This window comes from Callospermophilus lateralis, chromosome 6 (assembly GCF_048772815.1).
Source record: "Callospermophilus lateralis isolate mCalLat2 chromosome 6, mCalLat2.hap1, whole genome shotgun sequence".
In the NCBI taxonomy this organism is placed as follows: Eukaryota; Metazoa; Chordata; class Mammalia; order Rodentia; family Sciuridae; genus Callospermophilus; species Callospermophilus lateralis.
The window spans coordinates 32,584,005-32,728,183 of record NC_135310.1 but is presented as its reverse complement, the minus strand read 5'-3'; the positions used below and the strand labels follow the sequence as shown (position 1 = coordinate 32,728,183).

The following is a 144,179-nucleotide window of genomic DNA, read 5'->3' as shown; positions in this document are numbered from 1 at the left end:
CACTACCAGATTCAAAAAAGCAACATTCACACTTTCTCCCTCTGACTCCCCGCTTCTGCTGCCACACAAGGACTGGAGCCTAGAATTGGCCAAGGTCCCATTCCTTAGACCCACCCATTCAAGACCTAATGTATTGCTGCTTTTCATTGTTGTTACACATCTGTTCTTTTCCATTCCTCTATTTTAATTGTTATTGTGGTCCAGATTGCATCGTATTTGATTACTATGATAGTTTTCTCGTTATTGTCTTTGCTTAGATCTTAGGATCATGCTTCCATTTAATTTATGCTACATTAAAGGCAAATCTTATGAAATCATGATACTTCCCCGTATTTATCTGCCTCACATTCAAAGCCTTTCATGAGCTAACTTTACATTTTTTCCAGCCCTATTTCTATGTTTTCGTATCCAATGTATTTGTGTTTGGTTAGCTTTATCTCCATTATAACCAAACCACCAGAAAAAAAAAAAAAAAAAAACAACTTAGAGGAGCAAGAGTTTAATTTGGGGCTCCTGGGTTTCAGAGGTCCTAGTTCATAACTGATCCCATTGCTCTGGGCTCAAGGTAAGGCAGAACATCATGGGGGGAGGACACAGCAGAGGAAAGTTTCTGAGCTCATTGCAGGGTCAGGAAGCACACAGTGGAGAAGCCACCATGAAGATGACCCTTCTAGGCTATGCCCCCAGTGACCCATCTCCTGCAACCACATCCATCTACCTATAATTACTGCCGAGTCAGTCTATTCTAACTAGGATGGATTGATTAGGTTACAACTCTCAAAAATTGAATCATTTTACCTCTGAATATTCCTTTATTAGCAGGAGCTTTTGAGGGACACCTCACATCCAAGCTATAAGTTTATTCTAGATAAATGGGTATATTTCCTTCTGTCTTAAAGATTCCCATGATTGAAGTTATACTGCAGTTTTGTAAAATCCCTTCCTTCCTTCAAGGTTTAACTTAAATGGCACCTCCTCCAGGAAGCCTTTCCTAATCATTTCAGCCCGAAAATGTAAGCTGAAATGTGAAGAAGCGAGATTCTAGTGTTACAGAGCTGAGGTCTTCTGTGAAACTGAGGCAGCACAAAGATGTCCCTTCAAACCCCAGTTCTTGTGACCAAGTCAGGAAGATTTCAGGCATGCTGTTCAGAGTAACAGGAATAAGTTTATTGAAGGGATAGGAAAAAGAGGAAGGGGGTGAGGGATCCAAGATGGTGGGACAGAGAGAGGCAGCATTCTGTGTCACTCTGTGACCTGGGTCTTAACTAGTGGGAATACTGCTTCTCTGAAAGTGATAGAGGACATCTACACTGCTGCTCTTGTGAAGGAAATCACCAGTGCTGTTTCCACAGCAGGGCTCCGGGCCTCAGCATTAGAGTAGGACTCTCGGCTCCTGACACCCAACTTCTGAATACCAGCCCACACAGGCTTCAGGAGCCCCTTAGCAGGATCACCCATCCGCACATGCACAGAACTCCCAGACACCTTTCTACTCCCATGCAGGAGACACTCAGCTGCTACCCTCCCACAGAAACTCCAGCTGCCACTCTCCTGTGGAATTCCATCTACCAACCTGGGGCTCTCCAGGTCGCCTCCCTTTTGTGACTCTGTGGTAGTCTGCCTGCACCTAGGGACATCCTATAGGCTCTGAAGACAGCCAAAAGCTGCAACACTGCATGCCACAGAGCTCATCTCTGAAACCATTGCACAGCACCATCGCCCACTTCCCCGACATGGGACACCCCAATGCTTGAAACAGCCTGCCTCCATCTTGGGTCACCTTCCTTGCCATCTTTGGTGGGGGCAGCTCCCAGATTGGAACTCTAGCTGGCCAGGTACCTGGTTTCCAACTCCCCCTTATCCCCAGTGGCACAGTAACTGCCCAACACAAAACAAATCTCAGTGGGTTGGGTGTGCAGTGTGACCAGGGCACTGCCCACAGGAGCTCCAGTGAGGTCCTTCAAATGGGAACTATTAAAGGAGAGGGAGACGGTGCAATAGTTTAGAGACTAACAGAGAGACCAGCCTTCAAAAAAGGAGCCAACAATATGCTGCCTCCAGGAGACTCATCTGTTAGGAAAAGACATACACAGACTGAAGGTGAAAGGTTAGGAAAAATCATATCACTCACATGGACTATGGAAGCAAGCAAGGGCTTCTATTCTTATATCAAATAAAGTAGACTTCAAGATAAAGCTAATCAAAAGGGATAAAGAAGGACATTTCACATTACTCAAGGGAACCATATGCCAATAAGACATAACAATTATAAATATATATGCCCCAAACAATGGAGCATCTATGTTTATCAACCAAATTCTTCTCAAATTCAAGAGTCAAATTGACCACAGCACAATAATTTTGGGTGACGTTAACACACCTCTCTCACCACTGGAAAGATCTTCCAAACAAAAGCTAAGCGAAGAACTATAGAACTCAATAACACAATCAATAACTTAGACTTAATTGACATATATAAAAGAATTCATCCTTCAACAAGCAAATACACTTTCTTCTCAGCAGCACATGGATCCTTCTCTAAAACAGACTATAGAGTATGCCACAAAGCAACTCTTAGCAAATACAAAAAAAGTAGAGATACTACCCTGCATTTTATCACATCATAATGGAATGAAATTAGAAATCAATAAAAAATTTTAAAAAATTATACAAACACCTGGAGACTAAATAATATGCTGCTGAATGAACAATGGGTTGCAAAAGACATCAAGTAGGAGATTAAAAAATCTTAGAGGTAAATGAGAACACTGACACAACATATTGAAATTTCTGGGACACTATGAAGGCTAAGAGGAAAGTTCATTGCATGGAGTTCATTCCTTAAAAGAAGAAAAAGTCAACAAATAAATGACCTAACATTCCATCTGAAAACCCTAGAAAAAGAAGAACAAATCATCACCCAAAGCAGTAAAAGACAGGGAATAATTAAAATTAGATACGAAATCAAAACAAAAGAAGCAATTGAAAAAATTGACAAAACAAAAAGTTAGTTCTTTGAAAAAATAAATAAAATTGACAGACTCTTACTCTAATGAAGAGAAGGAGAGAAAAAACTCAAATTACTAATATATGTGAAAAAGATAATATCACAACAGACACTATAGAAATACAGAAGTTAATTAAAAATTATTTTGAAAACTTATACTCCAATAAAATAAAACTACCAAAGGCATTGAGAATTTTCTTAAGTCATATGATTTGCCCAAATTGAATCAGAATGACATACACAATTTAAACAGACCAATATCAAGCAATGAAATGGAAGACACCATTAGAAGCCTACCAACCAAGAAAAGCTCAGGACCAGAAAGATACACCTGACTTCTACCACACCTTTAAAAAAGAACTAATACCAATACTCTTCAATTTATTTCAGGAAATAGAAAAAGAGGCAGCACTTCCAAACTCATTCTATGAAGCCAGTATCACCCTGATTTCAAAACCAGGCAAAGACACACCAAAAAAAAAAAAAAAAAAAAAAAAAAAGAAAAAGAAAAGAAAAGAAAAAAAAAGAAAACTTCAGACCAATATCTCTAATGAACATAGATGCAAAAATTCTCAATAAAATTCTAGCAAATTGAATACAAAAACATGTCAAAAAGATAGTCCACCATGATCAAGTAGGATTCATCCCAGGGATGCAAAGTTGGTTCAACATACAGAAATCAATAAATGTAATTCATCACATCAATAGACTTAAAGATAAGAATCATATAATCATCTCTATAGATGCAGAAAAAGCATTTGACAAAATATATCACCCCTTCATGTTCAAAACACTAGAAAAATTAGGGATAACAGGAACATATCTCAACATCATAAAGGCTATCTATGGTAAGCCCCAGGCCAACGTCATTCTAAATGGAGAAAAATTGATGGTATTCCTCTAAGAACTAGAAAAAGATAGGAATGCCCTCTTTTACCACTTCTATTTAACATCGTTCTTGAAATGCTGGCTAGAGCAATTAGATAGATGTAAGAAATTAAAGGGCTACAAATAGGAAAAGAAGAACTCAAATTAGCACTGTTTGCCAACAATATGATCCTATACCTAGAAGATCCAAAAAGTTTCATAGAAAGCTGCTAGAATTAGTAAATAAATTTAGCAAAGTAGTAGAATATAAAATCAATACCCATAAATCAAAGGCATTTCTGTATATCAGTGACAAATCCTCTGAAAGGGAAATGACAAAACCTACTCCATTTACAATAACCTCAAAAAAAAATACTTAGGAATCAATTTAACGAAAAGGTGAAAGAGCTATACAATGAAAACTACAGAATGCAAAAGAAAGAAATCAAAGAAAACCTTAGAAGATGAAAAAAATCTACCTTGCTCTTGATAGGCAGAATTAATATTTTCAAAATGACCATACTACCAAAAGCACTATACAGATTTAATGCAATTCCAATCAAAATCCCAATGGCATTTCTTATAGAAATAAAAAAAGCACTCATGAAATTCATCTGGAAAAATAAGAGACCCAGAATAGCTAAAGCAATCCTTAGCAAGAAAAGTGAAGCAGGTAGCATCACTATACCAGAACTTAAACTATACTACAGAGCAATAGTAACAAAAATAGCATGGTATTGCCACCAAAATAGACTGGTAGACCAATGGTACAGAATAGAGTACAGAGAGACTAACCCATGTAATTAGTTATTTTATATTTGACAAAGGTGCCAAAGTACTAGGAGAAAAGATAGCCTCTTCAACAAATGTTGCTGGGAAGATTGGAAGTTCATATGCAACAAAATGAAATTAAACCCCTAACTCTCACCATGCACAAAACTCAACCCAACATGGATCAAGGACCTAGGAATTAAACCAGAAACCCTGCATCTAATAGAAGAAAAAGTAGGCCCTAAACTCCATCATGACGGATTAGGCCCCAATTTCCTTAATAGCCCAAGAATTAATATAAAGAATCAATAAATGGGATGGATGCAAACTAAAAAGTTTCTTCTCAGCAAAAAATAAAAATATAAAATAAAAAAAAAATCCGTGAGGTGAATAAAGAGCCTACAGAATGGGAGCAACATATCAGATAGAGCACTGATCTCTAGAATATATAAAGAACTCAAAAAGCTAAACACCAAAAAACAAATAACCCAATCCATAAATGAGTCAAGGACCTGAAAAGACACTTCTCAGAAGATGATATACTATCAATCAACAAATATATGAAAAAATGTTCATCATCTCTAGCAATTAGAGAAATGCAAATCAAAACTACTCTAAGATTTCATCTCACTCCAGTCAGAATGGCAGCTATTATGAATACGAACAACAATTCGTGTTGTCAAGATGTGGGGAAAAAGGTACCCTCATACATTGCTGGTGGAACTGCAAATTGGTGCAGCCAATCTGGAAAGCAGTATGGAGATGCCTTGGAAAACTTAGAATGGAACCACCATTTGACCCAGCTATCCCTCTCCTCAGTCTATACTCAAAGGACTTAAAAACAGTATACACAGCTACATCAATGTTTATAGCAGCACAATTCAAAATAGCTAAATTGTGGAAGCATCCTAGGTGTCCTTCAGTAGATGAATGGATCAAAAAAATTTGGTATATATACACAATGGAATAATACTCTGCAATAAAAGAGAATAAAATCATGGCATTTGCAGGTAAATGGATAGAGTTGGAGAAGATAATGCTAAGTGAAGTTAGCCAATTCCCCGCCCCCCCCCAAAAAAAATGGTGAATTTTTTCTCTGATATAAGGAGGCTGATTCATAATGGGATAGGGAGGGGGAGCATGGGAGGAACAGACAAACTCTAGATAGGGCAAAAGTGAAGGAGGGGAGGGGAAGGGAGGGGGCTTGGGGTTAGAAATGATGGTGGAATGAGATGGACATCATTACCCAAAGTACATGTATGAAGACACAAATGGTGTGAATATACTTTTATACAACCAGAGATATGAAAAATTGTGCTTTATATGTGTAATATACATTGTAGTGCTTTCTGCTATCATATATAACAAATTAGAATAAAAAGAGAAAGGGGACACTATCAAGGGAGAGAGTGGGTCCTCTCAGAGAGGAGAAAGACAATGTGCCTCTCCTGCACTCCAGTTTTGTTAGGGAGCCCAGAGAAGTTTCCAGAGAGTTCTTCCAAGTCTAACTCTTGACTTTTGACTGACAGCAAGATGACTTTAGACTTCCAAGTACCCACTGCCATGGCAACTCTAGGTCACCCTGGCCCACGCTGACTGGTTCTAAATGGATTCTGAACCATACTTTCTTACAGATTTTATGGTTAGGAGGAATTATCCTTATCTCCCAGAGTTTCAGGATCTGGTCACAAAAACTACCTCTTTAGGAGAACTTGGTTTCCTCTTATCAACATTATTTGGGGCCTGCATTTCTTCTGCATTTAACAGGCACTTTGCTGAGGAATGTGACATATCCTGTCCATTTAGGTCAGGCAAGATTGCAGGTAAATTGCTTATTGGAGAAGGAAGCATGTGGAGGTCAGCACAGTGGGCTCATTTATAAAACATTCCTCTTAACCTCGTGTTCCCACCATTCACATCTGTCTGTTCCCTAACACTAGAACCGCATGAATCAGCCAATTAATCAACTAGTGACTGGAAGAGACAACACTTGAAGGTTCCTATCAATATCAACTTTACTGTTCAGTGAAATTAACCCTTCCGAACCCAGGATGGGTTGATTCACAAACAAAGATGTGATTCACATAAAGAAACAAATTTTCTATTATATATTTAGAAATTCATAGGAATATGAGGGACAGAGGAAATATGGTCACAAGAAAAGCATTTAATAGTGAATAAAGTTCATTGGGTTTTCATGTGAGGACCTTTACATTCAACGTCAGAGGGCAGAAACCATGCAGTAATTTGAACAAGGACATTTTTCATTTAAAGATAAGCTACACCAGTGGATTAACTGTAAAAGGAGAATCTTAGGGCTGAAAGACTATATCTACCAAGGAAACAATTTGGAAGAGAGGTCCCCTTCCCAAGGCTGGGGTTCAGACCTCACTGGAGAATTTTCCTGGGTTGATTCCAGCCAGAGCTGGCCCACAGCAGGTCTCAGCAGTTACCAGTAAACTAGAAGCTTCAACTGGTCACAGCCAGCAGGAAACATCCCCCTGGGGTGCAGGCAGGCAGAAGCTGGCAAGCTGGGAAACATGGCTGCTGGGTATCACTGGGAATTTGCCCTCTGGTGTTCAAGGGAAAGCCATTCATAAGAAATGACTGCCACACTTGAGAAGTCCTTGTAAAGCCACTGGAGAAGATGCTTAGTGGAGATTCCAACGGGGAGGTGCTATGCTCTGGCCACCAGATGCAACCAGTTACCAAAGCTGTCATAGGAGCCTGGCTTGCAAAAGAAACTGGTTCACCAAAGGAACAGCTTAGAGAAACACTGTGGGTGAAATGGAAAGAGAAGCATCTTCCCTGCAGTGTCCCTCTAGCGCCCTCTACTGACAAAATTATAACGGAGCCCACTGCAGAGGAGAGATGCTTTTCAAGTGCAGTCCCAGGACAGTGGACTTGGAGTTGAGCAATGAGGGTGTTTTGGGAGTTGAGAAGTAACAAATTGATAACTGGAATACTACCAAACCATTTTATTCCTGAATTCTTATTTTTCTATTTATCAGACAAAAATGGATTTGTAAATCAATTTTCCAGGTTCCCTAATCCTAGGGTTTCTCTAGACACCACCACCGTGGTACCATCACTGTCATAATTAAAGAATTCTAAGGGAATGAAAATCATTTATTGAGATTTGTTCTAGGATTGGTTGTTTACATAGACTATCTTCCTGATGGAGGATAATATAATGAGTGCCATACTTTTTGTAAGCACTATATAAACTCTTGCTTTTCTTATGTCACAAATGAGTAAACTGAATTCAAGGATATATAAATAGTAAACGATGGATCTAAAAAAAAATTGAACCTGTGTCCAGGTGACTAGAAAACCAGTGCTCTATTCTCTAACTCAGGATGAATTTCTCAACAAGAAAGTAATTTTTGTGATCTGCAAAGAAAATCCAGTTTATAAATGAAGAGTATGGTGCTTCCACTAAGGTCCTGACTTTGAGAAATCCTGCTGGCAGTCAGCTCTTACTTTTCAGATGACAAACGTCTTCTGTAACTTTCTTAAAGTGCAATAGAGGTTAAATTTCTTTATGAAACTTGATAGCTTCATTTGAAGGTATCAAGTTAGTCTAGCTGTATACGTATTGTTACTGCTGGGTGGTTCTTGAGGTCTAGATTTATGGAACTCTGAGAGCTAGGCGTGTGCTAAGTTCCATATGTGCCTTTGATGCATAACCCTTGCCACAACCAGGTATTATTATCCCATTTTACAGTTCAGAAAACTGAAGACTGGAAAGGTTAAATAACTTGACCATAATTATCACCAAGTGGTGACACTGAGATTTGAGTTCTAATAGGTCTGACTTTTGGCTCGACTTCTTGGCCATGCCATGAGGCCAGGGTCCATGCGTAACCCAGTAACCCTTTGTTCTCCCTGCTCTATTGAAAGGTTTTCTTAGTTTGAAAGAATCTAGATGTTTATGCTTTAAAATCTTTTAAAAATACATAATGACATAATGTATTTTTCAGCTGCTTGCTTTTACTTTTTCTTTCTTTCTTTTTTTTCTTTTTTTTTTTTTTTTGTACTAGGAATTGAACCCAGGGACTCTTAACCACTAAGCCACATCTCCAACCATTTTATTTAGAGACAAGATCTCACTAAGTTGCTTAGAGCCTTGCTAAGCTGCTGAGGCTGACTTTGAACTCATAATCCTCTTGCCTCAGTTTCCTGAGCCACTGTGATTGCAGGCATGTGCCACCATGATCATGCCCAGCTAGCTGCTTTCAATTAATAAAGGAAATTGCCCCTTTGAGATGATTAGCATCCTTTAGGAATGTTGTGCTATCTTACAGAGAGCAGCCCATTTCTAACAGAGTAGGGCAGAGATTGCAATTGTCTAGAATGACTGATTTTTTTATTCCCTTGCTTCTTACCCTGGGTCTGCTTCGTAGAAATATCACATCCACAGGGCAGGTCTTTATGAACAGCTTTATAAAGCAATGAGTCCTATAGCACCTCCAGTTTATGTTTAGCAAAAAAATAGATTTCAGCACACATTTCTGGGATATTCAATCTAAAACAAAATTTAGCTATGGAAAACAAAAACTACTTGAACATATAATACTTAAATGTTTTTTTTTCACTTAGCATTTGTTAAATTCTATTTAACTCTTTGTGGAAAAAAGATATAAGCAAAAACATAGATTTTAAGAATTTAATATAATATTTCATATTAAATTAAATCTTAAATAAAATACATATTTTTAAATAAAAATATGTTTGGAAGGGCTTTACACAGATCTCTCAATCCATGGAAACCTTGACTATAAAATCTTCCTGGGGTTTAAGGTAGCTTCATACCCAGCTCTAATGGCTGTGCCAGGAGTTTCTGATGTAGTGTAAAAAGGATTTCATGTTCTCATAAATCTCAATAGGTCATGATAACAATTAAAGAAATAATTCTTGGAAATTACTGTTATAGTTTATGAAAATTCATTTTGCATTATTTCCCCACTTCTCAAATTTTTCTGTATAATCCTTCCTTTCTGTTCACGTATCAAACCACAAGAGGGCAGCCTTGTTTCTTGTTTCCTCTTCTGCTCTCTCCATCAGGGATCCTTATTGTTACAGAGTTTGGGGTTTGGGAAGGAAAAAAAGCAAAACCCTGAAAAAGTAATTGATCGACCAAATTATGATATGTGCATGCATAAATATATCACAACAAATTCCACATTTATGTATAATTATAATGTACCAATTTAAAAAAATAAATAGAAGGGAGACCAGTAGAGGTGATTGGGGGTGGGAGGGAAAGGGAAGTACTGGGAAATGAAATGGAGCAAAATTATGTTACATGTATAAGTGGTTATGTCACAATAAACTCCCACAATTATACATAATTACAATGCACTAATAAAAATATAATTTTAAAAACCCAACTGATGCAGAACCACATTCTAGAAGAAATTTATAGAAAAAAAAATAGTGGGAACCTGTGTTTCCTTGTTTATAAAAAATAAATTAGATGACCTTTAAAGTCCCTTCTAGCTCTAACTTATGATTCTAAACCTGACTCAATCCAAAACATGGATCTACTGAGCTTGGACTGAGAAGTGAGAAGAAGATAAAGGTAGGAAGATTTCCCCAGCAAGCTCTACAGGCGTTCTCCAGAGATAAGTCACATGGGAGGTAGGAGGGAGGCTGTTCCAGTATTTTCCAAATAGAAGGTAGGAAAACATTAAGCTCAACAAACCTCTTGAAAGTTCAAAGATCTCCAGGACAAAACGAAGTAAGAAAGACAGTGACAGAAGTTTAAAAATGAGTTGGAAAACAGGGCTGGGGTTATAGTTCAGTGGTAGAGTGCTTGCCTAGAATGAATGAGGCCCTGGGTTCAATCCTCAGCTTTACATACAAACAACAACAAACAAATAGACAAAATAAAAGTTAGAGTCTTTAAAGAAAATGTTGGAAAACACTAGTCAAAGGTTCTGTTACCATGCCCTATTAAATGTGCTAAAGTCAATATTTACTAAATAAAAATACCACCTTAGATGAAAGCTATAAAAAAAATCAACTCCTAATGGACTTATTTGTCTAACAGCTGCTTAGAAGAGAAATACAAAACCATTCCTACTCAATAAAAGCAAAGTTTCTGGGCGGAATACCAATACCCGATCAATAATACCTTAATTCCTTTGAAAAAAAATTAACAGAGAGGTAGCAATCTCCATGGTGTCAAAAAAGAAGAGACAGAGAAGAATTTCATTTGTCTTCTGTAGATTTGTTTAGCAGTTAAAGTCCTATTCACCTTACATATAAATTTGGTCTATTTTGAATAAGACAGATCCTATCCTAGGTCAATATTGTTTGACACCAAAAATAGCCAAGAGTTTTTTCTTTGAACAAATTTCCTGGTCACTGATTATTTTTGTGATAAAAATACCTTAGTGTCAATATTTACTGGAGGCAATATACCAAAGTGTTTCAGAGCCCAAGCTTTGGAATCAGACCAGTTAATTTTAAATCTCTCTCTAGCCACTTAAGTTATTCGACCTAAACCTTTTCCTCATATTTGTATAGATAATATAACACACTAGGCTATTTTTGAGGAGTAATTGAGACAATAAAAATAAGCATTGTGTAGAATTTTCAGGGGGGAGGAAGTACTCAACAAATAGCAGATATTGCCACCAAGAACTTCGTTGAAGTTTTATTAGTTTTCATGGAGATTTTTAAATTGATTATAATGGGTTTTCCAGACAATACCATTATGTGGAAATAAAAATAACTTTACTCTGCCTTTATTACCATTATTCCTTTTCTTATCTCACTGTATTGGCTATAATTTCTAAAAAAAAAAAAAAAAAAAAAAAAAGAATGATGACAAGCGGTACCCTGATCTTAGCTTTAATGAAGATACTGCTAATGCAGGCTTCACAAATAATACAAACATGGAAGACATCACAAATGATCAAGTCTGACTTCATACCTATCCCATTCCCTTGCACTGGCCAAAGGTAAACAGTGCAAGGGAATTTTCTGTTTATAATACCTTTCATTTTTCTTGCGGTTGAAGATGCTGTGGAGTTACCCTGGTCGTGTATTCACATATGAGCATAGGAAAGTTATGTCTGATTCATTCTATTGTCTTATCTATTCCCATCCCCACTTCCTTCTCTTCATTCCTCTTTGTCTAATCCAATGAACTTTTATTCTTCCCTTCCCCACCCTCCCTTATTGTGGGTTAACATCCATGTTTTAGAGAGATTCTAACATTCCATCTTTGGTTTTTCGGGATCGGCTTGGATTGTCTTATTTCACTTAGCATGATAGTCTCCAGTTTCATCCATTTACTGGCAAATGCCATAATTTCATTCTTCTTTCTGGATGAGTAACAATCCATTGTGTATATGTACCACATTTTCTTTATCCATTCATTTGTTGATGGGTACCTAGGTTGGTTCCATAGTTTGGCTATTCTAAATTGAGTTGCTGTAAACATTGATGTGAGTGCATCATTGTAGTATGTTGATTTTAAGTCCTTTGGGTATATACTGAGGAATGGAATAACTGGGTAAAATGGTGGTTTTTAGATAGTTCTGCCTATCTAAGAACAAGGAAGATTATTCATCTTTAAGATCTTCTTTAATTTCTTTCTTTTAGGTCTTTCACTTCTTTTGTTAGGTTGATTCCCAAGGGTTGTTTTTTGGGGGGCTTTTTGTTTTGTTTTGTTTTGTTTGTTTGTTTGTTTGTTTGTTTTTTGAGGCTACTGTAAATGGGGTAGTCTTCCTAATTCTCTTTCAGAGGATTTGTCACTGATGTACAGAAATTTATTTGATTTATGTGTGTTTATTTTATATCCTGCTACTTTGCTGAATTTATTTATTAGTTCTAGAAGTTTTCTGGTGGAATTTTTCGGATCCTCTAAGTATAGAATCATGGTGTCAGCAAATAATGATAGTTTGAGTTCTTCTTTTCCTATTTATATGCCTTTAATTTCTTTTGTCTAATTGCTCTGGCTAGAGTATCAAAGACTATGTTAAATAAAAGTGGTGAAAGAGGGCATTTCTGTCTTGTTCTAGTTTTTAGAGGGAATTCCTTCAATTTTTCTGCATTTAGAATGATGTTGGCCTTGGGCCTAGCATAAATAGCTTTTACAATGTTGAGATGGATTCCTATTATTCCTGGTTTTTCTAGTATTTTGAACATGAGGGGGTACTGAATTTTGTCAAATATATTTTATTCATCTATTGAGATGATCATATGATTCTTTAAGTCTAGAGATATGATGAATTACATTTATGTATTTCCGTATGTTGAACCAATCTTGCACCCGTAGGATAAAACCTACTTGATCGTTGTACACTATCTTTTCAATATGTTTTTGTATGGAATTTGCAAAAACTTTATTGAGAATTTTTGCATCTATGTTTCTCAAGAATATTGGTTTGAAGTTTTCTTTCCTTGATGTGTCTTTGTCCGGTTTTGATATCAGGGTGATACTGGCTTCATATAATCAATTTGGGAGGGCTTCCTCCTTTTCTATTTCATGGAATAATTTGAGGAGTATTGGTGTTAATTCTTCTTTGAAGGTCCTGTAGAACACAGCTGAGAATTTGTCTGGTCCTGGGCTTTTCTTTGTTGGTAGGCTTTTGATGGAATTTAAAAATTTGTTGATGTCTTTGAGTTTGTCTATTTTATTAGAATATAGGATAAATTTTCAAAATAGTTTCTAATTATCATCTGTATTCAGTAGTGTTCATTGTGATATTTCCTTTTTCATCACAGATTTTAATAATTTGAGTTTTTTCTCTCTTTCTCTTTGTTAGCATAGCTAAAGGTTTATCAATTTTATTTATTTTTTCAAAAAACCAACTTTTTGTTTTGTTTTGTTTCTTTTGTTTCAATTTCATTGATTTAAGCTCTGATTTTAATTATTTCCTGTCTTCTTCTGCTTTTGATGTTGATTTGTTCTTCTTTTTCTAGGGCTTTCAGATGCAATGTTAGATCATTTATTTATTCCTTTTGATCCTTTTAAGGAGTGAGTCCAATGCAATGAACTTACCTCTGAGCACTGACTTCATAGTGTCCCAGAGATTTTGATATGTTGTATCAGTGTTCTCCTTTACCTCTGAGTATTTTCCATTTCATCCCTGATTTCTTCTGCTATTCATTCATCATTCAATAGTGTGTTATTTAGTCTCCAGTTGCTGGAGTACCTTCTATTTTTTATTTTATCATTGATTTCTAATTTCATTCCATTATGATCTGATAGAATGTACTGTGTATCTCTATATTTTTGTATTTGCAAAGAGTTGCTTTGTGGAATAAGATATGATCTCTTTTAGAGAAGAACCCATGTGCTGCTGAGAAGAAAGTGTATTTGCTCATTGATGGATGAAATACTCTACATATGTCTGTTAAGTCTAAATTATTGATTGTATTATGTAGTTCTATAGCTTCTTTTTATTTTTATTTATTTATTTATTTTTAGTTTTTGGTGAACACGACATTTTTATTTTATTTTTATGTGGTGCTGAGGATCAAACCCAGCGCCCTATGCATGCCAGGCGAGCGTGCTACTGCTTAGGCCACATCCCCAGACCTCTATAGCTTCTTTATTTAGGTTGTTTTTTTTTTTTTTTTTTTTTTAAGAGCTATCCAGTGATGAGAGACACATGTTAAAGTCACCCAGTATTGTTGTGTTGTGGTCTATTTGATTTTCAAACTTGAGAAGGGTTTGTTTGATGTATATAGATGCTCCTGTTTGGGGAATAAATATTTATGATTGTTATGTCTTGTTGATGTATAATTCCTTTCAGCAGTATTAAAAGTCCTTCTTTGTTCCTTCTGACTAACTTTGGCTTAAATTCCACTTTATTTGATTTGAAAATGGAAACCCCTGCTTTTTTATGCAATCCGTGTGAGTGATATGTTATTTCCCATCCTTTCACCTTTGGTCTGTGGATGTCTTTGCCTATGAGGTGAATCATGATTCTCTTGGAGACAGCATATTGTTTGGTCTTGGTTTTTAACCTAATCTACTAATTTAGGTATTTTTCTTTGCAGGGGGGTTACTGGGAATTGAACTCAAGGACACTCAACCACTGAGCCATATCCTCAGCTGTACTTTGTATTTTATTTAGATACAGCATCTCACTGAGTTGCAGAGTGCCTCACTGTTGCTGAGGCTGCCTCTGGACTATCCTCCTGATTCAGCCTCCCAAGACACTGGAAGTACAGGTGTGCACCACCACTCCCAGTCAATCTATGTCTTTTGATTAATGAGTTTAGGCCATTAACATTCAGGGTTATTATTAAGATATGACTTGTATTTCCAGTCATTTGGTTTATTTCTGGTTTTTAATCTTAGTTTCTCCTTTGATTCACAATTCCTTTAGTGTAGTTCCTCCCTTTGCTGTTCACTCTTTTTCTTTTCCTCTTCATACTATTTTGCTGAGAATGTTTTATAGAGCAGACTTTCTAGTTTTGAATTCATTTATCTTTTTGTATAGTGTGGAAAGTTTTTATTTCATCTTTAAATCTAAAGATTACTTTGGCTGGATATAAAATTCTTGATTGGCATCCACTTTATTTCAGAGCTTGGTATATGTTGTTCCAGGACCTCCTAGGTTTGAGGGTCTGGATTGATAAATCAGCTGAGATCCAAACCGGTTTCCCCCTCTCTGTAATCTGACACTTTTCTCTTGCAAACTTTAAAATTCTATCCTTGTCCTGTATGCAAGGCATTTTCATTATGATGTGACTTGGTGTGATCTGTTGTAATTTTGTACATTTAGGGTCCTATAAGCCTCTTGTATTTGATTTTCCATTTTATTTTTTTAGGTTTGGGGGAATTTTTGATATTATTTCATTGAAAAGATTGTGCATTCCTTTGGTTTGTATCTCCACACCTTCCTCTATTCCAATAAATCCTAAATTGGTCTTCTTGTGTTATACCATAATTCTTGAAAGTTTTGTTCATGGTTTTTTACCACTTTCTCTGTGTGGTTAACTTTATTTTCAAGGTTATATATTTTGTCTTCATTGCCTGAGGTTTCACTAGTTTTTTAATAATGTTTTCCATTAAATTTTTAATTTGGTTTATTGATTCTATCATTTTGAAGATTGCTATTTGATTTCTTTTTATAATCTCTATTTCTTTTTTAAAGTGATCTGTCACCTCTCAAAATTTATCTCTGATCTCACTCTTTACATTATCCTTTATGTCACGGATCACTTTAACTATATACATTCTGAACTTCTTTTCTGACATTTCTTCTACTGTGTTGTCATGGATTCTATTTTGGAGTATCTTAGTTTGTTTGGGGTGCTTTGTTCCCTTATTTTTTCATTTTGTTTGTGTGTCTTCCTATCTAGCAGTATGAATCTGAGGTAGTGTAGTTTCTACCCTGTAGACTTATAGTGTCCCTGAAGGGGACACTAGTACCTCACATTTAAGGGGGAGATCAATATTAACCCCACCAAATGCAAACAATATACAGCCTTAAGCCAAATAGTTCCTATTAAGATGTCTACAGTTTTGTCATGATAAACAGAAATGATGTGTTCAATTATTATCTGCAATATAAACAGTAGGTTTGCAAAAGGGTTTATCATGTCTAATGATGGACAAAGAGAGAAGTGGTATAGGATGTGATATTTATGAGGGAGGAAGAAAGAAGTTAGAAGTAAAGGATTATAAGAAGAGTGAAAGAGGAATCAATAGAAGTTGACTGTTAGCAGGAGAAAAGAGAGAAAAAATTTAAAAAAAAGATAAGTGAATGGAAATATATATATGAAGTAAAAAATTAAAAATAAAAGAATGTGCAAAAAAACTATAATATGTTATTCAGACAGCCCAGTCCTCAATAAACTGATCCATAAATAATAATTGGTCTCAAAAATGGTGGGGATGTGAGAGAGGGAAAAGAAAAAAAAAATCTTGAAGAAAAATTGAACAGTTGTTTCCACTGGAGTTCAAAAGTTTCTCATCTTCCCTTTTTGGCCTATATGTGGGGTTGTCTGGAGTTTGCTGATAGCTCCACCCTCAGGATGATGAGGGTTGCTATAGTTGGAGAGTTAGTCCTGGAGGTAGAACTCCTGGAGGCAAGGTCCACATTGGAAGACTGCACCCTAGGAATCTCCTTTCAGTTCCACTCATAGGATGTAGAAGCCTGATCTTAGCCCATTATGCCACCTGTGGACCTCATAATTCCTGGTCTCTGATTTAGTCTCCAAACTTGGTGTCTCCAGCTCCCACACTTTCAAGGTCAGGCACTTCTCTCCAAAGCATTCCTGTGGGCTGAGAGCTGGGACCTGTGTTGTGTGCCTATTGTGGAGAGCTATTCTGTATCAAGCAGATCAGGACTAGGCAGTGAGAGCTGCAGGCCAGCCATGAAGCTGTGAGCACTGGGCTGGGTTGGTTGCTAGGACAGGATTGGGAGACTGGAAATTGGGGAGCCAGAGGGCCCTGTTGGGTGCCTAACTGATGCCAGACCTGGTGGGACCAGGGAGTGGGTGGATGCCAAACTGGGGAGGGAGTCAGGGACTGGGCTGTTACTGGGGCCCAGTGAGTGCCGAACCAAGTGGGCCCTGGGAACCCAGTGAGTGCCAGATGAGCTGAGAGCATGATGCTCTCACACCCTCTTCCAACCTACCAAATCACTGTAGCCAGCCCCATCAGTTGCCAAGTGCTTTAGGACTTATGGAGCTGAGGAATATCCTCTCTCTCCCACCTCTGCAGCAAGATGGTGGCTATTAGCACACCTAGTAGGAAGATCTCAGTTGTAACCAAACCTGCAGGCACCTTGATAATGGACTTCCAGACCCTGCCTTTTGTCCTAAAATGGAGGGTGCTGCATCTCGACATGGTGATGGTGGTGGCGGGTGTGTTGCCTCATTTATTGTTAATCCTTTTTTTAGAGGCAAAGTCTTTGGCATTTCAACATTTGATAGGTTATTATTATTGTAAAGACTCTTTATCAGTTTAAGAAAACTGGGTTTTATTCCTGACCCTGTAAGAGTTATGTTTTAAATCATGAGTGCATATTAAAGTTTGTCTAGTGCTTTTTGGCATCTACTAAAATAGTCATCTGATTTTCCTCTTTAACCTATTCATTTAATGCAAAAATTATTTTGTCATGTGAAAGCAACTTTACATTCTTGGGGTAATCACTCTTGGTCATGGTACATTACCTTTTTATATTGGCTAATATTTGAGAGTTTTATTGACATATTACTGACATATAATAGACCACACATATTTAAAATGTATAATTCAATAAATTTCAACATATGTATACACTCATAAAACCACCACCACAATCAAGATAATGAACATTTTCATCACTCCCAAAAGTTCCCATATGCCCTTTTAGAATCTCTTTTCTCTTCCTACTCCCTCCTTTCATCCTTGGGGAATCACTAATCTGCTGTCACTATGTATTAGTTTGAATTTCCTAGAATTTTATATAACTGGAATCATGCAGCATGTTCTTAGTTAGACCTGACTTTTTTCACTAGGCATAATTATAATTATTCTGAGATTCATAGGAGTTGCTCTTGCCTGTACCAATTGTTCAGTCCTCTTTATTTCTGAGTAGTACTCTACTTTGTGGAGATGCCACTGTTGGTTTACCCATTCATCTGCTTATGAATATCTGGATTGTTTCCCGCCTCTGTTACAAATGAAGCTGCCATGCAGTCTTGATATAAGCCTACATTTTCATTTCTAGGAGTGAAATGGTTGTATTAGATGAGAGGTACAGATTTAAATTTTTAATATACTGCCAAATGGTTTTCAAAAGTGGCATTACTATTTTACATTCTTCCAATAGTATATGAGATCTGGTTTTGCATCTCCTTTTCACCACTTGGTTCGATCTGTTTCCTAAAATTTCAGCTGTTCAGCAGCATCTCACTGTGGTTGCATTCACACTTCTTTGCTCACAAATTCTTTTGAGCATCTTTTTATATGCTTATTTGCCAGCTGTGTATCTTTAGTAAAATGTCTGTTAAAATCTTTTGCTTATTACTTTATTGAGTTGTTTGCTTATAATTGAGTTCTTAGAGCTATTTACAAAATATGTGATTTGCAATATTTTCTCCAAATTTGTGGTTTACCCTCTCATTCCCTTCACAATGTTTTTCAAAGAGCAGGAATTTTCATTTTTATAAAGTCCTGTGTATTAGTTTAGATTTAATGGGTATTCTTCTAATGTCATATATAAGAAATACTTACCCAATACAATATCAGAAAGGTTTTCCCTATGTTTTCTTCTAGAAGTTCCATAGTTTTAGGTCTAGGATCCATTTTGAATTAATTTTATGTATAGTACAAGGTATGGAGATATAGATTGGATTGAACTTCTTTTTTTTTTCTTTTGCATTTGGCTACCAAATTATTCTAGCACAGGTTATTGAAGAAATTATCACCTCTCCACTGTTTTGCTCAAGAATTTTACATATTACCACAGGCTGGTAATTTTCATATCTCACACTTCCTTTGTTATGCTTTGATACTAAGACATTTTAGTTTCATAAAAAGAATCTGGAAGTATTTCTTTTCTTTTCTTTTTTTAGTATTTCTTATTTTTCTATTCTTTGTGTCAGATTGAAATTATTTGGGGCTGGGTATGTGGCTCAATGGTAGAGGGCTTGCCTAGCATGTGTGAAGCACTGGGTTCAATTCTCAGTACCACATAAAAATAAATTTAAAAAAGATCACAATTATTTTTCTTCTTTGGTAAAGCCACCCACATAAGTCATATGAAACTGGAATTTCTTCATAAAATTTGTTTTTACCATTGATTTGAGATCTTAATTATGTAAAAAAAATGTTTGCTAGGAATTTTTTCTTATCTTCTATATCTTCAAATTCATTTGTATAAAGTTTAACATATACTCTTATTGTTTTCTAATAATTAGAGTATCTGTAATAATGTTTCCTTTTTTATTCCTCATAAATTATTTCTACCTTCTTTTTTCTCAATCTTAGTTAAGCAGATATTTATGATTTTAATAGTTATTTTAAAGAACCAACTTTTGGCCCTATTAATTTTCTGTTATGGTTACTTTCATTTTATTAATTTACTTTCTAATAGTTAATATTTTTTCTCTTTATGTTCTGTAAGTTTACTTTGCTTATTTTAATTTCTTATTGCTGATAAAATTCATTAATTTCAGGCTTTTTTATTTGCTGATATGTATGCATGAAAGATTTTAAACTCCCTTTTAAGTACTACTAGGTCAGCTAGATCGCAGAATTTACCAATAGCATATTTAATATTATTAAGTTTAAAATATTTTCTAATTCCTATTAAAATTTCTCATTGGTCCATGAATTATTTCAAATGGAATTTCTTAATCTTTAAATATATAAGAATTTCATGTTATATTAGTGTTATTGATTCTAATTTAAATATTGTGTTCAAGGAAACATGTTTGAATGTTGTCAATCCATTGACTTTTTCTTTAATTGCTGTATGATGCAATGTTTGGTCAATTTTTGTATATGTTCTATATGTGCTTAAAAATATTTGTTCCCAAATGGTGTGTGTGTGTGTGTGTGTGTGTGTGCGCGCGCGTATTTGGGTTAGCTCAGACATTTTCTTTATGTTATGTTAATCTTTTCTTCCTTCCTTCCTTCCTTCCTTCCTTCCTTCCTTCCTTCCTTCCTTCCTTTCTTTCTTTCTTTCTTTCTTCCTTTCTTTCTTTCTTTGTTCTAATCAGTTATACATGACAGCAGAATGCTCTTCAATTCATTGTACACAAATGGAGAACAAATGTTCACTTCTCTAGTTATACATAAAGTCAAGTCACACCATTCATGCAATCATATGTGTACTTAGGGTAATGATGTCTGTCTCATTCCACCATCTTTCCTATCCCCATGCTCACTCTCCTTTTCTCCCTTCCCTTTGGCCTACACTCATCCAATGCGCCCTCCCACCCCCATTATAGACTAGAATTCACTTATCAGAGAAAGCATTTGGCCTTTGGTTTCTAGGGATTGGTTTACTTAGCTTAGCATGATATTTTCTAACTCCATCCATTTATCTGCAAATGCCATAATTTTATTCCCTTTCAATGCTGAGTAATATTCTATTGTGTATATATACCACAGTTTCTTTATCCATTCATCTATTAAAGGGCTCTAGGTTGGTTCCACATTTGGCTATTGCAAAATGTGCTACTATAAACATTACTGTGGCTGCGTCACTGTAATATGCTGTTTTTAAGTTCTTTGGATATAGACCAAGGAATTAAATAGCTGGGTCAGATGGTGGTTCCATTCCAAGTGTTCTGAGGAATCTCCACACTGCTTTCCAGATTGACTCTTCCAATTTGCAGTCCCATCAGCAATGTATGAATGCACCTTTCCTCCCACATCCTCACTAACACTTATTGTTGCTTGTAATCTTGATAATTGCCATTCTGACTGGATTGAGATGGAATCTTAAAGTAGTTTTGATTTGCATTTCTCTAATTACTTGAAAAGTGGACATTTTTTTTCATATATTTGTTGATCTAATCTTCTATTTCTTGAATGCTTTGTTTTAAATACTGGTTTAATCAAGTTATAAGAAAGGTATAAGCATCTTCCAATAGTGTATGGATTTGTATTTTCCACTTTTTAATTCCCTAACTTTGCTTTATTTATTTTGAGGCTATATTAATAGGTACATACAAATTTAAAATTGTCAAATCTTCCTGGTGATCTGATATTTTATTTATTTATTGGTACCAGGATTTGAACCCAGGGGGCTTAACCACAGAGCCACATTCCCATTTCTTTTTATTTTGAATTTTGAGACAGGGTCTCAGTAAGTTGCTTAGGGCCTCTTTAAGTTACTGGGGCTGGCCTCAAACTTATGATCCTCTTGCCTCCACTACCACCCCCAACCCAGGAGTTAATAGGATTACAGGCTTTCACCACCATGCCCAGACTGATATTTATCATTACATAGTGATCTTTATTACTTCTGGTAATGCTTTTACTTTTAAAAACCATCTTGACTAGCTATATTAATTTTGTTTTGGTTAGGATTTGCAAGCTACATTGTTTCAGACTTTTTCATACTTTAGCTTTCAGTCTTTCTATAGCTTTATGTGTCTTATATCATATATATATATATATATATATATATATATATATATGGATTTTTAATTATTCTGCAATTTATTTATTATTCTTAGGGTCTAAGTTGCTTAGGTTATCACTAAATTGCTGAGGCTGGCCTTGAATTTGGGATTCTCCTGCCTTAGCCTCCCAAATTGCTGGGAATACAGATGTTTTTTCTTGGTTAAATTTCACTTTTAACCATATAGCATTTAGTCTATTTGGATTTAATGTAATTTTCCAAATATCTAGGTTTTAATTTACCGTGTGTGTGTGTGTGTGTGTGTGTGTGTGTGTGTATTTTGTTCTGCCTGTTCATCATACACTTCTCTTTCCTTTCTTGCTTCTTTTCAATGGACTGTTTCTTATCATTTAATTATTGCCCTTTACCAGTGGGAAGTCATAGTCTGTTTCTATTCTTTGAGAAGTTATCCTACTAAACATGCATACTTAACCTTTACCTTCCTTCCTAATAGCACAAGCAGCTTAGACTGTTTGGTTCCATTTATTCCTACTCATCATAAATGCTATTACACATTAGCTTTCTATTTTTTAGATGCCATGCTATTGTGTGTTCTTTTATACATTCAATTTCAGTGTGTGCTAGGTTTACTATTTTATTGCCCACTTTTCTTTGCTCTTTATTCATTTTATCTTACATGTTTAATCCGTTTAAGTTAGCTTTTCTTTTATTAAATAATTATAGTCATTTTATTGCTTGCTTTATAATCTGTTAGGTACAAATATCAAATCTCTGTGGTTCTGTTTCTGTTGTCTGTTGTTCCTGTTGGTTCTTGCTCATGTTACCTTCCAGTCTTCTGTGCCTGGTTAAACCTATGTATGTGCTGCTTTTAGTACTTGGAAAGGCACTTGTGGGAATAATTTGAAGCCTACCAGGAATCTGCCTCCCAGAGAGATCTGTTTCTGCTATGCATCTAGGAACGCTATCAGTCTGAGATCATCTTAACCTAAATTCAAAATTTGAAATCCCTTGGACCACCAAGGTAATGGAAACAACCACAGGAGGAGTTGTTGACTTCAAGTGAATTCTTACCCTCAGGATACAGCCCTTTTATGTCCATCCCACCGTAGGGTCAGGAGGGCCTCCCATTCAACTTTCCACTTTGTGTAATCTCTGGGCAATTAGATATCAAAAGGAAGGTTAAAAATCTTAGGATGTGCAAACATCCACAGGGTATAAGCACTTCCCAATGCCCATTTTCTTTTCTTCCTTTTTCTCTGTTCTCAATGTTGGTCTCATAGTTTCTTATTCTCTTTTTAGTATTTGCTTTTAAGAAAGTCTTCTAGATAATGCTAAGTGAAGTTAGCCAATCCCCCCAAAAAACAAATGGCGAATGTTTTCTCTGATAAAAGGTGACTGACTCATCGTCGGGTAGAGAGAGGGAGCATGGGAGGAAAAGATGAACTCTAGATAGGGCAGAGGGGTGGGAGGGAAAGGAAGGGGCAGAGGGTTAGCAATGATGGTGGAATACGATGGACATCATTATCCAAAGTACATATATAAAGACATGAATTGATGTGAACATACTTTATATACAGAGATATGAAAAATTGTGTTCTATATATGTAAGAGGAATTGTGATGCATTCCACTGTCATGTATTTAAAAAATAAAAGCAATTAAAAAAAAGAAAGTTATCTAGATATTCCACCTCCACCCTCAGCATTTTTCATAGTTTTCATCAGTAGGGTTGGGCAATTCCAAAATCCAGAGGTCCATTCCTTTCTTCCTGAGTCACTCTTGCTGTTATTTTTTGTTTGTTGAAGTAAAGTCTCACTATGTTGCCCAGGCTGGCCTTGAACTTGGTATCCTCCTACCTCAGCCTCCTGAGTATCTGGGGTTACAGGCGTCTGCCACTGAGGCCAGCTTACTCATACATAGGTTTGCAATCGATTTATTTAGATTTCCATATTTTTAATTGGTGTATTATAGTTGTTCATAATAGTAGAATTTGTTGTTACATATAGTGTGTACATACAAACAACATAACAGTATAATTTGGCCAATATAATTCCCCAGTATTTTCCTCTTTTTGGTCCTCTTGCCTCGCCCTGGTCCCTTGTCTCTGTTCTATTGCTCTCCCTTTTGATTTTCATGACCCCTGCCATGCACCTTTCTTTTCCTTTTTCCTCTCTAGCTCCCACATATTAAAGAAATCATACGAATTTTGACTTTGTGAGTTTGACTCATTTTGATTGATATAATGTTCTGAAGTTCTATTCATTTTCCTGCAAATGACAGGATTTCATTTTTCTTTATGACTGAATAAAACTCCATTGTGTATATATATCATATTTTCTTTATCTATTCAACTGTTAATGGACACATCAACATAGTTTGACTATAGTGAATTGTACTGCTATAAACATGAGTATGCAGGTATCACTAAGACAAGGTGACTTTAATTCTTTAGGATAAATACTGAAGAGTGGTATAGTCATATGGTGGTTCCATTTCTAGTCTTTCAAGGACCCTCATACTGATCCCCATAGTGGTTGTACTAATTGACAGTCCCATCAACAGTGTAAAAATGTTCGTTTTTCTCCACATCGTCTGCAGCACTTACTATTGTTTGTATTCTCGAAGGCTGCCAGTTTGATTGTAGTGAAAGAAAAACTCAGGGTACTTTTCATTTGCATTTCCCTAATTGCTAATGGTGTTGAACATTCTTTTGTATATTTGTAGGCCATTTGTATTTCTTCTTTTGAGTAGTGTCAGTTTAGTTCATTTGCCCATTTATTAATTCTGTTATTTGTGGGTATTGTGTGTGTGTGTGTGTTGTTGTTGTTGTTGTTGTTTGAGTTCTTTATATATTCTAGATATTAGTCCTCTGTCGCAAGATTAGCTAGCAAAGACTTTCTCCTATTCTGTAGGTTCTCTCTTCACCTTCTTAATTGTCCTTTGCTGTGCAGAAGCTTTTTAATTTGATGCCATCCCATTTATTAACTACTGACATTATTTTCTGAGTTTCAAGGTTCCTATTGAGAAAGTCATTGTCTGTGTCTATAAGCTGGAGTATCAACCCTGCATTTTCTTCAAGGAGTTGCACAATTTCTCGTCTAATTCCTAGGTCTTTGATTCATTTTTAGTTGATATTTGTGCAGGGTAACAGATAAACATCTAGTCTCAACCTAGTACATGTGGATAATCAGTTTTCCCACCATTTGTTTAAAAAGATGTTTTTTTCTTCAGTGTTTTTGACACCTTTGTCAAGGATCAGATGGTTGTAAATGAGTGGGTTTGTCTCTTTTTTTTTTCTTCTTTCTGTGTGATTGGTCTGCTGTATTTTTAAGCCAATGCTATGCAAATTTTGTTACTATAGCTCTGTAGTATAATTTGAAGTCAGGTATTGTGATATCTCCAAGAAAATTTTTTTTTTACTGAGAATTATTTTGACTATTCTAGGTCTTTTATTCTTTCAAATAAATTTTAGGACTGTTCTTTCTAGTTCTGTGAAGAAAGTTAATGGTGATTTGATGGGGATTGTGTTGAATCATATGTTACTTTTAGTAGTATTTTAACAATGACCATTTTAACAATATTTATTCTGGCTATGCATAAATGTGAGACATCTTTCCATCTTCTTGTATCTTCTTCAATTTCTTTCTTTAATTACTTATTTATTTTTTAACCCACCAGAACACAATCTCTGTCATTTCTTTCTTTCTTTTTTCTTTTTTTTTTTTTTTTTTTTGGTACTAGGAATTGAACTCAGGGGCACTCGAACACTGAGCCACATTCCTAACTCTACTTTGTACTTTATTTAGAGACAGGGTCTCACTGAGTTGCTTAGCACCTTGCTTTTGCTGAGGATGGCTTTGAACTTGAGATCCTCCTGCCTCAGCTTCCCAAGCCATTGGGATTATAGGCATGAGCCATTATGCCAGGAAATCCCTGTCATTTAACTGGTGAGCTCAATATATTTATACACATAATATAATTGATTTAATTCATTATTGCACTGTCTGACTTTTTGAGTCAATTGAATGCATTTACACATATTATAATTCCTAAAAATTTAAAACTTGTTCCCACTTTCTAGCTTTGTGTTTTCTACTTGTTCTACTTTTCTATGCTTTATTTTTTCCTCTCTACTTTGTATTTGTTTACTTGTTTTTTTTATTTCACTTTCTTTTGTCTGCTAGAAAGGAATTTGTACACTGTTTGATTCTCTTGTGATAATATTGTTTTAGTTCCCTTACCTAACAATAAGATCTAAAATTCATCATACCTTAACTTCTCTTTCAAACAGTACAAGTCTTAAGGACTCTTCTTGCTTCAACATGCAACTCTTTTCCCCAACTTGAATTGCTAAGTATGTGTGATACAATTTCCAGAATAGAAATATAGCAAGTAATATTTTCAACATTAAAGATTAAAATGAACATTGAAATAATTTTTAAAATGTTGTATATTTTTAAATAATGTTAATATTTATCTTAACTTTAGTTATGAATTGAATTGTTAAAATGCCTAACTGAGCTTTTGGCCTAACAACACACATTTACCTGTTTATATTTCTGAAATCCAATTAAATTAATAGAAGAAATAAAAAGAAAATTAATTTATAAAAGCACTAAATACAAGTCTGGGGGCCACCTGAAAACTAGAACAGTGGAGAATTTCTGGATATAAAGTAGATGTCATATAATGTATTAACTCTGAGGAGGAGAATGAGATGGCAGAGGGGATTCAAAGAGATTTCATTTTGTGTGTGTAAGTTCTGCATTTCTACAAAGAAAATGTGTTCATGTATTATTTGTGTAGAAAAAGAAGTTGCATAATCATTTATAAATAAATTATATGAATCAAGGATACAGATTTGACAATAAAACCTAACACAGATGAGGATCTTTGAAATTTATACATTTGAAAAATGTTATAAGAACTCCTTCAGTAGGAGCTATAATCAAAGATAGAGGGGATCTGAAGTCCATGTGGAATGTATTTTTGTTATAAAATAAGACCTTACTACATATGTATTTTATCTAATGGCTGGCCAATCAACTTAATACCATTTGTTAATAATGTATCCTTGCCGAACAGAATTAAAATGTCACCTTTATCATTTGCTAAATTTCTTTAAATAAATGGAACTTTTCCACTCACATTCTTCTCCATCTTTGTTCCATCACTAAACTGTATTAATTATTATTGCTTTTCAGTGTGTTTTTCTGTCTGGCAATATTGATGTTCTTCTTTTGCAAAATTTTATTATGCTTTTGCATTTTATTTTCCAGATTAAATTTAGAATCTGATTAATTTCATAATTAATTGTCATTGGCTATTAATTTGGATTATGTTTATAGCTGCATTTGAAGAGAACTGACATCTTTACACTATTGAGTCTTCCCATGTAAATAAGAAGTTTAACACTTGTTTCACTTTTCTTTAAATCTTTCATTCTACTTCTCCTTCTGTCTATGCCAGCTTTGTATCTGCTAATATCATCCTCATCTTCACAGAGGAGGAAATGTCAACTTGTTGCTTTGGATTCATACCCTCCCAGTTCCACTACAGAAAAGGAAATTGCTCTTTCGCCCAGCTGCACCTTAATAAATACAGCAGTAGGCTACCTGTGTTAGTCAGCTTTTAATTGCTGTGACCAAAATACCCGAGGAGAACAACTCAGAGGAGGAAAAGTTTATCTGGGCTCACAGTTTCAGAGGTTTCAGTCCATGGCTGGCTGATTCCATTCCTCTGGGTCTTAGGTGAGAACAACCTGGTGGTAGGGTATGGTGGAGGAATTCTGTTCACTCATGGCAGCAGGGAAGCAGAGAAAGAGAGTAGGAGGAAGAGGGCCTCGAAGAAGATAAACTTTTCCAGGCCATACCCCTGGTGAACTACTGTCATGGTTTAGATATGATGTCCCACAAAAGCTCACGTGTGAGACAGTGCAAGAAGGTTTGGAGGAGAAATGATTGGGTTGTGTGAGTCTTAATACAGTGTGTGAATTAATCCCCTGATAGAGATTAACCTGAGTTATAACTGAAGTGGTAGGGTGTGGCTGGAGGAGGTGGGAATTGAGTTGTGGATTTGGGGTATATATTTGAATCTGGAGTGGAGTTTTCTCTCCCTGTCTCTCTTTACTTCCTGATCATCATGTAAGCTGCTTCCCTCTGCCATACTCTTCTGCCATAATGTTCTGCCTCACTTTGAACCGCAAGGAATGGATCCAGCCTTTTATGGACTAATATCTCTGAAACCATGAGCCACTAAATAAATCTTTCCTCCTCTACAGTTGTTCTGGTTCTTTTAGTCACAGCAGTGAAAAAGTTGACTAAAACAACTTCTTTCTCCAACTAGGTTCTACCTCCCAGTAGTCCATCCAACTATCAATGAGTGAATTTATCATTAGAGTGAATTTATCCACTGATGAAGACAGAACCCTCAGAAGCCAATCATTGAGTGCATAAAATCCCTACCTCTGAATCTTTCTGCATCTGGAACCATGTTTTCAACACATGAGCTTCTGGGAAATATTCCAGATCCAAACTATAACATGTGTTGGCTTGATCACATACCTTCTTTCCATCCATTCATAGTAGTTCAGGCAGGCGGGGTATTGAATTCAATTGGGAAAGATAAATCATACAATAATTTTAAGCAGAATCAGTAATATAAAAAAAATCTCTAACAGGGTGTTGGAAATGTTAATGGGTTGGCTAGTAAGAAATAAAAAAAAACTCTAAGTAATATAAAAATAGCACAAAGAAGGAGCAAGCAAAACCCCTAGGGCTGAGATGGAGGACTCAAGACACAACCTCCCTCCATCTGCGTCACCTTAACCTGCACCATTGTGGCTGATCTTCAGGTCTTATTGTAGAGGACATGATCATGGCTCCCTGAATGACAGAATCTATAATGCTTCACAGACAGAATTCACTGGCAATTGACCTTCTGTGTGGTAGGAAAAGGAGATGACAGGAAGGTTTCTCTCTAGAGGCACTCTCCCTGGAAGGGTTGTGGTTGGGGGGCATTGCTACAGGAGTCAGATGTTGGAGAAGTTGCTCATAACATAGCAGCTACATACATTTCAGGCACCTGGCTGACTTCTCAGTTTCCACAAGCCCCTTTCTACACCAAAATGGTGCTATATTTTTTAGTGATAGATATAGCTATCTTTCTTGCAAGTGAAGTTGACCCTTTCCACAAAATGAGGAAACTTAGAATCCCAGGAGTTATTGTATCCATCACTGGATATATTAATTAATCCTCAAATTCACTCATAGTTCCTCCAAATAGTCTATTACCTGAAGACTAATAGTGAAGTTAGTTTCTGTATAGAGTCGCATTGTGACCTTGAAAAATATGTCTAAAAGTATAAGCTAGTGGCCAGAGTAAAAGGGGGAAAGGATAGTTGAAGACAGGGGGAAAAATGATGAATGGGCACGGAGATTCTCTTTTTGGATGATGAAGATGTTCCAAAATTGATTGTGGTGATGGTTTCATTACTTTGTGCACAAACTAAGAACCATTAGATTGCACACTTTAAGTGGATTCATTGTATGATATGTGAATTATATCTCAATAAATGAATAAACTTATTTTAAAAATGAAAAACCTAAGTGCTACCTTGCAGTGCCTGTGATTGGAACCCTATTTGGAAATAAGTCTTTGCAAAGGTAATTCAGTGTCAAAATGAAGTCCCCCTGCATTGAAGGGTGGGATCTAAAGTCAATGGCTGGTGTTTACAAGAAAAAGGGGGAGGTTGAGACAAAAATGATATGGAAATGGAGGGAGAGAATGGAGTGATATCATAACCCAAGGAATGCAAAGATTTCCAGGCAGCCACCAGAAACTAGGAGAAATGCACGGGACACATTTTCCTTTATTGCTTGTGAAAGGAACTAACCTATAAATATATGGATTCTGGACTACTCAGAGCTGTGAGAGAATACATTTATACTGTTTTAATCCACTGAATTTATGGTACTTTGTTATAGGAACTCTAGAAAATTAATATGCCTGCCAACAATTTGGATATAAATAAAAATGGCGAGGAGTGATGAGAAGAAAATGGTTAGTAAATACAAATTGATACCCAGAACAAGTCAATAGAAAATATCCAAAGATACTAGTCTTTGTTTCTACAGTCCTTGTCCCACAAGTCTAAAATTGATATTTATGGCTTCATTTTTTCCTACCCATTCTGTATTTCCCTTAACCTCCGTCAGAATGTGAGCTGCTTGGGCTTCTTTACCTGGTAAAGTGATCCAAAAAAAAAAAAAAAAATGGTCAGTTTTGAAGGGTCCAACTCCTCAAACACTCTACCTTTTATTTTTGGTCACTGTCATTTTTTCATTGATCTTAATATTGGGAAACACTATGAGGATTCCCTGGATTCCACACTGCTCTCCTTGCCTCCACTGTACAGAAGAAAGCCAATTTCTTTTTGGTAAGCAGGATCAATCACTCCATCAGACAGCTTACCTTTTGCCTTTTCCTTTGCTTTAGAAGTATAAAGAACCCAATGGTCAGGTGGTAGTCTGCCATTCAGTCTCATGAAATCATTGTTGCATCTCCTGACGGAAGCACTTTTCCCTTGGGGTCTAAGATCTCTAAACCAGCAGCTAATTTCCCAGGTAAGGAAGAAAAAATTCCAAGAGAAGGTTGTTAGATGATATCATGAGGTGAGTCATTCTCATTGCAGCATCTTGATTCAAATATATCTTAGCTATGGGACAGAGTGCCTCATGACTCAAAGCATGTCATGTAAGACAGAATCTTATTTTTCTAGGGCACTCTTTCCCAGCTGGGACCATAACTAAATTGTCCATAAGTCATCTCACTGTTTGGTGAAGCCAGCTGCTTCCCTATGATGGTGTATTTGGTCAGCCCAATTAATTCTGCAGGCATTTTTGATGTAAAATGAGTTCCCCAAGAAGAGGCAATATTGAGTAGAAATCACTGAGGGTAGATGAGGCATTTAGTGAGTTCCCAGAGAGTCACGCTGGCAGGAACATTATGAGCAGTAAAGGCAAAGCAATTTCCAGAATATGTGATTATTTCAGTAAGGACAAATCTTTGTTGGATGATGGAAGAAATCCAATGTAATCAACCTGCCACCAGATGGCTAGTTCATTGTCCCTGGGAATGGTGGCATATTAGGGACTCACAGTGGTTCTCTCCTCTTGAGGGATTAAGCATTTGGCAGTAGTTTTGGCAAGGTGAGCCTTAATAAGGAGACATCCAGGTTGTTGAACATGAGCATAACTTCCATTCCCACCACCATGACCACTTTGATCATTGCTGAGAGCCACAGCCGAGTAGCAGTGGTCCCTGGCATTTTGCCAATAGTATTCGTTGAGAGGCGAGCCATTAAGATGATGCTGAATTGATTCAATTATATATTAGACCTTCACTGTCCTCCTTACCCTGCTACTTTGGAGTTCTCGTGGGGATTCCTGGAGAGTTCGCATTGGTTGGCGAAGTGCCGGAGGAGGGATTTCCGGTTGGTGGTTCCTGGAGAGTTCCTGGGGAATGTGTGTGGAGTGTGCTGGTGGAGTTCAGAAATAAAGTTCGTTCCTGCTTCAGTGGCTCGTGATTTGTGCCCAGCCAGACTGCGGCAGATCATAGGTCTATTGATCAGGCAGTGGAGTGACTGAGTAAAGATGCTGACTGACATCTTCAGGGTGTGCCATTCTATCCACCTAGTTATTAACAGTCTCCTCCACAGCGTATACCTTTGGTGTGTCTTCAGTCAGGACATAAATATCTTAACAGTTTGCACCCATTTGAAGAAGTCTGCCTTTTCCCCAGACTTCCTTGCCACCTACTTTCCAATCCCATTCCTCCTAATACTTAACCTTATAAACAACTCATTAGCAACTGCCAATTCTGGATCTCTCACTCTTGATATGCTGGACAAACACTCTGAATTATACCAAATAGAAGTTTCCTTTACCACTATCCTTTAGACCCCTGAATAGGGCTGGGAAAACCACTTGTGCTGCAGAAGGTGGATTCTAGATAGGACTTCTTTATTGCAGGAGCCTGTCTGACGGACATGCTAGAACTTTCTTATTTCAATGTTTAGCCATCATTCTTTACTAAGAGAACTTAAGAGTCCAGATCCATCTTCACAGAACAATGAATTTGGAAGTGACAGGCAATAAATCAATTATAGCATGGATACTATATAGTTGGCCCAACTTAGATCAAAAACATACTTTTCTATAATCACCAAGGACACTGTAGTCAGTTTGGGCTAGGCAGAGAGAAGTAGCTCCTCAAAATCTGGGAGAAGAACATTCACTCTTCCCAAAAAGGAGATGAGTTCTAGGCTAATAAAGAAAAGTTTCCCCTACATTTCACTCTTTGGCTGCTCAAAGCATGTATGAACACACACACACACAAAAGGACACATATGTGCATGCACACACATACCTTTGCCTTATATCTCTAGTTCCTCTTAATATAAATCAACTATTCCATTTGCCATTGCAAATATATGCAACTGTCCTACTACAGTAGTAGTAGAAAACTCAGTCACATCCAGCTACTGAATTATGCCCCAAATGTGGGAGCTTCAAGTGCTGTAATTCTGATCAGATCCAGATCAGGCTAAATGATAATTAGTAAAATTATCACTAGTGCACAAATATATGAGAAGTCGGGGAAAACAGGACAAAAACTAATAAGAAAAGGGAAAAGGAAAAACAGCATGCAATGATGGTAAGGATATTCCATATCCTGCTAGGCAAGAACAGTAAAAGAAAAACTGCACTTCTCCAGCAGACAACTAAGATTTTTGGTTATTCCATCAAAATTCCAAGATTTCCCTTGTCTCAAAGACACTGCCTTAGATATGTAGTAAGAAGGATGGACATGGTAGATCTGAAGCCTGGGACATCGCCTTTGAGAAAGCTCAACAGTAAGTAACTTTTTCCAGGTTGAAGACTTTCTGTCATACCTTAAAAGTTCACTTGGCTGCCAGTCAGAGTCATTTGGGGAAATCCATTGGTTTCTTATCAAAAATCTCACTGAGAAATGAGCTTTGAATATGGACCTTGTCCTTCCTGTTTCTACCTCTTTGAAACTAGCCCAGCAACTTTTGATAATCTCTGAGAGATCTTAGTTCAGTGACTTTTGTCACAGATTCTCTGAGGGGAGGAGGAGAAAACATGTTTGGGTTATAAAGCCAGGTCATAGCACAGACTCCATCCCTAAGTTGTTCACCACTCAAGTGACAAAATGGGAGGAATTATCTTTATGGTGAAGGAACATAACAGAAAATATTTGGGGAGAATCTTGAGGAACAAGGCATCCCTGACTCTATACTCTCTATTCTCATACTTAATGTAATAACTTTATGTGAGGCAGAAAGTTTAGTTATTCCAACTGGCAGAACAGATATCCGATCCTTATCCATTGTTTTAGTTACCTTTTTTGCTTCTATGACTAAAGGACCTAACCAGCACAGTTACAGAGGAGAAAGAGTTTATTTGAGGACTCACAGAGATCTTAGTCATAGAAGGCCAGTTCCATTCGTTGGGGCTTGAGGTGAGGCTGAACATCATGGCAGAGTGTGTGGCAGAGGGAAGCAGCTCACATGAGATCAGGAAGCAGAGAGAGATCTCCACCTGCCAGTTACAAATATATATCCCAAAGCCATGTCCTAATTTGCACCTCTTCCAGCCACACTTTACCAGTTCAATTACCATTCAGTTAATACCTATCAGGGGATTAATTTACTGATTGGGTTGACTCTCACAACTCAATCATTTCTCCTCTGAATCTTCTTGCAACGTCTCACATGTGAGCTTTTGGGGGACACTTCACATCCAAACCATAATGTCAGGATGGGATAACTAAGCCACTGGCAGCAAGAACTCTTCGGAACAATGCAATATGATTTTTACCCACTATTGCCTGTCTCTTTTGGAAAAGCCATGCTGAATCACATGCCTCTTAGCACTAAGGGAGACAAGAAGCAGTCAACATTTCCCAACAACCTAATAGCCTGTTGTTTTTGTTGTTGTTTTGGTTTTTTTTTTTTTTTTTGTTATGTTTTCTAAAGCTAGATCTTTACTGAGTATAACAAAAGATGTACCAGTGTCTCAAACTGTCTATGGTAAAGGATTCATTTGTTGTTGTTTAGTTACCAACCCATCACCAATGCTTTCATAAATAGAAACTTGCTTGCTTGGATGCCACTGTAATGTCAAATTGTTAAAAGTTTTAGGAACCTTCTATATTCATAACATTGCTGCTTACTATGGCTTGCAGATTGGATTTGGTCTGTATATTACATTTTCAATAGCACTGAAATAACCAATAATATTTGCTATTTTTCTAGCCTGGATGGATGGTTCCTCACCATTACAAATGCACCTTGGTTAAGCCAATTCTACATGTTAGAACTGGACCTTCCATCTACCCATTTCCAGATGTCAACTTCTATATTAATCTAGAGCCTTAGAACATAGTGTATTCTACTTACAGTGCATTGTTTCTTACCTGGCATATAAATAATGGAGCACTTTAAAAAAGCAATGAGTCCCATGAACTTTTGTCTTACTTCTTTCATTTGAAGTGAATTTCTTGGTTAGAGAAATAGTGTTGGGATAATGTGATAGCATATAAGTATTCAAAAAGTCTGTTATTAATAGAAAATGGTGTTTGCAGTAAAACCATATTCAATTCCATAATGAGAAACTATGGTAGAGAAGAAAATGGTTGACTTATCCATGACAAAAGGGAATCCAAAGAAATTGGCATGCTTGGTTCTAGCCATCTTGTTGCTGGTCTCCTTAAAGGACAGTGCCTTGTAAGGGCTTTGGAATAGGTCACCATTATAAAATGGACTTTTCAGCAGTAGCAATAGTTACTGGAATAAAGCATTCCACTGCTCCTGCCTTTGCCTTGGTAAATAGGTCATATTTTTCTCTACCTTACAACCTTACTTTTTCTACCACTTGGAAGAAAACCCAAACTCTTCTTATGGCCTACAGGGTACTGCCCGGTTTCAAGGTCCTGATGTATCTTCAAATTCTGTTGTCACTCTTCTCTCTCCCACGTTCCAGATGCCTTAGCCATGCTAATTTCCCAGCACAGCAAGCTCTCACATATCCCGTTCACTCTGCCTGGAACATTATATGTGCTTCCCTCCAACTCCCATTCTTTTAGAAATAGGTTGAAAAGTACAATACAAACATGATTTTCTAACCCATTTTCTTATTTTCTTCATTCTATCTGAGACAAGATACAATTATTTAATATTCCTCAAAAATAAAATTAGATTTCGAAACAAATCCAATCTGTCTACAGAGCTTTAAAGTGCTTTTCACACTCAGTGGAAAGCAAAAGATCAAGAGGTATCCTTGGAGATCCGATAAATAATTAAATACCCCAGTAGCTGCAAACTCCCCTCAGAATTCTGCCTGTGTTTTCTTCAAATGTTCAGTGGCATTTCCATTTGCATTCTTGATTCACAACAATCGGAAGCCAGGCACCTATGAATCCATCTCACGCACGGTCTTTTAATAATTAAATCCGGGCTACCCATTGGCTCAGCCGGGATCAAAGGCTGCAAGCCAGCTGCCGGAGCAGAGACCCGCGCCCGCATGGGAGCCGGGTTCCACGCGGCGGCGCTCCCGGGGCCGTTATGAGTCTCGTTCCCGCGGGAAGCTCCTCTCCGCCACCCCCGAGGAGCCCCGAGATCGCACTCGGGTCCCGGTGCGACCGTTCAAACCGGCGAGTGTGCGCCCGGGACTCCCCGGGTCGCTGCAGGGCTACCTGGGCGCAGAACCGCAGGAGGGTCTCAGTCCCCAGGCGCCCCGCTTAAGTGGGAGCACCTTCCCAAAGTCCGGCCGGCCAGATCCGCGGCTTCCGCGCAGCGCTGGTCGCAGCCGGCAGTCGTGCTCTCCCTCCTCCCACTCCGGCATCCAGCTACCCGGCGCAAAAGCCTCCGAAGCGCCCCCGCCCGAGGGACAGCTCGGACCGTAAACCCAAGTTGAGTAAGGACTATCGAAGGAACAGGCGACAGAAGTGGCATAAGCTCCCTCGTTATCCGTCCATTTTTCTCTCTCCATCCTTCTATCATCCCCTGCCGCTCTCTTTTAGGACTAGGATTCGAATTTCTCAGTAAGAGCTTTATCGCGACGTCGTAAATTAACGCGTTTGACTAAAATAGTGACAGAATCGTTTAGTGGTTAAAGACTATTTTTATCGGGATACGAAAGACATTTTGTATAAATTGAACGGACAATTAAGTTCTGAGGTTTGACAAAAATTTAAAGTCCATTTATGTATAAAGTACCCAGAAATTACACGTTTAGAAATCAACTAAAAATATACGAGGGATGCGGATTATTTACAATCTTTCCAAGCGATTCTCAAAAAAAAAAAAAAAAAAAAAAAAGTCCGGCCAAAGACCACTCATCGCCTCATGTCACGCCAGCCTTGCTAAACCTGAGGTCAGGAGAGGCCGGACTCTGGTACCAGGAAGGAGGAAAAGGGAAAGGGGACAGGGGCGGGGAAAAGTGACGGGAGCAGCGAGAGCCGGAAATGAGTGGCTAGCGAGGAGCCCCAGAGCGCCCTGTCCGGTGGCGCTCTAGCTCCTGCGCGCCGTCTCTATGCTCCTCCGCGTCTGGTCTATTTATTGTCGCGGGGAAGCAGGGGCCGCCCTGTACCCGGAACAACAAAGCACGAAAGACGGAGCCCGAGCCTCGGGGGCTCCTAGCAACGGGCCGGGGCGGGAGTTCCATGGAGACTGGGGAGCGCGCCCGCCTCATCTTCATTCTTGTGCTCCAGCTTCTCCTTCGCATCCGACGCAACCGGCAGCAGCGCTGCCGCCGCGTCCTCTGCGGCCGCCCCGTCTTCCCACGGTAACCCCGTCGGCGATCCTGGGCGGGGGGAGGCGGGCCACTGGGCGGCCCCAGCGCCGGCCGCGGGGCGTCTGGTCGCCGGGCGGGCGTGTGCCGAGCCAGGGCCGCGTTGCGGGTGGAGTGTGCGGGGGCGGGGACTGGAGGAGAGGAGCGAGATGTGGGAAACTGGCCCGGTGGCCGAGGGAGGGACCAGTCTTAGGAGGACCGGGAATGATTTGGGGGCATCTCATTAGGGATAACGGGGTGGGGGTGGGGCGTCCCTGCCTAGGATCTTTATCGAGTCTGGTGTGGGGTAAGCCACCGCTGGGAAAGACCGGGAAGGGAGTTCCCCGTCTGTCTCTGTGGAACCCTCAACCTGGGAATAGAGGAACCCTGCAAAGATGCTTGGGGTCCGTTGCTTCCCAGAAAACTTCAAGTGGCCTCTGCAGCAGCGGGAAGGCTCCCAGTTAGCGGCTTCATGGGCGCCTGGTGCTGCCAGTGTTAACAGCCCCAGTTTATTATCATTGTTATTACTGAACCAAAATTAAGCTTGATGAATAAGGATCTGGGACCGAATTGTGGGTCGGATAGGGTAAGAATGAGAGTAGGGATAATAGCTTAGTAATAGCCAATAAGAGCCTTAAAAATAAATCGAATAGGGAATGACGGTTTTTTAAAAAGCTCTCCTGCGGAGATGTGCATTTGCAGGCTCTCTCAGTGTGCTTATTGCAATAAGACGCAAACTGCAGCCAGTCCACATCTGTGAACTCCGACTGCATCTGTCACCTGCAGATCCAAAGCGACACTGGCAGTAACTAGTGTGAGCTTCTGTGTTTAGGGTTAAGAACATTTTCTGTCTCTTTCAAAGTCTCAGAAAATGGCAGTTCATTCAAATTGAAAAGTGACTTTTAACACTATCTGGTTGAAAGAATTATTCAGAGTTTGAAATACCCAATTATTCATTAGTTTATGCTCTCTTTTTAGCTTTACAAACTACTTAACGGTTTTATACTTTCCTAAACCATTTTAGGTCAGTAAATGAGACTTTAATGTGGCACACTGGAAAGGTCGCATATACATACTGCAATAATAACATTTTTGTGGTCAGTGGGAACAAAGCTCTTTATGTAAAACTGAAGATTAACGATGAAAATGAAATTGTTACAGAAGCAATTATGTCCAACACAGCTTATGTTTTGTCCTCCATTTCTTTTGCTTAAGACTGACTTCTCTTAAGCAAAAAAGTGTCATCTTGACCCCCAGTCCCACTTCTTTTCATGCTATGTATTCACTTTTCATGTTATGTAATGTATTGTAATTGTAATGACCTGCTACTATGGACTCTCCTAAATGAGGGATAGCCAGAATAGGAGTTTTGAGTCCTGTATTTCATTTTAAGTATTTATATTTAATCTGGAATTGAGGTTCAGTGTCTCCAGTTGAAGTAATTTAATGTATGTGTGAAGAAGTGGGTGGTTTCCCTTAACAGGAATGGGAAATGTGAACATTGGGAAATGAATTGCATTTTAAGACTCTAAGAAGAAAAAGTCAATATTGTGATCTTTGGATTAATGAATCAAATGCTATTGTTTAATCTTTTAATATGGCTGTTCTATGAATGATATTCTGAGATGACCTCACTTGAGTTTGTGGATATTGACTCCCAAGATTTATTTCATAGTATATATGAGCCTTAATGAACTCCTTTGACCTCAGGGCTACCATCTGACTCACTTCCCCTGGACTTTGTTTGCTGAGTCTTCTGTCCATTTTGAGTGTGAGAGGGGATCAACACCTAGCTTCCACCTTTATTAATAATACAATTTCTGCTTTTTTTGCATTCTGCCCAAACATTCCTATCGTTTGGTATTGTCCTAGTTTTTCTTCTTACTTAATTGTGTTCCAAGCAAAAATGATTTTTTATACCATTTGTATTTTTTCCTGGTGTTTTTTTGTTTTGTTTTGATGGAATTTTCAGCATATGCCCTTAGACTGTATATACTTTCATTAATGCTACTTCATCTGTTGTATTTTCCCCTGAATTTTTCTCCTTTAGTGGAGAATTGGAGTGGTCATATCAGATGACCTGTGTTCATTTTTAATAACTATTGACTATAAATACAACAGGTAAGAAAATTATCCAAGAATCAAAAGATCATATTGAAATAAGACATGGGAAAATGTTTGAAGTTTTCAAAATAAAAGGCCTTTAGGAGTTATAGATATAATCACTCTTTTAAAAGTAAAAGGGTAATGTAGAATCTGCTATATATTTTAATTCTTATCCTAAAAAATTAATACAACTCTTTTTGATCATTTTGCATGTATTTGAATAAAGTTATATTTTGCCAAATTTGAGGGAACTGCTTAAGTGAATTTTGCACATTTTTCTTCACATGGGAAATTGTTATACCGAAATCTTTGAGAATGTATCTATGTATAGAATATGCAGAATTTGCTATAAAGTAAAATAAATAGCAAAACATAGCTGAATATTTTGGGAGCATGTCATTTCTTATCTTCGGTGTGAAATGTTATTTTAATCAGCAAATACTGTACAGTCTAGCTGAGTAGGTGAATTCTGTTTTTAAGTGAAGGAGGCCAGAATAACCTGGTGATTGATTTCCTTCTGTTGCATCATAGACCATGTGATGAAATTATTGCTATGAAAAATAAAGTTTAAATTGATTTTAGAAGAAATTTACAATAAAATGTTTTCATAGGGTCACTACCAAAACTTTGTAGTGTCTTGAATATTTAGCTGTACTGTGACATTTGGACTAATATAAAGATTTTCTGAAATTTATGCTCATTTTGTTGCACCTTTTATATGCTTGCTGCCTCTTCAGATGTGTAAAGCTGGATGAAAGATATGTTTCCCTTCAGGTACTTTTTGTGCACTTATCCCAGAGAAATGACAAAACATGGGTAACAAAACACTATAGACACAAATTTGAATTTTTTAATACTTTGTTACACACTGCCTAGTACTGTAATTACTAGTGTATGGATGTCATCTTGCCTGCTAAAACACAAGTTTCTTGAGGGTCAGGTCTATGAGTCACCATCACAGTGTATTGTTTGTATCCTTGTGTATTTTGATGATAAATATGTTTATTTTTATTTTGCTTCAGGCACTCATCCAGTGGATGAAGAGAACCTTTTTGGAATCTAGTTCTTGATGCCTAAAATTTCAATTTTTTCGTGGCTCTAGGGATGCAAGTTACAAGCAGCCAAAATTTCTAAAACATGACTAGGGCTTTGTTTTAACCAGTTGAAACAATAAAAACAATGGTTGGCTGCCATAACTTGAGCAGATACAGGATTTGCTGTCATCATATGACTACCACTTTGGGATATTTCAAAAGGGTGAAAGTCTATGTACATATCTAAGATCTTTTTGAGGCCAGACAGACAAGTTTGGTTTTTGTATTATGACACAGGCTTTTCTTTAGGAGAGAGATGGAGTTGTGGGTGTTTGTATAGTTGTGAAAAAACAAGATTCCAGTATTATGTTATTAGTGGAAAGGAATCAGGACACAACAAAAGTTTTGTTTATCTGGTCTTATTTGTTGTTACTAAAGGGCAATTTGGTTTACATGGCTGGTTTTATGTTAGATATTATGCTAGGGATCCTATTAAATGTTAAAAATCACTGAGGTGATTTCTGGCAGAGTTCAGATATACTTTCATGTGAGAGTCGATAACTAAACTTTAAAATTTCATCAAAAAAGGGAGCACAAAGTATGGTTTTAGGTTACTTTTACCATGAAGCATTATCCATTAAGAAAGAATACTAAAAATCAGATGAAGTTAAGGACAGAGTTTTCTCAGGATATATGTGGGTGATGTTAGTTTTGAATTATGACTAGCATAATAAGTATCTATCTGTAGATATTGGCCCTTGGTATGATATGGTGTAACTCCCTAGCTCTGGGTACTTAGAATATCTTAAAGTAAACCATTTGTTTCCATTACTTAAATAGTTCCAAAAAAATAGGGTGTTACTCTTTCTCCTGATAAATGGGATTAGAGTTGGTATAACTTTTGAGAGTATGGACTATGGCTACAAGTTGCCAGTGTTCTTCATCATGGCTTTTCAATAATGGTAAGGTCTTAGGGAGTGTTTTTCTTTTTTTTTTTTCTTTTTTTTGAGAGAGAGAGAGAGAGAGAGAGAAAGAGAATTTTTTAATATTTATTTTTTAGTTCTTGGCGGACACAACATCTTTGTTTGTATGTGGTGCTGAGGATCGAACCCGGGCCGCACGCATGCCAGGTGAGCATGCTACCGCTTGAGCCAAATCTCCAGCCCCCTTAGGGAGTGTTTTTCATTGTCCTGAGCCCCAGTTTCCTCATCTACACTGTGGAATTAATATTAATATTACCTCACTGGGTTGCTGTGAGAATTAAATGTGAAGCACTTAGAACTTCAGTTTGATTTGAAAAAAAAATATTAGCAGATACCATAGCAGGTGCTGTCAGCAGTGGTACTAGGTAGTGTGTTAAAGGTGAACCATTAGATCACTTGGAAGCTTTGTTTCTTTTGTTCATAGGCTTTTTATTGAAGCATTGAAGTTCTGTTCATTTTGATCTTGAACCATTGGACTCATCTCTACTGTTAGATTTTGGAAGGGGAGAGTACTTTTTAAAAATTTTGAATAGTCACACAGGCTTCGGGTTATCACTTGTGGCAGATGGGCTAAGTAAAGAGAGACATCTATGTTTCTTGGATAAGGAAGGCCAACAAAAGCCAGATGCACCAAGTTGCAGCTATTGAAATGCTATTTCCCTGTGGACTTGACTATCTAGCAGTATGGTACTTCTGAATAAAAGGAATAGACTCCACTGGTTTTATTTAACAGAATTAGTCTTTAGAAGACACTATTTTTTACTTATACAACCATAATTGATGGTAATCTTGAAGCTTGTTAGTGCCAGGCCATTTAACTTTGAGTTTTCTGTGTGACTGTAAATGTTCTAAATGGTAGCCTTCTTGTAATTTTAGAAGTTGCTGAAATTGCTGCTTTGCCCCAGTAGTTCAAGTGGTTAAGAATGACTTTGTAGGATTATAGATTTATTTATTTATGGTAAAGCTAAAACCAAATATTGAGGCTACCTAAGTAGGAAAATAATTTGATACTTCCAGCTTTGTTTAAGTTGCTATTGAGATAGTGAACTTTTAAAGTTAAGTCCAAATATTTTGGTTTAAATGTATGAACATTTGAAACTACTGACAAAAAATGTTTCTGCTTAAACAAAATGAATTTTAAACTCTTTCCTGTTTTGTCTAATCTCCAGGTCTTGTTTATTAGTTGAAATACATTTTTATACAATGTACATTATAAAGTGTATATGAAATATACTCTTAAATGTATTGCTCTTTAAATGTGAAGAAATAACGTTTTGTAATTTTTTTTCCATGTTGTGCTAGTTTTATACATTTTAGGTTTATTTATTTATTTTTATAAAATTCTACACACCAAGGAGATTAGCAAATTTGTTTTCTCTTCAGAGGTGTGGCTTTTGTTTTTCTGTTCAAAGAAAGTGAATTCTAATTGAGACCATTGATTTAGTTGAGCAACTAGATTGGCAAGAATTAGCTTAGTATTGATATAATATTGTTATCATTGTTTATTATAGATCTGAAAGATACTAAGAAAAGAGAAGAAATGATCACAACTACTTTGCCAAAAAAATTATAGATGTAGAGATAGAGCTTCTTTAATTTTAGATACCCTGAGGACTGTGTTGGGAAACTTTTAATACAGCAAGTCTCCAGGATGTCAATACTATTGTCTATAATAAAACTTCCCTGTTTTGAGCAAAGGTCTAACACATTGTTAATGTTTCCCTACTGTCCTTTCCACCACACTCTTTTTCAGGGACAGATGTTGCTTGCTGTCCTTCAAATATCAAGACAGTAAAGCCAATATGTAACCCCAAAGTGCAAATAAGATGAGTATTTGATTTATGGCAATAGTCAACATTTATAGAGCAAATTATTATTTGAACCTTAGCTGAGACTCCTAGTGAACCTGATGCTTTTATAGAACAAAAACGACTCCATCCTTTTTGTCAGATACTTATGTTTTGCCATGGAGCCCTTTTCTCTCACCTGCTTATGGCTCCAGTGCATTTCTTGGGCATCCCATTGCTTGTATGTCTGTACAGCCTACTGAAGTTATGCTGGGATCCCTTAACTGACCACAGTTGGGCACCTTTGGTGGTCACAGGAAGCACAACCATGTTAAAGGCAGTCACCAATTCATGAGACCTTCTTCAGATTTTGTGTGCTAATCTCAAAAGCAGTCTGTTCTGTATTCTTGGGAGATATAAAGTAAGGGATATGACATGGCTCAGTTGATTAAATATATTTATGAATAATTTATCATCTTCTCAGCAGCATATTGCTAACATAAATCTTTAGGTCAGTGTAGCAAAGAAAACCTATGGCTGATCAGTAATCTTGAAACTTTCACTTCAATATGCAGTGTAAAACTACTTGGATAATTATAGTTATGCTTAATGGCATTTTGGTCAATGAAGGGCTGCATGTATTACTCTTGTCTTTTGAGATTATAGTGGAATTGAAAAATTGATGTTACCATATTTTTACTGTATCCTTTCTATGTTTATATATGTTTAGATACACAAATATTTATCATTCATTGTGTTATTGTTACCTACAGTATTCAGACAGTAAAGTGCTATGTGGATTTTGTAGTCTGGGAGCAACGGACTATATATACAATATAGCCTGGGTGTGTAGCAGAAGCTATTTTATCTATGTTTGTGAAAGTATATTGTGATTGCACAGTGACAGAATCACCTAATGACACATTTCTCAGGATATATCCTATCTGACAAGTAATACATGAGTGCATTTAATCCGTGTGTGCATTAAGAATGTGTACCTCTTGATTTACCCTTTTTAGATTTTTGGTTTGGGCCTGTTAAACTTGGAAGTGTTTCAGATGTCTGAATCTATATCTTTGTCTTATGTTGTATCCTCACTCTTACTTTTAAATAGAAGAGTAATGACTTTATCATCAATACCTGTAACTAATATCCTGAAAGTGACTGACAGGACAGTCATTGTATGATGGCTTCAGCTTTCATGGAATAACTGTAAGATATGGATGAGTTAGACCCTGGGGGGTGAAATAGAGGAGAGGTTAACATTTAGGGGGAAGGAAATGGAATGTAAATAGTGCTGAAAGTCCATGTGTATATTTTAATTAAAATAATATTTTCTTGTATCATAAATGTATTTTTGTTTTTGCAAATATTCCTGAATACAGCTGCCCTTTAGAATTTGGAAGTCCTAACTCAAACAAGTAATAACTTGGCTTGGTCAGGTAGTGTTATTTCTAGTAAAGCTAAAACCAAATATTGAGGTAACCTAATCAGGGAAATAATTTGATAATTCCAGCTACATAAGACAAATTGAAAATTTGAGTGCTTTGGGGCGGCAAATTCCACTTTCATGTATAGTGTGAAACTACTTGGATAATCATTTAATTCATTTATATATTAATGATGCAAATGCATGCCTCTTGATTTATTCTTTTTTACAAGGTAAATCTTCCCAGTCCCCTGCAGTACTGAGGATTAAACTCAGGCCCTTGAGCATTCTACACAACTACTTTACCACTGAGCTGCATCCCCAGCCCTTTATGTTTTCAAGATTTGAGTTTCACTAAGTTGCTCAGTCTGACCTCAAACTTCAGATCCTCCTGTCTCCGCCTCTGGAGTAGCTGGGATTATAGGCAATGTGCCACTATATCAGGTATACAAGTATAAATCCTAATCTTTAAAATTCTTATTGTTGTCATGATAAATGTCTGCATTTTCTACTTATCCCTCAGCCCCACAATTCTTTCCTTAATTTGTCCTTAAAATATTTATTTAATTTAGCAATATTTTATTGCGTTTTGAACCAAGTGCTACTTACTGAGTCAAGATCTAGTTAAAGACACATATTTAAATTAAGCAGTTCTCAGATGGGGGTTGTGGCACAGATCTGTAATCAAGGTAACACAGGAGGCTGAGACAGGAGGATTGCAAGTTTAAGACCAGTCTGGGCAATTTAAATTTAGCAAGACCCTGTTTCAAAATAAAAGAAAGAAATAAAAAGGATGTAGCACAGTGTTAGAGTACCCTGGGCTCCATCCACAGTACCATAAATAAATAATAAATAAATAAACAAAGCAGTTCTCTTCAGGAAGCTGGGTCCCTGTGATCTAGTAGGCTGTTGTAATACAGATAGGACTTCTCATTTTTGAGTCCTCTTCAAGTGTTCATTGGCTCCCTCTTATCCCAAGATCTCATTTTAAAAATCATTTCTTATCTCTAAGATGTTTGAAATGCCTTCCCCAGATCATTCCTCCTAAAGTTTCTTTTATCATATTGTTTCCTCAATCATATTCTCTGATTAAAAAATTGCTGGCCTATTTATTGCTTGGTTTTTTTTCCACTGGAATATAACTGCTATGAGGGTTTCTTGCTTGATGATTTTGTTCTGAGCTGTATTCCCAGTGTATACCCACAGGCTGTGGCTCACATCAGTTACATACTAAGTGCAATTAAAAGTAAGAGTTTGTTATTTGAAGGAGTGGGGAAAGGGCATTCTAGGCAGGTATAAAATCTTGAAAGTCAGCCATTGTAAGCTGGAATAGTAAAAAGTTGAGAATGTTAAGGTATATTGGAAGTGAAAGATTAGATTATAAAAAGAAAATTGGAAATGGGATGCACACTGCATTTGAAGCCAAGCAGATTAGATTCTGTTATATTCTTCTAAGAGAGCCAAGAGATATTTCTTTAAGTAGGAGTATGGCACAAATAGGAAGATAATTCTGGTGGCTGTTTGGTAGATGAACTAGACTTTGGAGACTGTCTGCAGTGAAGAGTTCCATTATAGGGTTGTAGCCATAATGATATGTAAGAAAGCCTAAAATAAACCTTGATTTGAATGCAGAAAAGAAGCTAGAATCAAAGTGAACTGGGCATAAGGAAAAATGAAAGATGAAAGATTCTGAGTACCGGGTGGAGGATTCTGAAATTTCTGATTCAGGCGTGTGAATATTGGATAGTGGCTCCATTCACTAAAATTAAAGAGAGAACAAGTATTTTTAAGGAGATCAATGAGCTTTGTTTTGGATGTATTGTTTTAATTTAATAGATAGGCCTAATAAATATTTGGGAATGTGAAATCAAATCTCTGATAGATCAGGATTAACATAGGCAGCTGTAAGCTTATGGGTAGCAATTGAAGCCTGGAAAGCTTCAAGAGGACAGGGATGTAAGGCAGTGGTTTGTAACATGCAGGTATCTTAGACGTGTCTGATAATGTGGGGAAACAGTGGCCTCCACAGGCACACAAGCAGACTCATCTGTATACAATTTCAAAGGGGTTCCTCACCTCAGGAACTGTTGTTTCAAGCTTTTCAGGAACTGTCCTAGACTTCAATCAAGAAGTTCTGGTGTAAGGAGCTCACAGAAAAGTATTTGAGATGGGTAGAGAACCTAAGGGAGATGCCTCAGAAGCTAGGGATGGGGAGGGAGAGGGAGGGAGAATTTTGAGAATAAGAGGTTCCCGGTGCTTTAGCCTCTGGAGAGGTCTGGTAGGAGGGAGTTTCAGGTGTGCCATTGGATTCAGCAACAAGCCATTCATTTTTACATACTGTGTAGAGGCAGGAGGAGATTGTTAGTTTCCAGTATAAATCAGAGTTCAGGAAACAAGACCTAAAAGAGAGGGTGGAAATCTTGATGTTGTCTATGATATAATGTAAGAATATAGCCCCATTTTAAGGGACTTACTGAAAAGAAAATTCCATTATTTTGATTACCTTTTTTGAGAACCCAGTAGGTTCTCAACTAGCTCCCCTTTAGAAGCATCTTAAAATGGGTTTAAAAATTAGAGCCCTATCAAATTTAGTTAATATCTTGGAGGTAGGGGGAGGGGAGCTTCTTCATAGTCTTTGTTTGTTTCTTTTCTTCCCCCCGCCCACTTACCCAGTGTTCCTGTTATGGTTTGAATATGGTCCCCATTTTTCACTCAATCAAGAGTGTGATCCAAAAGTTTTATGTTAATGATGGTTTGAGGGTGGAAAATTTCTTTTCTCTCTGTGTTATTTAGGGTGTGATATCTTTGGAAAGTGATTAGGTTTAGATAAGGTAGGATGGAGTCCCCATGACTGAATCCTGGTGGTCTTATGAGAAACAGAACAGAGACCAGACACACATAAACAGGTGTGCCCCCTGTCTCATGATGTGATGATTCTCTGTTGCCTCCGCACTCTGCCAGTAAGTAAGTAAGCCATCACCAGAACTGATGTCAATACCATGCCATGCCCTTGAGCCTCTAAAAGTGTGAGCTAAGTAAACCTTTTCTGTATAAAGTTAGTCTGCCATGGGTAATTTGTTTACAGTAAGGGCAATTTAGTTAATATAGCTCACACTGAAAAACTTCCTTATCACTCTTGCAGTTATCTTCTGTGTAAGAACTCTTCCTTTTGCTTGAATATTATCACCAAATTTTTTACCTTACTGTTGTGCTACTTGAAGTTAATTTAAAGACTTTGTCCAGACTTTAAATTTTTTAAAAATTTACTTTCTTCTGATCTCTAGCCACATTCTTTGTATGTGTCTATTTTAAAGTAACTTTCAACTTTCAAACAAGAAATTCTTAATGGTGCTTACATGAGGAAAGAATATTCTGTAATCTGTTTGCTTTATGTATTTTTTTTTACTCTTTGCTCTTTTTAACAAGGAAAGTTTGATACTATAAAAGTTTTATACTATTTTTCCAATTAATTATTTTCATAATCCCTTTCTTAAATTAACATCCATGTATGAGACCCTGAAATGAGTTGTCTACACTAAAACAAATTTTTATATAAAAGGTAACCCTATAAAAGCAGTTGAAAGAAAACTGTTCAAATAGGATATTTCACTTGTGTTTTCATCTTGCTGTGCTTTCTCTTAAATTCTTTTTTTTTAAGAGAGAATGTGAGGAGAGAGAGAGAGAGAATTTTTTAAAAATATTTATTTTTTTTAGTTTTTGGCGGACACAACATCTTTGTTTGTATGTGGTGCTGAGGATCGAACCCCGGGCCGCACTCATGCCAGGCGAGCGCGCTACCGCTTGAGCCACATCTCCAGCCCCTCTCTTAAATTCTTGATGAGCTGTCAATAGCTCAAGTTTGAACCTGCATTCAAACCCTTAATAAAAATCAGAATAGAAGCTAGAAGAGTGTTTGTTCTGCTATTAGCTACCCAGTGAATTAACAATTATACTTGTAAATGAAAATAATTTTTAAAATTATATTAGTTTAATGACTAAATTAACCTCATAAATTGTAGTCTTCTATTATCAGTAGCTTAGGACAGATATCAAACTTCTCTGTAAAGAAAGAAAATTTCCCAGTTTTTAAGTGGCCATCTATAATAAGTAAAACTAGGGACATGTGTGGAACTTACTTAAAAACTGATGCCTTGCAATTTAATTGAGGTGAACATCTTAAAACCTAATTTTCAAATTTAATACCCACATCTATTGTATTCTAATTTTCCTGCTTATGCAGGTACCTAAGTAAAATTTAGCAAAATATTCATAATGTATAGTTGGTCAGTCTTTCTTTTTCTATTTCCATCACCATCTTCCTCGTACATTGCCTCCCCAAAGAAAAACCTCACAATCAACTACTATTTGTTTTGATTTGGAATGGTTTTGTTATTGAATATTTTTAAATTCATGGTTAAATTTAGGCATTTTTTCAATACTAATTTCACTTACCAGATTCATCAAAATTGTATTCTTTTATCTTATCCATTGATTTTAAATTTGAAGAAATGTGTTCCAAAACTTGAGAACTGCAATGAGAAACTAGAAATCCTTGCCATTTTTGAACATTTCTCTGTCCATGGAAAATGAAGAAAGGATAATAATAGTAACAGTGAGAATAGCTAAATTTAAATGCTTACCATGTGCAAATACTGTGCTGTGCACTTAATATGAAATTTTACTTAACTTTTTTTCTGTTTGCTGTTCTTAAATTTTTTAAATAATTTTTTATTTATATGAGACAGTAGAATGCATTACAATTCATATTACACATATAGAGCACAATTTTTCATATCTCTGGTTGTCTACAAAGTATATTCACACCAATTCGTGTCTTCATACATGTACTTTGGATAATGATGTCCATCACATTCCACCATCATTTCTAACCCCATGCCCCCTCCCTTTCCCTCCCACCCTCTGCCCTATCTAGAGTTTGTCTGTTCCTTCCATGTTCCCCCTCCCTACCCGACTATTAATCAGCCTCCTTATATCAGAGAAACCTTTCGGCATTTGATTTTGGGGGATTGGTTAGCTTCACTTAGCATTATCTTCTCTAACTCCAGAGATATTGTATATCTCTCCTTAGATGTCTCACTAGTTCCTTCAATTCAGAATACCCTCCTCCTTTCCCTGTCTTCCCTGCAGACATGCCCTCCTCTTAGTGTTTTCTGTCAATAAATAGTAGCTTAAACCATAAACCTGAAGTCATCCTCCCTCTCCCTAACTAACTCCATCCATTACCTGCAAATGCCATGATTTTATTCTCTTTTAATGCTGAATAATATTCCATTGTGTGGAATATTATGCCACATTTTTTTTATCCATGCATCTACTGAAGGGCATCTAAGTTGATTCCACAGTTTAATTTGTGCTGCTATAAATACTGATGTGGCTGTGTCCCTGTAGTATGCTGTTTTTAAGTCCTTTTGGTATAGACCAAGGAGAGGGATAGCTGGGGCAAATGGTGGTTTCATTGGTTCAGTCCTCAGCACCACATAAAAGTAAATAAATAAAATAAAGGTATTATGTCCAATTACATAACTTTCATAGCACTCTGGTAGGTTCTGTTATCTGCCTTATTTTACAGATGGGGATATTCAGCATGGTGTGGAAAACTGCTATGGTAGGGGTATGCATGGTGGCATGGTAGTGGGACTCAGGATAGTGACACTGGCTTAGTCTTGGGAATCAGATTTCTCAGTTCCTTTGATTTGTTAAGAAACATTTGCTTATGATAATTTTAATTATTTTCTATTCTAGGGTTTCCACATTTTCATTTCTAATCTCTAGACCTAGACCAGTCCCAAACAGTCCACTCTTCTCTGATTATTGTATATCTCTCCATAGATGTCTCACTAGTTCCTTCAATTCAGAATACCCTCCTCCTTTCCCTGTCTTCCCTGCAGACATGCCCTCCTTTTAGTGTTTTCTGTCAATAAATAGTAGCTTAAACCATAAACCTGAAGTCATCCTCCTTCTCCCTTTTCCTCATCCCCATATCAAATGCAAAGCCCTGTTTATTCAGTTTCCTGAAAATACCTGTCTTTTTCTGTGTGTTTCTTCCCATCTTCAACCAGTACCACCACTCTCATTCATGTTACTGCTGTCATTTCTCTTCTGTACTGCTACACTATATCCTGAGTGGGTTTTCTTATCTGTTCTTATCTTCCAGTGCTATTCCAAAAGGGGTATTGCTATATTTTTTAAATGTGAATGCATGTGTCTTTTTTTTTTTTTTTGCTGCTTTTAGCTTATCATTGCTCTTCAGATAAATGAAAATTCTTAACATAGCACAAAACCCACAGTTAGGCCCCTCCTTCATCTCCAGCCTAATTTTATAGCATTTTCCCCTTTAATTTTCCCTACACTGGCTATACTGCCCCCCACACACACACACACCAAGTACTGAACAGTTTATATTCTTAACTCCCCTCAGTGCTGAGAATACACGCTATTTCCTCAGGTCTTGTTCATTGCTGGATCCCTATATTGAAGCATGGGGCCTAATACTTTGATTTCTAGCCTATTGTTATAGAATTGATTCAATAAAGGTAATGCCTAACTATAGAACAAGTAGGAGTTAGCCACATGTGGAGGTATAGATAAATCATTTTTAACCAAAGGAAGAGATTATATTTTTTTACATATAAGTGCTTTTATAAATCAGAAATCTCAGAAGGAAAATGAACAGTGAATGTGACTACTTTGAAGTAGTTACCTTCAAAGAAATATAAGTGGTTGGTAATATTGGAGAAGTTCACCCTCATTAGTATCCAGGGAAAATCAGCTAATTCAGTGTTGCTTGTTTTCATACCTCAAGTTATCAGTGATTTTTGTAAAAATCCTTTGGTGGCTAGATAAGAGAGCATATACATATGGTCCTAGTTAATTTTTACAGATAAATACATTGATTTAATAATCTAATAACGTGTCTATATGATAATACTTAGCAGTAATTATCATTGTGGTATGATTCTGAGCAACTTTTTCTTATGTAATCAGAATGACATGCTGTCTTTTTGAAAGTCATACGTTAAGACAACTTATTTAGAAATATTAAGATATCTGTTCAAAATAAATGTTGCTTATACAACATAAGGAATCAGTATACCAACTTTTTCACCTTTGAGTTTGTATTCCCAGTTCAAAGTTGTATTCTATAAAATACAGAAGGTTCCTGGCTTATCGTGGTTCAACTTGCACAAATACAAAAGTCATATTAATTCAGCAGAAACTGTACTTCAAATTCTGATCTTTTATCTGGCAAGCAGTATGTAATAGGATACTCTCTTGATTCTGGGCAACTCCCAGTCAGCCTTCTATCTGATCAAGATGCTAAACCTCCAGTGTCTGCTGAGGACTGTGTTGCTAAGATGCTCAGTAGATTCAGTATAGTAAATGCATCTTCCATTTATGATATTTTCAATTAATGGTGGATTTTTTAGGGGTGAACTCCATGGTAAGTCGAGGAACATCATACACTGTCTCCCTCCCCCTGTGTTACCCATAGTATAACTAATGGTAGCATTGACTGATATGACATTATTTTAAATAGAGCATATTATAATTTGTGAGGTGCTCAGTAATTCCTCAGAACATCAGTAAATGATGTTTGCATTTTACAAGTGAGATTAGTAGCAGTTCAGAGCTAGTACATAGTTACATAGCTTCTATTAGGATCATGTCTGTTGTCTTTACATTCAGGTTTTCTATGTAGATAAGTTTGTTTCTGTGTTGAACACAGTTTTATTCTTAAGTAGGCTGCTGTTTAAACATTGTTAAGATAGGATTAGTATTAAATTATGAATTCTTATATTTCATAATATTTCAGTTTTTTTCAACAAAACTATTTCATGAGAACATAAGCCATTGACTGTATCTTTCCTTAATGACTGGTTCAGAAAATTAGCATTATTTAAATCTTCTCTCACCATCTTGTAGGCATCATTGCAATTTTTCATTGACTAAAACATAAAATATGCTCTTATTTAGTGTTTTGGTGTTTGGGTTTTGTTTGTTTTTTTTAATAGATAGTTTTTGTCAACCCTCAGAATTGTTGATTTCCATGAAAATAGCATCACGGCTCTCTAAATAGATTTTGAGAAATCATAACAATTATTGTGATGCCAGTTATTCACATAATGGTACCTGCTTACCAATCTATAGACTTAATATCTAAATCGTCATAAATAGTAGATGGAGACATGTAGTAAAGATTAATTTTCTTTTAAACTTAGTGTATTGAGGATTTTGTACATCAAATACTTTTGCTTTTACTTAAGCATTTATTAGATATTTTGTATAATATGGGTGGTACACTGTGTAATTCTTTCGCTTAGTTTAGATAAATCATCATCCCAAAGCTGAATTTCCTACTTTTTCTTCACCTTGCATTCAGGTTCAGAGGGATGATAGAGGGATAAAGTTAGATGGACTAAGGAGCAATCTCACAGCAAGATGAATAGAACTAAAAACCTTTAACTTTTCTTTTGTGTGTCCAGGCATACTGTTTTTTCATGTAACTAGACTACCAAAATGCTAACCCTGAGGTCTATCTTCTAAAGAATAAGCTCTTGGGCCCAGCATAGAAAAGTCCTCATAATATAATGTCACCCTGCCAGATTTCCCTCAGGTGTCTCTTATACTGGTTTATTCAATGACAGTCCATCAAGGGTCATGTTATGTGCACATTTTGTTCATTTAATAAAAAATGTGGACTTTACATTAATCAGTGCTAGATGTTATTTTTTGATAGTTCCTCATTGGGCTAGCTCAGTGACCAGCAAACTATTTCTTTTTTTTTTTCCATTTTTTATTGGTGCATTATTTTTTTTAAGTTGGTTTACATATTTATTCAATTTACTTCAACATGATTCACCATATCATTAAAAAAAACTGAGGTGTATATTCTGATATATGAACCACAAAGGCTCCCCAGCCTTGCTTTTCAGGAACAACAAGAACTAAATCTTAAAACAACAGTTGTGGTAGGCAGCCTCCAAGATGACCCCCAATGATCCTCACCTTTTGGTATTCATATCCTTATATAATTCCCTTTCTTTGAGTATAGACTGGATTAAGGTTGATCAAATATGGTGAAGCCCGGTGCTGTGGTGCACACCTGTAATCCCAGTGGCTCGGGAGTCTGAGACAGGAGGATGGTGAGTTCAAAGCTAGCCTCAACAGCAAGGTGGTAAGCAACTCAGTGAGACCCTGTCTCTAAATAAAAATACAAAATAGGGCAGGGGATGTGGCTCAGTGGTTGAGTGCCTCTGAGTTCAATCCCTGGTACCAAAAGAAAAAGAAAACAGTGGTTTGCTCAAGACTTAGGAAATGGTGCATTATACTTTTAAATAATGGTGGGATTCATTGTTACATATTTCAACTGCACACAGTTTAACAATATAATTTAGCCAATATTATTCCCCAATATTTTCCTTTTCTATCTCCTCCTTCCTTTTCCATGTTTCTTTCCTCTACTCTTTGATTTCCATGAGATTTCCCCTGCCTTTCTTTTTCTTTAGCTTTCACATATGAGAGAGAACACACAACCCTTGAATTTTTGAGTTTGGCTCATTTAGCTTAACATAATGTTCTCAGGTTCCATCCATTTCCTGCAAAATGACATAACTTCATTCTTTATGGCTGAATAAAACTCTACATTTTCTTTAGCCATTCATCCAATGACAGACACCTGAGCTGGTTCTATAGTTTAACTACTGAGAATTGTGCTGCTATAAACATGGGTGTGCATATATCACTATATTATGATGATTTTAATTCTATAGGATAAACACCAAGGAGTGGTATAATTAGGTCATATGGTGCTTTCATCCTGTCTTCGAGTTTCATACTGATTTCCATAGTGATTTACAGTCCAACCAACAGTGTAAATTGTTGTTCTCCCCATCTTCTTTAGCATTTATTATTGTTTGTAGTCTGGATGGTTGTCATTCTAACTGAAGTGAAATGAAATCTCAAGTGTAGTTTTGGGTTGCATTTCCCTAAAGATGTTGAACATTTTTTTTTTTTTTTTGTATACCTGTTTGTATTTCTTTTAAAAAGTGTCTATTTAGTTCAGTGTAATTTGAAATCGGGTATTGTGATGTCTCCAGCTTTGCTTTTTTTGACTTAGAATTGTTTTGACTATTTGGGTCTTTTATTCTTCCAAACAAATATCAGCACTGCTTTTTCTAGTACTGTGAAGAACGTCATTGGTATTTTGATGGGGATTGCATTAAATCTGGATATTGGTTTTGTTAATGTGGCTATTTTAACAATATTAATTCTGCCTATCCATGAACCTGGGAGGTCCTTCCATCTTCTTGTATCTTCTTCAGTTTCTTTCTTCACTGTTCTAAATTTTCATTGTAGAGGGCTTTTGCCTTGTTGGTTAGATTTATTTCTAGGGTTTGTTTTTGGTTTGGATTTGTTTTGAGACTATTTGAATAGAATTGTTTTCCTAATTTCTTTCTCAGCAGATTCATTATCGGTGTTTAGTAAAGCTATTGATTTTGTATGTTGGGTTTGTAACCTGCTTCTTTATAAACTCTGACAATCTTCTGGTGGAGTCTTTTGGGTCTTCTAGATACAGAATCAGATCATCAGCAACAGAAATAATTTAGCTTTTTCTTTTCCTTTTTGTATCACTTTAATTTTCTTCTCTTGCCTGATTGCTCTGGCTATGGTTTCAAGAACTAGAAGTGGTAAGAGTGGATATCCTAGTCTTGTTCCAGATTTTAAAAGAAATGCTTTCAGTTTTTCCCCATTTGCTATGATGTTGGCTCTGGGTTTTTCATGTAGAGGCTTTATGATGTTGAGTTCCTCCTATTCTAGTTTCTTCAGTGTTTTTATCATGAATGGGTGTTGGATTTTATCAAACATAAAATGCTTTCTCAGCATCTTTTGAAATAATTATGTGATTTTTATCCTGTTGATGTGGTGAATTTTATTTATTGATTTGCATATGTTAAACCTTCTTGGCAACTCTGGGATACAACCAAGTTAGTTATGATGTACAATCTTCTTAATATGTTGTTGAACATGATTTGCTAGTATTTTAGTAAGGATTTTTGCATCTACATTTATCAGGAATATTGGTCTGTAGCTTTCTTTCTTTTATGTGTCCTTATCTGGTTTTGGTGTGAGGGTGTTACTGGCTTCATATAATGAATTTGGAAGTGTTCCATCACTCTCTATTTCCTAGAACAATTTGAGGAGTGTTGGTATTAGTTGTTCTTTAAAGAGCTGGTAGAAGTCAGTTAAGAATCCTTCTGATGTAAGCTAGCAAACTGTCTTAAACAGCGACAGTAAATATGTTAGGCTTGTGGGTGATTTGATCTTTGTCCGAACCACTCAACTGTGCCACATAGTCTGTACAGAAACACATGAGCATGGCTGTATTCCAATAAACTTTTACAAAACAGAGACCAGCCCATTGGCTGTAGTGTGCTGAACCCTGCCAAACCTTTTGTGATCTAGTTTGTTACGTTTTGTTTCCCATCTGTTGCTCTGACAGTTCTCAAGTTTTTTTTTATTAATTCATTAAACTGTTTAGTTATAATACTCAACTATGGATCTACCAAGCAGTTAATAGCTACTGTTTAATACACACTTGGTGTTATGCTATGTACTTGACATGAATAACCACACTTAATTCATTAAAGCACCCTGGAGATGGAAATGATTGTATCATCAATTTACAGAAGAGGGAATGAAGACTTAGAAGTTAAGTAACTGATGATGTTATTGCACAGTTAAATGTTAACTCTAGGTAAGAGCCATCTTTTGTAGGGTTTATACTGTACAGTCAGGCAGATGTGAAAGAACACTCTTAGAATAGTGATCCTGTGTGTTCATGCTGTATTTGCCAATTGAGGTAGCCTTTGATGAAATTCATCTTAAGAGCCAGGAGATGGCAGTGTTTTCCAGGTGATAATTGGAGGTTGCATTTGTAGTAGTTGCTGGAGTAATGCTTTGTAATACCACTCAAAAGTCCTAAAATATAGGACCTAAAATACAGAAAATATATTGTTGTCCGTAACACCGTTGAGCAAGGAATAAGCTGTTGCAGTTTCTGTAGTGCATTTTCATAGAAATCTATTTCTATGAAATCTATTTCTATTTCCTATCTGGAGTTTTGAATTTGACTTTTTGTTAGGAGGTAACATTTAACAAATCCAACTCATACCAGGCATTTACTCAAGAAACTGGCAAAAACACTTGATCAAACCAAATTTTAGTATTAGATTATGGCTGTGAGCAAATTGTTGATGTTTATATATAATTGGAAGTAACTTTTATTTTTCTTTATAGTAAACGTAACATTTGCTGTTTTTTTTTAAATCAAACTCTATTAAACAAAGTAGAAGAAAAATAATAAAGATACTATTGTGACAATTCTGAGTAGAATAATTGTTAACATTTTGGCAGATATAAGTATAGAAATGCATACCTACATAGATAAAAAAAATGAACTATCATTAGACTTAGGTAATATTTTGTTACTCTAACAAGCATTATGGATCTGTCTGAGCCCTTGTAGTTTTATACTTTATAAAATACATTTATCAGTATATTATATGAGACTTGTACTTTATTTAAGCAGTTCCTTTTAGATGGACTTACAGATTGTCTATATTATTAGCAGAATTTCTGTGTATAGTCTTGTTTATAATTTGCTCAGTTCAGTTGTTTATCAAGATGCATTTTTATTACCAAGCTTGACTACAATTTCACATATGTATATTGACATTTTAAATTACTTGAATAATCATGAAGAATTTTTTTTTCCAAATTTAAGAGAATTTTTGGTTTACTCGCACCTTTGTCAGCACTACTTGGTGTTTACCAGTATGAATAAATGATATCTCATTCTTTTGTTAGCATTTTCTCAGTTGCTCATAAGTTTAATATGTGTGTGCGTGAGTATATACAGAGAACTTATAAATACTAACTTAATCTAAGAAAAATAATAATAAAATTTAAATATTACCAAAAGCAAGGGATCAATGAAAACATTGTATATCCAACTTTAGTAATACCTAAAACACTGGGTTGCAGTAGCCTTGAGTATTCATGCAAGAAAAGAGGAAAAAATAAAATTACATAGTAAGCATTCACCTTATTTTCCAATATAAGAAATTAGGCAGATAATTAAACAGAGAGGATCAAATGCTTATGGTTTTGTTCTTTGAAGAAAGTTGTAAAGCCTTTCAGCAAGATTGAAGGAAACAAAAAAGCACAAATAAGGGATACTAGAATTAAAAAGGATTTAACTGTACCAAAACAAATTTTTAAAGATATGGAAACCATGAAGAATTACATGCCAAATTAAGTTAAAATACTTAACAATAGAAATTTTCCTAGGAATATTTAGTTTAGCAAAACTGATTAAAGAATTAGGACATCATTTGTATTAAAACTCTTTAAAAACTGATTTAGTGTTCTAGAAATCTGTCCAGCAAACAAGCAAGAAACAGGTCCACATAATTTTAAAATAAGGTCTTCTGAACTGTCTTCCAGAGAATTTAATGAAAAGAAATTCCTGACTTGTCCAATGTGTCTAGCATAATCTCCAGACCCAAACCAGATAGGACAGTATAAGAAAAGACTAGTGTAGGCTAATTCTACTTCTGAATATAGGGTAGCAGTCCTAAATGAAGTATTAGCAAATCAGATACATCAGTATATTTTTCAAAAATTATGACTTAATTCCTTTTGGGACATAATATGTATACGTGTAAAAAAAATTTAAGAAAAATGTATGAGAATGATAAAAATTGAAGTTTACTGTGGAGGGGAGGAGGGATGAGAATGTGATAACAGGAGAAGTACCTTCAGGGAAACATAAATTGTGAGGTTTAATTTTGAAGGTGAATGGTGGGTACATAGATGTCCATTGTAATATTCTTTTTGCTCTTTCATATATATTAAATATTTCACGCAGTAATACTTCAATTAGCAGGCTTGACAACTTGTGAGTTACTTAAAATACCTGATGATCATTATTATCCAAAGTACATGTGTGAAGACATGAATTGGTGTGAATATACTATGTATACAACCAGAGATATGAAAAATTGTGCTCTATATGTGTAATAAGAATTGTAATGCATTCTGCTGTCATATAAATAAAAAAAACCTCATTTTTTGTAGAATGGCTTAAATATTCCTTTTGGAGCTATACAAACTAGTAAAAAAAATAAGTATAATAGCATACTTTTCATACACATTTTCATGAATATTGTGTTAAAGGGCTTGTTGGGAAGAAGAAGGTTCTTTCACATTCATATGAAAATAGGTGGCTTTGGTAATGTTTTCAGCCTTGCTAACAAGTTTTTTTTTTTTTTTTTTTTGTATTCCTAGAATAAAAAGAAATTGTTTAGATATAGATATGGGGTTGAAATGTTGGATTTTATACCATTCCTTTCCAAATAATAATTGAACATTTACTCTTTGCCAGGTGCAGTGTTGAGCTGTTGGCACTTACTGACACATACCATATGTAATACGTAATATCACATTTAAGATGTGGTATTTGACCTCAAGAAGCTTAAAATTTGTGGGAAATAGATGATCTAGGTGCCAAATTATAGATAATATAATAGGGGCAATTTGGAATATTTCTTCCCAAGTAGGAAGTAGTTTTTTCCAGGTTCTTATAACTATTTTGTTGTTTTAATTTAAGCAAAGTTATATGTGTATATTTTCAGGAGTAACGTAAGCATTTTGAACTACTAATATTCATGTAGACATTTTTAACCCCCTGATGTATTATTTATACTTAAAACTGGAAGAGATAAAATAGGCCCCTAGATGCTTTGTAGAAATTGAAATTTGTCTGTTTCACTGGACTGCCTTTCTAGTTACTCTTTTTTAAAAGGGTATATGTTTAAGAAGCCATAGTATTGTCTGAACCTGCATGCCGGTTTACTTGTCTAAAATATAACCACTTTATAATTTAAAATGAACTATTCCTATGACTTCATTTTTAGAATTTAAGTTGCTGGCATGTAAAAACCATTGTCAATCTTGGATTAATTTCAAGGCTTCTTTGCATTCATAAAGATTTATTTTACCTCGTATTTCCTATGTTTTTAATCCTACATATTGTCCTTGTATGATTCTCCTCAGGCAATTTAGTAGCTTTAAAACTTCAAGTAGTAAATCTGAGTCAGTTTGTTTTAACCTGTTTGAGATATATATATTTTAAAGTATGTCATGAAACAGTAAACTTTATTTATTCTTCATTTAAAGTTTCTCCTGAAGTATTTGGTTTTTGTAGCCTCAGAGCTGTGTAGCAGCTTATATTGGGCCACATATAACAAAAACTCAAAATGAGGGGAATTGATTTTCTCTCCTACACATGAGATCTAGAGTTAGGAAGTACAGAAATAATAAGAGCACAGCATCAGGACCAGGCTTCTTCTGTCTCATCTCATTGTTCCATGGTCCCAAATGGCTACTTCAGTTTTAGCACTCATAACCAAATTCCAGGCAGCAAGAATGAAGGACAGAAAGGCAAAGGAATCCTTGGTGGCTTAGCTTGTCATTCTAAGCAGACATCCCAGGAAACAGTAACCATTTTATTTGTATATCATGAACCAGAACATAGTCTTGTGGCCACTTGACTGTGTCAGTTGCCAAGGAGCCTGAATTCTCTAGTATTTTATTTCCATTACAGTGTACCCAGCTAGACATCTGGGTTCTGGTCATTATAAAGGAAGAGTAAAATTGATGTTAGAATAAGCACCCTAGGGCCTCTGCCTCACAGTTATTTCACAGTTTTTGTAGGAAAAAGCTTGGTGTAGTGATCAGATGGCTTGATAAATTGGCTATAGTATAATCATGGCAAGTGATATGAGGAAATCTCTGATCTGCCTATTGATTTGAACTTTCATCAACAGCCACTATCATTTACTGTGTTGTTATTTTCCAAATATATGTGTTTCCTACTTTTCATACATTATTATCGTTTTCAAAAATTTTTATTCTAATCTGGGTATTGAACCTAGGGCTTCATGGTTTTAGGCAGCACTCTACCACTGTGCGACACCCCTAGCCCTCTCATTCAGTTTTTGTGCAATATTCACACCACTCTGGTAGGCACTATTTCATGTTACAAATGACAGCACTAAGGCACAGCAGTTCACTGCCACCCTTGCCCCACCTCGTGTATGTAGAAATGACTTGGGGTAGCTCAGACATACACAAGAAACAAAAACAAAATTATATGCACAGTAAAGGGAATATGGGAATGTAAAAGCAAATCTAGTAAAGTGTGGGAACAATTGATAGAAAATTAAATGTGGTTTTATAGAGATGTAAGTAGACTTGCTCTGTCTTGTTTATCTGCTTTATTAGAAACTAAAAGGCAAAAAAAGAAGGAATTTTCTCTTTTATCTCTTGGCATGCTTATTGTTTTAGTCATATAATAATTCAGATCCTTGTATAGAATACTAGTTTTTCATATTTTGTCTTCATAGAATCATAAAAATAATCATAGTATATTATTATATTTGCTGATTTGTATGTATGGAAGGTGAGAGTTAGAAAAGGCAAATATCCATTGTTTATTTTTTAAAATGCTAAAACCCAAATAGCATTTTTTAGCTGGCTATAGATCATGTGCTTAGTAAAAAATAGGGCTTGCCTATTTATTTATATGAATGCTGTTATCATAGGAATCTTGTAAAATTAATACTGGTATTGCATAACTATTTATTAGAGCTTTGCTTATACACACAAGTATGTGAGCTCCTTGAGGACAACAGAGTTTGCCTTATTCATTTTTTTTCCTCTAGTGTCCTTGGCATAACAGGAAGTATCAGTGAGTAAAGAATTAATGAATGTCTAGTAAAGGAGTTTAATGACTTTTATTTTGTTTTATTTCTCAGGATGTGATCTTCGTGGCCAGAAGCTAAGTTTTAAACTACCCCAATGGATGCAGACAGTGATGTTGCATTGGACATTCTAATTACAAATGTAGTCTGTGTTTTTAGAACAAGATGCCATTTGAACTTAAGAAAGATTGCTTTGGAGGGAGCAAATGTAATTTATAAGCGTGATGTTGGGGTAAGTATTTGAATTTTGTATGTGTACTATCATAACCTAATTTTATACTTCCATGAATGATACTACAGATAGTTTATGAATACCTTACTATGTGCTAGTTGTACTCTATAGGTTGTTGAGTCCTGAAGACAATGGCCCCTCCTCTCATGGAGGTAGTAAATTTTGGAAATTACTTATCTTTGAGTCTTAGCAAAGAATTCATTGGTTAGACATGTTATTCTCTCAGTTTTTAAAAAATAATTAGATATGTGTTTATTAGACTTTTATCTGTCTCTGCTGACATACGTTTCACTCAGAAAGATAGCATTCTTTAAGAAAGCATCGTTAGAACTGCTAAAATTATCCTCAGAAATAATTCTAAAGATTGTTTACCAGTCACCCATCACTACTTTGATAATATTTCTGGTTTGTAATTTATCTGCAAAACATCTTTTACTTGTAAAATGAGAAATCACGATTCCTATATATACTTCTATCAGGATTTTTGGTAAATTTTTACATCTATACCTGTATAGATATATACATTTCTTTGTGTATTCATATAACTCTGTTGAATCTACAAAAAGACTGTGAATTTTAGGAAGATTTTACTGCTAAGGTGACAAATCATCACTGATTCTCTTGCAATTTCAACTCTAGAATCTAGGCTAGGGCTGGGGGAGTAGGCATGTGTGGATGGGAAGGGAGAAAAATGTGTTTCCTTAGTGTTCTTACAGCTTGTTCAACAGGCAGATCTCTCAATGTCTTTGAACTGAAGAAAGGGACCTTTATATTTCAAATGTACTTAAATTTAATTATATTTGAATAGTGCTCTAATATATACTTTTTGTAGTATGTTAGCTGTCATACTGTTCTTTAGTAGCCAAGATAGATAGATAATTTTCTTTCTTGACAAGTTGTTAAAAATAATATGGTCCAGAGCATTATAAATTTTAGTTTTTATTCAGCTTGTAACATTTAAAATAAAAGCCTTTAGTATTAATAAGTAGTAATAAAATTTAAGGGTTTTGAGATTAACAACATAAATAACAATGGATATTTATTTGGTTTATATAAACTGAAATTGATGAATAAATTAATCTTATACATCTATTATGAAAATTAAGAATGTATCTGAAGGCTTTCTTGAAGCTCTAAAAATTAAATGCCAGTGTAACTAAGTAAATTATCATTAGTTCTTAGTACTAGAAACAAAATTAGAATGAATTAAATTCAATTAAAATGTTCCATGAACCACAATTAAAGCCTTTCTAGTTCACCAGTGATATGATTTTCCCTTTAAATCAGGAATAAATTTGTCTTCTAAAAAGTTTAGAAAGGAAAATGTGAAACATTGCTCTAGTATTTTAGCATGATGACATGGAGAGCTTTTTTTTCTAGGAAGGTTGACTGAGAAGTTTTAGGTGATGGAGAAACTGGTGGTGAGAAACATTTAAATGCAATATAAACTCAGTCCAATGTTTCTCAGTCAGTCATGTATGAAATTTTATGAGGTATTTTATTCATTGTCATTTTTTGGCAGTTTTAAGTCTCTCCAAATTTAGTAATGTTCTAATTTGATAATATTGCCTATGACAAAAAAACTAAAAATGTAACTAGAGTTTTAAGGAGACATGCCTGATTTATTATGTTACTTTATCCCAGTAAGCCTTTATTTCTTTCTTATACATAATAATGGGCATGTAATAAGTATTTCCATAAATGAAAAGTTAAAATGAAAATTTAAATTTACATATTATCTTAGACCTATTATTATTAGACCTTGACCTATTAATTCAGACTGTGTAGATAATTTTGTTCTATCCCAGACCTTTAAATGCCTTTTATATATAAGGAATCTAAAATTAATTTCTCACTTTGACATTTCTCTTGCTCTGAAGATTTCAGTGAGGAGCTTGAGTATGTAACAGGCATCTCAACTCTAGGATGCAATATAATGTAGCGATGGGTCCATGAAGCAGAGTAAAGCAGGGCTACAAATTAGAGAACAGTGAAAGAATGGGTGTTGCCATAGATTGATCAGGGTCGGTACGGAGGTCATGTGTGGTGAGAGATCAGAATGAAGTGAAGATATTGAGGGAAGAATGTTCCAAATGTAAGACACAGCTTCTCCAAAGCTCCTGATATGCAAACAGATTTGGCATGTGTAAGGATCCATGAAAGTTCCATTGATGTGACTAGAGTAGAAAGAGTTCAACTGTTTATGTTTTTATAGTTTGTTGATACCAAGTATGTAGTGAGAGATTTATGTAGATCTTGTTTTTTAATTAATTAAATATTTAATGAGATTAATTGTGTTCTCTATTCAGTCTTGAACTAACTTCATTTTGGGTGATTTAGAGAGAAGTTAACTTTGAATAAGCTTGGAATAATACTTAGACATTGGCATGGCTACACAAAATAGAACCATACATGAAAATTAACATCATTAGGTAATCAAATTATTTTTTTTCCAGAAAGTATTAATGAAGCTTAGAAAACCTAGAATTACAGCTACAATTTGGTCCTCAGGAAAAATTATTTGCACTGGAGCAACAAGGTAAATGTTACTTGGGTTCTTAGTTTTTTATTTTTTACTTTCCCCCCATGGAAAAGGTACTTTTCGTAGACTTAAAAACAAAGTTCTATGTAAAGTTGGTTATGTTCCTCAGTGTGAAGTATTTTTTCCTGTGTAACTTGGTCTTTTTCTTTCCTTAAAACATAGCGAAGAAGAAGCTAAATTTGGTGCCAGACGTTTAGCCCGCAGTCTGCAGAAATTAGGTTTTCAGGTAACATTTTCAAAAATTACACAAAACTGCAAATATTCAAGGATTTATTTTTGTAAAATAGAATTCGTATGATTGACTTTTTCTGAGTTTTATATACTGCCCTTCAGCATGAAAATTTGGTAGCAAAACTTGGCTGTGTGGATATTTTAAAAAGATCCTGGCTTTTCCTAATCTCCTTTCCTTTAAAGAAACTTGTTTCCTTTCAAGTTAATTGTCAAAAATGCCAGGTCAAAATGATGAACTGAGACCTGCAAGGCCCTGGTGATGTGGACACACTGGTTAGCAGGCTTATTGCTGTTGGCCTTTTCAAATATTTGTACAGACAAAACTTTGAAATAAATTATTATTTATTATGAACCTGCTAGGTCACTTGCAAATGATGACTAAGTGGAAGAGAAGGGCGAAATAGTCCTTGAAGGTGTGGGCCAGGCTGTTTGGGATTTGGATGTTTATAGTGTTGGGAAGTTTAGTTTCTTTCTGATGACCTTAAGTCTTAGAAGGAGCTGAACTGCTGGTGGGGAGTGGGGCAGGGTCTGGGGGATGCTGGCACTTGAGGAGAGTGGCAGTAGAAGTCTAGAGGTGAAGCTATGTGATAGTGAGGCCACTTGACACTTTTCTGGCTTTCTACTGCTTTGTGTAAGTAATACTGACTTGGAGGATAGACAGTGCACCCAAAATTGTGGTTTTAGGAGGAATGTTAGAAAAGATAAGGAGATGAAACAATTCAAGATGTTGGTAGGAGTGGCTGAAGTTATTAATGTGAAGAGAACATTTTCAGCCTGGGAACTGCTTTTCTTAGAATAGCATTAGAAACATTGAGGGCAAACCCAGCTTTTTAAAACAGTGTATCATTCTAGCCCCCAAGGAAAATAAACCTCTACTTACATTCAAGGAAATGTCTTTTTACCTTAATGACTATTAGAAAGACATCTGACCTTTGGAATCCAATGTACAATCTCTCCATTTACTGACTTTTTAAAGTGACAGCTTTTCCATTTTGACTCCTTTAAAAAGGAAGAATTAGTTTAACTTTTTTCTTTACTATTTCTTGCTTTAATTTTTTTCCTTACTATTGTTTCTTTGATGGTTCAAACTGTCTCATTTAAATTAACAAATTATATACAAGATTTAAAAATCCTCAGATGTGCCATTTTAATCATGCAGATATCTCAGATTTTACTATTATTTTAAATGAAGTTTTTGAGCTTTTTTTCTTTCATTGAATTACAGCTTTTAATACTAACAACTTATAATACTAAATTCATGCTCAGGATGTTTGGTTCTCTGTATAAGAGTAGAAAGTTAATAAAGAGTGCCATGATGAGCAGATTCTTTTGTTGCAAAATAATTCACTGAGTTTCACTTCTCTCCCAAAGGTAATATTTACAGATTTTAAGGTTGTTAATGTTTTGGCAGTTTGCAACATGCCCTTTGAAATCCGTTTGCCAGAATTCACAAAGAACAATAGACCTCATGCCAGGTAGGTCTTTGAAGAATCAAGATAACTTAAAAATTTGAGATTACCCATCAGACTGTAAATATTCATATTAATTTTGGCATTTTTAAAATATAGTTATGAACCTGAACTTCATCCTGCTGTGTGCTATCGGATAAAGTCTCTAAGAGCTACATTACAGATTTTTTCAACAGGAAGTATCACAGTAACAGGTAATGTGTGATGTTGAAACCAAACTTGTCAATTACAGACCAAATAATATAAGAGATGTGTACACTAGGATAGAAGTAAAGTTTAATTTGTCCCATTTCAGTCACTACTTCTGCACTTCAAGGGCAGTAAGTCTTCTGACCTTTTTTTTTTTTTTTTTTTTTTTTTTTTAAAGAGAGAGAATTTTTTAATATTTATTTTTTAGTTTTTTCTTTGGACATAATATCTTTATTTTATTTTTATGTGGTGTTGAGGATCGAACCCAGCACCCCGCACATGCCAGGCGAGCGCGTTACTGCTTGAGCCACATCCCCAGCCCTAAGTCTTCTTTTTACCTTATAGATAAGTCTTCCCTCCTTTTGTACTATTTGTACATTTTATATCCTATTTTGTGTCTAATTTCATTCTCCATTATCTTAGTGAGATCATTCATTCTCATTGTTGTATAGAATCTAATGTCCGAATGTACTCCATAGGCGTTTAGTTTTCAGATTGGAGCTTTTAAGAACATTCTAATATGTATCTTCATAGTATTTTTTTAAATTTATGATATCTTATAAAATACCCAAGAGAAACCCAGTCTCTGAACTTCATAGAGATTTTTACATAATTAGAATATCCAAATATAGTTGGTACCTATTTGTTACATGTGTTTTGTTATATCTTTTGAAATTAAAACAAGTATTTGGGAAGGAGTAGTTTTGGGAGACTAGCAAACATGTCAAAGGGCAGCATTAGCATACAAGATGATTCTTAAAGGTGCTGTGATAGTGAATCATGCAGAGGCATTGCATGAGAGCCAGTAGGTGCATGTTAGGCAAAATTGAGTTGAGGAACAATTCTTTAGTCTTGGAAAATGGCTTTTTATTCCTTTAATTCTTAGAGGAGAAACATTAACAAGTAAGTTTTAATTTTGACCATCTTTGGGTTTTCACATCTTCCTTGGGGACTTTTAAAGCCAATTGCCAGGATCCTTCCTGAATCTTAAAAACAGGGTGGTGGAGAACAAGTCTGTTTGTTCCCTTTCAGCTATCTGTTTCTATACTTTGGAGCCTGAACTTCCAAGAATATCCACAATGTACTGTTAAGTCCTGCTAAGTATAGAATTAACAACTCATGTGTAAAAATCTGTTTATTGAGTTGATGGACAATTAGACAATATAACAACAAATTGAATACAGTTGACCTAGTTAATTATCATGCAATATACATGGACACCTGGAATATCCTGTGAAATGTTAACAATTCAGTGAACACCTTCTGAGTGGTTTCTGTGAGGAAAGTTCTATACTATGTGGAGGGGGTGAGGTGAGGTGAGTCAGAAAAGAGCAGACCAATACAAGACATGTTCAAAACCTTCAGAGTCTACAATGAGTGGATCTGTAAATATTCACAGTTTTTCAAAATGGGTAATTATACATTAGTGAAACCATTTTACTCAAAATTTTGTGAAAATATTTTTATACTTTTTTTTGGTTTGTTTTTAGCTACTTAAATAAATAAAAGATTATATTTTTAAAAGTTGTTCCAGAGCTGTACAGATTAATTTATATGTAGCATTACCTCACTGCCTTCCCCACTCATTGATTTGGATAAACTCTGAGGTTACAGGGACCAAATCAGTAATAAAAATGCATTCCAAGTAGTAGTAAATTTATGAGGAATTTTAGACTACATAGTATAAAAAAGCCAATATTTCAATAGCAGCTTTATTTTACTTTGCTATGTTCCTCCATATTCCTCTGAGTCTCAGTTGTAGTCTAACCAAAAGCCAGAAACCAGTACCCAAAAAAGATAGTGGGTGTCTAGTCCTGTGTGTTATTCTTCCCTGTGCATATTTTTGTGCTTTTTATTCTCCTCCACGATGGGGTAGTTTTGTTTGTTTATTTTTACTTCTTTTCATACTGGTACCCTAAAACAAAATGAATAACACATTTGGTGTTTCAGATTTATTTTAATTATGCACACACAAAAAATTGTGTTCTCTGATTCTTATTAAAATTTTTTTCTTGATTCTTTTTGTGGTTGTTTGTATGATGATGTATGTGAATTTGATATTCTAAAGTAGATGATATTTTTAACTGAAAAATCAGTATTTCCTAGCTTCTCAGCTCTTCTCAACCTTTTCAATTGTGTTCATTTCAGGGCCCAATGTAAAGGCTGTGGCTACTGCTGTGGAACAAATATACCCATTTGTGTTTGAAAGCAGGAAAGAAATTTTATAACTCATCACTTAATTGGTTAGAATCTCTAACTGAGCACCTTTTAAAACCTGCTGCACATTGGACTCAAAGCAAAAGGAAAACTGGACCAACAGTAATTGAGGAAATAGACTCTTTTATTCACTCACGGCTACAGTGTAAGCTCCAGTCCCTTTGGATTTTATTTCAAACTTTGCTGTAATATAAAAAGGAAGTTTACAAGACATGACATTGCTGCTTTTACAAAAGGACATTCTATTTATTTTCGCAGTAATTCTCATGTCCCCATAAGCAGAGCTGTCACAATGTGCACTACCTTAAATTGTTTTATTGTTGTCATTGTAATTTTTTTCCAGTTTGAGCTAATGTGTTTTATTTGTGAATAGTCTTTTACATTTTTGTATGCTGAATATGGGCACCAAAGAACCTGTAAAAGTTATCTTTTTCAATTGAATGTGCACAAATAAAAGTTTGGAAAAGATCTTTATTCATATCCATTCTGTAACTTTTATTCCCCATTTTATATTTTAACAAAAATTGTATTCATAATTCTTTTTTTTTTTTTTAAATCTATGCAAGTTTAGACTTTGGCTAAAGTGTGTTAGCTTATTTTTGAAGTGTATTTTGTATATATATATATATGTATATGCTGTGTGTGTAAAGTATCTTTTCATGCTCTGTTACCAAATAACAAATAGGAAATTTTTTTCTTGGGGATTAGAAGTAAACACTTGTACATACTCTAGGGAACTGGGTAGGACTTTATAAAGGATAATGTTTTATGTTGCTAATTTAATATGATAGAAAATGTTAAATAACTTTTAAAAGTTAAGAAATTGTAGTTTTTAAAAAAGAAGCCTCTTTCCCACTAGATGAATATGAGAAAGAAGCTGTGATGGGTGGTACCTCATCTGTTACCTTTGTTATTCTGGAGAGACTCTGTAGTTGTAGGGAAGTGATTAAGGTTCTTGGTGCTCAAGGCTATATTAAGAGTCCTGTCAGAAGTTGATAACATTGTGTAGTTTTAACAAGAAGTGCCCACAAGCTGCCTCTGTGCCACAGTATAATTATAATATAGTTGAACTTGAACTTGAAAGCCATTTTGCAAGTTATGTCTTTCCCTTTACTGTGTCTTATTTAATGGAGCTAAAGAGTGGCAATTCAGTGTATAGGATTGCAACGCTTAAAATTATTATAAATAAGTGTTTATGAAGCAGTGGCCTCTGGCTCACCCTGAGCCTTGGAATGGTAGCACAGGATCGATCAGTCTTCAGTTGCACTCTTCTTACATTTAGGAGTTTAGCATAATTAACAGTGGTTTTACCAAGAAATACAGCTGTGTAGAGTTGAATCAGCTTCTCTGTAGAAATTTAGTAAAATCAGTATTCCAACAGTGTCCCGAAAACCTGAATTACCAAAATGTCTTGAAACATTTGTAAAATCTTACAACATCTGAACCTTCATGTTCAGTACATTTTCCATACCATATTATAAAACCTTGAAAACCTAGCTTAAGCACTGCACTGAACAATATATTTTCTGTTTATTTTTATCTTCTTTCTCTCAAAGCCTTCCCCTACCCTGTCACTCCCTCAAATGTAGGAGGCAAAAGCTAACTTTTATACTTATTTCTTATGAAAGATTCAAGTGTGTGTTTTAGAATTTTATTCTTTTTTTTCCTACATTTGTGTTTATTTGCTTCATTTCAAGATCAGTAGGATAGCTAACCTCATAAATACAAAGAATGTTACTAGATGAAAGAATTATAGGTAGACTTTTTAAAATTTGAGATTTTCCACTTAGTTTTAATAAACAGTCATAAGTAAACTGTCCTGCAGTGTTCACAAAAAAGAGTGGGGTGGGGGGAAGAATTATACAACTAAGGTGCAGATCCAGGTAATTTAACATTTTCAGTATTCAGATGACTTGAGAACCTTGCAGATCAGTAGAAATGAAAATGCTTTATCTGATGGAGAGGAAAGCTAGCCTGAACAGGTCTGGATTTAGGTTGCTACATGTATGCTCACCACCTGGCATTGTTTGTGGGTGATCCACTAAGCATGACAAAGCTGGGAAGAAGCAAGTGTGTCTGATGTCTTCTGGCTTTCCACAAGTACTGTACATTTTTTATATAAATAAAAGCTGTGAATATATACATACAAATTATAAGTATTACCCCCTTTTTATTTTTGAAAACTAAAAGGCTTCATTTGGTGGGTGGAGGGGCAGGTATTGGGTAAAAATTAATCTGAAGACAAAATGTCTTCAGACTCAGGATGATAAAAGGAAAATATAAGAGAATGTTTAAGACACTGAAGTTGAAGTCACTAGTAGTAAACCATCTTGGTTTATTTTCTGCCCATTTGCAATGAATGGCCAAACCAAGAAATAGCTTAAGTATAAATGGTGTTTGAACTTGAAAGGAATTATGTTACAATTAAAAAAAAAAAAAAAAACTTAAACAATCTGTGATGCTTAGAAAAAAACAAACAAAACCAAGATAACATGAAAACCTGACTTGTATAACTCTTAAGTTAAACTGATCCTCTGCAGAACACATTTTGCCGCCTTGTTCCAAAACAAAACAAAAGCACACTCTAATTTGCATATGAGGGAATCAATATCTATTTTGCTCCTTCCTGCCAACTTTTAATTTAGATGGTACATCTCAGAACCAGACTTTTAGTCATTTTCCTGAGTCTTTGATATTAATGATTTACTATTTATATAGACTTATAGTCTTTTCCACTTTTTAAATAAGAGAATTTAGTAGATCATGTACCTTTTATCAAACTGGGGCAGTTTGTTAGCCAAATACTGGGGTTTTGATACGTAGGATTCTCTTATGATCAATCATTTTGAAAAATTATTTTTCAAGTTAGGTTGTTCATGCATTAAAAGTTTTTGTGTGTCTTCCATAGTTTCTATTAGTAATCTAATGGGTTTCTACTTAAGTGGTTCTAGATTCTTTATTATCGATTTTCTTTCATTCTGAATTCTCTTGATGAAATACCTTATCTAGTCTTAAATTCAACTGGAGAAATGCAGAATAGAGCAATTCATTACTATTGGGTAAAAAACCCACTGGATGTTTGCTGGTTTGGTTGGCCATCTCTTGTTTCATCACAGAGAAGAACATAGGGAATTGTCCTAATTTCTGAATGTCATTTATTATGTCTGTATTGTTCTGAACGTCAGCATCATTTATAGCCTCTCTGCCATAACCTGAGGTAGTGATATTCCCGAGACATGGGAAGAATTGCAGGAAACAATGGATTACTAAGAATTATGAGAGTCTTCCAAGGAGAAAATTTATAGGTTTGACCTAATAACATAAACCTAATTGCTTAGAGATTTAGATTTTCTGGTGTTTTACTAATAGTCACTTCTAAATAAATATGGTCCCAAGATTTTAAAATTGTTCTCTTTAATCATTTAAAAAAATGGAAAATGCTTATTTTTCTCAAGTATTACACAGAATTTTCTTTTAATATTTTATATTAACATGAAAGTCATAATAGTAGTATATTTTGCATTAAATTTTACTTCATAATTCATAAGATAAGCTCCCATAATCTTTATTCTTGTAGAACTGTAACTAGGAATTACCACAAAATCCTAGCCAGGAGCCTATCCTAATCTAGAACACGTGTGTAACTGATTTGTCTACATTGCGTGTCCTGGTTCTTTTTTACACGAGACCCAGTGCAAATAATATCTTAGTAGGCAAAATGTAAGCTTGGATCCAGAACACTTGTATTTCTGAATAATAAAGCTGCAACTGGCCTCCATGCATACATATCTTAAGGCAAAGGTTGTAGGATTTAGTCTTTAAAAGCCTGTGGTGTGAAGGAGAAAGTATTGAACCAGCCAGTATTTTCTTTAACCTGATATCTTGCTCCAAAAAAAAAAAAAATTGCTTAGGACCATGTATCTCATCTACCTTTTGAGATTCCTTTGGGGAAGAGGGAATTAAAAGAAGTCTATAATTTCAGGTGTCCCTTTAAAAATAGCTCAGGACACTGAATAAAAACCTGGGGGTGGGGAGAGGAGGGTAAATGTGCCACTAATAGTGCTTTCATCCTGTATCATCATTCCTAAGGCCTTGAGGCCATTAGGTCTCTGGAGAAAGCTGCTTTGGTTGTCCCCTTCCACACAGCTTTTTACACTCCAGGAGCTGCTCTTGGGGTTTTCTTTTTTGAAGCTGTGTTGGCATTAGTTCTTTTTGGTGATGACTCATAAAACAAATGTTGTTTTTCACATAGTTCCTGAAAGAGAAAGAAGCACTCATGAAAATGTCATTCTTAGTTTCCATACTTGAAAAAAATAGGCATGCTGTTATTTTTTAAATCACCCTGGAGTTTTAATGTTTTGGTTATGCAAAAATGTTTTATTGTGAAGCCTCTTATATCATGAAATATATAAACCCTAGAACCTGGGTCAATTTCATGCAAAAAGTAGGTGTAAGTTAGGGTATGTTTTCAGAACACAACCCCTATGACTGCAGGCCAGGCTTCCAAGGGTTAGAAAGAGAACCAGTGAGGACTGGGGATTTAGCTCATTTGGTAGAGCTCCTGCCTCACATGTATAAGGCCCTGGGTTCAATCCTTAATACTGCAAAAAATAGAACATAACTAGTGGAGATTTTATCCCAAGTCCTATCTCATTTTCTTCCATTTCTCAGATTCCACCACTACGCCTGTATTTACATCTATATATTTTGGCTTCTTTATTATCCACTCATTTTTGCATGAATAAGTTCTTTTCTACAAGATTATTCCCACCAGCATAAAATATGCTTTAGTATTTTTTCTTTATTTTACAAATATCTTTCAAAGATCTTTTTTCTATAATTTAACCGCTTAATCAAGTGGCTGTGCCCTGGTAGGTGGTAAGGATGGAGCTGCATAAAGACTCCTGCTTTCAAAGCTTAGGTTTTCCCAGGGGAGACAAGCATGTAAGCATATAATTTAAGTAAAAGTGCTGGTGGGAAAAGTAAGCAGTAAAAAGGGAAAAAAATGACTTTGGGGGAGAGATTGTATCATATAGTAACATGGGGCTGGGCACAGTGGCACACTCCTGCAATCCCAGTGGCTTAGGAGGTTGAGGCAGGAGAATCAGAAGTTCAAAGTTAGAGGCCCTAAGCAATTTAGCAAGACTCTGTCTCCAAATAAACATAAGAGGGATGGGGATGTGGCTCAGTGGTTAAGTGCCCCTGGGTTAAACCCGGGGTAGAGGAGGGGAGGATTAGGTCAGAAACTGGGATAAGAATTCCAGAGAACTGAAAGGTACAAGCAGGGATATTGGTTGGTGCTTGGGAATTTGAGTCTAGGGAGGTACTTTTTTTTTTTTTTTTTTTTTTTTTTTTTAGTGCAGAATAGTGCAGTTTTTTGTGTGAGAGAGAAAAAAATCCCTCAAAGAGGAGATGGATGGTAGTGGGTCAGTGCACAAATGAAAGCACGGGCCTTTGCATCACAGCAGAGTAGGCACAGATGTGGGTAGATTAGTAGACCTCATGGCAAGATGATGAGGTGGTCTTTTTTATTTCTGTTTTCTCAGTACACTATAAAGAGTCATCAACAGAAAGTGGGAGGCAGTTCTGGAGGCTTGATGAGAGAATGTAGCTGTGAGGTAATCACCTTGTAAAATAGGAAAGTCAGCACACCAGGGAGCCACAGTAGATTGCAGGGCATTCATAAAGACCTGCTTGAAAATTGTTCTTGTAAATTTAAAACAAGACTGGTCAGCATAATTGTATGTTTTCTACAGCCACATTTAGCTCCTCAGATAAAGGATAAAATTTGGTTTAATCAGAATTGAGGTTTGCCCAAATGATAGACAGGGGAGGGCAAGGGAAGGAAAAGAGACAGGAAAGGGAGTGACTCTGGTGGCCATCCATGGACCTGAGCAGCAGAAGAATGAAAGAAAGTGAGAACATGAACAGTGGCTGCCCAGTGGTTTCCAGTTCTGGGAGGTTGTCAAGATTTGTCCAAGTGCAGGTTTTTGAGAAAGTAAGCCAGAAAGGAAGGGTGCAAAAGTGAGTGGGGTGTTGGTGAATGGTAGGAGTGGTGGGTAAGGACAACGGAGGGTGTGACCACCCACTTGTCTGCTCCCCTTCAGAGTAGAACTTCAGGGAACAGATTCTAGCTGGTGTCTTCACTTCTTTCTCCATCCTCTTTGGTCACCTTCTGTTCTTATTCCACTGACATTTAGCCTCACAAGCCGGTGATCACTCCCGGTTTATACTTGGCCTCCCTGGTCTTGGGCCACTTACAACAAAAGTCTTTTGGCCTCAGTGACTTGTATTCTTAGCTTTCCTCCAGCCTCACTACTTTCCAGGCCTTTCTGATATTCCCTCTCCTCTGCTTGACCCCTGTGTGTTGACATAATCTAGGACTTGGTCTTGGGCCTCATCCCTTTCTCTTTGCTCTCCGACTGGATGATCTCTGGTTTTATAACTTCAATACCACCTGCAAACTGATGGCCACCCACATCTACTCTAAAGGGTCTCCAGAGTTTCAGATTTACACGTCCAACTGCTTACTGATCTGTATCTTTACTCAACGTCTAATGAACATCTCCAAATTAATATATCCAAAACAGACTGTCATCGCCTGCACCCTGAAGCCTAGGCCTCTTTCAGCTTCCTATCCCATCATCCGTGCAGTTTCTCAAACTAAAACTTGATGTGTCATGCCATGCTAATGTGTCATGCCAACTACTCCATTGCCTACGCCTGTGTCCAGTTCATTCATTCATCCAACAGAGAGCTTCAGTTGTATGCCAAGGAGCTGGGAAACAACAGTGAGCAAAATATACAAAATTATTTGCACTCAATAATTTAAATGTAATGAGATAAGCCAAGTCAATGAGTGTTTCACTGTGGGTTAAAACTTAAGTTGGAAAGTCTGGGACACAATAGTGATCTTGAATAGGGTGACAGAAAAAGTGGAAACTGGAACAGTAAGACAGGTGGATATCTAAGGGAAGGAAACTAGACAGAAGACAAATAAAAAGCCCCTGAGTCTTGAACATGCCTGGTGAGCTTAGGGTATAGCAAAAAGGTCAGAGTGGCTGTGAGAGTAAAGGGGGTGAGGGGAGCAGAGTAGGGCTTCGAGGCTGTGGTAATGCTTTTATGCTAGATGGAGGGTTAAGGGATCACGCTGGCTGCTATGTAAAGAACAGATGTAAGGGGGATGAGGAAGGGAAAGGATCAGGTAGGGTGGCTAGTGCAGTAATACAGAAAGGAGTTTATGATTACTCAGATCTGGGTAGTAGCAGAAGATACACTCTTTAAATAAGAGCCAAGACAGCATCCTGATAGACTGAACAGGGGGTGAAAGAGAGATTGATTCAGGGAGACCCCAAGGTTGTGGCAGAGCAAGGAGAAGTAAAAATTTGACAACTGAATAGAAGTAAGTTTGGCAAAACACAGGTTTAATTTAGGACATGCTAAGCCTATCAGACATTTGGAAAGTGATTGGAGTCCAAGACCAAAGGAGAAGCCTCAAATTCAGGAGTGAATCTGAGCTAGAGATAAACTTAGATAAACAGCTAGACTGTAAACTTACAGTCCCTGGCATATTGACAATACGGACCATCGAGCCAGTAAGTGTGATAGAGAAGTGGTCACAGGACTAAGCCCCAGGGTTCACCAACTCTGAGAGAGAGAAGATGGCCCTAGCTGAAGCTGAGTCAGGGACTGGTGTGGACCCAACCAAGAAGTGAGTCCTTGAAGGCAGTGAAGCTGATATTTTGGCAAGGAGGACGGACTTCCCTCAGTCCAACCATGGGATGGTCGTGAAGATGGTGTAAGAGGAGGAATAAGACTGAGAGGACTTTAGGGTGTTAAAAAGAACCATTTCAGGGTAGTGGAGGCCATAAAATCCTCATTGGAGTTGGCACACAAGAATGATGATAGAACTTTAGAAGGACTTTGCTATAAATACAAAAGCTGGAAAGAAAGGTGGAGTCAGAAGACCTTATAAAAAATATGATGACTCAGGGGTGGGCAGAGAGAATGGAAAGAACAGATTGGAGAATGTGCTAGAGAAGGTGAGAGGGAAGGGCATGATGGGGTTGGCCTCTCAGGAGTGATGGAGTTGATACTTAGAACCCGGAGGGGTGGGTACAAATACTGGTGCATGGGTTGACATGGAAGGTGGTGGAAGTTCCTTCCTGATTATGTCCTCTCTCTTGGCAACCTAAAAAGCAAGAGCATGGGTAGATACTGAGGTGGTCCAGAGGTTTCCAGAGAAAGGTGGTATTGAGCAGTTGTCCAGGGCAGAGGCAGACTGAATAACCAAGGGACATGTGTTGGCAGCACTGAGGGTCACTTGAGGTCAGTGGCCATGACCGAAAATAAGCCTAGCACTGTGCTTCTGTGCTTCCCCACTCAGCTAGGTGACTGCAGATGCTCATTTAGACGTACCTTAGCATGCCCACTGGGTCCTGTCACTGTCCCACTTAGAAGCCTTTAGTAGCTTCCCATTGCATTTAGAATGAAGCCCAAACTCCTCAGCCAGCCAAGCCCTACTCAACTGGTCTCCACCTGCATTCTAACTTAATTTAAAGACAACAGCCTCCAGGACTTCTTTCCATTCGTGGAACAGGCCAAGCATGTTTCTGAGTACCCTTTGCACTTACTGTTCTCTGCTTGAATTCTCTTTCCTCCTGTCTTTTATTATCACCCAGATTTTATCTTAAAAGTTACCTCTCAGGGTACCTTCTTGGATTATCATTCAAATGACCCCCTAACCACTTAGACTTACTCTATTTTCATTCTTGTGGCAGTTTTCTAACTGATAGTGTCTCAGTACCTGGCACATAACAGATGCTAAATCAATATTGAAAATAAATAGTCTCATGAATGAATGAAAGAATGGCCACATCACATTGACTGTTAGAAGTGAAATGTAATTTAAGCTTTCGAACTAAAATATAACACATTAACTTGTTTGGGTTTTTTCTATTTATTCCCATTGAAATCGGGGGCGGGGTGGGGAGCAGAATAAAATCACAGTTGAAAAAGCAAACATGGCAAATGTCCCATTCTGAGTTTGTAGCTGGCAGGGCAGATATTCAAAATAAAACCCTTTCAAATTATATTGTTGGGGAAATCTTTTCTGACCTCTCAGCTGAGTCACTGTTTATTTTATAAGAAACTTAACATCCTTGGAAGAATATTTGTTTTCTCAGCTTTTTAGAAATAGAAGTAAAAGAACCCAACTCCAAATGTGAGAGAGGAAAATATTAAGCAATGTGTAGTATCAAATTTGAAGTTCATCTAATATTATAAATAGTTTCCTTTCTTACTCCTTAGGACAACTTATCGCAGATTTCAAAAGTTGATTCACTGTTTTATTAACTTCTAAATTCCTAAAGACTCCCTTAGCTTAGGAGTGTGCTTCCTAAGTCTTCAAGTTCACTGCAGCTTCTCTGTACTAGCAAGGTCCGTGGGCTTTCCACCACCCCTCATTTCCTTAGCTGTTTGAAAACTTATCGATACCATGACTTTTGTGGTTATTTTATTTTATTTGCTTGGACATTTCTCTCCAGGGAAGCTTGTTTGAGATATGCTTCATACATACTTTGGTCAGTTTACATAATTCGGTCTGCTTTCATCTTTATTTTAAATTCTTTTGCTAACCTACTGCATCAAGCAAAGAAAAACCCTGGGCTTTCTTGTATTGCATAAATAGGCGTTAACAAAGATTTCTAGAAGTAAATTCTTTTCTGTTTGTGCCCTCAGTACTGGGCTTCCCTATGGTACACACCTAGTATTCTATTGTGGCTAGAACTGAAAGTGCAGAATTGTTTCTGTCTTATCTTTCATATTTCTCTGCACCAATGTCCTTATCTATTTTTGTCCTTCAGCCCAAACCTCAAAGTGTCATTTAGGTTCACCATACCTTCAGCTTTGGTACATTCTTAATTTATGATTTACAGCTTTCTTTGAGGGAGCCTGCATTTGAGGAATTGCACAACTCAAAAGTAACAGAAACATGATTCTTTCAGAAACATTTCACAAGTCATAAATGTCCTTCTTTAGACAGGTTCTTTCCCCACCCTAGATTCTGAATTCATAAGCTTGTTGAGTTTTAGACATACAAATCATATGTTCTTAAGAAGTGTCTCATTCTGGAAGCCCACTAGATGAAAAGATTGCATTTTCTTAAATTCTGTCTTCAAATTTTCATTTGGTTTGCAATATGATACATTTGACAACCCTATATGAAAGAGATCTGAAAGTCTCTTGATCTTCAGTTGTGTACAGCCCCCTGCTTTCAAATTTGACTATTTTGGGGGGGGGGGGGAAGGGGTGCCAGGGTTTTAACTCAGGGGCACTCAACCACTGAGCCACATCCCAGACCCATTTTGTACTTTATTTAGAGACAGGGTCTCACTGAGTTGCTTAGCACCTCACTTTTGCTGAGACTGGCTTTGAACTCCTGCCTCAACCTCCTGAGCTATTTGGATTAAAGGCATGCTCCACGACACCCAGCTCTAATTTGACTTTTTAAAGAGTAAAATAGGGAGTGATAGTAACAGACCCTTAGTTTCATTCAATTCATAGAATAAACATAATAATTCTTTCAAGTAGCAAGTTGATGCTGCTTTCTCCCTGCCTCAATTTTTTAGTTACTGCTGTTAATAAGATTTTTTTAAAAAATTTTTATGTGATGCTGAAGATCAAACCCAGTGCCTCATACATACTAGGCAAGTGCTCTGCCACTGAGCTACAGCCCCAGTCCTTAACAAGAATTTTAATGAACCTCTGTTTTTAAAGGAATTTTGCTTCTGAAGATAGTAAATGGGTAATTTGAGAGTGCATACACATCAAATGGACTGATGATGAGGCCCAGGCCTCTCTCTTCCTAGCCTTTTCCAAGACTCACACAGTCACTCCCAATTTTGCATTTCATAACTTGTAATAGTTTCTTAAATAGGACTCTCAAAAGCTTAGGCTCCACAAAATGTACCCTACTCTGCCCTTGCCTGCATACCTAATACCTACGCACCTATGTGTTGAACACCCATTTTCTATCCCCTATGTGGATACTTCCCCAAAACTCTGGTCCTGATGGGACTTACATTCTTTCCCTTCCATCTTCCTGTCCCATAGTCACCTCAAATCTAATATGTACAAACTGAGCTCAGCATTACCCTTAAACCCCCACCAGATTCCGACTCCCGAACCTGTTCTTTCTTCCCCTCTGTGTCTCGAATCAGGGACTGGCACTGTATATTAGTTTAGTCTTTGAATCTTGGGATTCAAAGTTCCTTCAATGTCCCAGTTCCTTCAATATAAGTGACTTATCTTTGTGCTAACCAACACAGTAGAGTGCAATGATCTGACTTCTTGTCTGCGTCCTGAAGTACGGAACTATGGATTGTCTCCTATATTTTCTGTTCTTTCTTAGTCCAATGCCTGCCCATAATAAATGATGAACAAAGAGTTGAATAAATAATAACTGAAGTAGTGGACAAAGGAGTGATGTGATATGGCCAGTATGCCTCACTTATCTTAACCCATAGCTCTTCCTTCTTCCACTGCAGAGACTGTATTAGACCACAGGCTAAATCTTATTCTGTGACACACAGATCAAAATTGGTTTGGTTTATGTTGCTGCCCATCATGTGGGATGGACACACATAATGAATAATTGAAATCAGCCTTGACTTTGTCTGCAAGTTTTCAAACAGCAAATATTTTTCAGTCATCTGCTAGGAATCAGTGTGACGCTAGATACTATCAAGGTTATGTAAGAAAGATAATGGATAAAGAGCATTCTTGGAAACCAAAACTTCATCAACCTAAAGAGGTTTAATTGTAGGAGTGCTAGCTAAGGCAAAATAGAAAATGTGACTAGGAAATATTGAAAGTCTGGGAAAAAGTAATTCTTCCCAGGTTTTGGGTTACTCAGGGTTTTAGGCTGAGGATTTGAATTGACTCTTAAAGCATAGGGATGTAGCTGTAAGTCTTGAGAGATAGTACTAACGTGGAAATAAAGAGAGAAATAAGGACATAAAAGACAGAGAGGTAGAAGGAGATTTAGGCAAGAAGATTGTTTCGTGGGAGCTAAAAGAGTTTTTAAAAAAGGAGGAGTAGACTTTGTGCGGTAGCCTATCCTGTGATCCCAGCTATTTGGGAAACTTAGTTTGATTGCAAGTATGAGGCAAGCTTGGGCAACTTAGTGAGACCTTGTCTCAAAAAAGTAATGAGGGCTGGGAGGGTAGCTTAGTGCTGGAGTGTTCTTGAGTTCAACCCACAGCACATATAAATAAATAAGGTAGGTGTGGTAGATTTGATGTGGTCAAAAATTCTTTGCCCTTCATTCCATCAAAAGATAAAGTCTGGGCCTGAGCATATGGCTCAGTAGTAAAGCATTTGCCTAGCAAATGCAAAGGCCCTGGATTCAGTCCCCAGTACTTAAAAAAAAAAAAAAAAAAAAAAAAGTAAGGTCTACTTTTATACCCGCCTACCCCCACAATCTGATCTGGCCATGGTACTTCTAATGGCAACAGAAAACAGATGAGATATATGAATTTCAGAATGTAAAAGGGCCTTGGAGTTTCAGCCTCCACCACCTTGCAGTGTTGCATAAGAGAAAGCCACATTCACTTCCTAGAAGATGGGAAGCCATGTGCAGGAGCACTGAAGCTCCCCACTGACCACCAGCACCTACCACCACCTACCTACTCAATGCAGCCAGATGTGATCATGGGCCTTGCAGTACAACTGACCATCTCACCCACATAGCCCATGAGTGAATCCAAGCGAAACAAGCAGCACCACCCAGCCATGCCAAAGAGTCATGGGAAACAGCAGCTGTTGTGTTAGGCAATATAGTGGGATGATTTGTTATGTAGCAATAGGTAACTGAAGTGAAACCAGAACAGGGAAGGAGGAAAAGCAAAGGCAGAGACCAATGGATATGCAAGTCGCTGGTGTCCTGATATCTCAGTACTGGAAATGGCCTGAATCTGTCAGGAAGGTTTCCAGTTCCAGGTGGAGGCATTGAGTTACTGAGGTCTGAGGCCAGTAATGATTCAAATCAAATATCTGTAATTAATCATCTTGTTCAGAGCCTATGCTAATTATTTGACTTCAACTTGCATAAAACCAAGCATTGTGCTGGTCAGGCTGAGGATGTATCAGCCTTTCTGTATTTTTCACTGTAAATAAATCATTTTTGTTTTTATTTTACTTTAAAAAAAAATAGCCTCATCTGTATCAAAACTTAGCCCTACCATTTGATAATTACCTTATGGCTTAAATTAAGAAAAGTTTTTCTGCTTACTAAAGTAAAATATTTTTAAAATCTCAACATATATACCCACCATCAATTCACCTATCAGGCTTATTCTTCCTTCAGATAAAAACGAGAGGATCAGTATGCCCACAGTTTCTGTAAGCATATTTCCCTCTAAGTGTATTAAACATTTTTAAATGAAAATCACAACTCATAAAAAAATCATAAATCAACGATGTGATTTTTCCCATTATATTAATACCCAATAATAAATATCCCTACATTTCTATGTGTAATGATTTGATCCTAAGGAAAGGAACAAGTTGGCCTTCATTCTTACTCCTATGTGTCACCTCTTCCCCCAGGCCATGCATTTTGGCAGTTAAGAGCTTTGAGTTGTGTTATTAAAAGAAAGTTTTCCATGGCCCACTACTGAATTAAATTATTTAAATTCATTTACCCAGTTTTTTAAATGTTTATTCATGTAAGAAACTCTCGTTCTGTCTCAAAATTTCCTAGAATATGCCATATTTTGAACAATTATGGATGTTTAGGCCCAAACATTACAGCCTTAATAAGTGCTTAGGGATCAAAGATCTGTTAAGTCTGATACAGATGAAGGGCTGAAGCCATGATCCTGGCCCAGGGTGGACATGTTATCCCAACATCTACCCCAGGTCTCAAAGAATGCCTTTTTTTTTTTGCCGGAAGCTAGAGAGATGGTTGAGGTTCTCTATTCCTTACTGAAGAGAGCTTTAAAAGCAAAGCCCCAAGCAACTTAGGAAGACACTGTCTCAAAATAAAAAATAAAAAAGACTGGGGATGTGGCTCAGTGGTTGAGCACCCCTGGATTCAATCCCTGGTTACCCTCCCCCCAAAAAAGAGCTTCTCTTGCTGGAAAGCAATGCTTTTTCCACTTCCTTGACTGAATCACCCACATTGATAACAGGGCAGGGAAACCAGATTATGCACTGAGACAGTCTTACACCAAAAGAATATCTGGAAAGAACTTCAGATATTACTATTTAGCTGTATATAAAACTTGTGGATTTGGGGTTTTGGGGATTTGTTGTTGTTGTTGTCTGTTTTGGTACTGGGGATTGAACCCAGGGTTGCTTTACCACTGAGTCACATCCCCAGTCCTTTTTATTTTTTATTTTGAGACAATGTCTCCCTAAGTTGCTTAGGGCCTCACTAAATTATTGTGGCTGGCCCCAAACTTACAATCCTCCTGTCTCAGCATCCCAAGTTGCCGGGATTATACAGGCATGAGCCACTATACCTGGCAAAAGCTGCATGTTTGACTAAAGGCTATTTATTTATTGTTCAAAGATCAATGCATACAAATACTTACGCTTTTGCTAGTTCCATTGATATTTGTTCCAAAGAGCATCCCTTTGTTTCAGGTATAAAAACAATAACAAAAACCAGAGATGCTAAACTCATGATTGTATATATAAAGCACACCCATGGCAGGCCAATAAGATCTATAAGGAACAAAAGAAATTGATTAGAAATGTGTTTTGTGTTGCTTGGATCCCATTTTATAAATGCTTTTTAAAGCATATATAAAGCCATATATATTTTCACAAATGCTAGTAGTATCCAGTGAAATAGGATTCATGAATTTAAAATGTAGTCAGCTCTGGAAACCTGTTCTTACTAATGACGTCAGCTTTCTCTGGTAAATAACAATCTTGTGACTAACCCAATTTAAATTCAATTGCCATCTTCTTGCTGGGCATGATCATAGTGAAAACAGAGCCTAAAGCCATACAGAAAAATATAATGCAGAAGATAAAATTTCTCTTCTCACCCTCCATAGTTTTCCCTCTTGGGAATTGACACTGTAGCAGTTTGGTTTTTATTTGGTGGACATTTGTAGTGACACATTTATACAGATGGACTTTTCTTAGATTGAGTGCATTCTATTTTACTGTGATATGAGTAACTTACTTCATGCAATATTTGATCACTTTTTAATAGTCAGTTGTGTACTTTGTAATACTTCTTTCTAGGTCCAGAGGAAAAAACATGTGATATCGGGTCCAAGAAAGACACCAATGAGCTAAGATGCATCAAGAAGCAAGATCCTCAAGATTTTGATGGGTTTCACTTTGCTAGTCTAGTTTTTCCCTTGACCACTTCTAGCCAGTGGTACAATCCCTTTGTAGTCACTGGCCAATATCAGAGAACATTAAGTGATGAGGTGTGCCACCCCTCCCCATCTGCACTGTGCTAGCCACTTGCATTGTGCTGGCTCCTGGCTCAGCAGCATGAAGTTCCATGTCACAAGGAGTAGTGAGAAAGTAGTTGGCTCTTTCTGCGCATACATAGCTCAGGCCAACTGTAGATAAGATTTGCAAATAGCTCTTAACAGCTGCAGCCACAAATCACAGTTGGTCAGGCAGGAAAATGAAGAGGTTGTATACTGAGGCTGTTTTGGTAAGTACAGTGTGGAAAGATCTAAGCATAGTAACCACATGTGAGTGAGTTTTGCTGAGGTGGGATGAGCAGGAAGAGCAGTCCCTTTGGCCATTGCTGGTACAGGGCTCGGCCTGACTTATTGCTTAATAAACTGCTTATAGAATTGGTCCTCCCTCTTTCTCTGAATTGTAAAACTTGAATATGGAATTGAAAACCCCAAAAGGCTGTCTCATTGAATTTGACCCCAGTTCTGTTAGAGCACTTTCAGTAACAAGGAGCTCACCTTTTCCCAAGCTTCACCCTGCACAGTGAGACAGCTTGCTCTGCTCAAAAGTTCTTTGTCACCTGAATCTACCCTTTAGTCATTCTGCTTTATAAGATAGAATGATTTGACCATTTTACATTAAAACCAAAATCATGCTTAATTGGTAAGACCCTCAAAAGTAAATTCCAAAGGTGATATACTAAATGTATATTCATGAATGTATATGTGTACATATATTTATGTATATATGTATATGTATGTGTTTGCACTTTGCATATGTATAAATATGTGTGCACAACCCAGTTTTAATGACAGCCATGCAAATATTTGAATGCACTCTGTCCCTTTCCTGAGACCATCTTGTCCAAGTTGAACATCCTGAACTCCCCTCCATTCTTCTCAGAGCATAGGTGACCTGCCCTGGTTATTCAGGTCACCCTCCTTGGATGGACACATTGCAATTTTTAAGTAACCTTTTCAGAATGCTTTACTCAGAGCTGAACACAATACTGCAGTTCGGTCATGCCCACTGTACAATATGTTTTCCTATCTGGAACAGTCTGCTTTTATTGATTCAGATGAAATTTCATCAAAATGGTATCTGAAGGCTTGTTGCCAGCTAGAGCCTCACATCTTTAAGGTCTTTCTAACCCATACTTGGAAAATTGACTTTCAAAAATAAGTAGAAATCTTCAAGCATCCCCATTAAATATCATCTAAAAGTTTTAGATCATTCCAGGCTTTTAAAAATTTGGATCATTTTTCCTAACATTTGTTCTAAAAAGCCCATTTGGAGAACTTCAAATCTTCATTAGCTCATCCAATATATTAGCTAGCCTTCCCAAGGGTTTGTGCCATTTTTTTATGCCTTGACATTCCAATTCTCTCTCTTTTTAAAAAAATATTTCTTTCTTTACACCAAACAGCAAATGAAGTGGGTGTGCACACGTGTGCATGTGTGTGTGTGAGTGAAGGTGAAGGGCACATATTTATGTGGGTTATCTGAGCAGGAGAGGTATGGCCAATGCTAATAACCATCAGTGTAGTTTCCTTCAATCTTAGGCTATTTCTAAAAATGTAGGACATAAGGATTGGACAGTTTTATATGAATACCAAAATCATGCTTACCTAGCAATTTCAAAAGCTAATTCCAAAAGTAATATACTAAATATATACACATATGTATATGTGTGTATGCATATATTTATGTATACATATGTTCATATATAAACATGTGCGTGCACTTTAAGTAAATATTCACTTTTGAAAATAAACTATACAAACATACACATAAATATGAATGCAGACTACACATACAAATTGAAGAAACTGGGTAATTTGTTTAATAAAATTTTCTAATTTGGATTTTTTTATTTATTGTAGCCAGAATGACCCCTAAATATATATGTGAAATAAGAAAAACCCGTTGATCCCTTTCTGCCCTAGTCCTGCCTGGACTTGTGGTTGGAGACCAGGGATGATAGCTGCCTCACGGGTCAATTTTAGAGGATGCTGCGGCACCACCTCATTATTTTGGGAACTAAAAATAAAGTTCCAAGCACTTATCTTGCCTGTCTTCTATGATCCACACTTCAGGTTAGCTAAATCACTAAGAAGAAATTTCTCTCTAGAGAAGTATTCCATATAAAAATTTAGAAGGAATGGTAAAATAAAGATAGTGGGTTTAGAAAATAGTGGCTCACAGCAGTTTAACATGGCAAAGTAGGAGACCATTCCTGACATTCCTTCTGAAGGTAGGACAAACCCTGTCACCTTCCAGGGAGTTTGCAAACAAACCAGAATACCTAGACCTCCTCAAGTCCCCATCTAGATCTAAATATTAATGTACAGGAAACACAATGAATAGAGGGACATGTAATATAGGAACAATCTACAAATTCCAGACTCTCTAAAATTCTATGAAACAAATGATCCAATTTCTTCATCAAAATATAAGGTGGGGTGAAAGGTGAGGGGAATGGAGATGAAACTGACAAAGTATGAAACACAACAACCAATTGTAGATTATATATTTGAATGTGATTCAGCCAAAGTATGAAAAGTAATTATAAGACAATTGCTAAAATGTGAACACAGACAGGATATTTGATACTTAAGGATGATTATTAAAAATTTTCCATTATACTGTGGTCCTATTTTTTTAAATATCTTTTTTTTTAGAGGTCCCTGCTGAAATTTTACAGGCAAAAATGACATTATGTGTGAGATACAACTAAATTTGGTAGGAGGAAGATCAGGCGGGGTCATAAATGAGTTAAAACTGAGAATAGCTTTAAGATAGGTAATAGGTACAAAAGGTTCATTGTCATTCTTTACCTCTGAGTGTGTTTGAAATTTTCCACAATAATTTTTTTACAAGGATGTCCTTCCCTAATATTTGTCTTAAGAGGATACAAATCATCAGAAGAAAACAAAGAGTTCTTACCAGTTACAGTCAAAAACGTCAGAGAGATGAGGAGATTGATGCCCCAGTTCATGCTAGAGGTTAAAGCCATGGCTCGTCCTCTGATCCCACCAGGGAAGATCTCGCTGAGCACCAGCCAGGGCACTGGAGAAAGAAAAAGTGACGGGACAGCAAAATTAGGGAAAACCCATTGTGATGGAGGGCTGGCTCATTGATCTCTCTGTGCCAGGGCCAATACCTGGGACAGCAGGACAGGACAGCCCAGAAAAGGGACATGCCTTCTCTTCACCTTCAGCCAAGGGAGACAGCAGACAATGGGCCTCCGGAACATGAAATACTGGTCTAGGACAGAGGCTTTCGAAACACAAAGGAAGGGGCAGTGCCTGGGACAACCAAGGGCTGACTCTGAACAGCCACCCTGCTCAAGAGCCTCAAGGCTAGATACCAGCTGCAGTTGCTACTGTATGGTGTCCTTTCCTATGCCCTCCTTCCTCCTGGACCTGGGAGAAGTCTAGAGTCACAGCTAAGGAGTGGGCAGGAAATGGAGCTAGAAGGGCAAGGGAGACCTGCTACTCTCCCTTCTTCCACTTGAACCTCCTGGCCCTGGGTCAGCTGGGTGGAGGGAAGCCTTAAATTCAATAGAACTTCCAGATTTGTTTATTGTACCAGACTAGACATTTGAATTTCTGGAAGAAAGACTCTTCTTGGCACCAAAATGATCAGAGCACTTTTTTTTTTTTTTTTTTAATTTTCTGTGAGTGACAGAGAGCATTGTGGGATCCACTTTATGGGATTAGAAAGAACAGAAGAGAGAAAATTAATTCATCTTCCTCTCATATCCCAGCCACTGAGTGTGGCTAATAAAGTCTGAGCAAGTTCTTACAGGGAGCTGACTTTACAAACATCCAATAACATTGCCATTTGATCCTCACTAACCCTGAATAATTAGTAAGTATTTATTATTTCTTTGATAGAAGAAGAAACTGAGGCTTTGAGGGGTTAATGACTTGCCAAGATCACGGAGCTCCTACGTGACAGAGGTAGCATTGAACCCTGACAGTCAGTCTCTGGAACTCATGTGTTTTAATCACTGTGCTGTCTTCATAGTGGCACAGTAAATATTTGTTTATTAATAAATAACTGAATGCAAGCACATTTGATTCTGTGGAAGAAGGACTTTGGAGCTGCCCACCCTTGGCCCCCTGCTGGCTAAGGCGCCATGTGTCAGAAAAGCCAGTGTTTGTACAAGGACCAGCTGCATAATGCCAGCCCAGAAGAAGAAGCTAGAAGCCAGGGAGGGGTCCCATTGGCCAGCACGTCTAGCACTTCCAGCACCAGAACTGAGCAGTCAACTGTGTGTTTCACTGAACAATTAGCTGCTCACATCAAGATCACGTTCTCCTCGTCATAAATGTGCTGTTTTACAGAAAGAAAAAATAAACTGAATCAAAAATTTCTTTTTTCTTGATTATCTTCTCCAAGTGAATCTATATAGGGTCACCTTGAAGACAGAAGGTGACTATAACAAAAACAACATAGTTATTGTTTTAATTAAAGTTTTTTAAAAATCCTTATCTCCCACCCTTTCACCTTACCTTTCCCCACCCACTCCTTTTCACCCCCAAAGACCTTTACTAATTTGTGTCCTTGGTGGAATCTCTTTTCTCTTAGTGAGCTTAGTGCCTAGGTAATCCTATCTGGAGCTTTGCAAAATTGAGGCTCTAACTCTGGGTAGATTGCGCAATTCAAAGCAAGCTTTCCAAAGGGGACCTAGCCTTGGGCAATAAAGCAAATACTCTATGCCACAGACATATACTCCACCCATGTCCCTTTATGACATGGGCATTTGACACAGATTAGTTGGAGCTGAGGGTTCCTTAAGACCTTATGCTGTAACAGGAGGGAGGAGAGGGGGGAAACCCTTTCATTTTCTTCTAGTAGAGGAGTTAGCTCAGATTTTCTTGATCCAAATTCTAGCTCTCCCTGAACACCTGTCTAACCTTCTTCTTTCTGACTTCACTTTTCATCACTATGGACTTTTGAATTATCTGGTGGCATTCGGTAGATACATTGCTGAGCTCATTAAAACCACATTGGCCTCAGATGAAAATGAACTGATCCTGCTGTTATAGAAAATGATGGATTCCACCAACATGAAGACCGGTGCTTGTGCAGAGCACAATTTGTATGTTCTCAGTCTGAATTGCCAGGGTCTCCGTGCGTTGAAAAACTTGAGATCATACTGGAAGTCTGTCCTAAGCATACCTTCAATTCAGCAGCTAAGCCAAGTCCTTGGGCAATATAAAAGTCTGAATAATGAATCAAAGGTTGAAAAATAGACTTCCTTCAGTCTAGTGGGAACTTGTCTGACAAACCCTGCACCTGACATTTCCCAAAATAAATGTATCATTGCTAAAATCTTCTGCTTCCTTTTTCCATGGAATGGGAAGAATTCAACAATGGATGCCTTGGTTGATTATGATCAACAAACTGGAGGTTGCAACAATTGACAAGGGAATGCTTCAGCCATCCCAAAATGGAGAATATTGTTTTAATAATGATTTCAGAGCTATAAAATTCCAAGTTTTCAGATATGGAAGAGTGAAATAAAAACCTGAAGGTGGCATTTGTGATAAGAAAGTCTTTCCATTTCAGTCTTGGGAGCAAGACAGTGCGAGAATATTATAGTCTTCATGGTTCTCCAAAAAGATGTTGTGAATGGCCGAACTGAAGAAATGAAGAAACTCTGTTTCTTTTCATAAGTAAAGAACATAGAGGTATAAACCACCACATTGGGATTTAATATGGCGATTTTTATAATAATGGGTGGAAGCTTTTTTAAAGTCACTATATTTTCTGTTCCCAAGAAGGTGACCCAGTTTCTCCCCAAGTAAAATCCAATTATTACTAAAAGAGAGGGCTCCTTTTCATTGCCACAGGGAGGAGATGTGGCTCCCCTGAGCATCCTCTTTATCCCCTACGCCGATGATAAACCAACAGAGGATGCATTGTCCTATTGGCTCGGAGGGGGATCTGCAGAGTACTCGTGACAGAGATTTAGTGAACTCCTATGCAGTGAGCCCAGCAGCTGTGGCTCATAAACAGTTCTCCTGGACCCCTGTTATTTCTCCTTCAACCTCATCCTTCTGGGGCCACCTCAGCAATTTGCACTCCCCATAAATGTCAGAGTCTACATGTCCTTAAGGTCTGCTGTATGCTACAGTGATTGAGGAAAATTTGGACTCGCATGGGCCACTGGGGAGGGGTAATTGTTCACAGATATGGAACTCATATTTCACATGATATTAAGTCATGAGGACCGCCCATAAGAACTTGCCCGATCTAGATGAAATAAACAGACAGAACATTTATGGCTACACAGAGTGTCATAAAAAGATCACAAAAGAAACAATATGTTGAAGTCTCTCTGTTTTCAGTTGGGGACACAGACTTGGGTTAACAGGGGCACTCCATAGAGATAACAGCCCTACCATATGTAAGTTACCCTGTGTATTTTCATACATCTCCTTATTTCTGGTCACTGCCCTAATTTTTCCTATAGACATTGTCATTTAACCCCCTACACTTTCAGATTTAAACCCTGCAGTTCTCCAGGCACATTTCCACTTGGCTGGGGTTCTTCCTGAACCACCTGGCATGCTCTCCCAGAGTTTGAAAGACTCATCAAGGTCTTGAAACTCTTGCCAGAGAACTCCTAGCAACTTTGGAGTCAGTTCTACACTCAAGATGCAGAGTGTTTAGCAATTTGATTTGCTAGGGAAGCTATGTCCTGTGCTTTGTAGAAATGAAGCCAAATCCTATGGTTTTTATTGTATTTGCAAGTAGCATGCAGCACACCCAGCTCTCTCTCTGAAAAGGGGTACTTAAAATGTGATTTTGAGTAGGAGCATGCCATCCCTTCCAACCAGATGTTTAAATTCTGGCCTCATAAGTTTCCGAAGTGGAAAAAAATGGTCTTTAAAAATAGATTCCATGATAGGCCACCAACTCCAACATCAGCAATCATGTATCAAATTCCTTTTTTCTTTTCTCTTTTCTTTTTTATAGTCTCGCTATTCTTTCTTTCTTTTTTTCTTTTCTTTTCTTCTTTTTTTTTTTTTTTTTTTTTTTTTGTGTGTGTGTGTGTGTGGAGGGGGGGGTGTTCCAGGGATTGAACTCAGAGGCACTAGTACACTGAGCCACATTCCCAGCCCTATTTTGTATTTTATTTAGAGAAAGGGTCTCACTGAGTTGCTTAGTGCCTTGCTTTTGCTGAGGCTGGCTTTAAACTCGTGATTCTCCTGCCTCAGCCTCTGAGTCTCTGGGATTATAGGCATGTGCCACCATGCCCAACTAGTCTCAGAATTCTTGTTCTCCCTGAATTGTGCCTCTTGTGGACTTTAGTAAAAGAAATACTTTAATCAGAAATATTGTCTGGGATTATTTAAGTCACAAGCTAAGAAAAGTGATAAAGTGTTCCTCAATCTTTTTGCCCTAATGATTTCAAATAAAAATAACTAAAAAGATTTTCAAATAGTATTTTAGGGAAAATTGAACTAAGTGAAGTAACCCTCAATTTAAAAAAAAAAATGCCAATGTTAAAAATGGAACCCATTTGTGATCAGATACCAGATGAGAATAGGAAAGAACTTCGTCAGTGGGCTTTCAATTTTCTTGCGTGTGTTGCCTTTAAAGCAATTTGGAAGCTAAGTTGTTGTTTTTTTTTTTTTTCCCACTTATAAGCTAACATCTAACATTTTTTTTACCATGAATTTACATAGTGACAAAGGATGCAAATTCTTGTGTATTTACATTCTAGCATTTAAAGAAAAATAGTTATGTCACTTTTTTAAAATGTTTCTGGCAGAATTTAAATATGATAAGTGTTTGATACCCATTACCATCATCCATCCAAAAAATACAGGAACAAAGAATTAGCATAAATTTTACGAGTTTCTTTTTCACTTGAACTTAATATTTTATCCTACTAATGAATTTTTAAGCCTCAAAATCTTTCACTTAACACCCTACCATGCTTCTCCTCAAAAAAAAAAAAAAAAAGACCTTAAATTAAAATTTTAGGTTTAGTTTTATTTATTCTAAAAGAGTATAAGTATTTTTTTCTGAACTGAGTTATTAAAATAATACTTAATACAAAACAAATCAAAATCATAGAACTATCTTACAGATTTTAGCAATAATTATTAAATATGAAAATGAAAATTTATTGCAAATACCTCAATGAAATCAATGGGAGTTTTTTTATTATGTATGCGGGGGGAGGGTGAATGTCATCTATTTCTAGAGTAAGATGATTCGGTTCTACTTTTTAAATAGATGAAATTTATTATTCTCGAGAATAAATAAAGTAGATGAAGAGTTGAAGGGATCTTATTGTAACAATGCCACTCAGATTTTTGAATTAACAACAAAAGTTATTCGTGATGATATAATAGCTGGTAACTTGATTAGGTCATTCTTTCTTTTTTTGTTGAAAGCAAATCATTGGAAATATCTTGGCTTATGAAAGACCCATTATCTAGTCATTTGAGTCATTTCTTAACACCTACACCAATATTTCCAGATGTCACTTTGATTAGTATTCTTGGGTTTTTATAACTTGTGATATGTGTCATAATAAGATTTCTGATGGGTAATAAATGAGCCTTCTTTTAAATGGAAGAATTGTTACAACTTGGGTGATGGGGATGAAGAACTTTTAAGAAACATGTTTATTTGAACTTGAAGCTCTGGAAATTGACTTCCTTTGAGTTACTGAAGTAATGAAACTAGTAACAAATGAATGCTTGTGTTTATTGTTACTGTTAAAACCTTAGTCCATGTCTTCAGCATCTGTACTGTCCAATATTTATAATTTTTAAGGACATAAGACTATAATAGAAGTAAGTCAGAGGGGAAAGTTAAACACTGAAGTCTTACGTGAGCTGTTGCTGATGCTGATAGAATCAATGGTGCCATTTCTCTGTGCTTAGCCCTGTGCATGCTGCAAAATTGCAGTGTTAAAATCTTTGGTTCTGTGAGGTACTACTATGGCATCCTCTAATTCCAAACAGGAAAAAGGATTTTATTAGTTAAATGTATATATTTCTTTAAGTTTTTCCTCTGTGGTTTGGATATAAAGTTAGTGTAGAACTATGTGGATGCTTCTTTAAACATACTTTGCATTATTTTAATAACAAATGCCAGAGAACCAAACAATCCCCACTGCAATCAAAGTGACCTTTAACCTAGGTAGTTGGGGAAAAAAAGGACAGTGATTATGTGAATATTGGTAATAACTGAAACTTAAGATCTCAAAGGAAAAAAAAAGCATTTTAAAGATTTTAAAAGTCAGAACACTTAACCCAAATCTAATATCTGAATACTACTGTGTAATGGCTATATTTGGTAATAAAATAACAATTTATGCAAAATGCCTTTTTTCTCTAAAGGTATATAAATAATTATCCCATAAGAATGATAGAAAAGAAAGATAAGCACATTAAAAGCCTTTGACTGTGATGATTCTGAGTGTTAGAGGCCTGCGGCCTAGGAGGAAATATGAAAAATATCAAAATCTCTTTTGAAACACTTGATGTGCTTCTGAAATGTAAGCCTCTTTGTCTCAAACTCAGTCTGCCTTGGATTGAAGCAGTTAAGTAAACTTCCAAGTTAGAACCTGCCATTTCACCTCCCTGTAATTGTCATAATTTTGAACTGTGCAAACATCACATGAACAATTTTTTGAAGAGCCAGAGTTTATTTAAATATAAAATCTAAATTTAAATGTTATGCAGATGACTCCTCTTATACTTCCTACTGATACCCATCTTCCGAAAGACTAGTTGTACTCCATAAAATAAAACAAACAAGAAGCTAAACTCCGCAATCTCTGAATCCAAAAATTCTAGTCTCTTGTTTAAAACAGAAAAGAGGACGTCTGGGTTTTTGGATATTTGGGTCGGGAGACAATGCTGAATGGGTCTCTGCTATTTCCACATGACTTGGGAGCAAAGGCACTGACCACTTTTGTTCCAGACTCTCTTTCTAAGACTACTTGATAGTGTCTCACTCTGGAGGAAAGGACAGCTTTGTTTTCTGTCCAGAAAAGTGAAGATAACATCTGCCTCCAAGAAGTCAGCAGGCTTACTGTCTTATAAAGGATTTGTGTTCTCTAAGGGTGGGGTTCCTCTCTTACACAATCCATTATATGTGCAGGCATCATCTAACCCTCTTCACGGTGACCTGTGGGGATGGGGGTCTAGCACAAATACTGATATTTAAAAAATTGCTATTGCTATAAATAATAAGCCGCCCTTTGACTCTAAGGAGTCTTGTATCTTTTTTTAAAAAAAAATCTGTTTTTTAGTTTTACCTGGACACAATATCTTTATTTTATTTTTATGTAGTGCTGAGGATCAAACCCAATGCCTCATGCATGCCAGGTGAGCACTCTACCACTGAGCCACAACCCCAGCTCCAGGAGTCTTGTATCTTTTATCAAAATCCATGAAAGCACAACAGGTTAACTTCCTAGCTTTTGAGTGGGGCAAAATCTCACAATAACCTTTATAGTTATTGACAGTTTGATTATTTTGCAGCTATGGTATGATTTTTCTTCAAAGGTGTTTTATTATTAACTTCAGATTGCTCATTCATATCTGAGGAATTGAATCTGATTTTTAAGCCCATGCTAATCCAATGAAATATTTGTATAAAATCTACTACTAATTAGGTAAGCAAAAACATCTCCCTTGCAAATTCCAGATTTAGATTTTTACATATTTCTCTTAGGAAAACCATAAAGGAATTACCTCAAATCTTTTTTCCTAAAGAGTCATATTGAAATGCATTCAACTGCTAAATCAAAGTAGGAATAATTATCCCTACCTTATGGATACCTTATTATGGAAAACCTCAATCTTTTTATTTTTTATTTTTTCAGGGAAGTTGTTTCATACTTGGATAACCAAATGGAAAAACTTGGAAATGAATATTTTGTCTAACACCATAAATTTTTTAAATGGCTTTAATTTCAGTAAATTTAAAACAAGAAACTTCTTTAGTCATCAAATATTTGAGATGGTCCTGCATCTGTAATTAAATAGCTTTATTTGGATATAATTTTTAGCCAAATTCTCTAGATATGGGATCTGATTCATACCAGGGGAGATCTGGATATATTAACCCCAGACTAGAGAGCTTTCCTTTACTCACAGAAATTGAAAAAGTTCTAAAAAAAAAATTTTTTTTTAATTTATCCAACAATTATCCTGAGCCAGGTTCTATGTTAGGCTTCGGAAAGCCACAGTGAACAGGGCGGAGTTTACATGAGCACAGGTCATACAGTTTAAATTAGTCACACCAATTTAGAAAAGTGAGCATTTGGGTGTTTCTTAAAATCACACCTTTTGCCTTTCACCAAAGCTTCATGATTTCCTGTAAAATCTGTCTGTTTTCTTAGGAAGTCCTCTTGACTGTAGGTGATCCAGGATTAAAACAGGACCATCTCAAAGCCACAAATCCATTTCTGTAGTCTTAACCCAACTCGAATAGTTTATTAGAGGAAGGTGAAGATGACCAACGTATTATAAATCAATATTAGGCATGGAGTGGACACACAGGTAGCAAAATACCTGCTGAGGTCAGTGCTGACATCATCAGAACCATTCCCCTCATGTCTAGACCATGAGCAGATGTTTAATACCACCAGTCATGGAGTGTACAGAGCCCATGCTATACATGAGGCACTAAGCTCAGGGTACTGTATACAGATTGCTTCATTTAATTCCACGATTTTGTGGTGAGGTAGGGATTATTGCCCCATCTTCTCAGAAAGGAAATTGAAGCTCTGAGAGAGAATCTGAGAAGCAAGAGTCTTAGTTGTGTCCTACTCAAGATCATTTGGGATCTACTGTGATCCCTGCTTCAATCTCCATCCTCCTAGATTGTCATGTTTTGTTTTGTTTTGTTTTGTTTTGCTGTGGCCCAAATGTCAGCACCTCAGAAATGTCTTCTGTGTCCATTATATCTGAACTAACCTTCCTCCGAGCATATTCTTCTCATTAATTTTCTTTATCACTCATTTCCACCAAAATTTCAATACCCCTGTTTCCTGAAGTAATATTCTACATGTATTCATTCTTTGCTTATCACCTGTCCCCACCCACCACTAACTCCATGAGGACAAGGTGTAGATCTCTCCCATCCATTTCTGAATCTCCAGCTCCTGGCACCATGTATGTCAATATATGTCATTGAGTGATACACACCTGCCAGATGAGAGAGTGAATCAATGAATCCCCACGCTTTCTCCCTCTTTTCTTAGTCACTCCAAAATACTTACTGCTGCCTATTTCAGTCATCAGAGTTGGTAAGAGATAGGGAGGGATTTATTTGGTGTCACTGACATTCAGCCTTCAGTGTGAGGTTCCACTTGAATATGTGATTCAAAGGTAGTTGACAGATGATGGCTATAATCTCATTTTCTAACTTAATTTGAGATCTTGGGCAAATTTTTTTTCCATCTGCTCATAATGAAAAGATACTGATAATGACATGGAAGAAGAGGTTCATTAACCAACTTATAAACACATGAATTGTTGGATTGAAAAAGTCCTAATAATCATTGTGGGGAGGAAAAAACAGTCACACACATTTTTCTGAGTTACAGTGGCTATTTTAAGGAAGTCTGGGTCTCTACACAAGTATAACCTTAAGTGAACTCATCAGGCCATGAATCTTGGCTCATCTTCTCTTACTTCTGAAGTGTGAGGAAAAGAGAAATCCTTACATGCTCCATTTCTTCACAATGTCAAGAACCACTGATTTTATGCTAAAAAATTTCTAGTTGTTAAAAAGGACTAAAATGACCTTTAGGACCACCCAGAAACACAGTAGAAAGTCAAGTTAAGATATTGAATGTATATTGAAATGAACGATGAAGTATGGACCACAGAATATTTAATAAAAGCCTCTAATAATGGCAGTGGATTACATCTGCTGATTTTATGTGATGGAAAATTTTTAATATTAATTACTGAGAAATGGAGGATAGGGACTGTTACCTCTTTTGGGCCATAAACCCCTTCAGCAGACTACTGATGCTAATGAACTCCTTCTTAAAATATTTTGCATGCATAAAATAAATAAACAAAATTACTTGTTATTCCATTTATGCTTCCCTCCTGAATTCTAGATTCCAGGACAATCTTGTTGTTTTACAGTTAGAGAAACAAAGGACCAGAAAGTAAAATGTGTAGTGCATATACTGCAGCCTCAAAATAGAAACACTTTCCTGGCAGAAGAAAACCATGCTGTGGTCTAATACAATGAAGGAATGTTGTTTTAAGCCAACCCATATTTAAGAAGATTTAATAAGGATGGTTTAATCTTCCTTTTGCTGTTATGTGAGAACAGCACATACTTTACCCTTTAAACCTCTGTTTATACAAGAGATTTGTTTGGATTACAAGCAATAAACTCTCTAAATGAAATACCTGAGCAATAATCACATCAGGTTAATGAGCTTTAAAATGCATTCAAAAACCTGGTATAAAAATCCTGCTCCTAATAAAAATCTTGTTTAAATTCCAAGTAGTTTAAACCAATAACCTAAAATACAATTCTAAGGATTGAAATGGGATTCCTATGCCACATTTTCTTTAGAAAAGAAAAATCACAACATGAATGTAGATATAAATGACTAACTAGCAAAGGGTGAAGGACAATTATTCAGATTCTCCTAAAACCACTAGGAAAATCTGTAGTCCAAGTCATGGTGAGAAATGATTGTTCCTTTAGAGAGGGTGATTTAGATGTCTATCTCTGATGGCATAATGCAGCAGGACATATGAACACCCAGGTCAGCCCTTGGTACTACAGTGATAAGTTAGACAAACCAGGAGATGAGAGACTTCCTCCCTTTCTCACATCCAGATTCCCTATGATTCCAATAGTCTCCATCTTGCTAGTATTACTTTTGGTCTATAACATTCTCAACATGTTTGACCAAAAGCCTCTCTCCGTTTTTTTGGCAAAAAAACAGATGCGCATGTGCACGCACACAGACACACACACATAAATTCTAGGATGACTCTCAGATACTCTGTGTCCAAATAGCTATTTATAACTTAATTAAAGAAATGCCCAACTGCCTCCCATTGATTGATTCTGAGCACTACTATCTCCCCTGAACCTTTTCTTACAGACAAAAGGAGAAGGAGATTTTTAAAAATCATGTCCAAGTGATAGATTGTTCTGCAAAATCCTTGTGATGGTCTCTGGTGGCAACAGGACATTCTTGGCAGTCTAGCGTTTCTAGCTCACTGGGGCCTTCATCCACCCACTTGAGAACTTGACACAAGTAAAGGAGCACACTGAGATCTTTTCTGCATCTGCATGGTTATTTTCAAAGTCTTTCTCCACTTTCCCTCAGCAGCCTAAATGTAACCCAGCATCATTTTTAAACAGACTTATATAATGGTTATTTAAAAGGACAGAAAGAAAACCCCAAGATGTGGTTCCTTCCTTCAAAAAACAATCCAGTAACTCTATTCTAATTAATACACCCTCCAAAACAACAACAACAACAACAACACACACACACACACACATATATATAGAAGCAATGCATGATGTCCTTAAGGACGAAGCTGAGTTATTCTATTACAACACTGGTATCTACTCTATGGCAGCAAAGTGCTCCCATACACATTATTAGCTCATTTGACTCATCTAGGCTCTGGCAGATAGATCAGGCATTATTAGACCCATTTCATGGATTGGAAAAAGCTTAGAGAAGAGGAATGACTTCACTAAGAGCTGAGACTAGAATCCAGGTTTGTTTGTTTTTTTTTTAATTTAATTTGGTCTGTCCATAACCTAGAGTCAAATGACTCTGTGCTAGAAATTCACTAGCTCAAATGAATGGAGATCTGTGAGAAAAAGTGTAGATTCATAGAGGAGGTAGGATTTTCATTAAGATCCAAAGAGAGGAAAGATATGGATAGAGTAGAGAGGGAAGGAAGAGGCCACTACAAGTGCTGTGTGTTTATTGGCTTGGGGGTGGAGCAGAGGGAAATGAAGAAGCCTAGGTGGGCCAAGAATTGCCTGGTTGCACAGTGCCTGGGGCATCATTCGCTACTTCCGGAGGTAATTCTCTGAGAATGGTGGCCCTGGAGCACAGTTTCATACACTGCCAAGTAAATAGTGCTCAGATGCCTTGAAAGATAGGGTGAGATAATGAAGGACCTTGAAAAATATCTTCTCTCAAAGATGGTTGATAGAGTCGTAGAGAGTATGGAATTAGCCCACAGGGGCCTAAAGTTCTAGTCCTACATCTGTGTGACCTTAATTAATCTCCTGTACCATCTTATTTCTTTTCTATAAAAGGAAAATGTCAGACTAAATAATTTCTAATCTTTTTACCTTGAAAGGCACCTGACTTATGGTGAAAAAAAGAAAAAAAAGTAGGAAAGAACAGAAAATTCGGGAACATGGGCGACATAAGGAAAATGTATATAAGTAATACAGAAATAGAGGATGGGTAGGCATTGGAAGGTTCTGGAATGGAAGAGGACTACTGGAAGGACCTCCCAGTAATCTAGGAATGAGAACATAAGGCTAGAAAAGGATGTTAGAAATAGAAAGGAAACAATAAACAGGGGGAGCTATTTGTGAAGAAAAATCCAAGAACATTTGGCTACTGACTAAATTGAGTAAAGGCCCCAAAGCATCATTTCCAAGTAGCTGGAGGAGTGGTTACCCCATGTAAAAGGAAGGGAAATGGTAAGAGACTTGGTATAAGAAGAAAAAAATTCCACTTCAGGCTTGTTGTGTTCGGCTGACAGTGAAGCATCAAAGTGGAAAACACTCATACCCATTGGGGAAAAAAGGAACAGGAAGTCATGTGAGATGACAGAACTGGAGATAAGTGAGAACCATCCGCTCAAGGGAGATGATTAATGTTCCTGAGAAAACAAACATGAAAACCTTTATGATGCATTAGCCAAAAAGTGTTTTTCAGTTTTATAGTTAAACAAACAGCAGCCAAGAGATTAATAAAATGACCTCACTTTTTTTTTAGAAGTGTTTTGAATGGAAGCTAATTATACACTTTAATAATTAACATTTTAATATTTTAGAAATGTTTACTACAGAAACTGAAGACCGAATTTAGGTCCCTTGGCCTTTTGAAATGTATTTTTCTGTATTCATGTCTGTCCTATTTGAGTTCCTAGTTTATCATTGTGGTGGTTTTATACTGTGTTACCTCAACTAAGGTGGACCTACATTTCCCAGAATTCCCTTCCTGTGCAGTTCTGGATGAGAGTTGAGATGAGAATCCTGTATCAATTTAGGACCAAAGTGACACATCAGCCCTGGACTTGCTTTGGTTGCCTCTAGCCATGATTACGGTCTGCATACCATGTTGCTCATCACTGGCTCTCTTATCAATGTTGGGGAGCAGGGATTGTGGCTAGATCTCTTCCTACATCTTCTCTAAGTCCCAGGCCAGGGAGGTACATTGTTGGATTTCTTGGAGAAAAGTGGCCATTTTTCTGCAACTGGCCTGAAACCTGGGACCTGATGTGGGGAACGACAGATGCAGACTGCAGTCTCTTCTCATGGACTCTAGTTTGTTGTAGCAGATTCAGTGCTTTTTCTTCCCTCTGCTTTGAATCCTGTTTTCCCTCTGTCTGCAGAGACTCTAGGCTACAATCAGATGCATGGGCAACAGTCTTCCAAGGACATCTTCACTAGCCTTCCTTTGTGTCCTGATCACTAAGTTTTTGCTTTTCCTCTAGCTGTCCTGTTCTAGACCTTGCTTCCTTGATTTCTTCCACAATTATGTGATGTCTATTCCCTATGAGAAATCCCTTACCATATTACCCACAGTAGCTCTTCTGGTGCAATTGTTCACGTGGTTACATTTACCCAGGCATTTCCCTACCCAATCTCCCTTGAAGTGATTTTACCTAGTGTATTGTACTTATTCTAAAGGGAACATTAGCTACAACCAAAGAATAATAACATTTTAAAATGCATCTTAATAATTTCAGATAAACATTGATAGACTAGGAACAAATATTAACATGAGGACTTCAGGTGCTTGACACGGGGCATTTACCAGCACCCAAGCTCCAGCTGGTAAGTGATAGAGAAAGAAACTTCTAACTTGCTTAAGCCATTGTTATTTTGGTTTTTAATTTATATCAGCTGAGTCTAATTTTTAACAATACTTACATTCAACATATTTGAAATCAGGTTCAGTTATCCAAATAAATGCACATCAAAAATTCTCTTCTTATCATTATACTTCTCTTTTTTCCTATAGTTCGGCCTTTAAAAAAAAATGCATACTCAACCTATCAAAGCTGCAAAAAAAGAGCAGTTGTGTCTCTACCTTGCAAAAAGTACAGAGCGGCCCATGTGATAGCCTGGTGAGTATACAGTGACAAACTACTTTTATTCATTCTTACTTTCAATGTCTCTTCCAGGAGAGGGCTGAACTAAAAATAATTAACAGATAATGTTTGGATCTGGAATGTCTAGGCCCCTGGGTTAAAGGCTTAGACAACAGCCGGGGTGCTATGGGAGGTGTGAACCTTTAGGAGGTGGAGCCTAGTGGAAGGGAATGAAGTCATTCGGGGTATGTCTTTGAAGGCAATATTGGGATCCAGGTCCTTTCCTGTCTTTCTCTTTTTGCTTTCTGGCCACCACTATGTGGGTGTTTCCTCTACCACACATTTCTGCCATGAGGTACTTCCTTGCCACAGGTCCAAAGGCAACAGAACCGAGCAACCATGGACTAAAACTTCAGAAACCATGAGCCAATATAAATCTTTGCTCCTTTTATATTGGTTTTTCTGCTCCACACAGCAATGGAAAGGTGACTAGCACATTAAAATTTGCTGTCTATTCTTGTCTTGGACTGGGGAATTAATGTTAAATTTCAAAATACAATAAATGTTTTCATCTATTCCAACAAGTTGCTCAATTTTTTTTGAGGTTCAGTGTCTTTGTTTTTAAAATTCAATGAATATTATTTCTTCACAAGGTAGTGACGAAGGTAAAATGAAGTACTCCAAAATATGTGAAAACTGCCTATCACAGTATGTAACATAAAAGGTGTCAGTACATACTGGTTGACTTTAAACTTTAATCATATTTTTAAAAATTAGAGTAGAATGTTGTTTAAGGAATCCTAGAAGGTAAATAACAAACAGTCTCTAGTAATTGTTTCCAAAACCAAACTAGGTTTCCTGAAAAAGGGAATTCATGATCTAATGCCATGTGGTATCAAGTGATGTGTTAAAAACTGCAAAATTTGCTGCATTTTTTTCAAAAATTTTCAGAAGTCAAAGGCAGAAGACTGGCATGAGATTGAAAGGACTCTAACCATGAACAAGTTGATTCTGGAAATTTAAGATTACTATCATATATATATATATATATATATATATATATATATATATATGCCATGACACAAACTCTTTCAACCTGAGAGGTTCAAAACATTGGGTCAAGAAAATTGATGTACGAGGAAATATTTTTAGTTTTATAATGAACATACATGGAAAAAAATAATTCTGACAAAAGAAATCAATGGATTGATAAACTACTACCTGAAGTTTCTAAAATAAGCCCAACTTACTTGCTCATATAGGAAACTTTCAAAAATAAGATCAAGTTGTTCCTTTGTGTTTGACCTGATCCTCTGATAGACTATGAAGCACTTAAAATAAAAATGTAAAGAAGATGCTTGATCAGATGTCATTAGCTTAAAGTATCAGAGTAGCCACATAAATATCACACAGATATATACCCAAAATATTGAATCCTAATAATGGTATAAATGTATTTTTAGAAGATGTTCATTAAGAATATTTTATCATTGATAAATCTTAAGAAGAAGGACCAAGTTTCAGGAACAAGTCAAAGCAATTCAAGGATAATGGCATGCTAATATTAGTCTGTCTGCCCCACACAACCTTCTCTGGGAAATATGGAGCCAACAGAGGCAGGCCAGCTTTTGGTCACCCACATTTTGAAACCTACAATCAAACCTTGCCATTGTTGATTATACTTGAACCGATACCACTGACTTTGCATAGCAAAAAGCAGGGTTTCTCAGATTTACTCCTCATCTCTTGGAATTTGAACAAATCAATATGTAGAAGCTGAGGTTTTAGAAGTGGGAGTAGAAGCTGAACAATGAAGAGGTAGAATTGGGGCAAGAGAGGCCATATCAGCATGTGCAAGTTTAGTGCCCAAAGATGGAGCAGGCCAACCCCAGTGGATGCTGATTGGAAAAACCTGACTGGATATAGTACACCTGCAATCTGCGTGAGGACAGGAATGAGGCCTTGCTTGCTCATCACCATTTCCCTAGCATTTTGCATGGTTCTTTATTCTTAAAAAAAAAAAAAAAAAAAAAAAAAAAGACACTCAACATATCTTTGGAATGCAGGTAATGAGTTAGCATTGAAAAGAGAGAGCAAGCCCTTACTTGTCCTTCCTTTAGAAAGCCCGTCCAGCAACTGATGCCAGAGACCTACATTTGCCATGAAATTCCTTCTTCAACACAGCCCCTATCTCTTCTTATTCGTCTGAAACTTCCAATGTTTCTTTTTATTTTAGCCAATTTATTTGCCTCCTTGGTTCTTGTCAATAAGTTTCAAAACTAACTCAGTAACAGGGAGAGACCGAGAAAACGGGGGAAAAGGAGGGAGAGGAATGAAAGGGGGAAAGAGAGGAAGAAGAGATGAAGGTAGGGGTGGTATAGAAAAACTGCCTTCAATATTTAGCACTTTTTTTTTTCCTAATGAGGCATTAAAAAGACCTTTCTCAACCACACTACAAGAAGGTTCCAACTTTGGATTGAGGCTAAAAGTCTGCAGAACTGCAACAAACAACCTATTCTTGCAGATCCATCTCTAAAAGAGTTTACTCAAGAAGTGTTTGGATTTTCTTATTGGAACAGACTAGATCTAAAAAATAAAAAATAGAAAATATTCCCTGTTAGCTGCTCATATTGTGTTAAATGGACCTAACTAAACTTCCATTATTCTATTTAATAGACAAGAGTGAAGTGCCCTGAAAAGATTATTGTAGCAAATACAATTTACTCAGAGAAAGAATGCATCCTCTTCTATACTCATAATTTCTCTCTTTGTCATTATTACCTGAATATATTTATCATCATGTCTTTAAGAAAATATAAGCACTTGATTTATTTTGCTTCCACCCACAAGGAAACTTAGGAATGGTATGCAGGAAAATATAATCCCAGAAAACATTGCTTTCATAAAACAATACAATGTCCTTGGGCAATAAATCTCTTTATAGGTTGATTCATACCCAAACAGTTGTATTAAAGCATCCTCATATTTACTTATCCTTTTCAAAAGTCCTGGGCTTTTCAAAAGCAGGTACAACTGACCACATTAGCAGAAACATCAGACGGCCATTATTACCCTTGTCTTGCTTCTAGTACTTATATGTAGCAACATATTATAGCAGTATGATGCTCTGACTAGTTAAAAACAGTACACAGACATTCATAAGGCCAGAGAGAAATGGGATAAAGAATAAAATACTTACTTGGTCCTAGACCAATGGAAAAAGCAGCAATATAAGCAAGCAAGCTCGCTAAGGACAGCCATTTCAAAAATGCTGGGACATCAGCAGGGTCAGTGACTATCTGGTGTTCAGTTTGGCTTAGTCCAGCATTTGGTAAGGGTGTGGAGGTGACCTCCCCTCTCTTATCCATGTCACTTTGCATGGGCATAAGCGAGCCCCTGCTGAGGGAAGTGACCCCTTTAAAGTGATCTCTGAGACTACTGTTGCTAGCTGACAGATTTCTTGCTCCATAATACACAGACTCGTCCAAGGACTGGTTGATAGGACTGTGGTTTCTGCAGATGTTGGTGAAGTTCATGTGAATGTTAAGATTCACAATGCCCATGGTCAACAATGAAGCTGCCATTACAGAGGAGCCGATGCAGAGGAAGGTTTTGCTGCCAACGTGATCTACAAGAAGGGTGGCTGGGATGGTGCTGATGACCTTGACCACCCCAACCCCAGTGGAAGCAAGGCTGGCTGCCTCATTACTTTGAAAGCCAACAGACTTCAAAACAGTTGATGCATAGAATAATATGTTTGGCTGGCCAGTGACTTGTACAAAAAATACCAGTGTTAGACCTATCATGATTCGGGTCCTCATGTTGTCCTTGGAACGAAACAGATCCCAAAAAGTATACTGATATTCATCTTTCAAGGAAGATTTAATCACGGTGAGTTCCTCAGTTGTGTCTGAGATGGCTCTTAACCTTCCAAGAACTTTGCTAGCAACTTCTTCTTGTCCTTTCATCACCAGAAACCGAGGGCTCGGAGGAAGACAGTACATCGCAATTGCTTGCAAAACTCCCAAGGGAATAACAAGACCAAACATATACTTCCATCCATGGGAAACATTGGCGAATGCATAATTTGAAATATAGGCAAAAAGAATGCCGGTGACAATCATCAGCTCATTCAGTGACACAAGAAGGCCTCTTCTGTGTTGGGGAGCAATCTCTGCAATGTACACACAAGTGGCAATGGAAGACAGGGAAATGGAAACCCCTATAGCAATGCGTCCCAATATAAGAACTGTGTAGGACAAACTGAGTATCAAGACCAAGCTTCCAAGTCCAAGTAGACAGGATGACAAGATGATTGCAGTCCTTCTTCCATATCTGTCTATCAGGACCCCTCCTGTGAGAGAGGCGAGGAAAGCCCCAATGAGGAGGGAGCTCACAACCATTTCCTGCTCATGGCAGGTCAGGGCTAGTAGGGTTTTGATCTGGAGAAGAGCCCCAGAGATGAGTCCAAGTTCATAACCCACCAGGAGGCCACTGAGAGCCGCAGTGACCGATGTCAGGAAAGTGAACAGGCTGCAACCTACAGGAGAGGAAAAAACGGACATTTGTTCCAAGTTGTAATTTTAAACATTGTGTGTTTAGAATGGAGACTTAACGTTGTAAACAATGAGTTTAAACACAACTACAGAAAATCATGCACAAACCAAAAAAAAAAAAAAAAAAAGATTAGTTATAGAAGGAATTTTTTTTTTCTTTCTTGTTAAGGAGGAAAGACATGGAGATATTCAGGAAGTCCAGTTTTCCTCTATCAATATCTATCTGATATTGATGTTGTTTTTAGTTAAGAGCAGACAGCCATGTGAGATAAGCAGGTGACTGATGATAAAGACTGAACAAACAAGGATACTGCTTAGCTTGTGCCTTGGCACTGGATTAGAAATTCAGCTAGCCTGGCGCTTCTGGTCCCACTCCAGTTCTCCAAAGACAAACTTCTGAGAGCAAGATGCGGTGGGTAGGAGCCTTTAGAAGGGCCACAAGCTCCCTGCGGTACACAGGGACCAAATGAAACTAGCCTCCAGAACACTTGCCCTCCTGTCTCCCCAGTCACATGGGGCTGTAACTGGCTTCGCTGAGGCACAGGAGGATGTTGGGGCAGGGAGTGGAGGTGGGATGGGAGGTGTGTAAAAGCCTTCACAAAGTCAAGGTTAGAAGGAAATGAATGGCGGGGGTGGGGGGGTGGGGGGGTGCAGGATAGGGAACCAGCAATATTCACTATTCACTTTGAGTAAGAAGGAAAGGGAATGAATCAGGGAGAACTTTCTTTTTTAATGTTAACATTCGAGGGAAAAAGGTCAAATAGCGAACAGTTATTAATTTCTGTTAGTAGTTGCATAGGTGCTTGTTATAAGTCAAAATAAAACCCAAAATTTTTAAAAGTGGCAAAGAGAAAAGCATATAAGCACAGGAGAGGGCAGTTTGCAGGGTGCAGGACGGGAAAGCTCTGGCCATGTCTTAGTAACTGTCAATGACCTGCACATCATGTGTGGGGCTCAAGAGGGGGCTGGAGAGGTAGCTGCGATATGGAGAGTGAACTTGTATAGGCAGGGAGGGGACACTTCATGTAGACCTTGAAGGTCACAGTGATACCTTTTCATTGTATTGTATTCCAAGTATAATAGGTTCAACACCCATTGAATGGTTTCAAAACATTTCACACTATGGATTTCTTGTTTTCCTACGTGCTGCTGCTTGGAGAGTAGCTCTTCAAGGGGCAAGACTGGGGGCAGAGAGAAGTATGTTGTCTTGGTTTTCAAAAGAGGAACACTTAGACCTGGGTGTTCAGAGTGGAACTGGAGACAAGGGGACAGATATAAGACTTATTTGTGAGCTAAAAATGACTATTCTTGTTCATGAATTGTAGATGGGTGAATGTTCTGGGACCCAAGATGGCTCTGTGCTTTGAGCACAGTATTTGACTTGCTGTCTGCAGTACTGTATACCACATGGGACGATACAACACCACAGGGAAGAACTGGGTGTGTGTGATAAAAAGAGGAACAAACATCAAAAGTTACACTTAGGACTTAACTAAAATGCTTTGCTTGTTTTACCTGGAAGATATTTGGGTACGAATGTCCAGTAGTGGATGTTGGATGTACAGATTTGGAGTTGAAAAGGCAGATCAAAGCTAGAGATATATATTTGGGAGTCAGAAATAGGAAAATGAGTGAGATCACTTAGAATAGGGGAAAAGAATAAGCAGGATTAGGACTGAGACTTGGGGTATTCTGACATTAAAGGAAGAGGATCCAGCAAAGGAGGAGGGGAAGAAGCAGAACATGGGCCAGAAACAACTGCTTAGGGCAGACAGTCAGCAGACCCATTTAACCCTGCCTTGGAGGAGAGGAGAGTGTATTTTGGAAATGTTATTCTGCTCTCCTGGAATAAGCAGGTCAAATGAAGGTGATCTAAATCTCTTCTCATCACAGATTTTCCAAGGTATTTTCCATCTACAGGGTCCTGGTAATTGCGAAATTCCAAAATTCCATAAATAGAAACCAAAAAAAAAAAAAAAAAACCACTGAGTATTTAGATAGAGGGGTAAATAAGAATGCAATAATTCTTATTAAATAAAACTGATTTGTCAGCATTAGACCTTTAAATTAAAATTAAATCAGTAATTTCTTTAGCTAACCAGAAAATAAATATTCATCATCATATTATAACAGGCTAAACCATGTATATAGATAGTGGTAATAAACAAATGTACCCCTTTCTCCCAAGAAACTGAACTACCCGATGATATTTCCATTATCTATTATTTATCATGTACTGGTTTTAGATGCAAGATGACTTTGAAGTTGTCTCTTATATAAAGTACTTTTAGGCCATTCATTCGGGATCATTCAGGCCTTCAGTTTCCACATATTCTTTTTCCCATATAGTCTTAAAACCCTACTAACAGCTCCTCGACCACAGAATGAGTAGGTAGAATATTCACATTTGGAAAAGAATATTTTATTATTCTTACCTTTACTTACTACTCCTTTTATCCCTGATTGGTATGTGATTCCTGTGTGTCTTTGGCAATTGGTAATTGGATATTCTGATTGAAGAAATTTTGGAGCTTGAACCCCTTGGAAGACACATTTTTAAGTGAGGCATTGGAAGGCCATTTGGAGTGACCAAGGGCAGCCAGGGTCTCTGAATTAAGGATACAGGGAAATGAATCCCAGAATGACTGTGTAGTACAAGATTGTCCTTGCCACCTTGTCCATCTCCTTCTCCTTCCCCTTCCTTGCTTTCCCTTTTATTAGATGAGAAAGAGCATTTCTTTCAATGGAAAAAAAAAAATAACCTCCTTAAGTTTCAAGGATTCCTTCCTTTGATGCTCTATTATCATATCTTGGACAGGGGTAGGGGAAGTAAGTTAAAAGAATGAGGGTCACAAAGCCTGCTTCCTATAGTCTGGGGGAAATTACCTCCTGAGAGAAGAGGGATCTGGCTTCTGCTGCTGCTTTCTGGACTTAGGTCATTTGCCTAGTTCTTCAGCCAGGGCTTGTAGGACACTGACAAACGGGGATGTGTGCAAAGGGTCTGGAAGCCATCCCAGTTTGTCAGAGTCCCTGAAACTTAACACTGAGCCACTCCAGAGACATAATAAAGCTATTTCCAAATAAATTGGTATGAAACATTTTACCTTCAATGTTATGTAACCGATTACTTTCTTATTACCTGTCTTTCTATTTTACCTATCTCTAGACCTATGAGATTGAAAAGTTGCACTAGGACATTCTATGATCTTAGTCCCAGGTGGAGAGCTTACCAACATGCTGTCATATGCCCTAGAATTAAACTAAAGCTTTAGTAGTCTGAAGTCAAACACTCTGCCCTCAATGCTATTTCACTTGTGGCCTTGCTTCATTTACATCCCTGTTCTCCCCAAAAGTGCCATAGGGAATTCTCAGCTATTCATGGACATCACCAAGGTAGAACTGTCTGGTGCCCATGGACTGTTTGGTTCTGCTCATTCTGTATCTTCTGGCCACTTGGCTCAAAGACCACTCACTGCAATAGGAAAGTCTCCAGCGTGCCTCTGAAGGCAGTGACCTCGCTTCACTAAGGTAGTATGAAGATGTGCTCACAATCGAGAGGCATTAGGCAATTCAGCGGTGAGACCCACAGCTGAAGGCACAGGGGGCAGCACCGGCCATGAGATTGCAGCTCTGGCTTCCACAATGGCTACATTGTCCCTGCTCTCGGTGAGTCAGATGAAACTCCAACTGGAACCAGCACTCAACACAAAAACGCTTCATTTTGCACAATATTTGAGTTTCTGCTTGCTTTCTCCTTCCCTTCTTCCCCCATATGCCTACCATGGTGTATGGACATAATGGGCACACAATAAAAACTTGCTGCCTGACTAAATCCCGCAGCAGGCTGAAAAGCAGGCACACACAGGTTGCTTTGGCAGGCAGCCAGGTAATTATGCATACAGCTTGACCAACTATGAATGCTTCACAAATTTTAAAGAACCCCCTCCCCTTCATGTTTTGTTAAAACAAACAAACAAAAAAAAAAAAACTTGCAATTGTCCAAATAGCCTTGCCGTTTATGTTCCCCCCATTTTTGGCTCTTTCTCCCCAAATACCTTTGATGTCAACTCATCTTTCAGCAGCTATCTCAAGCACCACCTTCCCCTAGAAGACCACCCTTAGTCACATCCGGGTCCTGCCCTGCTATAGTCTGCTGTGTGGCTCCCAGCCCCTTTGCGTTCCCTCTGTGCACAGGCTATTTTCAGAGGGCCTGTCCCATGGTAAGGCACTCATTGATGGACTTATTTGCCTTCACTGTTGACAGAAAGTTCCTTGAAGGTAAAACTCTGCTTTATGTGTATCTGTGTTCTCACCTGTAATCATTTGGCACAAGGAAAATGGCCATTGTTTGTTGAGTTAATAACTGAATGAATAGGAACACTATTCCAGGGTACTTGGTCCCCACCTCCCACAGCTGTATTGTCAGACTAAGGTCAATACATAGTATTAGGTAATGGCGGACCTTAGTCTGATGATACTCAGTGTTTAGCAGTTCCCTTTCAAGAGCCAGATTTTCAAGCTCCACATCATTGTACACATACCAGTTCTTGGGCCCATCTTCACCATTTTCTATTTCCAGAAACTTCTGCATTCTTTCACTTGTGCTTCTCATCATGCTGCCCCTTGCCCCCTCAACCCCATACCCCAGTGTCTTCCGTCTTCCTCCACAGCCTGGGGAAACCTGATTCATCTTTGAAGATCTAGCTCTAATATCCCCAGCTCTACAAAACCTTCCAGACTTCCCTTCTTGGGTTAGCACTGATCTCTCTCTCTCTCTCCTCTCTCTTGCATCGTATGACAGCAACCTGGATTATATTAAATTATTTCTGTCTCCTGCCTTAGATTGGGAACACCTTAAGAGCAAGAGTGCATATCACAGGACATGCTCAGGAGAGGCTCTAGGATAGGCCATGAAGGAGGTGTTCTGGCTTAAAAAACTGCTCTGACACAAACTCCCAGAGGACATGTCTATGGAGAATGTGCTACAGGGTTTCCAGCCCACCAATGGTCCAAGATGCTGCCTTCGGGCCCTGGACCACATATGGTGCCCCATGTATAGGTAATATTAGGCTCTAGCCTTTACCTAACAATTATCCCCACCCCTTCTCTGGACACCAGTCTTCCCTCTAACACACAGTAAAACTCAGGTCAAACAGAAATTTGGCTTCCCTCAACACCAACTATTGTTTGACATTCCAGAAAAAATAAACTTAAAAAAGATAGGCACCTTCCTTTCTACTTTCCTTCCTTCCTCCACCTCTCTTTTGTTCCAATCCCAGGTTTTATTCAGAGTACTTTCACAGACATACTTTCACGAAATTAATAATTTTCTACTTCTATTGGTAGGAGAGGTCAGTCTCAAGAGTGGACAGTGTTTCAGTTCGTGTATCAGTACTTGCCTTCCTTTGGCTTTGTTGTTGATTGATTCATTCTCTCTCTCTCTCTCTCTCTCTCTCTCTCTCTCTCTCTCCCTGCATGACTATCTGTATAGACTTCATTCTTTGCTTTCTTTCTTTCCTTTGCTTGCTTTCTTTCATTTACAACTTCATCAGGATAAGTCTGGGTGATTGTTTCCTCTAAATTTTTCTGGTATTTGTTGAGTTCTTCCACTCAGGAAAAAAAAAAAAAAAAAGGTTTTCTGGCTTGTGCAGTGGCACACATGTGTAATCCCAGCTACCTGGAAGTCTGAGACAGGAGAACTGTGAGTTCAAAGCCAGCCTCAGCAACTACGAGGTGCTAAGCAACTCAGAGAGACCCTGTCTCTAAGTAAAATACAAAATAGGGCTGGAAATGTAGCTCAGTGGCTGAGTGCCTCTGGGTTCAATCCACAGTATCAAAAAATAAAAAGTTTTCTAATTTTTTTTTTTTTGTAGTATTTTTGGTCCAGTTGTTTAGGATTAATTATTTATATGTTCCTTTCCTTTTTCATATCTATTCTCTTGACCTTTTCATCTACACTCTAGAACAGTTTCTCATATTTATCCTCCACAGCACAGATTCGGGACAGTTATTCTGCTTTTGTAATTTTATTCTCGTCCACCTGTCTTGTAAAGCTCTGTTTGCATCGCAGTTCTCAGCTAGCGCTACCTTTGCCTTAATTTATTCTTCATTATCAAGGTTGCTATGGTGTGGATGTGGTTTGTCCCCCAAAGGTTCATGTGTTGCAGTTCTTGTTCCAGTGTGGTGATATGGAGGCGGTGGGAACTTGGAAGAAGTGGGCTCTAGCAGTAGAGGTTAGAAGTCATGGGTGCTGCCCTTGGAAAGGAAGGAGGCTTCCTGGAGTGAGTTCTGGTGGGAGTGAGTAGTTAAAAAAAACTTGAACCTGACCCCTGACTCTTTAGATTCCTATTTAGAGATGTGATCTCTTCCTCCCACCTGCCATTGCATTTTGGTCCCCACCAGTGACAAAACTAATGCCTCCCCAATTTTGAACTTTCAGCCTCTAAAACTGGGTGCGGTGGCACACACCTATAATCCCAGGGACTGAAGAGGCAGAGGCAGAAGGATTGCTAGTTTCAGGCCAACCTGGGAAACTTAGCCAGATCCTGTCTCAAAATAAAAAATAAAGAGGACTGGGGATGAAGCTCAATGGTAGGGTAGCTCAGCCCTCAGGATTTAATTGTTGTAATAAAAAATAGGCTAATACAGATGTCCTACATATTTTTTCATGGGAAGAAAGAAAATAATTTTTAAAAAAATTATATTCAAAACATCTGAAAATTCAATATTTTCCATTTTACTTGAAACGTACTCACCAATAACCAGATCTGCTGCAATCTCTTTACCCTCAAGTCAGATTTGATATTTTTGACTATAAGAACCCCCAAACCTTAAAACAATGGCATTTATTTGAATTACAAAAGACCATCTTGGATTTTGTATCTCTAAGGAGTCCCATTTACCCCTCCTTCTATTCCTGCCTCCTCAGAAGGTTTCTTTTGTCCCCAACTTGTCACCCTATTTGCAAGTGGCTGCCACAGCTCCAGGAATAAGGTTCCCATACTACCAGAGTCAAAAGCAGGAGATGATGGAAGAAGGCTCAGTGCAGGTGCCTCTCTCCCTGTATCAGGGTGAGGCCTTTCCAGAAGGACCCTGAAAGACTTACTCTAATGTCTCATTGGCCTACCCCGAGGGCCACTGGTCAAACTTGGCTGCAAGAGGGACTGGGAAGTGCTTACTGAATCTTTTAATTACCAAGATAGGAAAGGCAGAAAATCACAAAGGGGTTAGAATGGCTGTTGCATAGCCAGCCATAAACACACCTGACTCTGGTTGCAGTTAGAAAGTCATAGATCTGACGGCCTGGGGATGTGGCTCAAGCGGTGGTGTGCTTGCCTGGCATGCGTGCGGCCCGGGTTCGATCCTCAGCACCACATACAAACAAAGATGTTGTGTCCGCCGAAAACTAAAAAATAAATATTAAAATTCTCTCTCTCTCAAAAAAAAAAAAAAGTCATAGATCTGAAACTGGAGGCAAAATATGTGCACAGCCCTGGCCAAATTTTAGATTCCTAAAGCTATTTTTTCTAGTGTGAATCTGCTGGACCAAGAAAGATTATTTTGGGGGGCTATTTTTTAGTCTGATTATGAATAGGGTATCTCATTCCTGGATCATTAAAAGCCATCTATAGTTCTGCACTTATGAAAATCACTATGTGAAAAATTACAATTTGTAGAATGCACTAGTCTAGTGGCTTTTCTGGGCTTGATCCCTTCTTGACACTGATTTTATATTCCAAAATTCAATGAGCCAAAGCCTTTCCTATCTAGTCCGAGTTTTTGAAGTCCTGAAAATTTTTTACCTGAAGAGACACAGAAAGAAAAGTAATATTGACAGGATGGAATGGGAAGAATTGGGCTTAGGCAAAAACCTTCCAACCCTTGGAAAAGGCAGCTTTAAGAGTCCTTGTGGCTCAGCGGTAGAGCACTCGCCTAGCACAGACAGGACCTGGGTTCTATCTTCAGCACCACGTAAAAATAAAGGCATTGTATTGTGTCCATCTACACCTAATATATATATATATATATATATATATATATATATATATATATATATATATATTTTTTTTTTTTTTTTTTTTTTTTTTTTTTTTTAAAAAAGTCCTTGGAGCCGGATGCGATGGTGCATACCTGTAATCCTAGCGGCTCAGTGAGGCAGGAGGATCAAAAGTTCAAGGCCAGACTCAGTAACTTAGTAAGGCCCTAAGTAACTTAGCAAGACCCTGTATCAAAATAAAAGTATAAAAAGGGCTGGGAATGTGGCTCAGTGGTTAAACATCCCTGGCTCAATCTCTGATACCAAAAAGAGAGAGAGAGAGAGAGAGAGAGAGAGAGAGAGAGAGAGAGAGAGAGAGAGAGTTCATAGAGATATCTTCCCTCTCCCTGGCTGGTCAAAGCTCTGCACCTGTCAGATGGGGATGCACCATGAATCTTTTGGATATTTAACAATTTACTGCTTGATCTTGTAGTTAGGGTCACATCTGCATTTCATTTAATGTTAAGTCCTAACTCACTGACAAATAAATACTTCTAACGTTTAACTCTAGTTAAAAGTCAAGAAGGGTCTTGCTAAGTTACTTAGGGTCTTACTCGACTTTCAATTGATGATTAAGAGACGTTGAATCAGGATAATAAACCAGCAGCCATCCTACATAGAGATACCTTTGGTATCTCTAGGATGGAGAGTCTTCATATGTGGAACCTATGGCGAGCTATGGACATTAAAAAATCCATGACAACTTATAAAGTATCACCATGGATGATTCTTCAATTCCAGAAGAAGTGGTAACTTACTCTTTTATATTTCAAAATTTCAAATGTATATAGAAGTAATAAAAATTCAGTATGATAGTAAGCACACAGTAGCTTTCTGTCAATCTGTATTTATTTTCTAATTGGTAACTATGAGACTGCAAAGATGATAATGGGAGAATTTGAAGTTGTTTTTCTATTTAAACTGCTTTCCTATTTCTCAAAAATGTTTGAGAATCACCAACCTCATGCTTTTAGAATTCTTCAACTATGGAAATAAAATGGAAGAACATAAAACCATAAATCCTGTAGATTTACAGTTCTTCCTTCTAGGAAGAACGCTGTATTTATTACAATTAATGTTTGGATGTTCATGTGGGATGCTAAGGCAGAAACTCACAGGGCATGTTCTTCGTGAGTGGGTAGACTCAGGGAAGAAAGAAGGGAGAGGGAGAAAAGGCTGAGGGGCTTTACATAATACAGAGGGAGAATTTTTGAGAGAGAGTGAGAGAAAGAGGGAGGAGAGAAAGAGAATGAGAGTGATATCAATAAAGAAAAGTTAAAAGAGCTCAGAAACAGGAGAAATGGAAGAAAAGGTCAGGATAAGTTGTCAAATTGTGTGGATGGGGATGGAGAGAGAAGCCTAGGGAGCAATGTAGACTGATTTTAGGAAAGTGACTTTATGAGAAATTTCCTCGAGGGATTAAAAAACAGAAGTTTAAAGAATGGGCCCACCTAATAGTCCCTTGCAGTATAGCCCTTTTCAAATCATTAGTAACGATCTGCAAAGATTGGGTTTGGGACTGCAAAGGGCAAAGGGCTATAGTCTACTTATGGCTTAGAATGGGGTTAAGGGGAAAGACCAGTGGCAGGAAATGAAGGCAAAAATCCAGAGAAAGCAGAGGGAGGGTCCAGGAAGCATCCGAAGAATCAGCACCTCAGGTGTACTGGGCACCACGGGCTGGCAGAGGCAGAAAAGACTTAGGAGGCATGTGTGGGTTTAACCACATGAAGGCTGAAGCCATTTATTTGAATATTGAAAGAATGGTGACCCTTAGAGCTGCAGAATTTGGAGGCATGTGGTGGGATTTTCAATGAAAACTCAATTCTGTCTCTATACCATCACTTGCAGCAGCTCTCTTGATTTCTCTAAACTGATATGGTCTTCTTCCCAGGAATTCCTGTTTTCATGGTCTGCTGCAGTCTGGCTGGGCACAAAACAACCGAGCCGCCACAAGGCACAAACAGGAGAATCCGAAGTTGGTGATTCTCAAGGTTCAAATAGGAACTACTTTATTGCCCGAACTCCACCGGCACTCCCTGGGAACTCTCCCAGCTCTCAACCAGGCTCCCGGAGAGCTCAACGGGAACTCCCGAGAACTCAAAAGTAGCGGGCGCCCCAGGCAGCAGGAGCCACCCTATTGCCGGACAGCAGGGGTCTATATACAACTGAATACACAGCCTGTTTCAATCCAGCATCATCCAGTCACAGCAATTATACGCAGCTTAACTTGATTATCATCATCTTAATGGCTCGCTGGCGTCAACTCTCAACCACTCCTTCTGGCAAAATGCCAGGCGCAATCTGACTTGGCTGTGGCTCTCAACAATGGTCAACACCCAGGTCTCTCAGCATGGTCCCTGTGTACAGCTTCAGATTCCTTGCTGTCCTCTTTCTTCATTTTACATTCTGTGCTCCCATCCTACCAAAATATTTGTATTTCCTTGAACATGCCGTTCTCCCTTCTCCAAACTTGTATATATGCTATTTTCTCAGCTTAGATAGTATGTAAACCTATTGGCCTCAGTTATACTTCCTATTTTTTTATTTGTTTCTTTTTGATCATTTTTTAATATTGGTTCTTTTTAGTTAAACAGGACAGGAGACTCCATTTTGACAAAGTTATACAAGCATGGAATATATCTTATTCTAATTAGGACCGCATTCTAGTGGGCGTACACAGTGGTGGGATTCACGTATGTATTTTCACATATGTATGTAGGAAAATTATGTCAAATTCATACCACCGTCTTTTGTATTCTTATCCCCTCTCCCTTCCCTTCATTCACCTTTGTCTAACCTACAGAACTTCTCTTCTTCCCCTCCCCTCGACCTTTATTGTGATTTAGCTTCTACATATCAGCAAAAACATTCTACCTTTGGTTTTTTGGTATTGGCTTATTTCACTTAGTGTGAGAGTCTCCAGATCCATCCATTTGCTGGCAAATGTCATAAAGCCATTCTTTATGACTGAGTAAATATTTCATTGTGTATATGTAACACAATTTCTTTATCCAGTCATCTGTTGAGGGGCACCTAGGTTGGTTCCATAGCTTAGCTATTACTGACCTGCTATAAACATTGTTGTGGCTTCCTTTGCATATATGCCAGGAAGTGGGATAACTGGTTCAAATGTGGTTCCATTCCTAATTTTTTTTGAGGAATTTCTGGACTGCTTTTCATAGAGATTACACCAATTTGTAGCCCCGCCAACAATGTATGAGCATACACTTTCCCCCACATCCTTGCCGAGATTTATTGTTACTTGTATTCTTGATTGTCATTCTGAGTGGAGTGAGATGGAATCTCAATGTAGTTTTAATTTGCATTCCTCTGATTGCTAGAGATGTTAAACATTTTTTTCATATATTTATTGACCATTTGTATTTCTTTGTGAAGTGTCTGTTCAGTTCTTTTGCCCACTTATGGAGTGGGTTATTATTATTATTGTTGTTGTTGTTATCATTTTGGTTTAAGTTTCTTGAGTTCTTTGTATATCCTGGAAATTAATGCCCTATCTGTGGCACAGGTAGCAAAGATTTTCTCCCATTCTGTAAGCTCTCTCTTCACATTTTTTCATTGTTTCTTTTGCTGTGAAGAAGCCTTTAAACTTGATGTCATCCCATTTATTGATTTTTTTTCTTGTGCTTTAGGAGTCTTGTTAAGAAAGTCAGCTCCTGAGCCAATATGTTGAAGTATTGTATCTACATTTTCTTCTAGTAGATATAGGGTTTCTGGTCTAATGCCTAGGTCTTAGATCCACTTGGAGTTAATTTTTGTGCAGGGTGAGAAATAGGGGTTAACTTGCATTCTATTACTTACGGATTTCCAGTTTTCCCAGCACCATTTGTTGAAGAGACTATATATTTTTGGCACTTTGTACAGTATGAGGTGACTGTATTTATATGGTGTTATGCCTTCTTGACTCAACTTAGTCATATTGTCTTCCAAGAGGCTTCAGAAACTGGCCAGACTCATTCCTCTGTGCATTATCATGGTATTATGTATCTGACCAACTCCTCCATTGTAGAATTCCTGAACTCTTCCCTCTTTCCCAGTTTTTAATCAGCATCTGCAGTTCCTGGATGTCTTTTTTATTTACCATTGGGCCCCAGGACACAGCATCATATCTGATTCCTAGTAGATTCTCAATATTTGCTTCACTACAGAGATATAGTCTGATAAATATGTTGTTAGGCAATTTCATTGTTCGCACAAACATTATGGAGTTTAATTATACAAATCTAGGTGGTCTAGCCTACTCCACACATAGATTATATGGCATATCCTATTGCTTCTAGGCTACACAATTGTATAGCATGTCACTGTATTGAATACTGTAAGCAATCGTAACTCAATGATATTTGTGTATCTAAACATAGAAAAAGTACATTAAAGGTATAGTATAATCTTATGGAACCACCAACATGTATGAGCCCATTGTTAATCAAAGCATCAATATACAGTGCATGACTGTAGCTATGTAGATTTTTACCTTTCTGATGAGTTGGTAAAATCTATAGATGGGGATAAGGTCCTCAATATCCTTACTCTGAAGCATTCAACTGCACCTCTCACACAGTATATGTTTCATGGATTAAAATACCTTTTAGTTCAGTTCATTCAGCCCTTCTTCACTCCTGTGCTAATATAACCAACATGTACGTACTATGTGCATGTATGTTCAAGGCTTACACAGATGGTCAGCAAAACCAGCCTTGGTGGTTATAAGCACCATGTTGAGATGTTTCCTAGGTCACATTTGGATTCATTACCACATTTATGTTATCACTGATTAATAGGTTGGAGATATAGGGAGCATAATTCCAATTTACTATGGATTACACAGTACTTTCTAAGCACAATGAGTCAGCTCAGAAATCTGATATGTATGATAATATATATTTTATCCAGGAACTTAAAATTTTACAGAAAACAAAAGGCCACATGAAAAAATAGGGAACTAGCTAAAATTGAATCCAATTGGTTATTAAATGAGTGTAACTGGTTTCCAAATTCCCAGATTAGACATACTGGAAGTAAAGAATGCTGAATGATGTTGTTAGTCAAGAGGGCAAAACCCTGGACTGGGTTTACGATATTGAGGCTCAGATCCCCACGCTGTCACCTACTATCAGTTCTACATGGGGTAAGTCACTTTGCTTTTCTCCAGCAGGTTTCTAGGTTGAATGGTGAAGAGTCTGAATCAGAGTGCCTATAGCTGCCAGCTAGACTTTGACAGGCCCAGCAAGGCTTTAATCTTTCTGTTCCTCTGCTCCTCACTGGTAAGACAAAGATAAGATAAGTTGTGAGAATGAATGAGATAGAAGAATGCAAGGAAGAAGGCAGTCAGTGCTTGGTAATTGGCAGCTGCCGCTGGCCTCAGTTCCCAATGGTGAGCTGGGATACACTTCATGGACTCATTTTAATAAAGATAAGAAGGAAAAAATAGTAACGAAAGCACTTGGCCCACAACTGTTTAATAAAAGTTTGTTTAATCTGAATCCATGTGCTAAAATCTTCACAATATAAAAGTAAAACTTTGAAACAATCTGTCTTGCTGATTGCAAAGGAAATAAAATGATACCTTGTTTCCAACCTAACAATTGTGCCTTTTCATAAATTCTTGAATTCCTTTGTTTTCGAAATTGGCAGCACCTACATGATTGGACTTGCATCATAAAAGTTTCTTCATGTGATTTTTGCCTTGTGGTTTCTACATTTTCAGTTTCTTAGCGGAAATTTTTAAAAATCAACATTTTATTAGTGTAGGGCTGCTTTCTCATCGGACAAATTGATCTAAATTGCAGCTCTCTCTCATTCTTAAAAAGTCTTGCACCTCTGAAGCTGAGATATCATCTCAAGCAAGTTTCTAAAAGAGCTTAGCGCATAGCTCTCAACTCCAACTTCCATAAAGTGTGGAAACATTTTGTATATAATGATATAGACGTTGCTAACAGCTCCAAACTGCCAGGCAGACCTGAGTCATGCGTTGTTTGAAAAATAATTACTTCCAAGGGAATCACAACTGAACAGTTAAAAGTTAAATTAAACTAAATTTACTTAAGGGAAAAAAATATTCCTGTAAGTCAAACAAAGGACTCCATTTTCCTCCCTGATATTTAGGCAGAGTCATTGAAAAATGAGTCATTGTTCAAAAACAATAGAAACTGCTAAACTTAGATTAAGGTGATCAATTATTTTAGTCTTATTATACTTACTTAAATTGTATAGAATAATTAGTATATTGCTGATGCATAGCCATTTAGCAATACATAAATGATTGTGCTACAAGTGGAAAAAGAAAATAGTGCCAATAAGAAAACAGAAATTACCCATATAAATCTATGATTTATTATCAAGGTTATTTGACTTCATTTCAACTGGGAAGTATTTTGAGAAGTTTCCATTTCTATGATTTTAACTGAAATTGGGTTCTTTTTTTTTTTTTTTTTTTTTTTTTTGAGGAAAGATAGAATGAGAAATTGTCCTGTGTGGTATGGTCAAATAGTCCCTTGGGAAGGAGTCATCCAACTTCTCCTTTCTCACCGTCATTCTAGGGCATCGTTTAAATTATTCAATAATGCACTCTTCTGGCAGAGATTGTTTATGAGGGGAAAAAATGAACTAGAAAGCTTCAACTCAGCTTAACTTAAATGTCACATAAAACCAGTTCTTGCTCATACACTCTGAGTAAATAACTGCGGGGACTCTTAGCAGCCAGAGCTAGCTGCATACGAGTAGAGGGTCCCTTTGGTGCTCTTAGAACTTTCTTTTAACTTTGAGGCTAAATAGTACTTGGGTTCTTTCTATTGAGAAAATGCTACCTATAAAAATATGGTTCAAAGACTAGCTATTCTTGAATGAAAAAAAATCCCACATATCTACAGCAAGTAAAAGCTATATTTTAAAATTGGCCGATTTCATCTTTGATATATACACATTACATTTGTTTCCTCAGGCTGTCCCACAGTGTATTCACTCTATTATGAGCTTTGTTTCTATCAGCTGGTGTCAGATACAACACCAAAAATTACCTCTTTGAGAATGCATAGGGATTCTACCAGTGGGCCCACCTCAGGGTCCTAGCAGCTACTCCGTTCCTGGGACCTCTGCCACCTCTGCTACTGCTGCCCACCTGGTAGAGAGCAGGTGGTGTTGAAAATATTCAGCCACTTGGACAGAGGTTTCTGGCCATCAGAATGGACACTGGGCTGCAAGAACCAGTTCAGGCATGCTGGTGTGTGCCGGCTAAAGCTCAACCTGTGCAGGTGGGCCCCAGGGCTTGGCTGGCTGTTCCTGGGCTGGCCATATCCATGTTTGCCAGGCCCTGCCAAGGCCTGTTTGCCTCCTGCTGCTGTCGTTGGGAGGGGTCTGTGGCAAGAGACAACCTCTCTGCCTCTCTGGGTGACGTGTCCTTAGAGAGCAACAAGAGCATTGCTCCTGCTGCGTGTGCCAAAAACCACTGGGAGTTTGCGGTAAAACAAATCCCACCATGTTTGTTTAGAGCCTTCTCCCTTTCTAGGAGGTCCCAGAGGGGTCATTTGCTCAAGGCTCCTCGTCATGCAAAGTCTCAAATTTAGACTTCTGATATGATTTCCAAGTTTAAATATACAGTCTTAGAGAGGTGCTGACTGGACTAAAGAGGGAGATGTTTATCTTTAAATCTGATCTCATTACCAGACACAAGAAGCTCTAGTTCTTCATAACACGTCTATAAATCCTGTCATTTTCTTGGGAATATCATAATACACACAACAATTTGTTGCTGTTATTATCAGTCACCCATTTGTTCATTGCACATTTTTAAAGAATTAACAATTTTTCCACAGGTTTTGGTACTTGCGTTTTTAATATATAGAAAGCCTGGGAAAATGGGGATGACCTGACTTCTCACAAACTCTGAGAGGCCCTGGCTCCAGGCTGGCTCTGCCCAAGTTAACTGACCTGTTGTTAGTAATCCTGCTTCCCACAACCAAAGCTCTATTGTCAGGCAAGCTGGTTGGACTTACTTTCTCTTCCCTGGGGATGAGTTTGTTTCCAAAAGTCTCCTCCATCTCTCTGACAAGAAGACTTCCTCTGGGCTGCCCAGGAAACTCTGAGAAAGCCAGGCTGGACTGAATTTAAGGAGGCCCAGTTTAAGCTAGACCTAAGATAACAGCCCTCAGTAGGAGCCAATCTACGATGATATCTAACATACTGATCATCCCTCAGCTTCCAACAGGAATTCACAGGGTGTTTGAGAACAACTGCTGAAGAGTTTCCTTCTGTTATTTCTTAAGTTCCTGACTGAGGCATCTTCTGAGAGGAAAAAGTGCAGCCCTTTCAGGTGGGTCCAGGAGCCCAGTTCTGAGTATTCTAGGTTCCAGGGTATTCTCTGAAGTGCTGAGGACTTGCACTCCAACAACAAATATTGCTCTTGGTTTTTGACTTTGGGGACAGATAGAAGAGGAAAAGGCAGTGTTAATAAGGGCAAAAGGAGACTTAAGGGAACTCTCTCTCCCTAGGAGACATCAAAGCTCCTGGGCCAGGGGCCACCAGGTCAGTTCCACATCAGCCTCTGCATGAACTTGGGTCAATGGCCCATCATTTGGCCCCACGTTCCTTAGATGTGAGATTGTCTGGTGTGTAGTTTCTCACTTTTTCTGCATCTGTTGTCCACTCTGGGTACCAGGATTTCAAATTGAACTTGGCACTGTCCTAGAAAATCAATTAGAATAGGTCCATGAACACTGAAAATTGTGCTAACAATGTACCACTTTGAGTCAGAGCTTCTTGAAAATGAATTAAGTTCATTAACTTCTAGTCGTTGGAACAAAGCATTCTTTCCAATTAAGAGAGTTGGCCACGAAAGACCTGCCAAAATATTTCATTATGTGTAATCGTATTAAGGCGGACTTGATTGTGGAGCTTAGGATTTTCATTTTGTTTTGTTTTTCAGTATCTCACATGATTTAATCACCTCGTCCTGGGTTATATAACTCATCCCTCTTTGTGATTGATTTTTTCCATCTAGGAATATAGAAAAGTTGCTATCTTCAAATATAGAAATATGATGATAATTACTGAACATACTTTATTTTATTTTTTGGTGTATTATAGTTGTACATAGTGGTGGGATTCATTGTTACATATTTGTACATGCACACAATAGAACAATATAATTTGGCCAATATCATCATTCCCTGGTGTTACCTCTTTCCCTCCTCTCCTCCTTTCCTCTGTTCCCCAAAGGACAGAGCAACATCTCTATTTGACTCATCTCCCTTTGGTTTTCATGAACTGAGCATTTTTTAAAATCCTTTGAATTCCCTGGGTGAAATAAATTATGGAAAATTAACCTGCAAAGAAGCTGAGTATTTGACAACTATTATTTCATCCAACCTCAACATCTTCATAAAAGACCAATATTAAGGAATGGAGATGCTAAATGACTTGTCAAAACCGTACAGCAAGAATGCACATTCATTCATTAACACATAGATGTGTATAATTTCTTATGAGTGCCAAGAGATGTTTAAGACAAGTTAGGAAAATTTACAAAAGTAATAATAAAAGATTCTGTATCCATCTCAACATATAACATAGATCAAATCTGTATTCATCTGAGACTTTAGGGAAACATTTAGGCTTCTCTTCTAGATAACCAAGGTTCATTTAAAATTAAATTTGAACACTAATTTACAGCATTCATTTATCACTTGTCTACAATTGCACTTGAGGTTAAATTATGAGCATGGAGTCAATTTTTACAAGCATAAATACCCATCGTCTTCCTGGGGGATAATTACAAACTTGTACAACATCAGATGTTAAGGTCTACCATGCTTTCAAAATCATATCAAAATTAAGTAATCGATTTTTCATGGTAAGTATAAAAGCCCCTCCTGGACAGAATTTCTTTTCATTTTTGTGATCTTAACACTGACTCCACTTGGCTGTCACCATCACCTGGGCTTCCTCTGCTGTCTACGCTGAAGCTCAGTTTCTCAGGGATTTAGAAAAAAGAACTGTTAACTCTTTCTCTTTACCCCCATCATCCTAGCACAGATTTTTTCTTGCCTGCTCTTAGGAACTTTGAATGAGCTAGCAAAGCCTTAGGGAAGGGACAGCTTTGTTTTAGAGAGGGTGAGGCCATTTTGAAAAATGGCCCCAGCTCTCCCTTCTAGCTTGAGTAAAAATGGGAAAGCAAGAGGAAGCTGAGCATGGAACAAGACAAGGAAGAATGACAGTTTCTTCATTCCTGAGGAGGTGCCACTTCACCTTGGTGGGAGGGTATGTGGACTCTATAACAAAGTCAGGCAAACCTATAACATAAAAAGCGAATGTAGACTTATTCCAGGGTGACAGGCAAATGCCTTGTATCATTTAGCATTTTAAGTTACTGTTGTTGACATTTCCATAGGTAACTGGGACTATTATACATGGATAGAAAGAGCAGGGCTGAGGAGAGCAGTAGGAAGGAAAGAATTACTTGTCAATGATTTTATTTTATAGTACAATCAGTCTCCATTCCTTTGCAAACTAAATGAATAGGAAGAGGTGGTCAGAAGTGTGCAGTGTATTTGTGGAAATCCTCAATGTGGAGCTAAAGAAAATCATTTGGGTTAGCAAAGACCATTGAAGTGAATTAAAACTTTTCGAAATTTCACCTCCCTAAGGAAAAAGTATTCCACAAACTTCAGTTTGAAAGACTAGTTTTAAAGAAAGAAGGAACACGCTAAGTAAGGGGGTTCAGGCTTGGGATAACAAGTTCAGAACAAATATGCAAGGAATTTTAAAAGAAAGTTGTGTTCATTGATTACATAACTAATAATTTTTATGAACCCCACTTTAAAAAATTGATTTCTTAAAAGGGTGCTTATAATGCTCTCTTGTTTATGTATTGTCCTTTTGCAACAATAAATGAAAAATGTATGTGTGTTTACAAGCGAAGTTGTTGACTAAACTTTTCAAAATGAAAAAGATTTATACATTGTGTTGTGTAAACACAGTTGAAGGAACCCATCATACCTGCAGTGGGTATGTAACTCATTATTATTATTATTATTATTATTAATTTTTACCAAAAATAGTCCTAACAAGACTTCGATCCTCGCTTTACAGCTCTAGGTCATTCGGCGTCCCACCAGATACTCTCCCCGTTGTCCACGCATCCAGCGCGCTCACGCACGCGCGCACACACACACACACACACACGCGCGCGCACCTACACGCACACAAACGGACAGCTCGCCCCTCTGGTCTGTCACGCGAGCCCAGCCTTCTCACTTTACCTCCCGAACAGGCAGGATGCCGGCCGCCGCTGGCTCCGTAGCTGCCATCGGTCTCCGCCTCTCTCCCCTTCTGGTTCAGCAGATTGGGGCCCTCTGTGTTTTCAACAGGTACCATGGTCACGTAGAGTTACAGCCTCTCCCTCGCCAGCAGTCTACCCCGACCTCCCCCGCGGACAGGAGTGGTCACTTGTCCCATGGTAGCATGCTAAAGAAGAGTGAGGGGGAAAAAAAAAAAACTTCAGGCAAAGCCAATGTGATTTGTGACCAACTTTGTTTCTATTTCCGAAGGCTTTGCCCTTTTCGGTGACACAGGCTGTTGCTATTCCAAGCAGCCTATCACAGCCAGGGGGAGGGCCCCGTCTCCAGGGTTGTTTTTGCCTTTAGATGCGGACTTGGAAGCAAGAGGTTAAAAGACTCTGGGACTGGACTCAGACACAGTGCTTGGCCATTAGCTAGGGCTAGCTCTTGTATGCCTGCACCTTTGAAAAGAGGCAGAGAAAAGAAACAGATTTAAATGCAAGCTGAGAGTGGGGACAAAATAACTCAGATTTTATCAGTTAATCTTGCAGAAGAGGAACAATTTATGCAAAGACACACCAGAAGGAAAAGTGTGTCAAGTTTTCAGCAAGTCTGTTGTTACAGGAATCATAACACCAGCTTAAACAAAGCAAAACGTCTTTAATATTTCAGCCTAAATTGGGTCTAGGTTAAATGTCTTATTTACCTCTCTCCAAGGCCTGTCCAAAAAATCAAGGCTTTGCTACCAATTCAGAATACATAGATTCTTTAGATTTATTATATCCTGAGATTTTAACAAAGTAGCTTTTTAACGTGTAACTGTCTTTAAGAGAGGCACTAATCCTGAATCTTCTGTCAGGTTGCTTGATTGCTTGGGTAGGAGGGTACTCCTAGATGGGGAAGGCTGGTGGAAAATATCCATTGTGTGGGTGTGATGGTCATATAATCTGAAACAAATCAGAGTGTGTGAAGGGAGGTTTGTTTTTCTTATTCATGCAAATATATATAGTCTTTCAGAGCTATGATTTTTTTTACCTTTGGTATACATTTAGCAAATCATATTTATTGAAAATTTTATAGAGGAACCTAGGATTATTTTAGAAAATCATTCTGAATGAAAACTAAAATATACCTAATACATATGTGCCAGAAATAATGCTAAGTTCATTCAAAGGATTCTTCTGAAAAAAATAAAAACTTGTGAGGCATGTGCTACTATTACTGAACAGAAAAAGGAGGCTGAGTAACTTGCCTCTTCTTGACCTTAAGAAGATGCCCTAAAGTGTGATCAATAGGTCTAGTCACTCCTCTGCACAGGGAACCAATCCATGCTTGTGTAGGCAAAAGATGACTGTCTTTGCTTACTTTCCACATTTTTACTAGATCACCACCAAGTTCTTCATTAACACCATTTTTAAAAATTCTTTTTCATCACTAGATATTTCTGTACTTTCCTTATCCTTTAGGGAATCAGACACATCTGCTGATAATGCAGAAAAATTGAAGTCCTTCTAGTGTGGCCCAGTCCTGTTCTGATTAACAGGGTAGAAGTACAAATCCCACACATCAGCTTGTCCTCACTGAACAACAACATCAACAACAACAATGCTTAGACAAATGCTCTAATTGGTTCCCAGGATGTGTGATGATGGTAGGAGCAGGAGTTTTTAGTCTGTGAGACACGCGTATTTTTATCAGTTCTCCATCTTCTCTTGAGTTCTATCTTCTCTCTGCTTGGAACCAGTGACCTTAGTGCTGGTATGGGGAGACAATGTTCTTGCTGTGGGTGAATCATATAATTGCTTTGTTTCATGACCCTCAGGACCAGTGTCTTTAGCAATTTGTTGCCAAGGTGGAAGTGTTGGACTGTTTGTTATAACAATTGAGTAGGCACGAGATAAACCTGATTCCAGATTACTAAATCATGCTTAGGAGGGATTCAACAATTCTCCTTTTGCTTTCTGTAGCTGAACTATACAGGTTCTCCATGGGTATGAAGTTAAGAGAAATAACAAAATGTGACTGACCATATTGTCCATAGGTACACCGAATTCTCTTCCTTTCCTATTGTTGTTGGCCTGACAAGGGCCACTGGCTATCTCAAGCATATTTCATTCTCTTAACGCAGAGAAAAGTTTAGAGGGGGGACATTTCTTTCATCCAAACAAAAGAGGGACATTTTCTCTAAATCCCTTCAAGACCCTATACTCATTCCCAGAAATTTTCATACTTCTAATTTATTATAGTTATATACAGTGATTTGATTGCATCTGTATTCCTTGCTAGATCAAAAGCTCCATGAAAGATAGACCAGGCCCATGTGGTTTACTGTAGCATCCCAAGTGCCTTGTACAGAAAAAAAAAAAAAAAAAACAACAACAACAACTTGGTAAATATTCCTGGCTTTGTTAGGATTCATATAAGAATACTCCAAAGCTTAGTCCTGTGGCATGCTGGGTACTTCAAACTGAAAGTTCAAAAGGAAAGGCATCAGAAGCAATGTTTCTTTGACCTTCTTCTGCCCTCCTACCTCCCACCCCGCTCATCCTCCCATAAAGCAAGTGATAGAAATCAAAATTCCTGTTCCTCAAGGTGGTGATAGAAATTAGAATTGCTTTTTTCCAAAGCAAGCTGTAAAATCTAAAAAGGTTACATTCTGCCCCTTCTTCCTTGAAGAGGGTCCTGCCCCACAATCAGGAGGGAGGAATACTATATGGAGAGGCCAAGAAGAATCTGGACAGGCTATGTGTGATTCCCCACTCATTTTATTATGATGAGATCATATTCTTTTGTCCATTCATATTTTATAGGCATGTCCGTTCTTCATCAAACCTAAACATAAAAATGGACAATTTTACCTGGGTCTTTGGGTCTTATTTCTGAAGTCTTATATGTCGCACAAAAGTCTGATTAAATTTATTATGCTTTTCTCTTGTTGATCTGACTTTTGTTATAGTCATGCCAGCCATGACCCTTATGATAGGGAAGGAGAAATATCTCACTTTTCTACCCCTTCAGCTGACAGACTGATCCAGTGAACTTTATCATTATAAGAAAGTGAGCTCCAAGAGGACAGACACCTCTGTTTGTATGTGAGTGTGTGTGTGTGTGTGTGTGTGTGTGTGTGTGTACATATATGTTCATCTGTTTCTGTATCCCCAGTTTCTAGGATAATATTAATATTAGGGCTTTTTTGAATAAATGATTGCTCACAAAAGGAACTTTTAATGAACAAATAACTCTTTAGATTTTTAGTATCAAAACTCATGTGATGATTGCTAATGATACTTCGTCTTTCCTCTCTCCTTTCTGTCCACCTCTTTAAAGCACGTATCATCACCAGAAGTCACTGCAGTTGGAGCTACTACCATCATTAAAAGCTATTTCTCCACTCAAGGAACATATAATCAGCCATCAGCAGACAGCTCATTGCTCATAACCCCCAAAATTTAGCTACATACCATTTTAGCCACTGCTCATAGGCAATGCTATCAAATCCCAAAACACTCATCATGACTTAAAATTAACAAAGCAGTGAACTAAGTGCTTTGCTTTATGAAGTAAATACTATTACCTCCTTTTGCAGAAATGAGAACTAAGAAGCTTATGAAACAGATCCAAGATCAAAAGACATTTTCTAATGTTTGATTATGAAAATTTTTAGTCCCAGAGAAAAAACTAGCTGCTATAACATTTTACTGTGCTTGCCCATCTACCCACCTACTGACTATTCTATTTATCCATTGATCTATATTAGTTTTTATGTATTTTAAAGCAAACTGGAATACTTAGCATTAACTAGAGATCAATATTTGTTTAGATTTATGTACTTTGGAGGGGACAAGTTTTACCTAAAATGCAGAGCACAAATCCTCAGTTTACCATTAGATGTGTTCGGAAAGCACACATACATGTACCATCCAAACCCCTCTTACATGACAGAACTTGACTGTTATCCCAGAAAGTTCTTCATGTCTCCTGTGTCAGTTTTACCAACCTCTAGAAGTGACCAAATGTTCTAATTGTTTTCTACGTAAATTGCCTTTCACTGTTTTAAATCTTCATGCAATAGAACTGTTGAGTAATTACTCTTGGGTAAGACTTCTTTCACGGAGCATGATTTCAGATTCATCATGTTTTTGTGTATACTGGTACCTCATTCTGTCTATTGCTAAATGATATTCCACAGGTGAATATACCAAAGTTAAGCCCTTCTCCTACTGATGGGTGCCTGGACTGTTCTACCTCAGCTATTATAAATAAAGCTGCTTATGAGCATTCTTGTGCAAATCTTTTTGATGAACATAATATTTCAAAGCACAGCAGTCCAAGTCTGTTTGGTTCCAACCCTACGTGCTTTCCACTACACCCTGCTGCTTCTCTGCAGTGCACTATATTTGTGTGGAATGCATCTCCTGAGGTTTTATTCCAGAAGTGACGGGTTCACAGTGCAAACACAAATGGGTAAATCTGATTCTTAGGTAAATAAACAAAATAGTCAGATAAAAATTCAATTCTGTGTTAGCTGTATTCCAATAAAATACCAGAGTATGATTGAAGAATATGTATTATTTCATCTATCTATGCTATTTAAATTACTCTCTAAAGGTTTTTAATGTGACATTTTTTTCCTATATTTCAAATGGTGCCAATCATAATATAACGATTAAAGTTCCTAAAATTCTAAAATAAACTGAAACTTGTTGGCACATGCCTGTAATCCCAGATATGTAGGAGACTAAGTCAAGGGGACCATGAGGCCAGCCCGGGCAATTTAGCAAGGCCCTGTCTCAAAGATGAGAAATCATATCCCATCTATGTATGATATATGAAAGTGCATAAATGCATTCTACTGTCATGTATAACTAATTAAAACAAATTTTTTAAATTTAAAAAATAAAAATAAAAAGAGTCAGGGATGTAACTCAGTGATAGAGGAACCCAGGTTCAATCCCCAGTACCAAAACAAACAAAAAAATAAATAAATCACAGTTAAATTCTTTTTATGCCGATTGGATATAATATGTCATTAAATGATAGATTTGTAGAAATGTGATAAAGTGTTATTTCTATTATTTAAGTAGAAAAGCTATTGGAAAAATAAATACTCAATGCTATCACAACATTTTAAAATATATATGTATATTGTTTGGGTCTGGAAGGGCATTTGAAAAAATTGAAAATAATTGATACATTGGGGTGGCAAATCATATGTAAAAATACTCAGTTATAAAATGTTTGCTTTGCTTGCTGAGGGTATAGCTCATTGATAGAGCACTGCCTAGTATGTGCAAGGCCCTGGGTTCAGATTTCCAACACCACATACATACCAAAAAAGTTTCTTAATATCGTTATAATAGTGTATGTATAATAACATAAACCTAAATAAAAGCTTTCCATATTTAGGGCTGTCAAGTAAGTAGGTCACTTGCATCTTCAGATGGCACTGTTATTTATAAAACATTTTTTCTAAAATATCTTAAAGAAGGGGCAGCTTTTCCTTATTTGCACAAAGATGCATTTGGGTGACTACCAGTGCTGTTCAAATATAATCTCTCTTGAAATCACATCAGAATCTTATATATTAATTTGGCCTGTGTCTGCTTTTATAGTACTTAGCTATATAAAATGAATATCCTTCTCCCTTTGACTAGCTATTTTTTTCAAATAAATAATTTCTAGTTTAAAAACTCCCCTCAGTGCTCTTTCCATGTGCTTGGGTGGAGGGCATCCACAAAAAGTCACTCACTGATTGACTCTTCCCTTGAGGTCAACCTTCCTTTTTATACCATGATGGAAAGGTTGTTAATTACCTATGATCATAGGCAGCCCTGGTTGGCTTGAGGGGTCTGGTCCTCTTTCATTACAGGTGTCTTCTTATTTGCTAGTCAATGAGGAAGGCACTACGTGGAAAATGACTATTTTCCAAAAATAAATGACTTGAAAAATTTGAGGAAATTTAAGGAGTAGAAAGTTCCTAAGGAGAAATATCATGTTCAGCTTCTTAAGACCAACTCATCAAATTTCATCACTTGCATACGTATGAGAGATTTTAGTGGATTTTCATCTTCCCTCTAGGACACCCAGCTGAAGACCTTCCTCTTCTGTGATGGCCCTCTGTATGGAAGAATCTGTCTCCTAAGTAGATGATGGAAAGGACTTTTCTCACACCTTCTGTAGGGGCAAAAGGTAAGTTACCTTTCCATACCCATCATGAGGGCCACATTTGGCAGAACTATAATAAAATGCAGGTTAACAAGAGAAAAGCAAATTTAATCAAAATTCTGCATGATGTGGACCCTTCAGAAATGAAGACCCTGTGCATATTCATGCTTAGTTTGGATGAAACATGGTCAACAGTGTAGAAATATGATTGGACAAGAGTATGATCTAATGGTAATGAAATGAGTGAACCCAGCAAGGCCTGTCTGTTCAGATTCCTCTTGGTCTCTCTGTGTAACATTCCTTCTTCCCTGATATGGGCCAGGCCACCTCTGGAATGAGAATCTTCAAGGGAGATGGGAAAAGAGAGAGTATGACCTTTCTAGATTTATGGCTTGCTTTGGAGATGAGAATTTCTAGTTCCTATGATGTCCCTTGAAGAAGAATAATTCTGGTTTCTGAGATTTACTTCAGGGAAGAAAGAACAGGAGGAGATAGAAGTCCACAGACCTTCTTAGGCCTTCATTTTAAAGTAATCAACATACCAAATCTGTTTTCTGAACCTATACACTTTATATTTAAAACGAGGCTTGCCAAGTAGGTCATATACCTTGAATTTTATATCCAAAGCTGCTGGCACAAAGTAGCAGTACCTACAGGATGGTGTCAGTGCATTAAGCCAAAAAGTTGTACTCAGAATTACTAGATATGTGCCCAGAGGTGGCTGGACTAGCTCAGAACAGGACTGGAGTCACTCTTGTCAAATTTCCTCTGTGTCATGTGACATAGACATGGCAATGGAGTATTCAGCCACTGACTTAGAATCAGTGAAGTTGGAAAAATATTTCCTTTTGGTTTATTACTGAGGTTACAGACACTTTGGTATATAGGTAAGCTCTTGTAGCTCTTCTGGTATAAGAAGGACATCCAGGAATTCTTCCACAGTGCCAGTTGTATTGCACATATTTCACACTATTGTTCCTGTGGCCCAAAGATGAAAAGTCACAGGGCTAGAGGATGTCCCTTCCTGTTAACCAGTCCTATGGCTGGCTCCTAGGGCCACAGAGGAAGGACTTGTAAGGAGGCAGGCTAGGTTTTTTTTACTCTTTCAATAGAAAGTAATGTCACACACACAAAAAACATTGTTTTATGAAAAGAAAATAAAAAATGTATACATACAATCACTGCATATGGTGGTGCACATGTGTAACCCCAGCAACTCAGGAGGCTGAGGCAGCCTCAGCAACTTAAGGAAGGCCCTAACCAATTTATGGAGATCTTGTCTCAAAATAAAAAATAAAAAGGGCTTGGGATGTGGCTCAGTGGTTGTGTCCCTGGATTCAATACCCAGTACCAGGAAAAAAATGAAAAGGGTATATAGCCCCAAAATAGAGGTAAAGAAGTATTACAGAGGTATATTAGACAATTCCAGATTATGCAATATTTGTCATAATTGGCAGGTTTTTTTACATTTTTAATTTATCTAAATAATTTTTCACTTTCATTATTATTCATAAGATAGGAGCCCTCAATTTTATAAACTTTAGGCACTACAATACTTGAATCTGCCCCAATTTTACATTGAAAATACATTATAGAAGAATACATTATTGAAAATATAGTTCTTTCCAGATGACCATGCTAACTAAAAAACCTCACTTGTTCCCATGCATACTTCCACTGCCTAAATTCAGGCCACCTTCAGACCTTCCCCACAGATAGCTCCAATAGCCTCTGGGGGCTCCTTGCCTACAGTCTTGCTCCCAGAAGCTCATCTTCCATATTGCAACCAAGATGTTTTTTCTCCCCTGAATTCTAGATTGTTAAGTGGTTTCCAGTTGTTTTGAACCTTTCTTAAGCTTCCAATTGTTCTTAGAATTGGTCAAAATACCTGAATGAGGCTTAAAATGGCCTTCACAATCTGGTATGAGCTGGCCCCTACAGACTCACTTCTTGCCACTTCTGATTTGAGCTCTGAGATCTGGTCTCATTCTGGACTATATGGTGGATCAGCCAATCACTGCCTCCTTGACCTGGTTCCCTTCTGGATGCCTTTGTCTCACTTCTTACTGTGGTTCCCTTCCACCTCTCACAATGCAACTAAATAAACCAGGAGTAGATGGTTCATGTTCAGGGTACCTACAGGGTAGTTCAGGACACTTTCCCTCTCTTTTATTTTTATTTTGAAACATGGTCTTACTAAGTTTCCGAGGCTGACCTTGAACCTGCAATCTTCCTGCCTCAGCCTCCCAAGTTTTTGGAATTATAGGCATGCGCCATTGTACCTGGCTAGGGTCTCCTCTTTCAGATCCTTTCTCTCTGAATTAAGTTAGAAAAAAAGATTCTATCAGTCAGAGCTCAGTGCAGGAACTTTAAAAAGCAGGAAGGAATTTAACACAGGTCATTTGGTGCTTCTAATATCATTGGAAGGCTTGAAAGATCAGGTTCCAACCATGCAGAAATGACTCATCAGAATAATACCAAGCTGAATCACCAGCTGAGCTTCTACAACTAAGCCGCCTAATGGAGCAATGTTTTGCTTTAATCCAGGCACTGAATTATTTCTGCCCCCAGAACTGCATTCTCCAGGGAGGTTTAGATGCTGGATGCTGCCTCAGGGAAACCTCATGTCTGTCTGGCCCTGGGAAGGAACACAAACAGGCAAAGACAACAGCTTTCCCATCATATCCATCTTCATGAAGATGCATCTAACTGGTATCCAGAGCACTATAGCAAGAATGTCTGGGAAATGTTGTTTTCTGTTCTCTCCAGTTGGAGGGAGATAGAATGTTAGGTAAAGAGGGCCACTCCATTGTGTACACCACCAGGGGGAATGTTTGGCTAGTCAGAGTCAGGCCAAAGCTTGCGCAAACCAGAGGTATCACAGCTGGAGCAAAATAGATGCAACATATGAGAAAGGTGAATGCAGAGAGGGCAGAAGAACAGAAACTCCCAGAGTGAAGCAGAAAGGTGGAACTCTATGGTCACATGAGTTTGATGTTAGTTTGGGTTTCTTTGAGGTCCAGCTGTGTTTCATACTTGTCTTTTAATACCCAAGGGACTGGCCTGTAAACTCTTTTCCCTTCTTGTCACTTCCTACCCATCCCCATTTGCCAGGTGCTCCCGTCTTTTCTGAGTTCCTTTTCCCCAGACTGGGCCTCTCCTTTCTGCTCCCAGGGCACAAGTTACCAGAACTCAGAGCTTCAAGCAGAGAGGGCTGCATTGTAATAATTTACTACTTGAAACCAAGGTCACAGCCACCTTGTTCACACTCCTCCAGAGCCTGGCAGGGTTCTGAAACCATGACTTGCTCACTAAATATTTGTTGAAACACAGGATTGAATGATGGAGAAGAGGATGTAAACAACAAAATTTTAATTCAACCCAACATTGTTTCATTGCTGCATCATTTTGAAAGTGAGTTCCAGGACTAGTCTTGGTTTTCATTCTGTCTGCACCACTTGCTTGCCATGGAACCTCTTTATACCTGAGAGTTCTCATCTCAAAAATGGGATAATAATACCCATTATTATAATAATACCCATTATTATAATAATACCACCCATCCCTAGGGATCTTGTGAGGTCTAAATGAATTAATATACAGAGTATCTAGATAAGTATCTGATGATAGTGACCTTCAATAAATGGTAACTGTTGTTGCCTCCCAGGGACTTTGCAGAAGTATAAAGTAATAACTGAAAATCACATATTCAGGAGTAAGATAATAGAAAGTCTAACGTTAGATCTCTATTATTCACATGACTTTGAGTAAGTCAAATAATCCCTCCTGGACCTGGTTTCTTCATATCCCTGATGGGAGGGATACATACACTTTCCTTGAATAAAGCTGCTGATTGCTTGCTTAGAAGCCAAGTTCCCTCCTTTGGGCAATATTCCTCAAATGTTCTTTTGGGCAATTGCATGTCATTTTTTTATGAACCTGTCAATGATTATGGACCACCTCCTAGCCAAGTGGTAGGCTTGCGATTCTTGCCAGATAACCTATACCACTCCCTAGTTAACGTGTGGGCTTGTGGTGGCCTGTTGTGACAATTAGATATTGTGTCCTGGGACATCTTGAGAGGTGGCACAAGAATGGGTGAAACAAAGGTTTCCAGTGGCAGAACTCAGAATAGACTGTATTCTAGTTCCTTTTACCTAGTTTTCTTGAACTAAGTTGGTTCTTCCCAAGACTTGTTTTCCCTATTTTTCTCATTACTTCTATGAACCACTCTTTTCTTTTTTTAATTGCTACATTATAATTATACATAATAGTGGGATTCACTATGCTATATTCATACATGCACATAACCTAATTTGTTCAATTTTCTTTCCCAGTACCTTCTCTTTTCCTCTATTCCTACTTCCTCTAAACTACTTTTTCTATTCCACTGATCTCAACTTTATTAGTAGTAATATTAGTATTATTAATATTTTAATTAGTCAATTATCATCTGTTTATAAGCAGGATCCACTGTAGTATACTTGTACATGGATATAGCATAATTTTGTAGCCTTTGTCTCCCAGTACCTCTCAATGCCTGCCCACCTCCCTCCCGATGAACCAATCTAAAGCCAAGCAATAAATTCACTGTTGACTAGTGTTACCCAGAGTCTAAAATTTCTCTAACATAAACTCTCTCAAAGGATTTTAGTTATGATAAAATCAGATAAAATATTTGAAATGCCAAAAAATTGCCAAGGTACTATATAAATATAATCTGTTCCCCAAGATTAGAGCAATTGCAACTGTGGAAGAGAACTGAGTTAATGCTTAATCTATCTATGTATCCATTCAAACTATGCTCTCTCTTTCTAAACAAGTATAGAAGCAACATATGACAGTAGACTGGCAACCCATACAGTGGTGATAAACCAGAAAGGTCCATGCATCCTCAACTTTTACAATAGCATGACCTGACTCAACATTTCAGAGAGCCACATACCCAAATCTCAGGATCTTTAATTCTCAGGTGAAAATTTGGGAGCTGTCTTTTCTCCCAGAATAGGTACTAAAAGAGCAGCCAGGGAAGAAATGCAGTAAGTGTAAAGAACCTATATTTTTCACACTTCATCTTTAGACCTTCTACTCCACGAAACAGCACTGGTTCAAGTTCTGGTCCTCTCCTTGTTGGTAAATAGAACAGATGCCCAAAGCTAAGATAATCAAGTTCAGCATAAAAATAGGAATGCAGGTGCTAGGATGGCACTCCCGAGCTTGTCTTCTGCAGAGTTGCATGGTTCCTCAAGCTGTAATAGGTATTTGAAGCAACTAAAAAATGAGGGGGCTGTGTCATCCAAAAAGATTGCAAATTTCTTCATATTGTATGCTGTTCTCAGAACATCAGAAAGACACAATATCTAAGACATTTTGCAGAATAGATGTGTAGGCACATTTTAGGATTTTGGCTTCTTAATTTCTTCCATCAAAATGCCATTGACGTTTGCAACAAAGCTTGGAAAATCTGCTTTAAGATATTTGTGGTGGTGGGGTGGCTTAGCTCATAGGGTCATGAACCTGAATTTTCTCTTCTTTGCTGCCCCCACTTGATAGATGAGGGGAGAGCAGATTTCCATTGCAATGGATAGAGGAGAGAAACTGCACATTGCTGCCAGAGTGTCCTGTACTGGGAACGAAAGAGCCACTTGAATCCTGGGAGTTGCTCTTGTCCACTGCTCTGTACAGTTTTGTGGAACCTGTTGTCTGCTTGTTTATTTGGTATCTATGGCTCCTCAGGTTCTCTTGAGTCCTAAAGAAATGGGAAGATTGGCATTCATTCAGAAACTCATCCAAATGTTACCTGTGACCCTAGCAAACTGAGGTGATGGAAACAGAGTAAAGGGGGAACCATTCTTTTGGAAGAATCAGATACATTTCTAAGCTATCTGTTTACTCTCATTGTGTCTGTGTCTTTTGATTCTAATACCCATTTTGTCTAAATATCAATTGCAAAGACTGACATCTTTGATCTAGATTTCTTTCTTATCACACCCAGCAACCATCTTTTTTTTTGGTGGTGCTGGGGATTGAACCCATGGCCTTGTGCGTGTGAGTGAGGCAAGCACTATACCAACTGAGCTATATCCCCAGCCCCCAGTAACCATCTTTTCCACAGCTTTCCAGATCCCAAACACTGTTTAATAAGAACACTTTGCTTTTTTTTTTTAAGCTATAAATGGCCTCCTTAGGTTTATATAATTTTCACTGTCCACAGAATTCTGATTTCATTCTGGCTTATACTGAGATTTGAAGCAGAATCTAGGTCACAGAGTATCCCATTTGAGGCTGTCCTGCACATGAAAGGGTCACTGTGGAAAAGAATTTTAATGTAATTCTTAAGACCTAAATGTGTCATCATCCCACGCTAGAACATTTTAGAATTTCTACAGAAAGATTTATGAGGCAGTTTCTAGGCCTCCATTCCTCCACTGGCTAACTCTAAATTCACAGCAACTTCTAAGTGGCATTGAGGCATCTCTGTCAAATTTCAAAGACTTCCCCAAGTAAAGGGCATCATGGAATGGTCTACCCCAGATTGAGATACTTTGTCACTTCAGTTATTATCACTGTATGTTATTTACTGGCCACAATAGGATTCAGGTGAAGGGGGAGGCAGCTTTCTCTTTCTCTCTGACCATGCAGAAGTAAACAGATTCTCACAATCTGCTCTCAAAACAGCCTGCTGGGCGTGGGGCTCTGGGAGCTCTGATGTGCAGGCAAGCTGTCTAAACTCTTCCTCACTGTTGGAGCTCTTATATATGATTCATGGGCTGGACAAAAACAGATCTTTTTCTCTTGCTCTCCTAACTTCTGCCAGACAGGTGTAAACAGCAAATTATAACTGAAAAAAGCAAAAGAACTAGAACTCTTGTTATGATGGGTAGCTCATCAGGAATAGCGTCATCTCCCAGACCCTGTCCACAGTTCTCCACCACAAAACTGTTTTAAAAAATTGTTCACAAAACCAGTGACCACAATTTGTTCTCTCTTCAAAATTTTACCTTCATTACAATTTGTCTTAAGCCCTTCCACAGTACACATAATCTATCCTAGTTCCCTTTATGGAGAGTAAATACATCCCATACAAACTGCACTGTTCTCTGAATGATCCTTCTATCCCTTAATTAAACATTAAACAATGAAATAAGAGAAAACCCAGGCTCAAAGATCAGTATGTCTAAGAGACCTAACAATTACAAACATGTTAATTCAGAGTGAACACCTTTTAGAGAAGAGCAACACCCAGATACCTTTCTTGATTTATTTCCAGAACACTATTTCTGGGAGAAGCAGATTTATATTTTCCAAAAGCGTTCTACTCACGGCTGAACTGGTTCAGATTTCTTTATTCTGATGTACATGATTGAATAAGTAAACTGATCACTGGTCATTTCTTCTTTTGAACTTTATAAGTAAATCACCAAGAATCACATGTAAGGACAGAGTGTGACCTCAAAGACTGCCTAGCCCAGTGCTCAGTGTCCTCTTTTGACAGGTAGGGAAACTGAGGCCTTACACAATTAAATAATTAGCCCCCAGTGACCCACTCAACAGGTTCAGTTTATGAAGAAATCACTAATTAGTAGGTAGCAGAATTATTAAGTTCACATTATCTTGATTTGTAAATTATCAAAAGGCATTACATTCCAAATCATTTGTGCCTCAAAACCTGTGCCCTGGGCCCTGAAGGTGCCAATTCTTGTTTTGTCTTACCCAACAAAGGACCACCAAGGAAGAAAGCATCTTGTTCAAGATCAAGGGGTGGGTGAGGAATAGGGTGAAGACAGACATCAAGCATTAGTAAATGTAATTTTCCCCTTGTTCCTTTCTGATTTTTTTCCTATATGATGATATATTTAAACATCATGGTGGGAAATTAAGAATATACATCTTGTCCAAATTTATCATGGTTAAGGAATCAATGATGAATAAGTATTTTGTAACTATTTTGAGAGCAATCTTGTTTTAACCATCATCTTAATATTCATTATGCACTTCCTTCCCTTGGTTAACATATGGTACGAAGTAGAATGAATATTTTCTAGATTATTCTGGGTAATGAGTGTATTCTGTTTTCCTACCATGGTGTCCTGAGGAGTAACTGATGTGTGAGTTATGAGGCCAGCTCTGCTTGTTCACTCAGTTGTGTCTCAATGGAGATTCTCAAAACATTTCGTTCATAAACCTCATAAAAGAATGTACAAACTTTGTGAAAAACTTTTCATACATTTTAAAGCTGGTATGTAAATGTTTTACAGTAAGTTAAAATAGTTGCAGAGTCTGTATTTTCCAGGGTTCCATATAATGTATATATTCTTTAAATATATGAATTAAAATAAGAACTACAGATCCAATATGTAAATAACATCTGCTACATATCCTAATAGGCCTCAGTGTCAAACTGGACAAATAATAGACATTTTCTACCAGGAAACGCTTAAGCTCCATTTTAGGCTCAAATAAACACATCAGTGTGTTCTCTGATAGTATTCTCATTCCTGTATTCTTTTTCTAAATTAGATAGATATTAGATGGGAGGATGGAGACCTATCTTGAGTTGAACTTGAGACCTATGGTTTGCAGGAGGAACAGGCAGGCCCAATCTGCATTTCTCAATTGAAAAAAATCATGCAAAAGCAGCTGGAGTTCAGTCTATGAGAAGACTCTGAGAAAACTTGAAAATGTATTACTCAGTGAAAAAGACCTATCTGAAAAGCTACGTATGGCGTGATTTCAATTATATGACATCCTAAAACAGACAAAAACTTTGGAGACAATAAAGAATTGGTAGTTGCCCAGGCTTAGTGGGTAAGGAGGGAACACAGAGGATTTTTAGGAGAGTGAAACTGTTATACATAACACTATAATAGTGGGGGTATGTCTATATACGTTTGCCGAAGCCCACAGAAAATAAAACTCTGAAAGTGACCCTAAAAGTGTGTCAGTGTAGATTCACCAGCTATAGCAAATGTCCCACTCTGGTGGGAGATGTTGATAGCGGGGGAGATGGAGTTTGAGGAAATATGGGAAATCTTTATGCTCTCTGCTCAATTTTTCTGTGAACATAAAATTGCTCTGAAAAGTATAGTCTACTCTAAAAGAGAGAAAGCACTGGACTAGATTTGGACCAGCTCAGTCAGAGGTGATCCGCTGATGGCTCACAGGTGGTGTAATACCAGGCTGAGCCACTCCCCTGGGACTGATGCCATGCTGGTCTACCATGTCTTATCATTGTCTAGTGGGGCCAAGAAGGCTAGGCCCCTAGACTGGGGATGCAGCTCCTTGAAGCAAACAAATTTCCATCCCCAGCAGGGACAGATCTGCAAACCAAAAAATGAGAACTTTGAAGTCAGGATGAGATTGAGTATGAAAAAAGGAAAAATGTTCTTTTCTTTGTGAGAAGAAGGATTCCAGAATCAAGAGAGGCAAGGATGTGCCCAGAGAACTGCTGGTGAAGCCCAGCAGAGAGATGAGGTGGCTTCTGCACAGGCAAGTGGATGGGTGTCAGTGAGGTGGTAGGAGGCCAGCCCTGGGTCCCTGAGCTGACAGCTGCTGTCAGTCATTCTTTGTGTCAACCTGTCTGCAGATTTGGCACAGGGTGGAACTAGTCCCAGCTAAATTGTGGGGAGACAATGCTTTGTGCTCAAGACATGCTCAAGACCAAGGCTGAGAGATGGCAGCAGTTGCCTCTCTGTCTCTGTTTCAGTCCTGAGCTCTAGGGTGGCCTGAGGGACTGCTGCTTTCACCTCTCTCTTGTCCTGTGGCCCTTATTTTCTACATCAAAACTTTCCACTAGGAACCCATGAAGAAGCTTAAGGCTGCCCAAGGAAAACTGTTAACTGAAAAGCACCTGCCTGCTTAACTAGGCTCTGTGCCTGCAGAGAAGGGGTGATGGCCCCTCCCAGGTGAATAAAATGTACAGACCCATAATAGCTCTTTTAAGTGACTGAAGCAGTGCTCTGCGTGTGCATATTTTTTAATATTAAGCTCTTTGTGGGTGCACAACAATACCATATTTGTTGGGTTCAACTATATCTGGAGATAGAAAAATCGGAATCTAAAGAATCATCTAAGAGCAGCATTTTCCCCTTCAGAGCATGTGTGTGTGCATGGGTGCACGTGTGCATTTGTATGCACATGCCCATGTGACACAGCAGCCTAGGAGTGGTGGTGATCTGGCACTGAGGAAGCAAACCTCCTTCTTCTTTTGTTTTTCTCAAGTCCAGATGAATGGATTGTTCTGGATGATCTAAAAGACAGAGGACAGAGCGGCCAGTGCTTGTGGTTTGTGGGCGTTTCCTAGAAAAAAAATCCACAAACTGGGTGGCTTAAAACAACAGAAATTTATTCTCTTGCAGTCTGGAAGTTGGAATCTAAAGTCAAGGTGTTAGCAGGGCCCTAATCTCTCTGAAAACTGGGAAGAATTCTTCCTCACCTCTTCTAGCTTCTGAGGATTGCCAGCAAGCCCTGGCATTCCTTGGCTTTTAGACAGTTTTCTTCAATCTCTGCCTGAACATCGTCACTTGGCTTTCTCCCTGTACATCCCTGTCTGTCTCCTGTCCTTCCTCTTCTTCTCATAAGCACTCCAGTCACACTTTGGAGTAGGCCCACACTAAAATCCTAATTGTATCTTTATTGGTCCTATTTCCAAATAAGGTTACCATCTGAAGTTTCAGGAAGTACATGAATTTTGGGGGACATGGAGGTAAAGAGTCAGGAGCGACCCCTGTACCAATGGAGCTTTGAGGATTTGGGGAAGAGGCAGAGGGCTTTGTAGTGCCATGATTGGCTGTATTTGAATTCTTGAGCAATCTGAGATTTGATTGCAACCCATAAAGTTGAATGCCATTGATTCTTTTGACAAAGATTTTTGGAGAATTGATCAGCAAGACTGAGTGAGGACTTTCATCAGTTACTGTTGATTTGGGGGAAATCAGTGGGTTTGGAGATAATACTTTTTAAAAGACCTATAAAATGCTTCAAAACTCCTGGGCAAACACAAGGTGAGATACTAATAAAAATGTCAGAAAGAACACAAAGACAACCTTCCTAGGGTTTATGAAAGCAATTTGCTATATACCTCAGGAGAATTCATAGCAAGGAACAACACAGATGGTCATCTTTAAGGTCACTGTCTCAGATTCTGAACATTTTCTCAAAAATAACCTTCCTCCAGGAACACCAGGGCAGCCCCACTGTATTCCAGCATGGCTCTGCTACCTGAATTCTAGACTAAGCTCCTGGGATTGGTGGTGGGGAAAGCCCCTGGCAGAAATCAATCAGAAAACGAGCCACGGAGGGTCTTGGGCTGGGAGTGGGAATATTAAGTAGATGGTGCCACAGTGACAAATATCCAAGCCCAGAAATGATATCAACAAATGAAATAGCCAAGATGTGTTCATTTCCTAGGGTACTAAAATAAAGTACTATGAATAAGTAGCTTCAAATAGAATACATTTAGTGTCTCACCTTGCTAAGGCTCTGAGTTGAAGCTCAAGGTGTCAGGAGAATCACACTTCTAGAAGGTTCTATTCCAGACCTCTGTCCTAGCTTCTGGTGGTTCCTTGTCTCATGGCAGCAAAGGGTGTTCTCCCTGTGTGTGACCCTCTCCAAATTTCTTCTTTAAGAACACCAGTCATTTTGGATTAGGAATTCATATTCCACCAATTCTTAACTAATAACTGTCCACCTTTAGGGATGCTTTTTCTAATATGACCATTTTCTGAGGTCCTGGGGTCACAGCTTCAAAAATCTAGATTTTGTGGATTTGTCTATTTACGTGAACAGAGAACAGAGAGAGATCCCCCGAAGATTAAGGTTTTCAGGGATAAACATTGCAATTCAATGGGAAGATGATGTCATAGTAAGCTTTGAGCATATTCAGGGAAATAGAAGACAAGTGCATGTAAAGGTGAAATGAGGAGGGTTATACCAATTCATTTTGAAATAATGATTCTTGGTTACGGGTCGATATCAAGGGTATTGTGAGTCTATGGTTGAACAGAACGTTGCTGGGCAGATGTTCTTGTAAGAAGTATTTCTGTAGGAGACTGTGATTCTGACAGTCTTTTGTGCTAGCTCTTGTTATTTAAGCGTATGTGTGAATGAGGTCCCTTCCTTCATAACTGTACAGCTTTGTTTATTTATTTGTTCATTCATTCCATTAGGCTTGACACAGGTGACTCCATTTTGATTCTGACAACTTCCACAGACTAGAACTTCCACAGCATAGAGAAACCTTTCTTCAGACACTGCCTCTGAATGCCTCAGAACTTTAGGACTAGAGTCTCCATCAGGGGGACCAGATTTATTTTTGCTACAATTTAATTGTCTTTTTCTTCTAAAAGCAAGTCCTGCTTCCTAAAACTCACTAGGGGCTTCATCACTAGGGGCTTCATAGAATTCATTGCTATGAATTCTCCTGAGGTATATAGCAAATTCCAAGATGGAGATGCACAGTGAGATGAGGAGCTGCTGCTCCCAAGTGGGGATTGCAGGGGGGCGGGGGGGTGGGGCGGGGAGCTCCCTTGCCTAGGCCTGAGGACTTGTGGGGAAGATCCCTCACCTACTGCCAAGTGACCGTGGTCCGGCTAACATCCTGGGAAGCCCAGACTTGGCTCTCTTGGACTGCATCCAGGTAGAAATTTCAGGATTTTGTTTTCAGAGACTCACAACTGCTTAAGAGATGAGAAGGAGAAGAAGAAGAGAATGCTATAAAATTATTCTTGGAATGTATCAGTTTGCTTCTCAGTCTAGCTGCCCCAGTGTGTTTACCTCCCCCAACCTAGAAGATAGCCAGGCCTTTGTGTTCCCAGCCTGCCACGGGGTGCCTTTGTGTGGCACTGCAGGAAGTAGCGGTTGCCAAGCACCGAGAAGATACCCCTCCTCCTGGCTTTTGTTTTGACTAGGCCAGGGCTGATGGAGGGGAAATTACTCTGCCTAAGAGGGAGAGAGAATGGAGAGCGTGCAGGGTTGAAAAGACCTCAGCAATGTAGGAATGGGAGGTTTTGAAGAGCTCCTTTCCAGACTGGGAGGGGAATGGGGCCTTTGTGATCCACCCCTAGAGAAGCAACACTCCCCTCAACACACTTACAGTACCTTGTCACCTTCAGCATTTGGGTGAAGGGAGAAGGCAGAATCTCTGTGGATTGGATTCTTGGTTCACCCACAGAGGCAGCTCCTCTCTCCCCACCCAGTCCTTACAGAAATTAGAAAAAGATGCCCCGAGACATCTTATGCCAGGGATGGTGTGCAGATTACAGACTAGATTTGGTTCCCACTGGCTCCTTTTCCTACACAAAGTTACCAGTCCTCCTCTCTCCTGCCAATTAATTGCAGTCATTTTTAACTCTTTTCTGCCTCCAACGTCTGTAAGTAAACTTATTTTTACATTATCAATTTTAATGGAGTCTGTTTCTCCAAATCTAATTTACTCATTCATGCCTGTGAGACTGGGGCAAAAGACAGGTAGCTGGTTATCAAAGAAAAGGAAATGGGTAGATAGCACTCCCCTTCACCTGGTTGCTAACAGCTTCCAGAAGAGGGGAAGGATCACATTTTCCAACACAAGCAATCCACCCCATAGATGGCTGCTTTCCTGCGCTTTTGGTTACTTTTGGTCACACAGACACGATAGGAGGGCGGGGTGCATGAGAAGAAAGAAAACCTAAAATCTATACAGGAGCAGGACATCCCTACTGCCTCAGGCACCAGCTCTGGACCCTCTCCCCTCCAGAGGA

At 37.7% G+C, this 144,179-nt stretch overlaps 2 protein-coding genes across 3 annotated transcripts; one reads left to right on the top strand and one right to left on the bottom strand.

The window, feature by feature from the left end:
• The first annotated feature begins 36,329 nt into the window (after positions 1–36,329).
• Tbpl1 (TATA-box binding protein like 1) lies at positions 36,330–69,775 on the top strand. Of its 2 annotated transcripts, none has more exons than XM_076858235.1 (7): positions 36,330–36,574; positions 60,905–60,977; positions 63,434–63,516; positions 63,682–63,745; positions 65,122–65,225; positions 65,319–65,413; positions 67,557–69,775. In XM_076858235.1, the coding sequence occupies exons 1-7, from the start codon at positions 36,453–36,455 to the stop codon at positions 67,634–67,636; spliced, it is 621 nt and encodes a 206-aa protein (XP_076714350.1). In that variant the 5' UTR covers positions 36,330–36,452; the 3' UTR covers positions 67,637–69,775. The 2 variants fall into 2 exon arrangements, with proteins under 2 accessions (XP_076714350.1, XP_076714349.1); XM_076858234.1 differs by having other exon boundaries at positions 36,488–36,574; positions 60,800–60,977.
• Positions 69,776–71,022: 1,247 nt separating this feature from the next.
• On the bottom strand, positions 71,023–124,537 carry Slc2a12 (solute carrier family 2 member 12). The gene is made up of 5 exons (XM_076858233.1): positions 124,258–124,537; positions 103,593–104,933; positions 86,007–86,129; positions 82,223–82,355; positions 71,023–71,880 (listed from the first exon to the last, which is right to left on the bottom strand). Exons 1-5 carry the CDS (start codon positions 124,370–124,372, stop codon positions 71,727–71,729), a joined length of 1,866 nt encoding a protein of 621 aa, XP_076714348.1. The 5' UTR covers positions 124,373–124,537; the 3' UTR covers positions 71,023–71,726.
• Between the last annotated feature and the right edge of the window lie 19,642 nt (positions 124,538–144,179).

Excerpts from the sequence above, each read along its gene's own strand:
- Tbpl1 (XM_076858235.1), top strand. The coding sequence starts at position 36,453 with ATGGAGACTGGGGAGCGCGCCCGCCTCATCTTCATTCTTGTGCTCCAG. Across the intron at positions 36,575-60,904 it reads GGCCGCCCCGTCTTCCCACG|AACAAGATGCCATTTGAACT; the intron begins GTAACCCCGTCG and ends CTGTGTTTTTAG. Across the intron at positions 63,517-63,681 it reads ATTTGCACTGGAGCAACAAG|CGAAGAAGAAGCTAAATTTG; the intron begins GTAAATGTTACT and ends CTTAAAACATAG.
- Slc2a12 (XM_076858233.1), bottom strand. The coding sequence starts at position 124,372 with ATGGTACCTGTTGAAAACACAGAGGGCCCCAATCTGCTGAACCAGAAG. Across the intron at positions 86,130-103,592 it reads TTCCATTGGTCTAGGACCAA|TGCCCTGGCTGGTGCTCAGC; the intron begins GTAAGTATTTTA and ends TTCTTTCTCCAG. Across the intron at positions 82,356-86,006 it reads GACGTTTTTGACTGTAACTG|ATCTTATTGGCCTGCCATGG; the intron begins GTAAGAACTCTT and ends TGTTCCTTATAG.